At 41.3% G+C, this 140,982-nt stretch overlaps 1 protein-coding gene across 1 annotated transcript; it reads right to left on the bottom strand.

Moving 5' to 3' along the window:
• Positions 1–86,514: 86,514 nt before the first annotated feature.
• On the bottom strand, positions 86,515–123,587 carry LOC126187350 (coiled-coil domain-containing protein 43). The gene is made up of 4 exons (XM_049928374.1): positions 123,202–123,587; positions 106,590–106,811; positions 91,747–91,916; positions 86,515–86,843 (listed from the first exon to the last, which is right to left on the bottom strand). The coding sequence occupies exons 1-4, from the start codon at positions 123,364–123,366 to the stop codon at positions 86,771–86,773; spliced, it is 630 nt and encodes a 209-aa protein (XP_049784331.1). The 5' UTR covers positions 123,367–123,587; the 3' UTR covers positions 86,515–86,770.
• Positions 123,588–140,982: the final 17,395 nt, after the last annotated feature.

The raw sequence follows: 140,982 nt of genomic DNA, 5'->3' as shown, positions 1-140,982 counted from the left end.
GCCCTAAAAGCTGTATTTCACAACAAACAGAAACTACAGTCAGTGCAATGGACCACCATTAGATGCTAGGACATACAGAAGTGGTTCCAGGTATTCCCATGAATGCAATAAAAAATACAGTTACTGGTAAGTATAAATCCCATGGCTTGCAAAAGGGTTGGTACTGTAGGTTGCAAAGTGCTCTAGAGTATCCAAAAACAGTCTGGTTTCCAGTACTATAAGCATCTTTGCATTTATTCGTTATAAATACTGGAATAATTCAGATGTGGAGATAGTTTCCAGCAAGATTGTACATCACTGCCAATAAATTACCAATCTTTGCAATCGCTTTTCATTATTAAATTGCTGTAATTTTTTTTTTTTTCCAACACTTGCAGAGGAATTCCCCCTTATGCAAGACATCTTTGTAGTTTTGTTTCCAACCAAACATTGTGTCAGCACTTTTTGTGCTATCTTTAGTGGGTTTATTTGTTTATTTCCTCTTGCAAAATTCTTGTTACATGTTACCCTTTAAAGAAACTATTGGTACAAAATATTTACATTTGAAAATGAACGATTATTGTAAAATATTTTACATTGGCTTGAGATGTGCATCACTGAGTTGTGGCATTCTGTAGTGATGATTTATGATATGTTTAAAGGTTCTAGTACATTTGGAAATAAAGGGGATGTGTGCATTTGTTTACGTATTTCAAATGAAGCTATTAGATGTTTATGCTAGTAGATTTGATCTACTATGCAATCTAAAACTTATCATCTGCAGACAGCAATACTTTATTTTATTTTTCTGTTTATTATGTATTTCCATTAGACAATCACTATGTTTTGTGTTATTTAGCATGTTACTTACAATTTTTTGATGTAGCGGTGTTTTTACTTTGTTTGTGTTGAGGTAACATGCTTATTGCTTTCACTTTTGTCATTAAAAACCAAACTCCACCTGACCAGGCCATGAAGTCCCAAGGGTACCAACCAACCAACATGTCATTTTCAGCCCACAGGCATCACTGGATGCAGGTATGGAGGGGTATGTGGTCACCACACTGTTCTCCCAGTTGTATGTCAGTTTACGAGACCAGCGCCACTACTTCTCAATCAAGTAGCTCCTCAGTTTTCCTCACAATAGCTGAGTGTGAGTGCACTCCGCATGCCAACAGCACTCAGCAGACTGGATGGTCACCCATCCACATGCTAGCCCAGCCCGACAGAGCTTTTGTCATTACACATGCATTTTTTATGATTTGTTTGCCAAGCACAGAGTTTTAGTGTGTGTGTGTGTGTGTGTGTGTGTGTGTGTGTGTGTGTGTGTGTGTGTGTGTGTGTGTGTGTGCGTGTGTGTGTGTTTTCTAAGACAGGGGGAGAGAGAGAGTGAAGGGGTGGGGTGGGGTGAGGGGAGCGAGTGAGTGAGTGAGATGTTCTGTATACCTGATTCTAAAATTCCTGCATATTTGACCACATATAAAGGCGGACAGCATTTGATGTCAGCTGGCTGTATTTGCCATATTTGTTATATTTCTTACACATTTGTTTTGTATTGTCTTAGTTCTGTATGCAATGCTGAGTCTTTGTCTCTTTAGTATGTTGCCCACCTTCTGTGTGATTTTATTGTTGTAAGTCATCACGTGCCATTTTCTGCTTACTGTCTGCTGATCTGTTTGGAGCTGTGTTGTGTCTGTGTGTATGTATGTATGTTTGGGATTATGTTTTGCCTATCTTTGTATTTTGTTGTTTATTTTGAAAATTAGATGTGAAAATGAAATTATAGTAAACCCTGTTCAGATATCAAGTTGTTTCAATGAATTCTTCCTAAGTGTTGTAAGATCAGATGTGGATATGACATTCTATCAAGGCATCACAAATTCGGAAAACGGCCAGAACACATCTTTTAAACAATTTGAAAAAATCACCCAAAGGGATGTAGAGAAGGAAATATTGTCTCTAAAAAACAAAACCTCACATGGGTGGGAAGAAATAACCACTCCTGTAATCTACATCTACATCTACATTTATACTCCGCAAGCCACCCAACGGTGTGTGGCGGAGGGCACTTTACGTGCCACTGTCATTACCTCCCTTTCCTGTTCCAGTCGCGTATGGTTCGCGGGAAGAACGACTGTCTGAAAGCCTCTGTGCGCGCTCTAATCTCTCTAATTTTACATTCGTGATCTCCTCGGGAGGTATAAGTAGGGGGAAGCAATATATTCGATACCTCATCCAGAAACGCACCCTCTCGAAACCTGGTGAGCAAGCTACACCGCGAAGCAGAGCGCCTCTCTTGCAGAGTCCGCCACTTGAGTTTGTTAAACATCTCCGTAACGCTATCACGGTTATCAAATAACCCTGTGACGAAACGCGCCGCTCTTCTTTGAATCTTCTCTATCTCCTCCGTCAACCCGATCTGGTACGGATCCCACACTGATGAGCAATACTCAAGTATAGGTCGAACGAGTGTTTTGTAAGCCACCTCCTTTGTTGATGGACTACATTTTCTGAGGACTCTCCCAATGAATCTCAACCTGGTACCCGCCTTACCAACAATTAATTTTATATGATCATTCCACTTCAAATCGTTCCGCACGCATACTCCCAGATATTTTACAGAAGTAACTGCTACCAGTGTTTGTTCCGCTATCATATAATCATACAATAAAGGATCCTTCTTTCTACGTATTCGCAATACATTACATTTGTCTATGTTAAGGGTCAGTTGCCACTCCCTGCACCAAGTGCCTATCCGCTGCAGATCTTCCTGCATTTCGCTACAATTTTCTAATGCTGCAACTTCTCTGTATACTACAGCATCATCCGCGAAAAGCCGCATGGAACTTCCGACACTATCTACTAGGTCATTTATATATATTGTGAAAAGCAATGGTCCCATAACACTCCCCTGTGGCACACCAGAGGTTACTTTAACGTCTGTAGACGTCTCTCCGTTGATAACAACATGCTGCGTTCTGTTTGCTAAAAACTCTTCAATCCAGCCACACAGCTGGTCTGATATTCCGTAGGCTCTTACTTTGTTTATCAGGCGACAGTGCGGAACTGTATCGAACGCCTTCCGGAAGTCAAGAAAAATAGCATCTACCTGGGAGCCTGTATCTAATATTTTCTGGGTCTCATGAACAAATAAAGCGAGTTGGGTCTCACACGAACGCTGTTTCCGGAATCCATGTTGATTCCTACAGAGTAGATTCTGGGTTTCCAAAAACGACATGATACTCGAGCAAAAAACATGTTCTAAAATTCTACAACAGATCGACGTCAGAGATATAGGTCTATAGTTTTGCGCATCTGCTCGACGACCCTTCTTGAAGACTGGGACTACCTGTGCTCTTTTCCAATCATTTGGAACCTTCCGTTCCTCTAGAGACTTGCGGTACACGGCTGTTAGAAGGGGGGCAAGTTCTTTCGCGTACTCTGTGTAGAATCGAATTGGTATCCCGTCAGGTCCAATGGACTTTCCTCTGTTGAGTGATTCCAGTTGCTTTTCTATTCCTTGGACACTTATTTCGATGTCAGCCATCAAGTGTGTGTGCGATATTATTTCTCAACCACTGTCAATTATTATAAATCAATCTTTTGAACAGGGATGCTTTCCAAATGTATTGAAATATGCTGAGATCAAACCTCTATTCAAAAAAGGGTCAACAGAAGATATGGTGAATTACAACCCTATCTCTCTTTTGCCAGTCTTCTGTAAAGTGTTTGAAAAGATTGCAGCAAAGCAAATTAATAAATTTCTTAGAGTAAATGATATAATTTTTAAAAATTGGTTTGGATTCCAACAGGCTAAAAGCACTGTGAATGCTATAAATGAGTTTATCCAGAAAATATGCTCCATGTTAGATAAGGGTAGAAAGGTCACAGGAGTATTCAGTGATCTAACTAAAGCTTTCGATTCAGTGAACCATGCATTACCCCTCCACAAATTACAGATGTATGGAATCGCGGACACTGCTTTGAAATGGTTTAGCTCTTACCTGTCAGATAGGAAACAAAGAGTAATTTTAACTTCAAATGGAACCAATTATTCCTCAGACTGGAAAACAGTTCCCCCAAGGATTCCCACAAGGTTCAATATTGGATCCCTATCTGTTTCTTTTTTACACAAATGACCTACCACTTGCTATTGATGTTCGTTCAGTCTTATTTGCTAATGATACATCAGTTCTATTGAAAATAAGGTATCTGAAAGTATTCCAGAAAAAGCCAAAAATACTTTAGAAAAACTCGAATCTTGGTTCCATCAAAATGGACTAAAACTAAATGTAACTAAAACCAAAATGATGCAATTAGAAGCTAAACCAGTAGAAAGGACTGAAATAAAGATAACTTGCAATGATCAGGATATCACAGAAGCAGGATATCACAGAAGCAAACCATGTGGAGTTCGTAGGCCTAAATCTTGATAAAAATTTAAATTGTGAGGTACACATGGATTATATAGCAAATAAACTGAACAACTTGGCATTTGCAATGTGTATTTTTTCAGATGCCACAAACATGGATACCAGAAAGATAGTTTATCACTGCTACTTTGAGTCAGTTATTCGTTACGGCATAATCTTCTAGGAAAAGTCAGCAAATGTCACTAGACTCCTAGTATTAAAAAAGAAAGTAATTAGAAACGTGTGTTGCAAAAAAATGGGAATCCTGTCAAACACTGTCAAAAAATTTAAAAATACTATCTATCCCCTCACTTTACACATATGAGGTGGTGGTGTTCTTATATAAAAATCAACATACACTAGACACTTTCCGTTTTGACCACAACTACAGCACTCGCCACAGAGATAATTTCAAACTTCCAACACATCGTTTAAAACTTTATGACCAAATGCCAGAGTATATGGGGTTAAAAATTATCAATAAAATAAAAGGCAATAATATGTTTAAGATGGAGCTTGGTTCACTGAAAAGATTGCTCTCTACTCTTCTGGTGGAAAAGTGTTGTTATTCTGTCGAAGAATTTGTACCGACATGATCAAAATAATGTTAATTCATTATAAATGAGCGAATACTTAATGTTGGGTTTGATATTACCATACATAACATCTCACTCACAAACGCCCGTCACAGCTACCGTGTCTTCCGCGCAGCGTGCAAATTTGTTCGAGCCGGTTTCCGCACAGCCTGTCTTCCAGAGTTCGAATGCTCGTGCCAACTTTTCTACCACTTCTCCGCACTAGTACACCAGAGCAAAAGCTGCTTTAATTCAGCACGTCACCAACATCACAGGAACAATTTCATCAAGGACATCCTACCGATCAACGACAATGCACCAATTACACCGACGACAATGCTGGCTGTTTCTCAGTGCAACACTGGACGTGCCACGCCTCCCTCTATGCAGCACCCAAGCCACACCGACTCTGCTCGACCGCTACTGGCAGTGACGCCATGGCCACTGCCTGCTGGCTCACTGACCTCAACCCAGTGAAATCAAACAGCTGCGCGACATACGGTGCCACCACGGCTACCCCACCCGCATCTTGTCAACAACTCGCCGACACTATGCACGCTTACTGCCCAGCCGTTCACCGTTCACAACTCGATCGCGCCCGCAACTTGTTCACCCACCCGAGAAGACGATTTCAGCTGTATCAATGCGTCACACAGCAGTGAACGTGTTCTCACTCCGCTGCTGCCGAGTACTGAGTTTCACATTCTCGATCGCACACACGATCTCTTCTACTCGAACTGTTACGTCAATACTGTGCCACCAACCTTGTCTTGTATGCCAGGTTACCCTTTGATAGAGACAGATTCTGATTTCGACTCCATCTTACTCAGTGATGCACAGCAGACTGCTTCACAACATACATTTTCGCCTGAACAACTGCAACAGCTGCGTGAGCAAATTGTGACATACAACTTGTTGGTACAAGATCAGTTACATATGCTGCAGCCGACACCGACCGAGCGCGACATGCAACAAGATGCTCCTGTCATTGTTGTATGCTGACAATCCTTCGCCGTTACTACCAGCTACAACTAATACCCTGATGATCACGCTACATGGATTTATGTCACAGATGTCACAACTGTCATCATCACGCTGCCTCAAGTGGAAATTCTAAGTTACTGATGTGATACCCTAGTTCCAGACACTTCATTTCTGTACCATGGCATAACCAGTCGCATTCCAGTGCCGCTTGCTTTGCTGCCCTCTTCACTACCTCCGCAATGTACGACCAACACATCTGCCATTTCTGCTTTGACGAGTGAGCATCTTTCCGCTCCGACACATGACTGTGCAGCAGTTTCGTATGATCAGCTTGCAGCCTTACGACTCAACTGCAGTGCCAACAGTGACAGCACACACACAGCTCCAGTTCTATCGAACTGTGTTGCCTCTCCGCCATGGACCAGTAGTTCATCCGCCAATTCGACTTCTTCACATTCACATTACGTCTCATCGCCTTCCTGCTCCGACCATGGTTTCTCCGACCACATCCGCCTTCCACCACCTCTCGCTGTCACCGTGCCTCATGCATAGGGCTCACGGCCACGCCCCCCTAACCTTCGATCACAGCTGTTTCACACATCAAAACACCGACACTGTCAACTCCGCTCGGAACATCCTGCCATCTACCACTGTAACATACTCTCCGTCCACGGACTCTGAGGTGACGCTTCCGTCTACAGCAAAGGCATCCACTGCCAAGGTCAGTCATGTGCAGCTTGCTGTTTTCTCCCCTGCTGTGACATCAAGCGCCTCTATAACTCCGTCATTACCGCGAGTGTTGCTCATCCGGCATCTCTTACGCAACCTGTTAAGCCACAGCGTGCTTGCTCCTTTATATCATACAGCCAATAACAAACTGTTACCGGACACATTGCACTTACCATGGTGCTCGCTGGCAAATACTTTGGCAATACATTGCATCGTATCTTCTACGCACCCCGCGCCTTTGATCGGATCAAAACCCCGCTGCGCCACGCAGCCTCGGCACTACGATGTTCTCCCCACCGACACGCCGCCGCCTTCTGCTTCCACCGTGCCATCAGCAGCACGGCACAGTCAACCTGTGGACACCTTCCGCGCATCCTTCCCTGCACAGGTCGTGCCTATCAAGACATCGAGAAACGGTCTGATCACGCCTCGCACTAGCACCTGCCATGACAAGATCGGTCACGCGCACCTACGCCATCAGCCAGCCAGGTGTACACACGCCTCTCATCATCCTTACCATGCTCCACACTACGGGCAGGGGCTCTGTGGCGGTTATCGACTGCAAGAGTCGACCGCCTCATCTTTGAGAATGAACTTCTTTGAAAACTATTGATCTCAGTGTGTTCTGAACTCTGTATTTGAGCGGATGTGTTTGTACCAACATGATCAAAATAAAGTTTATTCATTATAAACGAGCGAATACTTAATGTTGGGTTCGATATTATCGTACGTAACATCTCGACCCCCACAAATTCACTGAGGACAGCTTCACAGTCTGAACACAGGGATTGTATTACATGTATTATTTTATGCACTTGTGTAGCTGTAACTTAGAAATGTAAAATATAATGTTAACTTTTGTATTTCTCTTAAAAATGAGAAAAAAAGTTTCTTTTTGTAAACCTTGACATGTCTCCTGTACATCAAATCAAATTATTTGAAAATTGTACGTAATGAGATGAATAAATCACATAAAACATATCACAATCCTTGCATCATACCCATTCTCCTTTTTGTTTTATTGTGTTCAGTTCTTCTGTGTAACCATGATTTTTCAATGGATGTTATCTACAGTCTGTGTAGTAAATATCTGAAGCTGGCTTCTTTATAAGTTATGGAGTGACTAGATTTGTTATGAATGATGGTGCTGGTGATTGTAGGTTTCCTATAAATTGTGAACTCGTGTTTGTTGTTTCTCTTGCGTATGGTGAGATCTAAGAAATTCAGTTTTTCATCTTTTTGTATTTCAGTTGTGAACTATATTTGGTGGGTGGATGGTGTTTATGTCCTCATGCAGTACTTTTATATAAGACCGTGACTCTTGTAGTAGGCAAATTATATCATCTACATATCTGTGCCAATATTTTATTTTGTACTGCTATGGTTTTATTATGTTGTCAAAGATTTGATTTTCTATCTGACTGATGAAAATGTCAGCTAGGAGACCACTGATTGTGGATCACATAGGTAGACCTTATTGTTCAGAGTGAAATTTACTGTTGAATGAGAAGTAGGTTTGCTCTATGGTATGAGTACAGTGATATTCCTTGTATGTTTGTTATGGGTATGTTGGCTTTTCGTTGGGGATTTTTTTCTATGATATTGATGGTTTCTGTGTGTATGTAATATGGAAGTTATGGCAAGTGAAATTAATGTTACTGTGTTTGGTATGTTTCATTTCTAATTTTTTCTCTTAAGTCACTTTGTAACCTCCCCCTCACTTACCGACCTTAATGACCGTAAAAAATCAAACCGCGTGTACCAAATGGGAGTTTTGGAAAAGCAATCGTCACCGAAGTTAACCTGTCGGTAAAGAGGGAGGAAAGGGTTACATCTAAATGAAAGGAAATGTGCTAATGAAACTGGTGGAAATTAATTTTGAAATGGGGTAAAGTTAATAAAGAAAGTAAATGTGCAGCCGTTACATTGACAATTAACTAGCGGTAATTAGGTATTTGAGATTTGGGGGAAATCACGGTCGCCAGTCCTAAGGACAATTACTATAGTAACTGAAAAAGAAAGGTTATTACACATATAATTAGCACTAGAAGCGTGGCAACTGAAGGTTGACACGTGTAGTGTGAAAACTGAAAGTTTGTCAGAAGTAATAAATTTCGCTACACCCTGACTTAATTTAGCAAAAGAATTAATAAAACCGGAAAATCGAAAGTTAATTTAGTGACTGAAGTTAGTAGTGAGCTTTCTTTCTGAAGCACATCGAAATTCAGTAAAATATGGTTAGTCTTGGACTACCTCAACAATCATTTCAAAAGCTACTTGAATCTACGCAATTTAGAAAGAAGAGATTTAACTTTGAACTTGAATTAAATGATTCTGAACAATTAACAATAGTAAAATTTAGTACGTACCAAGCTGAGCTGCAGTCACAGGCAAGCTAAAATACGGTAACAAAGCTCGCACTCTTAATTCGTGCTTGTGTAATCTGAATATTGTAGCCAGCTATTAATGCCATAATTGAACTTTGAAATTAAAGCAGTGAAAACGAGTTAGCTATATTACTTTAATGCTGGCGTTTGAATTTCAACGACACTCAGGTTCATTTCGGAAAAGGAAGGGACTCTGCTTGGTAATGCAATTGGGACAATGAGCAACAAAAGTTCATGCTAAGTTGCTGTAATTATAGTGACAAAAATGGAACAGTTTGAAAAGCTGAGGTCTGCCATACAGTTCTAAAACTTTACGTGCGTCCAGTCTTCCTTGTCGGTTGATTGAAGGTTTGAAGCCGTCGGTCGAGGAGGTGGCGACAGTCACTCATTGTCGGCCGTCGCTGTTGCAGAAGCTGGATGTTGGCGCGCCTTCTTCTCGACACGGTCACCAGACGAAACGGGCTCTTGATGTGCGCTAGTTAATGTTTCTCGTCCGCGACACCATGTCAGAAACTATCATCGCAAGTCGAGCGCAATTACATGCTGCCAAACCCCGAAAGCGCGGCAACTCGCGGGAGCGTCACACAACACACCTGCTCCACTCGCTACTCCCGCCACACTCTTTCTCCTCAGCCCGCGCTCCACGCGGCAGAGTTAACACTACCAAAGATCCTACACACTTTGATTCTTCACACGACCTATCGACGTAATCGTTCGATAGCAGTCTTCCCTAGGCAAGACCCAGCGTAAAAATACAAATAATATTTACGAAACAAACCAATTATACATCGACATAAATGTATAAATATATATATACAAACAGTAAAACAATTACAATATACAAAGAGACAGAAATGTCATATCTTGAGGTAACAAAGCAAGGAAAAAAAATAGTACAATAGATGGAAATAGGAGGCTATGCATTTCCGGGGTTACACGTGCCCCACATTGTCTGAGGATGTTCGTGTAACGTAAACAGACTCAGAAAATGTCCCAAAAAAGAAACAGCGGAAATGCATACGCTCAAAACATCAAAAAAATTTAGCATTCGTCTAATTAATCATAAACCAATTTTTATACAATAATAATTGAGTGGAGATACTCCTAATCTTATTCCACTCTGTCATCTTGCACAAAGTAAAACAGGTTGACAACATATCAAAATTCATAAAAAACATAGAAAATGGTTTAGCTATTCCAAAATCATTAAAATTCGTAACACTATAAGAAATGGAATACTATTTGCAAAATTAATCAGAGTACATGGTCATAAAAAACCGGTATATCAAAATACGCAAACTAATGATTAATTACATAGAATACACATTTTTATGTAACCTTTTCATAATTAATTTTCTTGTCATGTCCAATCAACGCTAAACAAGAAAATAATATACAGCAGATAAAAAAAAAAACATAAATATTGACAGCAGAATTCTTTCACATCAGCTGTCCGGGAAGAAAAGCAACTCCACATTCCGTACTCGCGAGTACAAAGAATGCCGACAGCGGCACAAGAGCCGACAGCGGCTTCGCCTCGCAAGTATTGTTGCGCCCGCCTGTGCGGCACGCTTGATCTCACTCGCCTGTGTAATGGCATTTCCAGAACGTCCGTTTCACTGAATTCTTTAGGAAAAACTCACTCCCGAGTAATCTCAAGGAGTCCCTTAATACTATCACAGTGGATAACTCAACACTGTCTATCATCACACGCATGTACTAGCCTGAAACTTAAAACAGCGTCTAAGTACATCGGCAATGACTACTAAAACACACATTCATGATATCTGACAGCTAGTTACAAAAGCATATTTACATTCCTTAATCTACTGTGACTCAGCTGAAAACTTAAACTAGCAGCTTGGATTTTTCAGTTGATTAGATCATGATTAAATTGATTAAAACTTAAATTGATTAATCAAAATTAATTACTTATTAATTACAACTTCTTTAATGACCTTGGTCAGTCAAAAGCATGGCAATCTAGCAAATCGTTAAATCTTACACTCTATTTTACATACTGTACAAATTACCCATTGTGTGGTATTAATCGATCCTAGGTTGGTACAATTTCAAGTCTACAATGTTCCGTATACCTAATAGTTTTCCAGAGCTTGGATACTCTAAGCAATAAGCATTTGTGTGAGGTATACCAATGACTTTATATGGTCCATTATAAACAAACTTAAATTTAGAGATTTCATTGTCTATCTTGCTCGATTTCTCATGAGCTTTTACAAGTACTAAGTCTCCGATTGCAAACTTAGCAAAACGCGCTTTAGCGTCATGACGACGTATGCGAGCATCGGCTTTTAGCTTCATTACTTCTCGCAAACGATCTTTTTTCACACCAATACTAATGTCAATCCGTGGAGGGAATTTGATTATCTCTTCCACTAAACTTTTACTTCTGTCAATGCCGAGCTTCCTCACATTACAGTAGTTCAAATTCATTCCTACGTCAATGTCATCCAGCCAGTTAACAATGTGTATAGGCTGGTATTGCTTATGCACACCGTCTCCTGCCTCATCAAAACTAACTACTATCGTTTTATCTTGTCACGTACATGTCAAAGTTTTGCTTTCGCAGTTAATCACTGCACGGTACTTTAGCCAATCTAACCCAATAATTACTTCCGTAGTTAAGTCTGGCACGACGACAAACTCTTGTTCAAATCGTGCCCCACATATCTCGAAGTTGACAAAGTCCTCGACTGTATCTTTATTTTCCCACAGTAAATCCTCGTCTATATCCAGGTCATTCCAGAAAAAACCATCCGGCTTTGATCCTAAATCTGGCTTATCTGGCGGCCTTTTCAGCCTCTGTTCACATACAGTTTTAATTTCAACACGTTTGTCCTGAGGCTTAGTCTGTAGCTTCGCCTCCAATACCGAAAACTTTTCCTGTAACTCGTCAACTAGTGAGTGTTGCTTTGCTATCAATTCATTAATCGTCACCTTCGTTGATTCCACTTTGGTCAGATTAATCTCATCCGCCAATCTACCTGGAGGAATGTGTCCAGTAGTTTCTGCAATTACTTCCGCTAGATCTGCGCAACCCACACTGCTATCGTCTGACCGTATAATGTCAGCTCTAACCTCATACACGTTGTAATCTATGTGCTTTTCTACCAATCGTGTCCGGCTATCACTAAAATTTTCGCAATCTTTCTCCTTAATACTCTCGCAATGTTTAAACTGGAGGTTTGCATTGGATGGGTCGGTTACTTCTACCACTGAAACTTTCGGTAAGGTCTGCCGGTCAGGGCCAGAACTTTCCGTTACTACTTCAACATCTAACTCCTGCGGGACGAAACACGACGAATCTTGCTCGTGCTCCCCCTTAACATCAACTATTTCTAGTAAAGTCTGCCGATTAGGGCCAGAACTTTCTATCATTTCACAAACACTATCTTCCTGTGGGACAAGACGCGGCAAATCCTGCACGCGCTCCCCATAAACACTTCTCCCATACAGACCCCTATAATCTCTTAGTTCGTCGTATAAGCGACCGAACTGCCTTAACCAGACCTCATCCCTCTCTGCATCCCCTCGCTTGATGACGGACGTGTTATCCGACATCTGATCTTCTCTCAACAATTGCGAATCATTCTTAAACTCAATCTCCAGTTCTGCTGTGGGTATTACAGCTGCCACTTTATAATCGATTTCCGGAACACTACTTAAATTGTTCTCACTGACAGTGAATGTAGTACCTACTGCCGTGTATACAGCTGATCTACTACTTGTGGGCGCACTCCTTTCTCCTAACACTGGCACACACTCCCGCCGTTGATTATTCCACACGGAATTTTCATAATGACGATACCTGGGTTTTCTCCTGTTATTGGGCCGCCAAAATTTCTCCACGCCCGCTCGGCCCCTCACCGGCGCAGCTAATGGTTTCCCTGTCTCGTCCCAGCAGATACGCTCCCCGGATGCTGCTGAGGCGGCTGATCACACCCTCTGGCGTTATTACTATTCTGTGAAGCCCGTATCACGTTAGTATGATACTGGTTTCCGTCATTCCTGTTATTATTTGCATTGTACCAATTGTTATTACGGTCCGAACCATTATTGTTATTGCTGCGGTATGCATTATTCCCATGGTTATCGTTGTTATGGTTGGGGTGGTACCCGTTGTTGTTACCACGGCCTCTACCACTGTCGCGATTATTGCGCCAATTGTCCTCGTCCTCAACTCTTTCCAGGAAATCATTGATTGTCCTGTAATTGCTTCCTACGTAGCGTTTTGTATCATCTGGAAGCTTCTTGTAGAGTTCCCAGACTATTTCGGATTCCGTGCGGCGATCACGCAAATATTCCAACTTGTGGATCCAGCCCTCACAAAACTCCCTCATCGAACTGCGCGAATTCGCATCGAAAGGCCTCGATACGACAAATTCGCGCCAGACACTTTGCTGTTTTTGCTCTGACCAGTATTCAGCCAGAAACAAATTTTTAAACTCGTCAAAAGTCAGGTTCGTAATGTTGAGGTTTAAGCCCCAACGCTTGGCATCACCAGCCAGCACATCAATAACCGCATTAATTTTTCTCTCATTAGTCCATGATCTGGGTAAAACTCTTTCACAATTTTTAACGAAATCCGTCGCGTGTATATCGCCTTTTTTCAAGGGGTCGAACCGCTCCTCTTTCGTCAACAATTCCGAACTATGTGCACAGATTGGCACATAGCTCTGTTTTTCGTCAAGTTTCTTTTCTAATTCCGACACTCTCGTAATTACTTGGCAAGTGGTTGTCGCAAGCGTTTCCACTTCCCTCTTTTTCTCTTCGCAGGTATTAGCCTGCTCCCTCACTTTAGTGTCTACTTTGGACACTAAAGCCTTTAAAGTTTCCACCTTCTGTTGATCCTCTTTTTTCACTAATTGAATTTGTTCCGTCACCTTATTCTCGATGATCGGAGCAACTGCTTCTCCTACACTTTTCTCGATTCTGCTAATTTCGGAATCAAAACGAGTATTTATGCTCGCAATATCCGCCTGAACGCCTATCATTTCCTGTTTAAGATTACCGATTTCGGTATTAATTACAACAATATCTTAATTGATTTTATCAACTTTTGTATTAACAACTCCAACATTGTTGTTAACAACATTAATAGCTTTGTTCTGATTGTCTAGCTTTCGTTCAATTTTTTCAGACTGAGCTTCTTGCTTGGCAGACTGAGCTTCTAGCTTGGCAGACAGAGCTATAATTTCTGCCGATTGACTCTTGATTTCATTAATCAAAACATTCAATAAATCAGTTAAATTCCCGGAGACTACCGGTTTTACTTCCATAGCTGGTTCCTCTATATATGTTCCCCCGTATTCATCATCAAGGGGTACAGATTTGATTTTCGCTTCCGATTCCGAAACATTTTCTAAAGTTTGGAATTCCATTTCTGCTCTTTGTTGCGTTTCGGCGGTCGCGTCTTTCATGCTAGCCGCCTGCCCCTGAACAATGGGAACCGCCGAGCGCGTTTCCCACTGTTCAACCGATTGTTCCGTATCCAAGTCTACCAAATTTTGGTAATTGTTGCCAACACTCATTTTAATAATTTTCAATATGAATGCCAAATCTCAAATCTAATTAGGATTCCTCACACTAATATTCTCGCTGACATATCGACCATTTCGTAACCGGTACTTTATTATGAGATTTGCACAATGCAAAATTCGTGTCCAGAACAACCTCTAATTTGAAGATTGTCCTTTCACGGTCGCCACGTGTAACCTCCCCCTCACTTACCGCCCTTAATGACAGTGAAAAATGAAACCGCATGTACCTAATGGGAGTTTTGGAAAAGCAATCGTCACCGAAGTTAACCTGTCGGTAAAGAGGGAGGAAAGGGTTGCATCTAAATGAAAGGAAATGTGCTAATGAAACTGGTGGAAATTAATTTTGAAAAGGGGTAAAGTTAATAAAGAAAGTAAATGTGCAGCCGTTACGTTGACAATTAACTAGCGGTAATTAGGTATTTGAGATTTGGGGGAAATCACGGTCGCCAGTCCTAAGGACAATTACTATAGTAACTGAAAAAGAAAGGTTATTACACATATAATTAGCACTAGAAGCGTGGCAACTGAAGGTTGACACGTGTAGTGTGAAAACTGAAAGTTTGTCAGAAGTAATAAATTTCGCTACACCCTGACTTAATTTAGCAAAAGAATTAATAAAACCGGAAAATCGAAAGTTAATTTAGTGACTGAAGTTAGTAGTGAGCTTTCTTTCTGAAGCACATCGAAATTCAGTAAAATACGGTTAGTCTTGGACTACCTCAACAATCATTTCAAAAGCTACTTGAATCTACGCAATTTAGAAAGAAGAGATTTAACTTTGAACTTGAATTAAATGATTCTGAACAATTAACAATAGTAAAATTTAGTACGTACCAAGCTGAGCTGCAGTCACAGGCAAGCTAAAATACGGTAACAAAGCTCGCACTCTTAATTCGTGCTTGTGTAATCTGAATATTGTAGCCAGCTATTAATGCCATAATTGAACTTTGAAATTAAAGCAGTGAAAACGAGTTAGCTATATTACTTTAATGCTGGCGTTTGAATTTCAACGACACTCAGGTTCATTTCGGAAAAGGAAGGGACTCTGCTTGGTAATGCAATTGGGACAATGAGCAACAAAAGTTCATGCTAAGTTGCTGTAATTATAGTGACGAAAATGGAACAGTTTGAAAAGCTGAGGTCTGCCATACAGTTCTAAAACTTTACGTGCATCCAGTCTTCCTTGTCGGTTGATTGAAGGTTTGAAGCCGTCGGTCGAGGAGGTGGCGACAGTCACTCATTGTCGGCCGTCGCTGTTGCAGAAGCTGGATGTTGGCGCGCCTTCTTCTCGACACGGTCACCAGACGAAACGGGCTCTTGATGTGCGCTAGTTAATGTTTCTCGTCCGCGACACCATGTCAGAAACTATCATCGCAAGTCGAGCGCAATTACATGCTGCCAAACCCCGAAAGCGCGGCAACTCGCGGGAGCGTCACACAACACACCTGCTCCACTCGCTACTCCCGCCACACTCTTTCTCCTCAGCCCGCGCTCCACGCGGCAGAGTTAACACTACCAAAGATCCTACACACTTTGATTCTTCACACGACCTATCGACGTAATCGTTCGATAGCAGTCTTCCCTAGGCAAGACCCAGCGTAAAAATACAAATAATATTTACGAAACAAACCAATTATACATCGACATAAATGTATAAATATATATATACAAACAGTAAAACAATTACAATATACAAAGAGACAGAAATGTCATATCTTGAGGTAACAAAGCAAGGAAAAAAAAATAGTACAATAGATGGAAATAGGAGGCTATGCATTTCCGGCGTTACAACTTGAGTTCTTCAGACTTCTGTTTTTAGTGTGTTTGTACATTGCCTGTAGGAGTGTGTGTTTTTTGTTTATTTATTCGCAACATACTCCATTACAATATTTGTAATACAACCTGTATGTATTTTGTAATGTTTGTGTTGCATAACAATGAGGATGATGATGATGAGAGAAGGGAGTGGGTGTGCAGTAGCCACCAAAAAGATGGCGGGAGGTGCACATTGGCACGGCGCGTCACGGACGGAAGTTGCCGCAGGTAGAGTCCCGTCCACCAGAGGGCACGCGAGAATTCGGACGCGACTTCTGCCGGCATAACAACAACAACTACTCCAGCAGCACGGGTCGGGCCCAGTCAGTTAACATCGGGCATGCCTAGGACACAGTCCCGGTCTACGCTAAGTGAAGTGCGACGTAAACATGAACAGTGTTACTACATAATTGTCGATGAGTAGGGTCATTCTTTTGCATGTTGTGTCGTTGTTCCAGTTTTGCAGCTTCTCCACGGCATGGAGGATTTGGTGCGGGTTTTGGTTGTGCAGCAGACGGAGCTCATGGCCACCATGAAACAAGTGCTTCCGGCGTTGCTTTCCACGCCGTCTGCTCCGGCGCAGTTTCCTCCTCCCTTTCCCCCGTATGACGAGACGGCGGAGGATTGGGATGCATTGGGGGAAGAAAACCAAAGTGCACTCCGTGTGCATACCGGGGGGAGTCATTCCAGATGTGGAAAGGGTCCTTCCGGATGCCATGAAGGGTACAGGGTGCACCCATCTGCAGGTGGTCGCTCATGTCGGCACCAATGATGTGTGTCGCTATGGATCAGAGGAAATCCTCTCTGGCTTCCGGCGGCTATCTGATTTGGTGAAGACTGCCAGTCTCGCTAGCGGGATGAAAGCAGAGCTCACCATCTGCAGCATCTTCGACAGGACTGACTGCGGACCTTTGGTACAGAGCCGAGTGGAGGGTCTGAATCAGAGGCTGAGACGGTTCTGCGACAGTGTGGGCTGCAGATTCCTCGACTTGCGCCATAGGGTGGTGGGGTTTCGGGTTCCGCTGGATAGGTCAGGAGTCCACTACACGCAACAAGCGGCTACACGGGTAGCAGGGGTTGTGTGGCGTGGGCTGGGCGGTTTTTTAGGTTAGATGGCCTCGGGCAAGTGCAGAAAGGGCAACAGCCTCAACGGGTGCGGGGCAAAGTCAGGACATGCGGGGACCAAGCAGCAATCGGTATTGTAATTGTAAACTGTCGAAGCTGCGTTGGTAAAGTACCGGAACTTCAAGCGCTGATAGAAAGCACCGAAGCTGAAATCGTTATAGGTACAGAAAGCTGGCTGAAGCCAGAGATAAATTCTGCCGAAATTTTTACAAAGGCACAGACGGTGTTTAGAAAGGATAGATTGCATGCAACCGGTGGTGGAGTGTTCGTCGCTGTTAGTAGTAGTTTATCCTGTAGTGAAGTAGAAGTGGATAGTTCCTGTGAATTATTATGGGTGGAGGTTACACTCAACAACCGAGCTAGGTTAATAATTGGCTCCTTTTACCGACCCCCCGACTCAGCAGCATTAATGGCAGAACAACTGAGAGTAAATTTGGAATACGTTTCACATAAATTTTCTCAGCATGTTATGGTCTTAGGTGGAGATTTCAATTTACAAGATATAGACTGGGACACTCAGATGCTTAGGACGGGTGGTAGGGACAGAGCATCGAGTGACATTATACTGAGTGCACTATCCGAAAATTACCTCGAGCAATTAAACAGAGAACCGACTCGTGGAGATAACATCTTGGACCTACTGATAACAAACAGACCCGAACTTTTCGACTCTGTAAGTGCAGAACAGGGAATCAGCGATCATAAGGCCGTTGCAGCATCCCTGAATATGGAAGTTAATAGGAATATAAAAAAAGGGAGGAAGGTTTATCTGTTTAGCAAGAGTAATAGAAGGCAGATTTCAGACTACCTAACAGATCAAAACGAAAATTTCTGTTCCGACACTGACAATGTTGAGTGTTTATGGAAAAAGTTCAAGGCAATCGTAAAATGCGTTTTAGACAGGTACGTGCCGAGTAAAACTGTGAGGGACGGGAAAAACCCACCGTGGTACAACAACAAAGTTAGGAAACTACTGCGAAAGCAAAGAGAGCTTCACTCCAAGTTTAAACGCAGCCAAAACCTCTCTGACAAACAGAAGCTAAACGATGTCAAAGTTAGCGTAAGGAGGGCTATGCGTGAAGCGTTCAGTGAATTCGAAAGTAAAATACTAGGTACCGACTTGACAGAAAATCCTAGGAAGTTCTGGTCTTACGTTAAATCAGTAAGTGGCTCGAAACATCATGTCCAGACACTCCGGGATGATGATGGCATTGAAACAGAGGATGACAAGCGTAAAGCTGAAATACTAAACACCTTTTTCCAAAGCTGTTTCACAGAGGAAGACCGCACTGCAGTTCCTTCTCTAAATCCTCGCACCAACGAAAAAATGGCTGACATCGAAATAAGTGTCCAAGGAATAGAAAAGTGGTGGTGGTGGTGGTTAGTGTTTAACGTCCCGTCGACAACGAGGTCATTAGAGACGGAGCGCAAGCTCGGGTTAGGGAAGGATTGGGAAGGAAATCGGCCGTGCCCTTTCAAAGGAACCATCCCGGCATTTGCCTGAAACGATTTAGGGAAATCACGGAAAACCTAAATCAGGATGGCCGGAGGCGGGATTGAACCGTCGTCCTTCCGAATGCGAGTCCAGTGTGCTAACCACTGCGCCACCTCGCTCGGTAAGAAAAGCAACTGGAATCACTCAACAGAGGAAAGTCCACTGGACCTGACGGGATACCAATTCGATTCTACACAGAGTACGCGAAAGAACTTGCCCCCCTTCTAACAGCCGTGTACCGCAAGTCTCTAGAGGAACAGAAGGTTCCAAATGATTGGAAAAGAGCACAGGTAGTCCCAGTCTTCAAGAAGGGTCGTCGAGCAGATGCGCAAAACTATAGACCTATATCTCTGACGTCGATCTGTTGTAGAATTTTAGAACATGTGTTTTGCTCGAGTATCATGTCGTTTTTGGAAACTCAGAATCTACTATGTAGGAATCAACATGGATTCCGGAAACAGCGATCGTGTGAAACCCAACTCGCTTTATTTGTTCATGAGACCCAGAAAATATTAGATACAGGCTCCCAGGTAGATGCTATTTTTCTTGACTTCCGGAAGGCGTTCGATACAGTTCCGCACTGTCGCCTGATAAACAAAGTAAGAGCCTACGGAATATCAGACCAGCTGTGTGGCTGGATTGAAGAGTTTTTAGCAAACAGAACACAGCATGTTGTTATCAACGGAGAGACGTCTACAGACATTAAAGTAACCTCTGGCGTGCCACAGGGGAGTGTTATGGGACCATTGCTTTTCACAATATATATAAATGACCTAGTAGATAGTGTCGGAAGTTCCATGCGGCTTTTCGCGGATGATGCTGTAGTATACAGAGAAGTTGCAGCATTAGAAAATTGTAGCGAAATGCAGGAAGATCTGCAGCGGATAGGCACTTGGTGCAGGGAGTGGCAACTGACCCTTAACATAGACAAATGTAATGTATTGAGAATACATAGAAAGAAGGATCCTTTATTGTATGATTATATGATAGCGGAACAAACACTGGTAGCAGTTGCTTCTGTAAAATATCTGGGAGTATGCGTGCGGAACGATTTGAAGTGGAATGATCATATAAAATTAATTGTTGGTAAGGCGGGTACCAGGTTGAGGTTCATTGGGAGAGTCCTTAGAAAATGTAGTCCATCAACAAAGGAGGTGGCTTACAAAACACTCGTTCGACCTATACTTGAGTATTGCTCATCAGTGTGGGATCCGTATCAGATCGGGTTGACGGAGGAGATAGAGAACATCCAAAGGAGAGCGGCGCGTTTCGTCACAGGGTTATTTGGTAACCGTGATAGCGTTACGGAGATGTTTAACAAACTCAAGTGGCAGACTCTGCAAGAGAGGCGCTCTGCATCGCGGTGTAGCTTGCTCGCCAAGTTTCGAGAGGGTGCGTTTCTGGATGAGGTATCGAATATATTGCTTCCCCCTACTTATACCTCCCGAGGAGATCACGAATGTAAAATTAGAGAGATTAGAGCACGCACAGAGGCTTTCAGACAGTCGTTCTTCCCGCGAACCATACGCGACTGGAACAGGAAAGGGAGATAATGACAGTGGCACGTAAAGTGCCCTCCGCCACACACCGTTGGGTGGCTTGCGGAGTATAAATGTAAATGTAAATGTAAATATGAACATCGCCTTCGGCAGCATTTCCAGGCGTTTCATGTTGCCGATGCGGAGGTATATCTTGCTCTCTTCTTGTCTTGGATATCTCCCTCGCTGTACCAAGTTTTGCGGCAGCTAGCGCCGTTGCAGGAACCCTCGTCCTTGTCTTTTGATGCGTTGTGTTCATTGTTGTCTTCATATTATCGCCGCCGCACGCATGTTGTGGTGGCTAGGGTCGAGTTCTATCAATGCAAGAAACAGCCCCATCAGTCTTACCGGGCGTGGGCCGCTACCCTGCACGGTCTTAGTCGCAAGTGTCATTTTGTCACAGAGCAGTCGCGAGAGTCGTATGCCCATGTTATGGTACGCGACGTCATTGTTCGTTCGGCCCCTGATAGGGAGGTCCGGCAACGGGCCCTGCAGTTAGAAGACCCTTCCCTCAAGGATATCCTGTCCATTGCTCAATCGTATGAAGTCTCTCATGCAGCAGGTCAACAACTGGAAGCGTGGTGCGACGTTGCGGAGGTTCAGGGCGGCGCGGCCGCTACCACTGTGTCCAGGGTGGACGATGTGCGAGCGGTACAATCCGGCCGTTACGGCCGCTCCCGCACGGCGCGTAAACAGAATTCCAGCCGCCGGTCCCTGTTGCTGTCCCGTGCTATGTACGTCATGATCGGTCAGAGTGCCCCCAGCGTTGGGCCGTTTGTCGCAAATGTAATAAATAAGGTCACATTGCTAAAGTTTGCCGCTCAGCCTCAAAAGAATCAAAGGAAGCAGGTACAGAGGACATGGACGTTGACATTCAGGTAGTTTCATTGGGCCAGGCTCCCGACGCATCGGCACGCAAACTCTTTATCGAGGTGTCGGTTCGGTCGCGCCAGTTACTACTGCAAGTAGATACGGGCGCAGCAGTTTCGTTGTTGAATGCACAAACTTATTCCGACCTTGGATCGCCCCCGTTGGTGCCAGTTTACCGGCGTTTACACGGTTATGGTAAACAGTTCATTCCCCTACTGGGTCAATTCACTACCAACGTGACTTACAAATCAGTCACTCGGCCTATTACTTTTATTGTTGTCAGTGATGCGAGCTCCGCTAACCTTTTTGGCCTGGATGCCTTTCAAGCTTTCGGTTTTTCTATCACTGACCCCATACAGTTGGTCTCCGAAGACGTTCCCTATCAATCATTGGAATCTTTGATCTCAGACTTTCCTGATATTTTTGAGGAGGGCCTGGGGCATGTTTCAGATTTTGAAGCTCACTTAACATTGAATGCGTCGCCTCGCCCGCGTTTTCTACGCGCGAGGCAGATCCCCTTGGCTCTCCGCCCTCAGGTAAAGGAAGAGCTAGACCGGCTAACAGCCCTAGGGGTCGTTCTTCCCATTTCTTCCAGTGAGTGGGCTTCGCCCCTCATTATTGTAAGGAAGCCCTCGGGAAAATTATGTCTTTGTGGCGATTTCAAGGCCACCATTAATTCCCAATTGGTGGTGGACACCTATCCTTTGCCTCGTGCTGATAAATTGTTCTCCGCCATGGCGGGAGGCCAATATTTTTCGAAAATCGATCTGTTGGAGGCTTATCATCAGATACCACTTGATGAGGACTCCAAACGGCTGGCGGTCGTCAACACCCCGTTTGGCCTTTACCGATACCAGCAGTTGGCCTTTGGAATATACAGTGCCTTGGCAATATTCCAGCGTTATCTTGAGCATGTCACGTCGACAATCCCTCATTGTATTAATTACCTGGATGCCATAATTGTCACAGGCCGCAGCACGAAGGAACACTTGCACAACCTTTGCACCCTCTTTCTCAAATTCAGGTCTGTGGACTTGTGTTGCAACCTGCATAAGTCAACCTTCTTCCAACCGTCCATTGAGTATGTGGGCTACACCATCTCTTGGCGCAACATCCAGCCACTAGGAAGTTTGGTCCAAGGTATCGTCAACCTTCCTCGGCCCGCTTCGCTGAAAGAGTTACAAGGTTTTTTAGGCAAGATAGCCTATTACCACCGGTTCATTCCCAGGGCTTCCACTATAGCCCACCCACTGTACTGCCTTCTGCACAAGGGTGTTCCTTTTGATTGGTCGCCTGCATGCGAGCGAGCGTTGACCTCGTTGAAGGGCCTCCTCACATCAGCCCCTTGTTTGGCTGCTTTTGATCCCCGTAAGCCGTTGGTCCTGGCTACAGATGCTTCGCAGTATGGGGTGGGGGCGGTCCTGGCCCATCGCAATGCAGATGGTTCCGAGCAACCACTGGCGTTTGCGTCTAAAACGCTTAGTCCCGCGCAGGCCCATTACTCCCAGGTGGAAAAAGAGGCTTTGGCCATTGTCTATGCTGTTACCAAGTTTCACCCTTTCTTGTATGGTACGAAGTTTCTGTTAATCACTGACCATAAGCCATTAATATCGTTATTTGGCCCCGCCTCTCAGATTCCGGATAGGGTGGCCCACAGACTACAGCACTGGGCCTTGTTCCTCTCTAAGTACCATTATGACATTCATTTTCGCCCTACAGGACAGCATGCCAACGCCGACGCTCTTTCCCGTCTTCCGGTGGGCCCGGATCCTACGTTCGATCGAAAGGAGATTATATGTTTTCATTTGGATGTGGCGTCCCGCCAAGCGGTTGATGGCTTCCAGATCACTAGTTCTCGAGTCACCAGGGAAACGGCAGCTGACCCAGTTCTCCGGCAAGTAGTTCGCCTCATTCAGCAGGGGTGGTCATCCCGCCCTCCGGGCCGGGCCTCGGACCATCTTCGTAATTATTTTCTTCTACGAGACTGCCTCTTGGTCTTGGAAGGAGTTCTCCTTCTGGCTACCAATGATACAGCTCCTCGCGTGGTTGTTCCTGCAGGTTTACGGCGGGAGGTCCTCACGTTATTACATGCGGGGCACTGGGGTGTTTCCCGTACTTGGCTCGCAGACATGTGTACTGGCCCGGTATTGACAGAGAAATTGAGCACTTGGTGGCCGCCTGTTCCCAGTGTGTGAGCCAACAAGTATCTCCCAGGGCAGCGTTCTCTTCATGGCCGCCAGCAACCCAAGCATGGGAACGTGTTCACATCGATTTTGCGGGCCCGTTTCTCAATGGCTTTTGGCTCATTGTCATTGATGCTTATTCCCGATTCCCATATGTGGTTCGCTGCTCCTCAACCACTTCAGAAGTTGCAATCCAGGCACTAGCAAAAATCTTTCCTGTGGAAGGTCTGCCAATCACCCTGGTCTCGGACAATGGACCACAGTTTATTTCGCAGACCTTCCAGGATTTTTGTAGGCGCTTTGGTATTCGGCACGTTTGCTCTCCCCCCTTCCATCCACAATCAAATGGGGAAGCCGAGCGCATGGTGCGCACATTTAAAATGCAGATGAAAAAGTATGTGCACGAATTTCCTGTGGAGGAAGCATTGACGTTTTTCTTGACGGCATACCAGACCACACCAATGGGAGAACGCAGCCCCGCAGAGCTCCTCCATGGGTGTCAACCTAGGACTCTGCTGCACCTCCTCCGGCCTGGTCCTCGCCAGTCTTCACAAAACGGAGTACCTGGTTTTCCACTGGGTATGTCAGTCTGGGCCCGTGGGTTTGGTCGCAATCCACGTTGGATACTGGCGGTGGTCCTGCGCCGAAATGGCCGCCGGCTCTATACCTTGCAGGCGGGGGACCAGGTGGTACGTTGTCACCAAAATCAGGTACGTCCACGTTCGGGCACCCACCCTCCGACCTCTCGGACACCGGCTTCCCCATTGCCGGCACCTGTGTTGGTTTCACAGGGGATGTTACCTCCTCTCCCCGCTGTGACTCTGCCGCACTGCGATGGTTCTCAGCTTTGGCAGCCTCCAGTAGCTCCAGCACCGGCATCGCCATCGTTCGAGATGCCCCAGCGAGAGCCGGCCCCCCTAGCAGGCCCGGTTTCTCAGGAGGCTGGTTCACCTGTGGTCGTCCCTTCCCCTTCGTCCCCGCCACTGGGTCTTGCCCCTCTCAAGGTGGACCAGGATCCGGAGTTCGACAGCTTGTCGCCCGTTCTATCCCGGGCTCCGGTTGTGGGACGACAGGGGCCTCTTCGTGTGGGTCAATTCCAGCCGTATTCGAAGGTTCCAGCTCGAGGGTTGGCAGATCCCCTCGACTCCGGCCATCCAATGGATGTGGAGGTCATCGCTCCTGCCCGATGCTCCACCTTCCGACGCAGTGGATCACAGTGGCTTCACCCCCTGAAGGAGGAGGAGTGCAGTAGCCACCAAAAAGATGGAGGGAGGCACACATTGGCATGGTGCGTCACGGATGGTAGTTGCCGCAGGTAGAGTCCCGTCCACCAGAGGGCACGCGAGAATTCGGACGCGACCTCTACCGGCATAACAACAACAACAACAACTCCAGCAGCACGGGCCGGGCCCAGTCAGTTAACATCGGGCATGCCTAGGACACAGTCCCAGTCTACGCTAAGTGAAGTGCGACGTAAACGTGAACAGTGTTACTACAGGGTGAAACCCAGTACTGGTACATAGCCTTCTCCTCACGAATAGCATCAAGGGGCCCCCAAGCTTAACGTCCCCATCCAATGGATGGATCACCATCAACAATGTTACACATTCTCAATTCATGAGACAGTGCAGAAAGGTCTGGTATTAAAACCAGGACATTGGAGCAAAGTCTGGTGATAAGGAACTGTACACCACCACCTGTCCTCCCCTTGATGGCCAACTATTAGCAGCAAAAAGTTTTTTCACCATCAGGATTCAAACTGGCTTACCCCTGGGTTGAGCAACACCACACAAGTGTGCATTAACGACCTCGGCTATGGAGGCAGGTGCAGTGCGTATCTGTTTGGCTAAGTAGCAAGTTGGTGTATTGTATTGTATTGTATTTATTGGTCCAGTAAATCTTACATGTACAGTACAGCACATCAGATATTGGACAGGTCAAAGTATATCTTGCAATTAAAACACTTTAGAAACTAGAAAATTATGTTCACAAAATTTTACAGCACTTCATATACTGGGCAAGTCAATGTGCAAGTTATAATTAAACCACATTAGAAACTTGAAGTTTACAACTGAATACATGTATAAGCCAGTATTAACGATTACAGTATTTGCATGATCCTCACTTAAGCTCTAAGGATTTTTGAGGAACTCTTCTACACTATGAATTGACATGTACACTAGAGAATTACATTCACAGAATTTTACTTCATATACTGGGCAAGTCGGTATACAACTTATACTTGAACCCCATTAGAAACTTGAGAATTACATCTGAATGTATTTATAGGCCAATATTAATGGTTACAGTATTTGCATAATCATCACTTAGACTCTCGATGATTTTGGAGGAACTCTTCCACACTATAAAAGCAATGTGTCAACAGATATTCTTTTAATGCTGCTTTAAAAATTTTTACATCAGTCTTTACTTTAATATCTCTTGGCAATTTATTGTAGATAATTTTTCCATGGTGCAATGTTCCTTTTTGGCACAAACTGGTTTTTGTATGGATTACATGAAAGTCAGTTTTCTGTCTTGTATTATGATTTTTTCTTGTCTTGTATTATGATTATTTTAATTTTTGGGGAGGATACTAGGATTTGTTGTTGTATATTTCTTTATAAACATTGCACTTTCAAATAGAAAAATACATGGAAGGGGAAGAATCCCCATCCTTTTAAATAATGGTCTACATGGTTTGATCCTTTTTATTCCAGCCATGATTCTCACTATTCTTTTTTGCATCCTGAAGAGTTTTAGGCAGGATGGCGAGTTACCCCAAAAAGTGATCCCATATTTCAGGACAGAATGTATATTCGAATAGTAAACTGTCATTAGAGAGTCCTTATGACAGCAGTTTTCTAGCACTCTCATTAAATAACACATGGTACTTAGATTCTTTAATATGTTGTCAATGTGAGTTTCCCATCTAAGATTATCCTGTAGCCAGAACCCAGAAATTTTGTATTAGGCACACTTGCAATATCCGTATCTGACATCTGAATTCTTATATCCTCTTCAATGTTTCTCATGACATTATGAAAATTTAATGCTACTGTTTTGCTTTTATTTATTATTAGTTTGTTTTGGTTGAACCAGTTTACAACATTTGTTGATGCCTCAGACAGTCTTGTCTGTAGTATCTCTGCAGTCTTCCCACTGACTAATATGCTTGTGTCATCTGCAAACTGGATAGTGTTATGGTACTGGTTGGTTGATGTTAGGTCATTTATATATATCAAAAATAGGATGGGGCCCAGTACCGAGCCCTGCGGTACTCCATATTTTACTGCTTTATAATCAGAATAGTGTCTTGGTGATTTATTTTCTTTGTGAAAATGTATTTCTACTACTTGCTTGCGGTCAGTAAGATATGATCTAAGCCAGCTGTTAGGCATACCTCTGATACCAATTCTTTCAAGCTTCTGCAGCAATAGATTGTGGTCTATGATGTCAAAAGCCTTATACAGATCAAGGCATATGCCAGTTACTTTTTGTCCACTATCAATTTTTTCGAGTACTTCACCCAGAAATTCATATATTGCTGTTTCTGTTGATCGGCCTTTCCGGAAGCCATGTTGGGTTGTGGATAATATTTTGCACATTCTAGAAAATCTAGCAACCTCTTATGAAAAATTTTTTCTAGTATTTTCGAAAATGTGGATAGCAAGGCAATAGGTCTATAATTGGCTATGTATTCTTTCTTACCCTTTTTGAACAGTGGTTTTAGTTTCACTGTCTTTAAGCAGGAAGGAAAGACTCCATTTGTTAATGAACTGTTGAAAATGTGGGCTAATCGTATTGCAATGAGGTCCCCCACATTTTTAATGACATAATCTGGAATGTCATCCACACGTACTGAAAATTTTGTTTTTAACTCTCTAATTGATAGTATAATTTCCTTAGGGTTGGTTGGAGTAAGAAATAGGGAGTTGCAGTTTCTATTTTGGTTGGATGGTGTTGTAGCAGGATTTTTATTTGAAGATTTTATGTCAGATAGTAATTTTTCACTAATATTTGCAAAGTATGTATTAAAAGCATTGGCTACTTCTTCTGGATTTGTAATTCTTTTGCCATCTTGGATTACCTGGAGATTTACATTTTGGGAGGTCTCATTTCCTACTTGTTCTCTGACTATCTTCCACATGGCTTTCATTTTGTTCCTGGCCATTTTTATATGGTGATCATTTGTTGGTTTTTTAGATTCTTTTATGACTTTGTGAAGCACTCTGTTATAATTCTTGAAATGCACCAGAAATTCTTCTGTAACATTTTGTGTTTTTGAGATTTCATAAAGTCTCCTCTTTTCAGCACATGATATTTTAATGCCTTTCGTCAGCCATGTAACATTTCTTTTTTTAGTCTTTAATGTTTGGTTTTTAACTGGAAAAGAAATATTGAAATAATGGGAGAGTATTTCAATGAACATGTCAAACTTTTTACACGTGTCCTCATAGTTGTCTATATCATTCCATGTTTCTTTTTTTAGTAAGTGCCTGAAGTGTTCTAGGTTGTGCTTGCTAAAATTTCTACCTTTTCTTGTCATTTGTTGTTCAGTATTTCCTGCAGTGTCTACTGGGAATTCAATAAACTGTGCATAATGATCACTGAAACCTTTATTCATATTTCCAGATTTGTATAAATATTTATCTGTATTCATTAGTATCTGATCTATAGCACTGCTTGACGATTTGGTGACTCTGGTGGGGGATTTGATAGTTGTATGTATATTGTAGGTTTTTAATAAGGCCTCAAGGTTTAATCTGTCTTTTGAGTTCTTGTTGAAATCTATATTAAAGTCACGACATATGATGGTTGTTTTACTAACTATTTTTATACTGTTAAGTGCCTTCTCAAGATTTTCAATGAAAGTAGTTACGTTTCCATCTGGGCTTCTATATATGTAAATAACAATTATATTTAAATTTGTCAGTTGTGTAGCAGAAATTCCGAAGTTTTGCTCTTCCCCTAGCTGGTTAGTGAACTTTAAATTTTCGTGTTTGACGTCCTCCCTAACATATATGCATGTTCCTCCATGCATGGAGGTTTTCCTACAAAAAAAAAGATGAAAGGGTAAAGCCCTCTATCCTTGTGTGATGTAACATATTTTTGGATAACCAGTGCTCACTAACACATATAACAGACACTTCTTTTAGTTCATCTGATAACAATATTTCTATCTCACTAACTTTATTTGATAAGGATTGTACATTTTGGTGCAGGAGCATAAATTTCGACAATGACTTATTTACTAGGTTGTTTTGGCCTACCTTATGTTCAACAGCTGCACATGACATATCATTTTTAACACTTTTACAATTGAAGTTTTCTTTCCAGAGCGATGTTTTAGAAGACGAAATAAACATTTCTCTGGAATCACTTGCCATAAAAAACGTTGTGGTTCTTTCCTGTTTTGTGTTGGGCAAGTTGACTTGTAGTGTGATGGCTTTTCTGCTGTAATTTTTGGAGTTGTAATTTGAGGAACTGCAACTAGGCTAGATGGGGATCCTCTTCTTGCCGCTTCAACACTTCCTGAAGTCATTAGAGTAATATGGTCTTCATTTGAAATTGGTGATTCCATTGCTGCTGCTGCTGCAATTGGAGGCTGCACTAAGCCTGGCTGATTTCGGTTTCATTGTTCCATGATTGCATCGCACAGTGCTACTTTCCCTTTCATGTTTCTGGGTAGTGAAATCTTCTCTTTTTTGACTGTCGTCATTAATATATGTCACATTGCTGAAGAGCTTACATATTTTCTCTAACTTTCGGTTAGTTGCTTCGATTTCTGCATTCACACACGATGTTTTGATGAGATCATGTCTCATAGGGATGCTTATTACGAAAACTTTCATGTCCATAACTTTTGCCAATGTTTCCCTTAAAGATCGCAAAGTGAATTTTGCCTCATTCTTGTAGACATCGTTTGTGCCAGCTAAAATAATGCAAGAGTTACAACTTCCATGGTTACTGTGTGTGTCAATATGCTGAGTAGCTTCTCGCAGTGGAGCACCTGGCTTCACAAATCCAATAACACTTTCATTTATTAGTTTTTCGTTCATGATCTTTGCCAGTCCTTTTATATGACTATCAGAAAATAAATAAATAATACCAGCATCTTGTTTTTTACGTTGACTGTTTTCGTTTGTTGTTTTCGGTTCCGAAACTTTCGTTTGTACATTTGCTTCACTTTGTCTGTTCGTTTTTTCTGATAGCACACTGAATCTGTTTTTGCACACGATTTTAGAATCAGTCAATAACTTTCTTTGAGAATTTGACAGTTTACTTTTCACTACCGGTATGTTTGGAAGTTCGCGATTTCGAGGAAAGTTTGATCTGTTTTCATGCTTTTCCGCTACCATGCTAGAGTTGTTTGTTTGCACACGTTTTTGTTTACTTTCAGTTCCTTGCAACAGTTTTTCTTCAGATGGCTGTATTCCATGATTTAATACACTCGATTTTTGCACACTGTTTTTTTGTATTAAAGTTACACTGCTTCTTTGAGATTTATGTTCCTGGATAGAGTTTTCTTCGGTCACTGATTCCCATTTTCCTGTGGAAGCCGTGTCTTCTTGCTTCCCGTATTTTCCCGATTGAAGTTCTTTTATATCCTGTTTTAGAGTACCGATTATGAATTGTAGAGTTTTTATACGTTCATTTAGCTTTGATATCTCGTCCTTACAACTCATACATGATTTCTTTTTTCCATCGCATTTTACTTTTTTTTGCAGAGATACACGATTTACTTTAACACTAGCCGCCATCTTGCTACTGCTTTGGTTAAGTTAATCTGTGGGCTTGTAGGGATACCTGGTCTGTGAATTTTAGACAATGATGTTAGAGTGGGGGCCTTGGGATTTTTTTGTTTCATTCTTTTAATCTGTGTATCTGTAAGAAAGGTTTTTATGTTTTTCAGAGTTTTCTGTAACTTTTTTTGGTATCAGTTTGTTGGAGCACTTGTTAATTTTTTTATTTTGTTGCTTTGGATGAGAATTCTAATGTTTTGCCAATGTATTCCTTTCCTTTCATTAGTACAATCAAACTGCCCTCGTTCAATATGTGGTAATGGCATTTTCTTGTGTTAATTTATTCTGTAGGTTTTTATTTCAGTTATCACTGTGTTTTCCTTTATGGAAGATTTGTTCTCTTTGATTATCTGCTCTATTTCCTTGGTGGCTAGTTCAATTGTTAGGTTTGCAATGAATTTAGATGTTTTCAGTCTTCCTTGTTGCTTTATGTGCTCAGTTTCTGTTATGATATATTTTATTATCCTGTGTGACACCAATGTGTTTATGTTGCGTTTGGGACCCTTTTCAAGCAGGCTGCTTTCTTGTTCAGATAAATTTATATCTCTTACATCAATCAGTCTTTTGTGAAAGGTGTGTTTGTTGTATTGATGTTGTGACTGAGAGTTAAAAAACTGTAAGAAGATCTCGGAGATATGTTTCAAGGACAGCTTCTGATAGATGTTACCACTTTCAGTTATACCTTCACATCAAAACTGTACCAAAAGAGGTCACAATAAATTTTAATGACTTCCAAACATTGCACTGTTACACATATAACTACTAATAAAAAATTGTAACAGTTTTGATATCTTCAAATTCTTATGCCCAGGCCAGGGCAGGGAAGTGGGTGCCCGTATGCGCTATGACCAGTGCGAGTGCTGTGGTTTCATCACTGATGTGTGACACTACACAGGTGACTAATCTACTAGACCTAAATCCACCTCTTAACTCCTGATGCCAACTGCCTACCTTGCCCACTCTGTAGATGAGTATCTAGAAGTGTGATCTGACCTTAACTGTTAGCTTATTCGTGACTACTAAAAGAATTCCAGAATGGTATATTTGTGCAGAACATGCTGCTTCCTTGTGGTGTGAAAAGTCTGCCTGACAGCCTTGATGTTCTATGCCTTCTTATGTCCCATGCTTTCACTACATCATATGTGCTGGTGTGAACAGTGGCAGGCAGTAAGCAGTTTTTGTTTCTGCTGTCACAGGTGGGGCTACATGTTGCAATCTGTTTGCATTTTCTGGGTCCAACTCTGGGTGCATCAGGTGAGCACACCTTGTGGATGCAGGTACATGACCACATTCACCATAGCGGAGGCTTGTGGGAATGCCTCCTCCTCCACCATGTGTTGCCCATACCTTGCCAGCCAACTGTGTTCTGTTGTGACCTTGTCCTTGTCGTAGACACTGACTGTGAGTGTTGAACTGTTGTTATTCTGGGCCACCACGGTGACTGCTGAGCCAGAGGACTGAATAAGATGACCGAGAATATCTGTTTTAAAATTTATTTATATTTACAGCATAACAGAGTCATGATATAATGCCTCCCCATCTGTACTTTCAATGAAGCAGCATTTTGCTGACTATATTTGTTTATTTTTGTTGAGTTTTTGCCTTTTTAATTGAAGTGTGGCACTATGTTATTTCTTTTATTATTGTACTCTTTGCGTGAAAGTTGGGATGGAACAGTTAGGAATGAAGTCCAGGGGAAAGAGACACATAATTAAAGTACTTCAACTGTAGAGGGAATTATTAACATCAAGCGGGTTGAGGATGAGATAAATATGGGGCAGTTAGAGCAGTTACAATAGTAAATTGCTGCTCTCATACTGGAGAACCAATAGTTAAAGGAAAATATGAATCAAGCATTTGCTGCTGCAGTAGTGTGTAATGGGGCAAAATAGTACAAAGAAATCCCCTGTAGCAACTGCTTCAATTTCAAAAGTCCTAATGGTTTTACTGACTATGACAACAGCAGTTAATCCAGTAGTAGTTGTTTCTTTCAGCAGTCTTATACCATCTTTTGTGGGGAAGTCATATTAGAGTGTGCACATGTCTTACAGAATATTAGAGATGTTGGTCATTAGTGCACATGGTTAGGTGTGTTCCAATTGAATATTACTAAGTTCAAATTGTCTAGTGATGCGAGGAGTCATACTGAGTCAGCAGACTCACTAGAAATGACTGACTACTGTGATTGTCCTTAAATCGACGCAAGATGGAGAAAAAGTGTATTGAATATGCACTGACGTGAGAGCTTGGAATAAAGCAGTCACACTGGACACTTGTCCATTCCCAAGAGTGTACATAACATTGGACTGGTTAAACAGATGCCAGTATTTCAAACCTTTCTGTATGTGTTTGTGGTATCACAGATAGCCATTGCTCTGATAGATTGTGAGAAGACTCAATTTGTTGTACTATCAGGGCAGGATGAGTATTTGAGAGTGCTTTTAAGATTACAAAATGCACCAGCAACGTTTCAACAGTTTGCAGATTTATTGCTGAGGGGACTGATACCTCCCATGTGCCTAGTTTATTTAGACATCATCATTATGTTTCCAGTTCCCTGGAGACACACACACACACACACACACACACACACACACACACACACACACACACACACACACACACACACACACTGACTAAGAACTGCCCATTTGAACACATAAAATGCAAATCTCAGTCTGAAATTATGGAAATGCTAGTTTGCAGAACTGCAAGTAATTTATTTGGGCCGTATAATTTCTGCCGATGGAGTTTGACACATTCTGCAGTGAACTGATACAGTAAAAAAACTTTCTTTCCCCTTGCAATATGAAAGAATTAAATCTATTCTGGGGTTGGCAACTATTTACAAAAAATAAATAAATAAAAAAAGACAACTAAGTAATTTGTTTTGACAAATCTCAGTTCTGAGAAACCATTTATACTCTCTTTTGATGCCAATAATTTTGCAGTTGGGTGTATTCTTAATGCAGTTTACGGGGTGTTTAACACCCTATAGGATGCACATCTATGCAGTTGTATCAAGTTGAGATTAACTACTGCACAATACAGGAGTAGCTATTAGCTTTAGCATGCAGAGTAAACTATTTCAAATGTTTCTTATACAGAAAAAAGTTTATGGTTGTACTGATGATTCCACATTAATGTGGATATTGAGCCTCAGGGATTCTAGTAACAGACTATGTGGGCCCTTAAGTTTTAAAAGCAAGTCAAGAAAGCTCTATCAAAATGCTGATGCCTTGGGTCAGGAAATTTGGCACATACAAGCTGATGAAGTTCTGATTCCTGAACTAGAGAATGAGCACCAAGAGGACAAAGAACACAATGAATTCATAGCATCACCTGACTTTGTTGTCATTGATAAAATCCTCTATTGTAAAACATCCCAAGGTAATCATGTTTATTCCAAAATCCTTTAGAGAAAGAATTTTACCGTAGTCACATGACAATGTACGAGTGTGCCAGAGAGGGAAGAAAGGGAACAAATGGGCAAGCAGCCTTGCAGCACCAGTGGCTTACTCATAAACATATCATCAAAAGTTTGTACAGCCTTGCTTACCATGTGCACAATGGCAAAATACGTAAAACCAAAAATTTCTCTCCAAATATTTCCAGGCACCTTTAGACCTTTCGACTTGATTGCTGTTGACACAGGGAGACCTTTCCTTATTTCAGTCCTATATAAGAAATATGTTTTGCTGGTTATTCACAATTTTTCACATTTATTAATTATGGTTCATCTGGCAGATGTGACAGCAGAAACAGTCATCAATGATTTTGTATCACAACTTATTTTTCTGTTTGAATGCTCTGAAACCATCACAACATATCACAGAAGTAATTTCTTGTCATCTCTTTTCATGTAGGTTTGCTGATTATAAAAAAATAAAGAGGTGATGAACTGCTCCCTTTGTGTGGGGAATGTGTATAAACCTGATCTCAAAACAGTATCATATTATCAGAATGGGATTTTCACTCTGCAGTGGAGTGTGCGCTGATATGAAACTTCCTGGCAGATTAAAACTGTGTGTCGGACCGAGACTCGAACTCCGAACCTTTGCCTTTCGTGGGCAAGTGCTCTACCAACTGAGCTACCCGAGCACGACTCACGCCCTATCCTCACAGCTTTACTTCCACCAGTACCTCGCCTCCTACCTTCCAAACTTTACAGAAGCTCTCCTCGCAGAACTTGCACTCCTGAAAGAAAGGATATTGTGGAGACATGGCTTAGCCACAGCCTGGGGGATGTTTCAGCCTACATTACATGTGAAACATGAAAGGGACATTCTGCAGTTTTGTACCATTACCTACAACAGTTATGAACATTTGTGTGGATAGAATGTAATGACTTTTGACCGCATTGAGAGTTTCAGTAACGAGTTCAATATTTCCTCATGCCAACAAGACAATATTTTGCCAATTATTTCAGGTCAACACGGCCCAGCCGGATCACAGGGATCTCATCTGCTGTCGCCCTCAGACCATACATCCCCCGGCACCAGTGAAAAAATTTCAGTGGACGATATATGCAACCGTGTTTTCACCGTAAACTACTGCGCTTCCACATGGTTCACGATCATTGAATTCACACTATACAGCCACAGCATCTCTGATGATACATGTAAGTTTGTAGTCTTATTGAGCAACATAGGGAAGCATGTCCACATCATCAATGACATCATACAGGCACCTCCAGCTGATGGCAAATTCGATGCTATGAAGGCAGCTTTGCTCCAGCAACTCACCACGACACCAGAGCAACAGCTGCATAAACTAATGTACGAGGAAAGATTGGACAACAGGACTCAGTTTCAATGTTGGAGACATCACCATACATGAATCATGTTGACTCACATGCCAGTCATGCTATGACTCTGATACTGTTGGCAGTGATCACACATGAAAACAAAGTGATGGAAAGCAAATTAGTTCTGGCTGACAGATTTTTTGCTGTCCTACAACAACGAAAATACACAGATGTGAAAGATAACAATGACCATTGCCCATACATTCCTGGTATGCCACACTGCTCACAGCCACAAGCAGCTGAGGCAACCTGAGGGATCACATACAGTTATGAAAGAAATATCAGTAGCCCCCGCCGCTGACCTTCAGCTAGCCTCTACAGTCATGCTCACAGCTGACAATAGTGGTGCTCACACAGATGAGGGAACATGACAGAAGCTGTGTTGGTTCCACCATTGCTTTGGTGACAGGCCCTGCAGCTGCTCCATACCGAGCAGCTGTCCCAAAACAAACACTCGCTTCAGTCATCTACAGCTGAAACACATGGGTCAAACTAATTATTTCCCATTTCTGAATGACAGTGTTAGACTGTACGTGTTAGACAACTCAACAAATCAATACTTCTTGACCAATCAACTTGGAAGTCAGGACCATTCCCAGAGAGAAATCACTAATGTAGCTTACAGTGCTTGCCATCTAGCTAAGTGCTGTACATAATACTCATATCACACTTCTCAGAACTGTCACACGCACAGTGTACCTTGGTCTTTAAGAGAAATTTCCATGACAGTTTCTGGTCACAAAAGTTCAAGAACCAATCTTGGGCATGGAATTTCTCTGTCAGTTTCATCTCCCCCTGGACCTAACATGAGGTATCCTCGGGCAAACCATCAGTGGAGAATTGGTACCCAGTATCACTAGCAGTTTTTCACCACATCTACAGGCAGTTCTGGAGGAGACTATTCCAAGAGCACCTCTATCAAACTCTGGACGACTCTCATTTACAATTGTTAAATTACCATAACACTTTAGAATCAGAAATAGTAAAGGTGATGATGAGTTATGAAGAACTGAAAAAGGAGAAGCTCAAGTTACACAACAAGAACCTTGAATTGCACACGAAAATAATTTTCTTAGGAAGTGAACATGATGCCGAATATTCTTACCTGTGGCACCTACAGCAGGAACCACATCAGTGTCTCCAAATACCCATTGTGAACAAGACAGCATGTACCGTGCGCGTGGGGCACACAATACTCATTAAAGCCTGTACTATGGTAAGTGAGCGGGGTTCACTTTACGAGACAGGATTTTCGTATAGATATTGACTGCGTGTACCTAAATGGTGGCAAATCAGACTTACACCCACTCTGTAATAACAATGATCCGTCAAGTAAGTTCAAAATGCAATTACATGTCAGTATGTACCAAAAGCAACACTGAAGATGCTACCAATTTAATAATAAATGCAGTCGCCAGCCTAATTAGGCATTAACTGAGTTTCTTCCCTGTACAAGTTGATGTATATTCATGCAAAACAACATGTAGTAACACTGCATAATATAGTAAAATTTTAGAACCAGAAAATCTATTGAACTGATAGTTTCACGTTCTGTACTGATTTAGAAAAACCATGAATACATAACACTACACTATAATGTATACTACAAAGCTTCGTACTGTCTATTGATCTGATTAAAATCGGGCATAGGTTACCCTAGAAATAGCACTTTCGAGCCACACACAAAATGTCAATTTTGATAAAGATAAAACACTGATAAATTTTGACTTATATATTGACTTTAACTTTTGCTGGTCAAACCAATGTGGAACACTTCAGAATTCAAATGAATAAAAGAGGGGGGGGGGGGGGGGGGGGGGGGACCCTGAAACTATTATGATCCCTATATTAAAAAAATTGATTACTGAAATTATCATGCATTCAAGATTTCCAGTATATGAGTTACTACTCCTTTTATCTTATTTACTTCTCATTTAAATACCTTTATATCTGTCTTGAAATAATTAAACTTCATTACTATATCAATATTAAAGTTATCTTTCAACTTCGTTAGACCTTCGTTATTCATTTACTGGTTCATTAACAAAACAGTTCTTTAAATACCATTCTAACATAACTAGGTCTGCAAGTAATTATTATTAACACAACATTTAATTTTTCATTTCAGGACACTCGGATTGCACAACATTTGGAAAGGACCCTGTCTAGGTTAGTTGTGAGGATAATTAAATGAGGGGAAAGTTCTGGTAAAATTTAGGTTATTACTGAACAGTTCACTCTATGGTCCATACGCATACAGTACTAAAAGTTTCAACCTCCTTGTATCGATGCGGCGGTTGGCGGGCGGCGAGATGGTGAGGCACAGAGCACACATACAACCACAGCTATGGCTCTTGACGTATCGGCACTTTAATTCTTCTTAGCGTCGCAATACTTTTCCATTTAGTGCCTGTGAAATTTTGCCATGTTGTGTGGGCGTTGGAACAGCATACCCGAGGCTCAGTGAAACTACTTCTTCCAGGAGAGCCTCCTCGCTCCAGAAGGTGTTGGTCAGACCAATGCCAAACTCCGACTACTACTGCTGAGCCCGTTGTGCCGTGCAGTCCCGTGCACATTTTCCCGCGCTCGCCTGCCATCCACGTTTTACCGCTCCCTTACAGACAGGGTATTCACCCGAGGTTTTGCATTCTACATATCTTAACATGTTGCCTACGTATAGACCAGATGCACAGTTACAATTTTAAACATCTTACAACAGTCTCAACATTTGTTACATTTCAATTCTATTACAAAATTGCTTGACATTTGACATAAACATTAATATTCACATTGAAACTTGTTTACAGTTTTCTTAACACAATGACATGAAACAAAAAAGAAATGAAATCAGAACGTCACACAAGTTTATCGAAAAATCAGAAGAAAAAAATTATTTATATGTGCAATAGTATAGCGTCGTCGTCGTTACAAGCACCAACCATGACACTGGCAGATGACACACATTTACAGTCACGACATACCACACCACATGACTCATTGCAAGTATGGGTCTGAATGGCGAAATTTCTAATAGTATGAATGCGTCACCCACATGTGCCACCTGTATTCTCCAGATAACAGCTGCGACATTTATAGAGAGAGGCATTAGGCCCCAACATTGTGCACAAAATTAAAATCACACCAGGTCTGCATGCTGACCATAAAGTACCCAAAGTGGCACAGGAGAGACTACAAGCAACTAAAACTGTTTCTGATGAATTACTGCAAGCTGGCGTAGACAGTCAGATAGCCCATGGGCTTAGCCCATATACTAAGTTCCCAAGAAAAATGGAACATACTGGGTATTATCTTATTGTGGTCTTGAGTCCAAGGACTGGTTTGATGCAGCTCTCCATGATACTCTATCCTATGCAAGCTGCTTCATCGCCAAGTACCTACTGCAACCTACATCATTCTGAATCTGCCCCTTGATGCCTCAGAACATGTCCTACCAACCGACCCCTTCTTCTAGTCAAGCTGTGCCACAAATTACTCTTCTCCCCAATTCTATTCAGTACCTCCTCATTAGCTATGTGATCTACCCATCCAGTCCTAAGCATTCTTCTGTAGCACCACATTTCAAAAGCTTCTATTCTCTTCTTATCTAAACTATTTATTGTCCATGTTTCACTTCCGTACATGGCTACACTCCATACAAATATTTTCAGAAAAGACTTCCTGTCACTTAAATCTATACTCGATGTTCACAAACTTCTCTTCTTCAGAAATGCTTTCCTTGCCATTGCCAGTCTACATTTTAAATCCTATCTACTTCAACCACTGTCAGTTATTTTGCTCCCCACATAGCAAAACTCACCTACTGCTTAAAGTGTCTCATTTCGTAATCTAATTCCCACTGCATCACCTGATTTAATTTGACTACATTCCATTATCCTCATTTTGTTTTTGTTGATGTTCATCTTATATCCTCCTTTCAAGACACTGTCCATTCTGTTCAACTGCTCTTCTAGGTCCTTTGCTGTCTCTGACAGAGTTACAATGTTGTCGCAAACTTCAAAGTTTTTATTTCTTCTCCACGGATTTTAATTCCTACTCCAAATTTTTCTTTTGTTTCCTTTACTGCTTGCTCAGCATACAGACTGAATAACATCGGGCATAGGCTATAGCCCTGTCTCACCCCCTTCTCAATCACTGCTTCCCTGTCATGACCCTCAACTCTTTATAATTGCCATCTGGTTTCTGTACAAATTGTGAATAGCCTTTTGCTGTCTGTATTTTACCCCTGCCACCTTCAGAATTTGAAAGAGAGTATTCCAGTCAACATTGTCAAAAGCCTTCTCTAATTCTACAAATGCTAGAAACATAGGTTTGCCTTTCCTTAATCTATCTTCTAAGACAAGTCATAGGGTCAGTATTGCCTCACTTGTTCAACATTTCTTCAGAATACAGACTGATCTTCCCCGAGGTCGGATTCTACCATTCATTTGTAAAGAATTCATGTCAGTATTTTGCAGCCATGACTTATTAAACTGATAGTTCGGTAATTTTCACACTTGCTTTCTTTGGGATTGGAATTATTATATTCTTCTTGAAGTCTGAGGGTATTTCACCTGTCTCATACATCTTTCTCACTAGATGGTAGAGTTTTGTCAGGGCTGGCTCTCCCAAGGCTATCAGTAGTTCTAATTGAATGTTGTCTACTTCTGGGGCCTTATTTTGATGTAGGTCTTTCAGTGCTCTGTCAAACTCTTCACACAGTATCATATCTCCCATTTCATCTTCAACTACATCCTCTCCCATTTCCATAATATTGCCCTCAAGTATGTCACCCTTGTATAGACCCTCTATATACTCCTTCCACCTTTCTGCCTTCCCTTCTTTGCTTAGAACTGGTTGCCTCTACATCTTTACATTTGTCATGTAGCCATCCATGCTTAGCTATTTTGCACTTCACGTCGATCTCATTTGTGAGATGTTTGTATTCCTTTCTGCCAGTTTCATTTACTGTATTTTTATATTTTCTTCTTTCATCAATTAAATTCAATATCTCTTCTGTTACCCACAGATTTATGCTAGCCCTCATCTTTTTACTTACTTGAGTCATTGCTGCATCTCTGTTTCATCTCTCAAAGCTACCCATTTTTCTTCTACTGTATTTCTTTCCTCCATTCTTGTCAATCTTTCTCTAATGCTCTCTTTGAAACTATGGGTCTTTCAGTTTGTCCAGGTCCCATCTCCTTAAATTCCCAACTTTTTGCAGTTTTTCCAGTTTTAATCTACAGTTCATAACCAATAGATTGTGGTCAGAGTCCACATCTGCCCCTGGAAATGTCTTACAATTTGAAACCTGGTTTATAAATCTCTGTCTTACAATTATATAATCTATCTGAAATGTTCCATTGTCTCGAGGCCTCTTCCACATTTACAACCTTCTTTTTCACGATTCTTAAACAAAGTGTTAGCTATGATTAAGTTATGCTCTGTGCAAAATTCTACCAGGCGGCTTCCTCTTTTATTCCTTACCCCCATTCCATATGCACCTACTACTGTTCCTTCTATCGAATTCCAGTCCCCCATGACTATTAAATTTTCATCTCCCTTCACTGTCTGAATAATTTCTTTTATCTCATCACACATTTCTTCAGTCTCTTTGTCATCTTCAGAGCTAGTTGGCATATAAACTTGAACTACTGTGGTAGACGTGGGCTTCATGTCTATCTTTGCTACAATAATGAATTCACTATGCTGTTTGTAGTAGCTTACCCATGTTCCTATTTTCTCATTCATTATTAAACCTTTTCCTGCATTACCCGTATTTGATTTTGTATTTATAACCCTGTATTCACCTGACCAGATGTCTTGTTCCTCCTGCCACCGAACTTCACTAATTCCCACTATATCTAGCTTTAACCTATCTATTTCACTTTTTAAATTTTCTAACCTAACTGTCCGATTAAGGAATCTGACGTTCCATGTTCTTATCTGTAGGATGCCAGTTTCCTTTCGCCTGATATCAATGTCTTCCTGAATCGTCCCCACCAAGAGATCCGAATGGGAGACTATTTTACCTCAGGAATATTTTACACTCAAGGACGCCATCATCATTTAACCATACAGTAAAGCTGCATGCCCCCGGGAAAAATTACGGTGTAGTTTTCCCTTGCTTTCATCCATTTGCAATACCAGCCCAGCAAGGCTGTTTTGGTTAATGTTACAAGGCCAGATCACTCAATCATCCATACTGTTGCACTGCAACTACTGAAAGGGCTGCTGCCCCTCTTCAGGAACCAACGTTTGTCTGGCCTCTCAACAGATACCCCTCCATTGTGGTTGCACCAACGGTATGGCTATCTGTATAGCTGAGGCATGCAAGCCTCCCCACCAATGACAAAGTCCATGGTTCGTGGGAGGATGTACAGGTTATGTGGTGATTATTGACCATCAGCACTCCCACAGTACCTCATAGTTAGCTGATACAGAACATCCAAGACTTACTCACACCTTAGCATGTGCTTCAGTCTTTAGTGTTCTAGACTGCAAAAAAGCTTACATGCAAATTCCTACAGCTACTGAGGACAAATCCAAAACAGTGGTAATAAACTGCTCAGGATCTAAGAATTTTTGTTCGTGCTTTACGGTTTGAAAAATGCTGCCCAAATGAGGCAATGCTTCATTGATAACATTCTTTTCAAATTTATGTTCTGTTACACATACCTGGATGATACTTGCCTTTTTTTTTTGGGGGGGGGGGGGGGGTCCATCTCCACAAGAACATGAGGAACATCTTACACTCATTTTTGAGACCCTTCAGTACACTGATGTAGCGACAAATGATGACAAGTGCAAACTTTGACAACCCAAAGTAACATTTCTGGGGCACTCTGTTAGTTGAAATGGAGTTTGACCCATGACCTAATGCAAGACACTTACACGTCAACTTCCATGTCCCCGTAATTACCATTAGTTGTGGAAATTTCTTGGCATGACTAATTTCTACAGATGACACTTGTCATAAGCAGATGCCATACCGGCTACACTGAGAGATGTGTCGGCTGAAAAAAACACATGCGGGGAGAAGGCTCTCAGTTGGACCCCTCAAATGGAACATGCATTCAGTTGAATTAAGCTCAAGTTATTAGAAACTACAACATGAGCCCATCCAAGCATGACAGTTCTCTTGTCACTTACCTCTGATGCAAGTGACACTGCAATCGGAACTCTGCTTCAGCAGATAGCTGAAGGTGAGCAACGCCCATTACGCTCTTTCTCACAGAAGCTAACCGAGTCTCAGTGTAAAGTGGTCTGTTTATGGTAGAGAAGTACTCACTGTATATGTATTTGTGCCAGGGAAGTGTATTCTGACCCTTGCAGTTCTTGTTGTATATCAATGGCTTTGCAGACAATATTAAATTTAAAATCAGGCTTTTGGCAGATGGTACAGTTGTTTATAATGAAGTACTATCCAAGAGATGCTGCATAAATATTCAGTCAGATATTGATAAGATTTCAACATGGTGCAGAGATTGGTAACTTGCTCTAAATGTTCAGAAATATAAAATGTGCGCTTCACAAAATGAAAAAATGTAGTATCCTATGACTACAGTATCAGTGAGTCACTGCTGGAATTGGTCAACTCGTACAAATACCTGGGTTTAACACTTTTTAGGGATATGAAATGGAATGATCATATAGGTTCAGTTATGAGTAAAGCAGGTGGCAGACTTCAGTTTATTGGTAGAATACTGGGGAAGGGCAGTCAGTCTACTAAACAGATTGCTTGCAAATCATTCATGTGACCCATCCTAGAATATTGCTCAAGTGTGTGGGACCTTTACCACACAGGACTATCAGGGGATATTGAACGTATGCAGAGAAGGCAGCACGAATGGTCACAGGTTTGTTTAATCCATGGGTGAATGTCACAGCTATACGGAAGGAATGGAAATGGCAGACTCTTGAAGACAGACATAAACTATCATGAGAAAGTCTGTTAACGGAGTTTCAGAATTGGCTTTAAACAATTACCCTAGGGATATACTACATCCCCTACTATCACTCACACAGGGATCAAGAGGATAAGATTAGAATAATAACTGCACGCACAGAGGCATTCAAACAATAATTCTGCCCCGTGCTCCACATATGAATGGAACGGGAATTAACTCTAATAATTGGTACAATGGGACATAACCTCTGCCATGCACCTCATGGTGTTTTGAAAAGTATAGATGTAGACATAGATGTGGCAGTGTGGCACTTCAAGGACAATATTGGGGGTAGACCATTCACTGTTTACATGGACCACCAACCTCTGGCAGACTTCATGTATATGATTCTGCAAAATATTGTTCCCCTCAACATTTCTTCCATCTTGATACTGCTGCACATTCTACTACTGATGTTCAGCATCTCAAGGGCATTGACAGTGATGTGGCTATCTGGAGTCAATGCAGTTGACACGAACAGCAGTTGACATCAGCGGCACATTACCTGTGATTCCTCCATGCAGGTCTGGTGTGTGATGTCGCAAAGCACCTCTGTTCACTAGTCCCACTCCTTATGAGGAAGTATATTTTCAGTGCTTGCATGGATTGTTGCACTTGGGAATGAGTCCCACTACTAAACTTGTTACGGACCAATTTGTCTGGCCGGATGTGAATTAAGACTGCAAACTGTGTACTTAAAAATACCCAAAGGCCAGTTACAACATGTCAACCTTGACCTGGTCAGCCCCATACCAGTCAGAAGGTTTCAAGTACATTCTTTCCACATTCGATTACATCTGCAGGGTTGAGACAACACCGTAACCAAACATAATGGTAGAAATGCCATTGAGGACATTTGTACAGTTGTGGATAATGCATTTCAGCTCTCCATCATCTGTCACTACTGACCAAGATTACCAGTTTGAGTCCACGCTATTCTATTGCAGTGTCCAGTATTACCACACCACAGCCTACCATCCACAGGGCAATGATTTCATGGAACAGTGGCACTGAACACTCAAAGTATCTCTTACAGATCACAGTGGCCAGTGGGCAGAGTCCTTGCCTGAGGTCCTTTTAGGTGTGTGTTCCATGTTCAAAGAAGACCTCATTGACTCTTTGACAGATATTTTATACAGCTAGCCATGCATACAGGCAAATTTTTTCTCCCAGGCACAACTAACACTGACTACAGAGCAACCAGCCATAGTCTGGACACTGAAACGACACGTTGCAGGACCAAGGATACTGCTGCTCAAGCCCCATCTCTCACCAAGAATTCTTATGAACAAGGCTTTAGCAGACAATGAACATCTATCTCATGTTGTGGGATGATATGATCAGATCAGCATTATTGCCACCGTGTTCTGACCCACATAGTTTCTAAATGGGGAGACAACACTTTCAATATTTTACTACTTGAGAAGTCACTCACCGGTTCAGTGCATCCTCTTAAATTCACCTGTATTTTACAAGATACAATAAGTGCAACTGACATAGGAACTGTTTGGGCTGACAACTGCACTCACACCACTCTGGAACATGACAGAACATCACATATTGAGAATCCTGCAATGCATTTAAGGTGAGCCTTGATGTGCAACAATTCCAAACAAATGATATAAACATAACACTGGTGGACAACTTCATCAAGCCCCATCGCTCACCAAGAGGAATGAAGAATGAAAGGTTGAAAATGGTTTATTTCTGGGTATTTCAATCGTTGCTAAAAACTACCCAATGGTATTATATCTGACCATATGAGCTCTGATTTCCCTTATTTTATTATTATGATCATTTCTCCCTATGTAGGTCTGCATTTGGAGGAGAAAGTTTGTGACTGAAATTTTGTGAGGTCCCAACGCAATGAAAAACGCCTTTGTTTTAATTATTTCTACCCCAAATCCTGTGTCATCTCATGACACTCTCCCCTCCCTCTATTTCTTGATAAAACAATATGCTACCCTCCTTTGAAACTTCTCGATATACTCCTTTATTCTATCTGGTAAGGATCCCACACCACACAGCAGTACTCCAAAAGAGGATGGACAAGCATAGTGTAGGCAGTCTTTTTCATAGATCTAAGAGTTCTGCCAATAAAATGCAGTCTTTGGTTTGCTTTCCCCACAGTATTTTCTATGTGTTCTTTCCAATTTAAGTTGTTCTAATTTTAATTCCTACACATTTAGATAAATTTATGGTCTTCAGATTTGATTGATTTATCATGTAACCAAAGCTTACTGGATTCCTTTTAGCACTCATGTGGATGACCTCACACTTTTTATTTTTCAGGTTTAAAAATACCCACTACAGATGTCTTATGTAAATTGTTTTGCTGTTGGTTTTGATCTTCTGATGACTTTACTATACGATAAATGACAGCACCATCTCAAAAAAAACCTCAGATTGTCTCCTAAATTGTTTATATACAGAAGGAACAGGAGAAGACCTATGACACCACCTTGGCAATCTTCTGTTGTACCCGACAACAATTACTATGAACTGTGATCTCTCTCACTGGAAATTATGAATACAGTTGCATAATTGGGATGATATTCCATAAGCACGCACTCTGATTACAAGCTGCTTGTAGGGTACAGTGTCAAAAGCCTTTTGGAAGTACAGAAATACAGAATCAATTTGAAATCCCTTGTCGAAAGCACTCAACACTTCATGTGAGTAAAGAGCAAGCATTTAACCTGCAGCAATAACATCACAGCTATCAGCTGACTGTTGCTAGCAATCACAACTCCTAGAAAATAACTGCTGTCAGTAACCATGCAGGCAAAGATGGGTAGTACCTCACATCCTGTCCTGTTACCTCCACAGCAAGCATTCTGCCCCCACAACTTGATAATCTCAATGCCGACCAAGAATAGGTGACATCAGCAGCTGCCATCTTTAGCGACCTCCTTCCACCGATGCTCCGCACACTGGGAAAGGGGAGTCGCTCTCTATGGATCTCACCATCAGTGTTGTAAAACTTTGAAAACAAGACACTTTTGCAGTGAGTTTAGCCTTCTGTAGGGAGAACATCTTTTGACTCAGTCAGTTCATTGTTTTCAGTTGTACCATGCACATGTATCTCTTTGTATGTTCATGTTCAGTAATAAAGTGTGTGTAAATTGCATTTACTGGCATTCTGGGTCTTCCTGCAAGAATTATCAGTTGGAATAACCAGAAACATCAACTTTTATTTAGGAAGTGGTGTATCCTTGGACTTATCATTGGTAAATATTCTTCTTGTAGACACAATTTACATAAAGATATTGTGGTAAATACTCTTCTTGTGGACACAATATACATAAAGATGTTGCTGTTGGTTTAGCACTGATTGTAAGAACAGTTTTTTCATTAATTTGAGAACTGGTCACTCAGTGTTGGTCAAAACCCATGTGAAATCACACTGAGGTTAGCCGAACTTGCAATTCCTCCTTGGCAACAAGTGGTAACCAATTTAACTAAGCAGGTCTATACTAAGATCAATAATAGTTGACTATACTCCACTCACTTTTGCTTACATATTTCAACTATTTGTTATGGTAAATAGTTAATTCTATATACTTACTGCTTGTCCTTCAGAGATGGTGTATTGTTTTTTGACAGTTATACATCTGATATTGCGGGCCCCAGCTTCAAGTACTCTGCCACTTGTATCTTCCCAGTTCCACGTTCAGTTTAGAACATAATGACCTGTTGGCAGAACTGACTGACAAATTAATTACTTTTTTATGATGGGAGAGGTGACTGGGTGGGGGTAAGGAGGAGTCTAGGGTGGGGAGAGGGAGAGATAGTAGGGTAGTGGTGAGGGACAGTGAAGTGCTGCTTGGGAGTGCGCAGGGATAAGGTGGAGAGAGGGTAGGGCAGCTACGTGCAGTCGGGAGGTTAGACGGCAAGCAGGGGAGAGGTGGGGCTTGAGGGGGGGGTGGGTGGGGGCAGGGGTAGCAGAAAAGGAGAGAAGTAAAAAGACTGGGTGCGGGTGGAACAAGGGCTGTGTAGTGCTGGAATGGGAACAGGGAAGGGGCTGGATGGGTGAGAACAATGACTAACGAAGGTTGAGGCCAGGAGGGTTACGGAAAGTAGGATATATTGCAGGGAAAGTTCCCCTTGTGCAGTTCAGAAAAGCTGGGGTTGGTGGGCAGGATCCATATGGCACAGGCTGTGAAGCCACAGGGTGGTCCATTTGTTTCTCGGCCACAGTTTGTCGGTGGCCATTCATGCGGACAGACAGCTTTTTGGTTGTCATGCCCACATAGAATGCAGCCCAATGGTTGCAGCTTAGCTTGTAGATCAAATGACTGGTTTTACAGGTAGCCCTGCCTTTGATGGTATAGGTGATGTTTGTGACCGGACTGGAGTAGGTGGTGGTGGGAGGATGTACGAGACAGGTCTTGTGTCTAAGTTTATTACAGGGATATGAGCCATGACATAATGATTTGGGAGCAGGGATTGTGTAGGGATGGATGAGTATATTGTGTAGATTTGGTGGATGGCAGAGTACCACTGTGGGTGGTGTGGGAAGGATAGTGGGCAGGACATATCTCATTTCAGGGCATGGCGAGAGATAGACTAAACCCTGGTCGAGAATGTAACTCAGTTGCACCAGTCATGGATGGACACTGAGTTACGAGGGGAATGCTCCTCTGTGGCCGGACGGTGGGACTTTGGGAGGTAGTGGGAGACTGAAAAGATAAGACACAGGAGATTTGTTTCTATACAATGTTAGGAGGAAAATTACAATCTGTGAAGGCTTGTGTGAGATACTCGGTATATTACAAGAGGGACTGCTCATCACTACAGTTGCAACAGCCATGGGTGTCTAGGCTGTCTGAAAAGGACTTCTTGGTGTGGAATGGATGGCAGCTGTTGAAGTGGAGGTATTGCTGGTGGTTAGTAGGTTTGATATGCACAGATGTACTGATGTAGTCATCTTTGAGGTGGAGGTCAACATCTAGGAAGGTGGCTTGTTGGGTTGATTAGGACCAGGTGAACCAAATGGGGGAGAAGCTGTTAAGGTTCTGGAGGAATGTGGATATGGTGTTATCACCCTCGATCCAGATAGCAATGATGTCATCAATGAACCTGAACCAGGTGATGGATTTAGGATTCTGGGTGTTTAGGAAGGATTCCTCTAAATGGCCCATGAATAGATTGCCTAGGATTTTGCCATGCAGATGCCCATAGCCGTACCCTGGATCTGTTTGTAGCTAATGCCTTCAAAGGAGAAGTAATTGTGGGTGAGGACACTAGGGAGACTAGGTAGGAGGTTGGTTGGTATTTTTTATATGGGAGAGTAGGTTCTGGTTAATAGGTCGAAGGTGTTGGTCTACAAGAGCAGAGAATCTCTCAGTGGGGGTACAGCAATGGCCACAATGGGGTGTCATTGGTGGTTGGGTTTATGGACTTTAGGAAACATGTACCAGGTGGACTCCAGGGAGAGGCTGTGGGATGGGCCTAAGGATTTGAGGAGTGACCAGACATCCTGCTGGATTTGTGGAATGGGGTCATTGTGGCAAGGTTTGTAGGTGGATGTATCTGACAGCTGGCAGAGTCCCGCCACGAAATCCTTGTGGTTCAAAACAACAGTGGTAGAGCCTTTGTCCGCAGGTAGGATTATAAGGCTAGGATAAGTTTTTAGATGGTGGATTGTGGTTCTTTCTGAAAATGTAAGGTTTGTTTAAATGTTGAGGGGTTTGGGGAATGATGGTGAGGCAAGGTTTGAGGTTAAGAAATTCTGGAAATTAACAGGGAGTGATTTGGGGGCAGTGGGGGTGGATCACAGTTGGATGGAGAAGTGAACTGAGTCAGGCAGGGTTCAACATTCGTCTTTGGTTGAGTCTGTCTTGGAGGGTTGGTGACGAAAAATTGCTTCCACTGTAGGGACCAGGAGAAGGAGAGAAGATCTTGAACAAGTCCTGTATGATTGAATTTGGGAGTGGGGCAAAAGGCGAGGCCTTTGGAAAGGACTGATATTTCTGTAGGGCTAATACTTCTGGAGGAAAGGTTCAGGACTGTGTTTTGTGTCTGTTAAGGTTCTGGATTCTATGTGTTGGTGGGAGGGAGTTTGGGAGGGTGGGGTAAACGTAGTAGGTCTGCAAGACAGGGTTTGTCAGCTATAAGGAGACGTGGAGGAGGTTTGGACATTGTATTAGAGGTGGTGGACAGTGGTACTCCAAGGCAGGAGTGGGAAGTGAGCTGTGTGGAGAGGTTTTTGAGGTGGCATTGTGCGTGTTGCTCTAGTTCCTGAATGGCAAGAGTTTCAATGTGTGTTATGGGTTCCAGGAATTTGGGATTGTATAGCAGGAGAATTTTGTGGATGGAGAGAAGGTTCTGCAAGGAGGTTTGGGCTTGGTTGATATTGTTTTGCAGGATTATGTTGGTGAGGGCTAAGGATTGGCAGAATCTGAACAGATGGAGGTCATTGTGGAATTTCCACAAGCCAAGCAACAATTCAGGAACTGTATGTGGTACCGGGCTCTGGCTAGGGATAAGGAAACTTTTCTGTATTGACATGGATGGAAGAAGCAAGGATTCATGGTGGTGGAAAAATGCAAAAAATTACATAAATAACACAGAATTACGTATGAAAAATTTCGGAAAAATACATCCAGATTAGTGGGGAAAATCATGAGAAGGATGAAATGGATGCAAAAGGGGGAAACAAGATGAAATCTGAGAGAGTAGACAATAGCGAAAGGCAAAAACTCACTAAAATTGGCGTGAAGTCACAATGAGATAAAAGAAAAGATATAAATAATAAAAAATAAATAAATATAAAAGTAATAATATATAATAATACATATAAATAATAACACCTGCTTCAGATTCATTGATGACATCTTTGCGACCTGGATTGAGGGTGTGGACGCCTTATCCACATTCCTCCAGAACCTCAACAGCTTCTCCGCCATTTGCTTCACCTGATCCTACTTAACCCAACAAGCCACCTTCCTAGATGGAAGGTAGGAGACGAGGTACTGGCAGAATTAAAGCTGTGAGGACGGGGGGTGAGTCGTGCTTGGGTAGTTCAGTCGGTAGAGCACTTGCCCGCGAAAGGCAACAGGTCCCGAGTTCGAGTCTCGGCCCGGCACACAGTTTTAATCTGCCAGGAAGTTTCATATCAGTGCACACTCCGCTGCAGAGTGAAAATTTCATTCTGGCTCCTTCCTAGATGTTGACCTCCATCTCAAAGATGGTTACATATCAAATGTACTAACCACCAGCAATACCTCCACTTTGACAGCTGCTACCCATTCCATACCAAGAAGTCCCTTCCATACAACCTATCCACCCATGGTAGTCGCATCTGCAGTGATAAGCAGTCTCTCTCAAAATATACCAAGCATCTCACCGAAGCCTTAACAGAGCATATTTGTCCTCCAAAACTTGTACAGAAACAAATCTCTTGTGCCTTATCTTCCCAGTCTCCCACCATCTCTTAAAGTCCCACTGTCAGGCCACAAATGAGCATTGCCCTCATAACTCAGTACCACCCAGCACTGAGTCATCTGAATTATATTCTCCACCAGGGTTTCAACTACCTCTCATCATCTCCTGAAATGAAAAATGTCCTGCCCACTATCTTTCCCACCCCTCCCACAGTGGTAATCCAGTTTCCACCAAGCCTACACAGTATACTCGTCCATCCCTACACGACCCCTTCTCCTAAATCCTTACATCATGTCTCATATCCCTGTAATACACCTAGATGCAAGACCTGTCCCATACATCCTCCCTACACCACCTACTCCAGTCCAGTCACTAACATCAACTATCCCACCAAAGGCAGGGCTACCTGTGAAACCAGTCATGTGGTCTACAGGCTGAGCTACAACCACTGTTCTGCATTCTATGTGGGCATGACAACCAACAAGCTGTCTATCCGCATGAATAGCCATCGATAAACTGTGGCCAAGGAACAAGTGGACCACCCTATTACTGAGCATGCTGCCCAATATGACACCCTTCATTTCCATGACTGCTTCACAGCCTGTGCCATACGGATCCTTCCAACCAACACCAGCTTTTCTGAATTGCACAATGGGTAATTTTCCCTGCAATATATCCTACTTTCCATAACCCTCCTGGCCTCAGCCCTCGATAGTCATTGTTCACACCCATCCAGCCCCTTCGCTGTTCCCATTCCAGCACTACTCAGCCCTCACTCCATCATCACACCCTGTCAAACCTGCCGACTGCACATCGCTGCCCTACCCTCTCTCCACCTCATCCCTGTGTGCTCCGCAACAGCATATCACTGTCTGCCACCCCTACCCCTGTCTGCCCCAGCCTCCTCCTTACCCCCACCCAGTCGCCACTCCCATCGTGCAATGGTGCTCCTGCTCGCAGGATGGCTTCAGTTGCCAGAGACAGCAGTTTTTGTGTGCGCGCGCATTGGGGGCGGGGGTCTGTTTTGATGAAGGCCTTGCTAGCTGAAAGCTTATTTGTGACAATCTTTATGTTGTGTCTATCAGTGACTGAGCATCTCTGCTATATGGTGAGTAGCAACTTGCCTTTTCATAATACTGTTACATTCCATCCTGGATTTTCCATTGTTTGAAGTATTGAAGATGTTACATGGTACCTTAATTACAATGAAATTTTATTAATAATAGACATGCTTGGACATTTTTTGTATAGGAAGGGTTTTATAGAACAAAACATGCTTCACCTGTTGATACTGCCCTGTCCAGTTCACGTAGTAGCTATAGTGTCCAAGGATAGGCAACTTCTGGTGTTTAACAATTTATAGTTAATCCAAATATTTCTTACTATTTTATTCATGGCTGTAATTTTCAGCAACAATAGTATTACTTTTTCACGATAAATTTCAGTCATCAGTTGCGAATAAATTTTATTATGCTTCACCAGTTTTGACATATTAATTTGTTATCTTCAGAAGCTTATTGAAGCAGATAGTCAGTATCTTCTTCATAGAAAGATAATGCCATGGTATATTCAGAAATTTACATATTGTATGTGATTATTTTAAACACTGTTAGACAATTTACAACAACTATATATCGGAGAAGATAGAGAGGGAGTAACAATGGCAACAATAGAGGGTAACTTAATAGAACTTTTGCTAATACTTCTAATAATCCAGAGAGTGAAAACTAACAAGCTTCCAGGGAGAGGCTCGATCCCCAAAAGCATGTGCTCATGAGTCACCTGGCATACATTAACAACTATTAAGGTATAACGATGGAGTTCGTATGATGGAGGTCTTGTTGGAAGAACCAAAACAACTGATTAGGAGATATATTAGACCACAATTCAATGGAAAAATAGAAAATGTACCAGATAATACTAGATTAGATTTGGGGAGAAATGTATTTGTAATAAATCAACACTTTCTAGAATAGCATAATATTTTACAGCTAATTTTGACATTTCTGGTATGTAGAGTGAAAATAACAAAAGCCACGGAAACAACTAGTAAACCTATACAATCAGAGATGCTAGTGTAGTTTACCCTTTGTGATTATGTGTTTGAATACCAAATGCTTGTTATTTACAGATTAAAGATTCCTGTGATTTTAGGTACAGGCTGGTTATTTGAACAGGGAATTACATTAAATTTTAGAAAAGTGGTGAATCTCACATATCACTAGTAGTCAAAATGACTCTTAGATATTTGAGGGGCAAAGTTTTTATACAGTTGTGATGTGTGAAGACAATTTAACATACAGCATTACTACAGTAAATCGTCAGGATTAGAATTAGGATTAGGATTAGGATTAGGATTAGGAGAGAGAGAGAGAGAGAGAGAGAGAGAGAGAGAGAGAGAGAGAGAGGGAGAGAGAGAGAGAGAGAGAGAGAGAACAACCCTACTAAAGAAACATAAAAAAGTATTCATCATGAGATCTGGACTAATACATAACTTTGTGTGCAAGTTAAAGATACAGCCACAAACTATTTTTTGTCAAACCATATCAAATACCGGTAGCTACCAACAGTCAGTAAAAAAATGAAATAAACAGGGTGGTTTTGTGGAATGTTGTTGAATCTTCAGATAGCTCTTATAGAAGTAATAGAAAGACCACTGGAAGGCGAACCTATGCTAAAACATATTGGAAGAAACTATGCTAAAACATATTGGATGGCCCCAGAAAATGAATGTTACAACACAGGTTATCAGGGAGTCATTAATCAGAGGAGGAGAGAAGAGAAATAAAAAAGGGGAAAAGATACACAAACACCATGTGGGATAGGAGATCTGGTTCTAGTTAACAGTAACAAGCAGAGTTCAAAAACCTACAAGTTAATAAGTGAGTTCTATCACTTGTATCAAGGACCCTATATAATTTCAAAGATGCCACATCTAAATCCGTAGTTCTAGTTGACACAGTAACAAGAAAAGAGAAGGGTACGTACATTACAGAAGATTTGTGGTCTTTCATAGCAAATAAACCTCAAGGCTATATATTAAGTTAGAATTTCAGGTAAACAATGTGCAGGGACTGCTGGATTAAAATAAGCGCGATGGGACAATAATGAGTGTTATACACTTATAGTGGATGACAGCAGTTAAAAGTTCTAATGTAGCATAATTTTTGCTGGCATCTGTGAAAACCTCAGTGCCCTCAATAGACTCTTCATAGTAGGGTGCTAGAACCAAACTTTTCGATGCCTGCAGGCAGTGAAGCTGAAGCGTTGTCATACATTCTGTAGAACGTGGTTTTTTAAACTCTAATGTAACACCATCAACTTTTTTTTTCTTTTTATCCTTCCTCCCCAAACAGAGCAAAATTGTGTTCTGTAGACCTTTGTGAAAGGAGAGGAATATAAACTGTACAACCATTAATAATAAAATTGTAACAGACTCTGTTCTGCCCAGGACAGGGCAGGCCCATATTGCCAGAGCTGACACTGCAGTGACAGTGCTGATGGTGCAGTGCTGCACAAGTGACCAATCCACTTCCTCCAATCAAATCATGTGATGTTTACCAGTAGTGGGCCTGAAAAGCTGTTTGTAGTAGTAGAAGGGTTTTGTGGGCGCACGACAGCAAGGTCTTCAGCGCCCGTTCAGTATCATTGTGAGACGGGTGTCAAGAAAAAAACTCAGAACATTTACATCAAACGGAACATAAAACACAGGGAACAATCATGGAAAAATATGTGCTCACCCACACCGAAGCGTGGGATGAAGCAGGGCATCAGCAGTAAAACATGGGCAACACAGGAAGAAAAAGGTAGAGGGAGCTAAAACAATGGAGTAGATGGAAGTGGCTGGCTGACCGCAAGGAAAAAAGGGAGGAGTCAGCCACTCTGCAATACACTAAAACCGCCAGCCTAAAAGTTTAGGCCAGAGTCCAGACACATCACAAAACTTAAAAACCCTAGACACACACGTCTCATCGTTAGCTAAAACACAGGGCAGATCCCCATCAACTTGTGCTTCTGCCCTTGCATCACGGTATAAAATGCAGTCTGTTAAAATGTGCCGGACAGAGATGTGCACACCACAAGCATCACAAAACGGAGGATCCTCCCGCCGTAATAAATAGCTATGTGTCAGAGGACAGTGCCCGATCCGAAGACGTGTGAGCGCCACCTCTTCCCGCCTGAGCAGCCGGCAGGAGGAACGCCACGGCCGAGTGGTTGACTTTACCGACCGCAGTTTATTGGCCGTCACCGCCAGCCATTCGTCCTCCCACAACTCCATGCACTTCCTGTGGAGTGCAGCGATGACTGACTGCAAGGGGATAGGACACTGGACCACATCCTGCTCTCTGCAGGCCTCCTTGGCAGCCCGATCAGCCTGTTCATTGCCCCATATGCCGACATGACCAAGCACCCAGCAGAAGGATACCTCTTTACCCCACCGTTGGAGCAAGTACAGTTGGTCATGTATCAGCTGGACCATCTCTTCAGTCGGGTATAGGTTCTGCAGTGATTGTAAGGCACTAAGAGAATCGGAGCAGAGAAGAAATCGATCGCCCCGAACACGATGCATCTGCTCCAGTGCCGTCAGGATCGCGTGGAGCTCCACTGCGAAAATGGTATATTCAGCAGGGAGGCGAATCCAGGTAACATGATCAGGGAACACCACAGAACAGCCAAGGAAAGTCTCCTGTTTGGAGCCATCATATAAACGACAGTGAAACCGTGATGCACATCTAAAATGTTAGAAAACAGAGATTGGAACGTAAAATCTGGTGTGCCAGCTTTCTTAAAATTAGTCAAATCTAAAATAAGTTTGGGTCTCCGGAGGAGCCAAGGTGGAGATCTGCTCCAACCGCGACGTAAAACATGAAGACCAGCCATAGACATCGCACCGAGGCAATCCTGTGTGCGAATCCCATAGGGCTGTGTCGCACGTTGCCGGTTATGAAACAATCGTGCCAGAGGAGGCTGAGCAACGGTATGGTATGCAGGGGTGTAGGGTCTGGACAAAGTTTTATACGCCTGGCGCACTGTAAGTAGCCGTCACCGCATATGAAGTGGCGGTTCACCAGCCTCTGCACAGAGGCTGGGTATGGGGCTAGTTCGGAATGCCCCAGTGGCCAACCGAAGCCCTTCATGGTGCACAACGTCCAACATTTTTAAGTAAGAAGGCCTCGCAGACCCATACACCGTGCACCCATAATCGAGCCGAGACTGCACAAACACCCTGTAAAACTGGAGCAGACAAGTCCTGTCAGCTCCCCATGTACTGTGGCTAAGACATTTTAAAATACTTAAAGCCTGAAGCGACCGCCGTTTCAGGTCTTTAAGATGAGGTAACCACGTGAGCCTCAAGTCAAAAATGAGCCCCAGAAATCTCACCGTGTCTTTAAAAGTAAGAACAGTGTCCCTTAAGCGCAACTCAGGAAAGGTTAAAATCGAACGAGAATGGTTAAACAGAACACATACAGACTTCTCAGTGGAAAACTGAAAACCACTCTTCTTCGCCCAGTCATCCAAACGCCTAATCGTAAGTTGCAACTGACGGGTTGTCGTTGCAAGGCTTGAAGAAGAGCAGAACAAAGAGAAATCATCTACAAACAAAGAACACTGGACAGGACTTTTCACTATGGACGTAATGCTATTAATAGCGATGGCAAACAGAGTCACACTTAAAACGATGGCAAACAGAGTCACACTTAAAACGCTACCCTGAGGGACACCATTCTCCTGCTCAAAGCGATCAGACAGGATGTCACCAATTCGGTATCTAAAATATCGTGGCGAGAGGAAAGACTGAATAAAAAGAGGAAGACAACCACGAAAACCCCATTCGTGAAGCTGCTCCAGGATGAGACGCCTCCAAGTAGTATCGTAGGCCTTCTCGATGTTGAAAAATACACCTAGAAGGTGATGACGGCGTAGGAAAGCTTGTTGTATAGCCGCCTCCAGGAGGGCAAGATTATCGAAGGTGGAACGAAACCTCCTGAACCCACACTGAAAGCGACTAAGGAGTTGCCGGGATTCTAACATCCAGACAAGGCGGCGGTTGACCAACCGCTCCAAGGTCTTCCCTATCCAACTAGTGAGGGCAATACTACGGTAGCTACTTGGGCTCGTGTGGTCCTTCCCAGGTTTTAAAAAAGGGATTAAAACTGCCTCACGCCACGCGTCAGGAAAGTGACCCGACGCCCAAATGGCATTAAAAAGTGCGAGGAGGACTTCTCTGTTGCGCATTGTGAGGTGACATAGCATACTGTAATGAATCCTGTCGTGACCAGGGGATGTGTCACGAGCCCCAGACAATGCAGAATCCAGCTCCCACATAGAAAATGGGCAGTTGTAAACTTCATGAGAGGTGGACTGGAAGTTCAGACTACATCTCTCAGCAACCGCTCTATGGCACTGGAAACCGGGATCCTGACTGGTTGTTGCAGTAACTGTGGCAAAATACGCTGCCATGGCCTGGGCAATGTCTCGCGGATCCGTGTGGAGAGTGCCGTTAGTCATTACAGCAGCTATGGGGCACCTCCCTCCTCTGCCAGAAATTCGCCTGATGGTCCCCCACACAATGGAACTTTTGGTGGAACGATTAATGGTGTTCAGGAACGTTTGCCACGACCTCTTCTTGCTCTCACGAATAATGCGGCGACATCTTGCCCTTGCCACCCGAAAGGCTGCAAGATTCTCAGCAGTTGGCCGACACTTGAACCGATGCAGAGCCGCACGCCTGGTCCTGATCGCAGAGCGGCATTCGGCACTCCACCAAGGCACAGGTGGCCTCTTCTGGTGGCCTGTGGACTGTGGAATGGATGCTGCAGCGGCGTGGACCATTTTGGTAATATGATCCACCCACACCGCAACATTCGCACAGTGTTCGAATTCTGCCAACTGGCTATAAAGTGTCCAGTCAGCTCCACTGAGCACCCATCGTGGTGGTCTCCTTTTGGGGCCCACGCCATCTGGCAGGTGAATCCAGATTGGGAAATGATCACTGCCATGCAAGTCAGCGACCACTTCCCAGTGAGCACTGGTGGCAAGAGCTGGAGAGCAAAGCGAAAGATCAATGGCAGAGAACGACCCAGTCGCTGTGGAGAAATGAGTACTCTGTCCTCCATTGAGCAAGTAGGCACAGGATGACAGGAGAAGCCTCTCAATTGCTCTACCCCTGGGGCAGGTAATTGCAGAGCCCCAAAGCACATTGTGGGCATTAAAATCACCACAAATAATGAATGGCTGGGGGAGCTGGGTAAGAAGGTCGGTGAGGGCTGCTTCATCAAGAGCATCATTTGGGGGCAAGTAAAGTGAACATACCGTCAATGGATGACACACATGCACAGACACAGCGACGGCCTGTAGAGTCGTCGTAAGTGAGAGAGGCGAGGAGTGGTGGTCCGTCCTGACGAAAATACCTACGCCTCCTTTAGCTCTCTCTCCACGCAGGTCGTCCTTTTTGTGGAGTGTGTAGCCTCGTATCTCAGGGGAGTAAGATGGATGGAAATACGTCTCCTGGAGACAGAGACACAGTGGTCTATCCTGAGAGAGTAGACAAAGTTCCTCCACATGCGTCCTGAAACCTTGCAAGTTCCACTGGAGTATGGGAGCCATCTATGTTGGGGGTAGCACCTTTATCCTGTCTCTCCGACGGCGCGGGGAGACCGCAGCAGGTGGAGGGGCAGGCGTGGGACGAGATGATTGCCCCACACATACATCGTACTCCATCAACACTGGGGAAGAGTCAGATGAAGCCTCACGTAAAACAACATCTGCATGGTCAGATGGTTTACCACGGGATTTGACGCGCTGTTGCTGCTGTACAGTAGCTTTCTGTGGTTTGGTGGACTTTGGGGGAGCTGATGTGGGAGTGGTAATTGGCGCACTGGGCTTGGGAACAACCTCAGTTGTCGGAGGCGCGAGGGGCTGGACCAAGTTCGCCACTGTACCCGTGTCTGCCGTTCGAGTAGGGGCTACTGGCTCTGAAACACTGGCTGCGTTGCAAGAGCACTGACAGCTGCAGGTGTTAGTGCCAACACTCACCACCTCAGTCTGCATTGAGGCATCGACTTTTGGAGTAGGCTTCTGTACCAGGGATGCAAAAGATGTAGCAAATGTGGGAGGTTGCATCGACTTATAAATCTTCTTGGCCTCACCATAGGGGATACGCTTGGTTGTTTTTATTTCCTGGACCTTGCGTTCCTCTAAAAATATGCGGCAATCCCTACTCCAAACAGGGTGGTTCCCAGAGCAATTAATACATTTAGCCGGAGACGAGCAACCAACTCCTTCATGAGCAGCCTGACCACAGTTTCCACAAGTCGCTTCGCCTTTACAGCCTAAGGTGGTATGCCCAAAACGCTGGCATTTGAAACAGCGCATTGGGGCCGGGAAATAAGGCCTCACACTAAGGCAAAGGAAGCCAGCTTTAACATGTTCAGGAAGTTTTGTGCTACTGAAGGTCAGAATAAAGGAGTCTGATTTGACAAGAGTGCCATCAACCCTCTTCATTATGTGTTGGACATCAACGATACCTTCTGGAGCCCACTCACATTGCAGGTCTTCCTTGGGAATGTCAACTAGATCCCGGCTTGTCACAACACCTTTGCTGTAGTTCAAGGTGCTGTGCAGTTCAGTGTCTATGGCATACTCTCCAAGTCATTTAGCAGATTGGAGGTTAGTTGCTTGCTGGGAAGTGGAAGTTTCCACTAGCAAGGTCCCATTACGTAAGCGCTTCACCGATTTTAAGGAGCCACAGATTCCCTCCAATCCCTTTTGTATATAGAAGGGCGAAACCTTCTCGAAACTACCCTCCTTCCGTTTCACAATGAGAAACACATTCAGATTACCAGAATGCATTCTGTTACCTAAGACTGGACTTTTCAAAGAAGCGCCGGAGTCAGGGTGACTGACTGCACGGGCCCTCTTAAGAGACTGGGTGTTAGAACCTTCCAGCGGGCCACCCTTTCCGCTGGGAGGAAGAAAAGAGGATTTCGAAGGATCCATCTTGGTCCCACGAGCAGCTAGGGAACTAGAAGTCCACCTAGACAGAGCCCCGCGTGCCTAGGTAAGCCTTATACAACTGAGGTGCGGCAGGTTCCCCAGAGGTTGCCCGCTATCGACTGTTTCACCTCAACAGCCATGCATCTCATCAGCGCGCAGCACACCTTGAGATTGAGGTTTTTTTTATAGAGGTTTGTTCCATCCTCACGATCCGGGCGGTCAAGCCAAGATCCACATTCCCTGAGACACACAACGTTCCACCGCCGCGCCGCACGGTGGTCGCTGAAGTATGCTCAGAGCTTACGGTGACAGGGGACTGGTGGCGCGTACCAGTCCCCAGCTCAGGAACCCCGGGGTCGCCAAGCCCGTACCCAGCAAATGAATGCTGAGCCCCTGGGGGCAAAGCTGTTTGTGTTCTCTGTTCCTGGCCACGAATCATGACTGACTGATCTTAAATCATGACAACTAAGATATTGAAGCATTCCATTATACCTTCCCCTGTGTAGTTTCCATGTACCCTTCACTGAATAAACTACTTGTGTGTTAAGTATGTATTGTTATTAACCTTAAATCCTGACATCCACTGCATAGCGTGACCACTGTTAAGTAACATTCAGCTACAATTATGACTATACACTCGCTCTCAGTGGGCTTCACAAGAAAAATTATCTGTTATTGAGCTTCATCAGTTCAGATAAAGATTTCACATGTTTTGCTTGCTTCACCACCACCAACCAGGAGTTAAAAAAGTGAATTCCAGAAACATTACAAAATTCTTTAAATAAAGTCACCACTTGGAAAATTTATATAATGTGGTAGACAAGGTCGGTGATTTGCACATGTAGAGCTGTAGTATAGAAGTTTTTAATATTTGTTCAAAGCTTTATTTCATTTTTTTGTCAAGTTCCTGTTGTCATGGCACATCAAGCTCTAATTAAATTTGTTACTACAAGTATCATTTTTATTGACAATTAATGTCTCAGAATTTAGTAGCACCATACGCATTTTGCATATGCATCAAAATTATAATTGCAAGACTGATCACACTGCCAGTAGGAAGCGTTCTCAATGGCAGAAATGCAAAATACAGTTCTCTGGTGGAACTTTCAGCAATGGAAATGGCAATGGCAAAAGGTGAATGCAACATTCTCCACAGTTCAGTTCATAAAGTCTAATGTTTATGAGCTGTGACACATTGACATGGAATTTTATACACTCCAACTTCCACAATAAGAAATCATTGTTCACAACTCCCAAGGCCAAAATCCTATACAGGGTGAGTCACTAACTATTGCCACCTAGAATAACTCTGAAATTATGATAGTAGCTGAAAAGTTTGTGGGACAAATGTTGCAAGGGACAATGTGATGTTGGTTTTTTTGTTGCTAGGTGGGGTCGCATCAGAGATATGAAGGTCAACTTTGTTTTTTTTTAAATGGGATGCTATAAATCCAGTGATGTGTAACAGTAAGGTCTTTGAAAGTCAATGAAGTTCAAACAGGTGGCATGAACGTCCATTTACAGAAAGTGTTCGAAGTGATGACCATTGGTATCAATGCAGTGCTGCAATCTTCTTATCATGGATTGAGTGGTATATCTTATCACTTCAGCACTTATCGAAGCACATGCTCTGACAATTCTCTCTTGTATATCACACAAATAGTAAATATCTGCCGAATACGGCATATCCATCTAACGTGCCATTGACATGTAAACACCATTTGATGGTCTCGCAATACAACACTAATAGGAACGGTAAGACTAGTATCGTCGAATCAAGTGAATGTGAATGATGTATTCCTTCGAAGAACAACTCGATATGCTTCTCATTTACGGAGGATGCCACTGAAATTCAGTGAGAGCTAGAGACTTATATGCTGAAATATCTCCTCAACATATACACCCTACACAATGTACATTTAAATAAGTGTATGATAAATTGAGAACAACTGGGTTTTTAATGCATCAGAAACATATCTGGCAAGTTATTAACGAGGAAACAGAAACTGGTACTCTTGCCACTGTGGTTCGAAATCCTTGTGTTAGTTCATGCCAAATCGCAAAGGAATTTGGCATGAGCCAGAGTAGTGTTGTTCATGTTCTGCATCGCCATAAATATCATCCTTACTGTATCAGTCTCCACCGAGAATTAACTGGTACGAATTGTATGCACCGCATTGAATTCTGCCGATGGGCTCAACTTCTGATTCAGAAGGATAATACATTTATTAATTTGATTTTATTTACTGATGAGGCTACATTCACAACCATGTAAATGTTAATTTGCATAACATGCATTACTGGGCAACTGAAAATCCATGTTGGCCGTGGAAAGTTCCACACCAAAAACCGTGGTCAGTGAATGTATGGTGTGGGATTCTGGAGGACAGAAGTATGGGCTCCTATTTCATTGAAGGAAATCTTACTGGTAGGAAGTACACCACATTCCTGCAAGAAACGTTAGGTCTGTTATTGGAAGAAATACCTTTAGGAACAAGGAACAGAATGTGCTATCAACATGATGTGTGTGCAGCACATTTTTCGCTGATGGCTAGAAATGAGTTGCAAAGACAATTCCTAAATTGTTGGATTGGACATGGCCAGCTTGTTCACCAGGCTTGATGCCTCTGAATTTTTTTCTTGTGGGCATTCATAAAAGACGTTGTTTATAAAGACATTCCAACTACACCAAAGACGTTCCACCTACACCTGAAGATATGTTAGAGAAAATTGTCAGAGCATGTGCTTCGATAAGTGCTGATGTGGTAAGGAATAACACTCAATTCATGATAAGAAGATTGCAGCACTTCATTGATACCAATGGTTATTACTTCAAACACCTTCTGTAAATGGATGTTCATGCCACCTTTACAACCTTCATTGACCTTCAAATACCTTACTGTTACAGATTATTGGATTCGTCTTGATAGCCACTACCAGAAAATAAGTACCAAACTATAGCATCCTATTTAAAAAAAATAAAGTTGACCTTCATCTCTGAAGCGACCCCACCCAGCAACAAAAAACCAACGTCATATTATGGCCCCCCATTGTCACATGTAACTTTTATCCCACAAACTTTTCAGCTCATATCATACTTTTGGAGTTATTCTAGGTGGCAATAGTTAGTGACTCACCCTGTATAGTGGATGGAAAACTACTTTAAGTCTTGGAATTCCCGGAGGATCTTACCTATCTTGAACAAGATGTTGGCAAATGCTGTGGATTTTGCCAGCATACTGTCCACATTGTAAGATTATGATGTGTGTGTGTCGGGAAAGGGGGGGGGGGTGGAGGATTTATTTATTTATTTTCCGTGCATTGTTGATCTGCCAGATGGAGTACCCATTTTCCCAAGAAGACTGCTCTTAGATAGGCGAATTCCCTAGACAAACTATCTGAATTGGAAACAATGTGTGCACCCTATGTGCATGTTTCTTAAGCCCACTCGTGCTTTGATGCTCCAGATTTTAGTTAGCAACACCGTCCTTAGTTTCTGCTGAAGTGGCATCAGGTAGGCCATAAAAGTATAAGATTTAATTAGGTAACTTTTTTATATGATGAGTGTACTAAACTGTTGTTGTCTTTCTGTTTCATGTCACACAGAGGAGATCCTGGCAGGTGATTCACTGGTGTTCCATCAGCGCAGAAAATTGGCAGTGCAGGTTACTGATCACAAGAGTGCCAATGGTCCGCAACAGCAAGAATATCAGATCATTGTTGTCATGAACCCCTCTGTGTATTATTGTAAAATTGGTATTTAAATGATTTATGAAAACATACCAGTTTACACAAAAGTCTCGAGCTTGTGTGATCATTGTATGTTATGTCAGCATCTTGTAAATGAAAAGTGTGTTATATAAATCCTCTCACTCTATGGCATGAAGCAGCAACCATGATATAGTTTCAGTAAGAAAAACAGTCTAGCATAAACGAAATGACATAACTTCAGAGACTTTACTAGTCGCATACAGATTTGATTTTATGTATATAGATGCTGGGTCTCCTGCTTATTGGCAAGTGCATTAGCCACTAAGCCAACTCGGCACAGAGGTTCACACGACTGCACACATTACCCCGACACACTTCCTCCTCATTGTCACCCCAGTCTACTTTAAATTCCCCCTTACACATGAACAGAATGGCCAAGGCTTTCCATTTTCTGGAATAGCCCTTCAGTATCGAATGCAAATGGGGATCCAGCCTGCAGCCCAGGCAAAGATACTTATAAAAAATGAAACAACACAACTTCAAAGATCAAAAAGATTTGATTTTATGTCTGTAGGCTGCAGTGGTGAGGGAAAATTTGTACTGAGGCCAGGAATTGAATCTGGATCTCCTGCTTACGAGGCAGGTAGAGCTCTTGCCCACGAAAGGCAAAGGTCCTGAGTTTGAGTCTCGGTCCGGCGCACAGTTTTATCTGCCAGGAAGTTTCATATCAGTGCACAATCCGTTGCAGAGTGAAAATCTCATTCTGGAAACATCCCCCAGGCTGTGGCTAAGCCATGTCTCCGCAATATCCTTTCTTCCAGGAGTGCTAGTTCTGCAAGGTTAGCAGGAGAGCTTCTGTGAAGTTTGGGAAGTAGGAGACGAGGTACTGGTGGAAGTAAAGCCGTGAAGACAGGGCGTGAGTTGTGCTTGGGTAGCTCAGATGGTAGAACTTTTGCCCGTGAAAGACAAAGGACCCGGTTCGAGTCTCGGTCCGGCACACAGTTTTAATCTGCCTGGAAGTTTCATATCAGTGCACACTCTGCTGCAGAGTGAAAATCTCATTCTGAGTACATGAAAATATTTGATTCCAGTGGACCACTTGAAGCATGCCTTTCCATGTGCCACTGCAGTTTAGCGCCAATAGGCCTGTAGTGCCGACGACTTTTGTAGAATTGCTGGGACAGGCATAGCTTTGGTGGAACACCTAGTTCATTAAATTGCAGTGATATTTATGAATCATTGCTACACATAAAAAAAGCTTCCAGACTATGACAAGATAATGCCAGTGTTGATGGAGAATTATTCTGAAATATTGCTTTGTTCTTGAATAGAGTAAGATTCGGAAGAAGAAGATTCTTTCATGAATGAGTTACAATGCACACATGGCGATTTTCTGTCTCACAATCTGTAATTACTACTGTGATGCATACGTCATTGACAACACCAGTGCTGCTGTCTATAGTCATACAGCACTCATTGTCAGATGTAGAAGCAACAAAGCTGATAATCGAAACACAAATTAAGTAGAAGACTGTAAATGAAAATCCAAAAAGTGAACATTCGATGGATCCTCAACTGGTCCAAAATGTCAGGTAAATAGTAATGGTAGCTGCCTGTGTTTCTTTAGACTCTCTGTAAATAAAAGAACTATTGGAAAGATATGCCACAAGAAAAATCAAATAATTATTACAAATATCAATTAGCCAACTCTAAAACAAAGAATAATTCCACTGTATCAAGTAGGTTGACACAAATGTCTCTGAAGTGAGTTTTTTTAATGCATCCATTTCCCAGTGAAAAAAAGAAAAAAAAATAGAACTACCGTCTACATAATGACACACACTGCATTCTCCTGTAGCCTGGGGTTGTACTGAGAGTGTGACCTGGCCCATGTTTGAATGTAAGTATGTATAAAAGCCTTAGTCTGACTTTCTTTTGTTTTGAATTGAGACAATATAATGAAAAGGATAGATCACTACGCATCACATACAGGAAATGTTGAGTTAAAGACAGGCAGTACAAAAAGACTGCTAACATGTGAGTTTTCAGCCTAAAATAGACAACACACACATTCACACAAGCACAACTCACACAAATATGACTGCCATCTCTGGCTGCTGAGGCCCAACTGCGAGCAACTATGCATGATGAGAGAAGCAATCTGGGTGGCAAGAGTAAGGAGTAGACTGGGGTGGGAAGGGGGAGAGATAGCAGGATAGAGGTGAGGGACAGTTAAGTGCTGCGTATAGGAGCATGCAGGGATGTGGTGGAGACAGGGTAGGGCAGCTAGGTACAGTCAGGAGTTTAGACCGGGGGGGGGGGGGGGGGGGGCAGCAGAAAAGCACATAAATAGATGGTGAAAAGAGACTAGGGGGTACATTGGTAGAGGTGGGAGCAGGTAAGGGGATTGGTGAAGGGAAGGGCAGGAACTAACAAAGACTGAGGCCAAAGTGTTTATGGAAATGTTCAACACATTCCAGGGGGAGTTCTCACCTGTACAGCCCAGAAAAGCTGGTGTTCATACCAAGGATCCACATGACACAGCCTGTGAAGCAGTCATTGAAGTCAAGAATGTTGTGTTGAGCAGTATGCTCAGCAACTGGGTGGTCCAGTCATCTCTTGGTCAGTTTGTTGGTGGCCATTTGTGTGGACAGACAGCTTCTTAGTTGTCAGGCCCATGTAGAATGCAGCACGGTGGTTGCAACTTAGTTTGTAGATCACATGGTGGCTTTCACAGATATCCCTGTCTTTGATAATCATATTGGCAGGAGTAATGTCAGACATGATATGCTCCACCAATGATTAGCATTTCATGTAGCCACATATTGTGTGCTTGAGCATGTAGTGCGGTTTGGAAGGCGACAGGTAAAACACAGGAAAGAAGAGAAGAAAGGGACGGACACTTAATACAGTAACACGATAGGGAAATGTTTGATGTGTTGTTTTCCATACATTCCTGTGCCTCACAAACTTGCACCTCTTCCTACCAGTCCTCACTCCCCACTCTTTCTCCTTTATTATTTCAGTATGCACATACTAACCTCACCCAACACAGTCACATCTGCTGTCGCACTTCTTTGCACGTATCTGTCCGACAGCCTGCATCTAATACTTTTTTTATTTGTTTCTATCTTTGATCTCATTGTGTTTTCCTGCAAGTTTCAGTTCATTTTTTGCCATTCCCTATCAGCCCTAGTCCCTCAGGTTTCAAATTGTTTCACCATACTTCACCCGTTCTGCCTTTATTGTGATTTTTCCCATGGCTTTTTGTGTATTTTGAGTAATTTTTGTGAGTTTCTTTGCACACATTTTTACATAATTTATGTATTTTTACGCGTTTTTATCCTCCACCATAGATACTTGCTCCTTCCCTCCTTGACAATACAGAAAAGTTTCATATCCCTAGCCCGAACCCAGTTCTACATAGTGTTCCAGCATTGTTGCATGGCTCATGGAATCCCCACCAAATGACCTTACCATCAAATTAAACATCTCTGGCTGCAACCCTCTTTCAACCATCTCCAACCTAGCCCTGCAAAACCATGTAAATCAGCCCAAACCTCCTTGCAATACTTCTAATCCACAAAAGTCTCCTACTCTGCAATCCCAAATTCATGTAATCAATCTTTCACATTGAAAATCTTGCACTCTAGGAACTAAAGCAGCATGTACAATGCCACCTCAATAACCTCTTCAGCCTACTCCCACCTTGGACTACCACTATCCAGCACATCTACAACAGTCTCCAAACCTCCCTCACAACCTCTCATAGGTGACAAACCTTGCCTCAAAGACCTACTACATTTACGACACCCTCAGAAACTCCCTCCCACCACCATACAGAAACCAGGAGCTAAACAGATCCGAAACACAGCTGTGAACCTTTCACCCAAAAGCCTTAGTCACACAGACATATCAGTCCTTTCCAAAAGCCTTACCTTCTGCACCACTCCTAAATTCAGACATGCTGGATTTGAGAGACCTGAGTTCCTCCCAATGTATGCAATGTTAAAATAATTTATGGGACTACAGCCAGGTGACATCATGAAGAATCACACATACTTTGACAGGGGCATGCCCTGCCACTTTTAAGCATAACTACAGCAAGTAAGAGCTGTGCAAAAAACACTCACAAATATTGGCAGTTGTCAATGGTGTCACTCGGCTGCATTGCTATATACCATGAGAAACTCAGGTCTCACATTGTTTATCTATAAAAGAAAGAAGTGTATCAATGTGCATTGTCATTTTTTCTGAAGCATCATGATCAGAGAGAGAGAGAGAGAGAGAGAGAGAGAGAGAGTTAGTTTTATCTTTCCGGAGTTTCTCTGAAAACCAATGATTTAAATTCCCTGGCACAGACCATACTTGCTGCAGTTATGCCTTGAAAATGGCAGGGTGTGCTCCCATCAAAATATTGGCCGTTATCAAACATGTCACCTGGCCGCATTCTCGTAAGTTATTTGAACATGCTGGACTCGTTAAAGACCTTGCCTCATCATCATTCCCCAAATCCCGCAAGCTAATCTTACATCTGCAGAAAGAACCACAATTCACCACCCTAAAACTGATCCCAACCTTATAACTGTACCTGCTGACAAAGGCTCCACCAACCTCAAGAATTACCTGGCAGAAGGACTCTGCCAACTGCCAGATTCATCCACCTACAAACGCTGCCACAGTGACCCTACTCTAGAAATCCAGCAGGACCCAGTCTCTCTTCAAACCCCTAGGACCCTTTCAGAACCTCTTCCCTGAGTCAACCTCTCTCCTAATCTCTACCACTCCCCACACACCTTACCTTCTACACGCTTCCTAAAAGTGCAAGTCCATAAACTCAAGCACCAAGGAAGCCCCACTGTGGCTGGTTACTGTGCCCCCACTGAGAGAATCTTGCTCTCATAGATCAACATCTTCATCCTATTACCTGTAACCTATTACCTGTAACCTACTCTCTTATATAAAAGACACCAACCATTTGCCCCACTGATTCTCCACAGTTCCTCTTCCTTTACCACACAGCATCCTGTGCATCACTATTGATGCCTACACTAACATCCCTAAAGTCCATAACTTGCCACTATTGAATACCACCTTTCACAACACCCAACTGATTGCAAGCCTACAGCCTCCTCTCTGGTCACAATGACCAACTGTATCACCACGCACAAGTACTTCACCATTGAAGGCATCACCACAAATAAATCCATGGTAGAGCAAGGGACACCTGCATGACACCCCAACCTGTTCATGGGTTATCTAGAGGAATGCTTTCCAACCACCCAGAATCTGAAACTCCCCACCTGGTTCAGATTCATGGGACATCTTTGTGATCTGGATCAACAGTGAGGACATCCTATCCACATCCCTCCAGAACCTCAAAATCTTTACCCCATTCACTTCATCTGGTCCTCCTCAACTTAACAAGCCATTTTCCTCAATGTTAACCTCTGTCTCAACAACAGTATCTCCATCTGTATCAAAAACCACCAACCATTAGGAGTACCTCCACTTCGACAGCTGCAACCCATTACATACCAAGACGTCCCTTCTATACAGCCTAGCCTTCTGTGGCTGTCGCATCTGTAGTGATGAGCAGTCCCTCTCCAGATATACCAAGTGTCTCACTGGGCACTCCACATATCAAAATTACCCTCCCAACCTTGTACAGAAACAGAACACCTGTGCCTTATCTCTCTCGTTACCCACCAGCTCCCAGTGTGCCAATGTCTGGCCACAAAGGAAACTCCCCTCGTGACTCAGTAACGTCTAGGAATGGAGCAACTGCATCACATTCTCCACCAGCTTTCCAGCTACCTCTCATTGTGCCTTGAAATGAGGAATGTCCTACCCAGTATCCTTTGGACCTCTCCCACAGTGGTATTCTGCCACTCAACAAACCTATGCAATGTCCCGGCTGCTAGATCTGTTAGTGGTAGTTTCAAACAACATGCAAGTATTATGGAGATGCTTCAGGAACTCAAATGGGAACCATTGGAGAGAAAGTGACAATCTCTTCAAAAAAAACTGTTGAGGAAATTGAGAGATTCACTATTTGAGGCTGACTGTAAAACGATTCTACTGCTGCCAACTTCCATTTCTCATAAGGATGATGAGGGTAAGATTTGAGAGATGAGGGCTCGTATGGAGGCACAGTGTGTCATTTTTTCCCTCACTTTGTTTGCAAGTGGAACAGTAAAGAAAATGACTGGTTGCGGTACAGGGCAACCTCTGCCATGCAACATGTGGTGGCTTGCAGCGTAAGTATGTCGATATATGTCAGGTGAAGAAGTAAGATCTGTCCCTTGCATCGTCTAACCACCACCTACTCCATCAAAGGCAGGGCTACCTGTGAAAGCCGTCATCTGATCTACAAACTAAGCTGGAACGATTCTGCTGTGCTTACGTGGGCATGAAAACTAAGAAGTTGTCTGTCTGCATGAATGGCCACTGACAAACTATGGCCAAGAAACAGTTGGACCGTCCAGTTGCCGAGCATACTGCCCAACACAACGTTCTTCACTTCAATGACTGCTTCACAGCCTGCGTCATGTGGATCCTTGGTATGAACGCTAGCTTTCTGAATTGTGCAGGTGAGAACTCCCCCTGGAATATATTGTAAATTTATATAAACACCTTGGCCTCAACCTTTGTTAGTTCCTGCCCTTTCCGCACCCATACCCTACCCTGGTCCCACTCCTGCACTACAAAGCCATCAGTTACACCAATGTACCCACCAGTCTCTTTTCATCACCTTATCCCCTATAGACACATCTGTTGTGGCAAAAGGTGGTCAAATTTTGACATCTGCAGAGTTGCAGACTACTTGTGGCTCGGTTCAAACATGGGTCACATCAAACCCTCATTCCAGTCCTAGTATACAGGAGAATGCTGTGTGCATCATTATGTAGATGGTACAATTCTATTTTTTTTATTCTTGCCATCAGCAAATAGGATACATAAAAAACATATTTCAAAGGCATTTGTGTCACTCTGCTTTTTGTTCTGGAATATTTCTTTGCTTCAGAATTGGCTAATTGATATTTACAATAATTATTTAATTTTCTTTTGGCACATCTTTCCAGTAATTTCTTTATTTACAGAGTTTAAAGAGAAACATACATTTGTGTTTGGAATATCAGCTTTGTTGCTTCTACAGCTGATGATTATGATGAGTGCTGTATGTCTACAGACAGCTTATTGATGACATATTTCTTGCAGCAGAAATCACAGATTGTGAGACAGAAAATCAGCATGTGTGGATTGTAACTGATTCCCAAAAGCATTTTCTTTTTTCAAACCTGACTCTATTCAAGAACAAAGCAATATTTTAAAATCATTCTCCATCAACATTGGCATTATTTTGTCAGAGGAGAGAAGCTTTTTTTATGTGCACAATGATTCATAAATATCGCTGCAGTTTAATGAAAGCATTCCAACAAAGCTATGCCTGTCTCACAAATTCTACAGAAGTCATCAATACCACAGGCCTGTTGGTGCTAAACTGCAGTGGCAATGAACCACACGAAATGGCGGGCTTCAAGTGGTTCACTGGAATCAAATATTTCAGGTATTCCTCCTACTACACTGTGTATGCACAATATGTAAAATTTTATTTGCTATCGTTCCTGATGTTGCACTTTCAGGCACAAGCAGTTGGAGAACTTTCGAGTACATTATTTCACACAAATAAAAAGTTCCTTCAACACACAATTATGAGGGATATTCAATAATAATGCAACTTATGTTTTTCAAGGAGGGTGGGTTTTATTCAGGATTCCAATACACCATATTATTCCCAACTCTTTTGGCTACAAAACCATATTTTTCAACATAACCTCCAATCAATGCAACAGACTTATGCCACCTTACTGGGAGGGCCTGTACACCCACATGGTACCCCTGTACTGGTTGCCATCAGAGCCAAAGTCTAGCTGCATCAATAACCTCGTGTCATTCACATGCTGCTTCCTGCAGATGGTTTGCTTATATTTTAAGTTGCCTCATGATCTTCAGCTCTGGATAGTCTATGAACCCCCCCCCCCCCCCCCCCTCCGACTTATTAAATATTCTTCGTAACTTAATTTTTACTAAAAAGAAGCACTTTTCAACCTCAATCCTTTTTTATTACGTCTTTAAATACAACACTTACTTAATAAGTATCTTGTTACAGGAGAAGTTCTGGGCAATGAACAAGATTTTTTTCAGTACATAAATACACACATTACTGTTATAAACTTCTGGTCATTGGTATTCCTTGACAGCATGGCTGGTGAAGACACTTTGCCTCCTTTGACTAATTAGCCCACCCATTCTCCAAGTACGTCTTCAATTCCCTTGGAACAGCACAGGGACCAGGCAAAATACCTCATGCAAACAATAAAATACACTATTCAGGACTTGTCCCCTAATATATTTTCTTGCATAATAATTAAAACTTTATATTCTGAATGGTTGTTTTGGATAACAAAATGTGCTTATAATTCTACCAATAAAGCTTGTTCACTTATATTTTAAATCAGCATGAGATTTCACTTCCACTTTGGTTCCAAGCTGGCTACAAAATAACTGGAAAATCACATAACACCCCATAACATCCTTTATTGGGTCAGACATGGAATGTGAGAGATCCAAGCAGTAAGGTGGATGACGAAGAACAGTCCAAAGAAGTTTTGTGAGCTGCTATTGGACATGCAGACTTGGGTGAGGTCTTGCATTGTCATGGAGAAGCATAATTTTGTTTGAATTTTTGTGGTGGCAAACACTGAAGTCGTTTCTTCAATTTCCTGAAGGTAACAGTATGCTTCAGAGTTGATTGTTGCACCATGAGGGAGGACATGAAACAGAATAACACCTTCAGAATACCAGAAGACCGTCACAATGAATTTGCCCACAGAGGATATGACTTTAAACTTTTTCTCGGAGAGTTGGTGTGCCGCCACTCCCTGACCATTTTGTTTCCGGTTCAAAGTGATGAACCCACCTTTCATCACCTGTGAATTCAGTACCAGCCTCATAATGCACAAGTGATTACACACAGGTTGTCGCTCGGTGCTCTTTATAGTCTTATGTCAAGCAGCGAGGAACCCAGCGGGCACACACCTTTTAGTACTCCAACTGGTGGACAAGTGTGTCAACACTACCAACAGACATTCAGTTGAACAGCAAGGTGTGTGTTTGTGGTCCATCAGTCACCTCAAATGAGTGTGTCTGCATGTTCCAACACTGCAGGAGTCACAGCTGTGTGTGGCCAGCCAGAACACAGGGGATCGGACAGGGTTGCATGATCTTGTTGTGATGATGAGAGATGCCTCTCCCAGTGATTCACCATGGTTTTGTTCACTGCCTGGTCTACATAGACATTCTGCAAGTGCCTATGAATATCTACGATGCTCTGGTTTTCTGTCAAAAGAAACTCAATCACGGCTCTGCTTGGAATGTACCTGTGTAACAGACACCATTTTGAAGGCTATGTATAGTGTCATCACTTATCAGAACTTTATGAAACTATAGGGGCTGATTCAGGAATATTCCACAATGTCTCACAACAAATTCCACATTTTTTTTTTTTTTTCCCAAGAAAAATTGGCTGAGGAGGAAAGAGTGTCGCATTACTTATTGAATGTGCTCTTGTACAGTGCACAAAACAATTTTTTTTTTTTAATTGGGATGGAATACTGATGTGTATGATCTAATATGGATATAACAGGGGGGAGGGTGAATCAGCATCTGGAGGGGGAAAATGGCGCAGGGGGGCGGGGAGGGGGGGGGGCGCGAGTGCCCTAAGCACAGTGCAAGGAATAACACCACACTGAAGCCTGTCATTTGCAGTAGTCATAAATTTCTGCCTGATGGTGTACTTCTCTTTCTGGTAGTCTGAACACACACACACACACACACACACACACACTGCTGCTGTACTGCAAAGAACAATAATCCAATATTTGTCAAAGTAAAGAGCATTATACAGCTAACAATGTTACAGCAGAAATGAGTAAAAGTGTTGTATTTTACTGGTTTCACAATAAACTGAGAGTGCAGAATATGGCAGTAGGGGTCACAGTGACTGTGAGAAACCAATTTAGCATGTGCACATACCACTCAACATTTAAAAAAAAGAAGAGAAAAAAGAAAGGTGCCTAGGCACTTAGAACCATAACGTCTTGATTGAAAATGATTAGGGCATGTACGGTATTCAATTACACAGTTATTAGCAGTATTAAAGATTTTAACATAAAAATGGATAAAATGAAAACAGTAACAAAAACCTTCAGTGCTGAGTGGGAGGATCCATGTGCTCCAGTGAAGTTGCAGGCTATACCAGCAATAGCATAGCTGCTGGCAAGGTCACCCAAGTTGGACGGTCCTCAACATAGGATCTAGACGAACTGTCTCTCACATAGGACAGAGGCGAGTCTATAAGCATAGAAAGTCAACCCCACTAGGAGATTAAACCCAAAGGGAAAACACATGCTCCTCCAGGCTGGGAGTTCGTGTGGGGCTCACAACCCCACCTCGTACAACAGAATTGGTATCAACACCACATATCAGCCTCATAAGGATACACATTACGGGACGACCACCCGACAATGGAAAATGTTAATGAGAAGGGAAATGAATATTATGATAGCCAACCAGAATGTTAGGACACTTAAAGAGATCTGTCAGACTGCGAGAAACTAGAGAAGAAATAGGTAAGTACGAGAGTGTGCTTAAAAGTTATGCCTCCAAGTTTATGTGAAATCTCTTAAAGCTTCTGAAATAAAAACAAACATTATCAACACTCTACATCTTTATTGTTCACATCTACATATTTGCAGACCTCTGAATTTTAGTGTGTAACATAGCTACGTCGGTATGTAACAATAATACGAAAAGGGAAATTGCTACTCACCATATAGCGGAGATGCCTTCGTCAAAAATAGATGACTTTCTCTCTCTGACAACAGAAATCGCACTTGTCTGAGACTGCAGTCATGGGTGTGAGAATTGTATGCATTTGCACGTGTGTGTGTGTGTGTGTGTGTGTGTGTGTGTGTGTGTGTGTGTATATATATACCTAAAAACAAAGACGATGTGACTTACCAAATGAAAGTGCTGGCAGGTCGACAGACACACAAACGAACACAAACATACACACAAAATTCAAGCTTTCGCAACAAACTGTTGCCTCATCAGGAAAGAGGGAAGGAGAGGGAAAGACGAAAGGATGTGGGTTTTAAGGGAGAGGGTAAGGAGTCATTCCAGTCCCGGGAGCGGAAAGACTTACCTTAAGGGGAAAAAAGGACGGGTATACACTCGCACACACACACACATCCATCCACACATATACAGACACAAGCAGACATATTTAAAGACAAAGAGTTTGGGCAGAGATGACATCTCTGCCCAAACTCTTTGTCTTTAAATATGTCTGCTTGTGTCTGTATATGTGTGGATGGATGTGTGTGTGTGTGCGAGTGTATACCCGTCCTTTTTTCCCCTTAAGGTAAGTCTTTCCGCTCCCGGGACTGGAATGACTCCTTACCCTCTCCCTTAAAACCCACATCCTTTCGTCTTTCCCTCTCCTTCCCTCTTTCCTGATGAGGCAACAGTTTGTTGCGAAAGCTTGAATTTTGTGTGTATGTTTGTGTTCGTTTGTGTGTCTGTCGACCTGCCAGCACTTTCATTTGGTAAGTCACATCGTCTTTGTTTTTAGGTATATTTTTCCTTCGTGGAATGTTTCCTTCTATTATAACCATATATATATATATATATATATATATATATATATATATATATATATATATATATATATATATATATATATATATATATATATTTTTATGAAGGCCCAACTGGCCAAAAGCTTTATGTGTGACACTATTTGTTATGCCTATCTGCTACTCAGCATCTCCGCTATATGGTGAGTAGCAACTTCCCTTTTCACAATATTGTTGTATTCGATCTGGATTTTCCATCGTAGCTATGTCGATGCTTGAGTAACAGCATGTTATCTAGCGTCAAACTCAAAGATTTTGTCCACGCATGAAGCACCCTCTCCTTCCGCATGACAATGCCAGGCCACACACAAGCACTTCGACATCAGCAACAATCCGACACCTTTGGTTCACTGTCATCAATCATCCTCCGTACAGTCCTGACTTGGCCCCATCCAATTTTCATCCATTTTCACAACTTAAGTAACATCTTCGTGGACCGCACTTTGTTAATGATGAAGCAGTGCAAGCAGAGATGAGGTTGTGGCTCCATCAACAACGTCAAACATTCTACAGTGATGGTATCAACAAACTGGTCTCTCCTTGGGGGAAAAGTGTTGTCACCAGGGTGATGATGATGAGAAATAAATATGTAGAATGTTAATGATGATTGTTTTATTTAAAAAGCTTTATGAGTTTTCACATTAAGGATTCAGAAGCATTATTTTTCAGCTTGCCCTCACATAGAGAGAAAATAGTGGCACTGCAAGAAATGAGATGGAAAAGTTAGAGAATGGTAGCATTGGTGAAATATACACTAACCTATAGTGGAAGGGATACTGGCCGTCACTGCATTGGGTTTTGTATATGTAGGTCAATGAAGCTAAATATAGTTAGTTTCACTGCAATTAGTGACAGGTTGTGTTCTTTAAGATTTGGGGAATATTTTTTTAACTTTCAATGATGTGTGCCTATCACACTACAGAGGATACAGAGAAAGATGAGAAGATGAATTTTACTGCAAACTGGAGGAGGAAATCAGCAAAGTTCAAAGGAATGACGTGAAAATGATACTTGAGGACCTGAATGAAAAAACGGGGAAAGAAGAAGTGTATACAAACCTAATACAAAAAGAAAGGCTGCACGAAGTCACTTACGATAATGGACTAAGGCTGGCACATTTTGCCAGGAGGATCCAAGGAAGCCCGCATCTCGTGGTCGTGCGGTAGCGTTCTCGCTTCCCACGCCCGGGTTCCCGGGTTCGATTCCCGGCGGGGTCAGGGATTTTCTCTGCCTCGTGATGGCTGGGTGTTGTGTGCTGTCCTTAGGTTAGTTAGGTTTAACTAGTTCTAAGTTCTAGGGGACTTATGACCACAGCAGTTGAGTCCCATAGTGCTCAGAGCCATTTGAAACATTTGATCCAAGGAAAGCTATTAAGAAACGCACTTGGGCACTGCCAGACTGAGTGGGAAAGAACCAAAGAGACCAAGTTGTTATAGATAAACGGCACACATCAGGTATTATGGAGGTTAGTACTGTGGAATGGCGGACAGACATGGGGATCATTACTTGGTGCGATTCAGGTATAGACAGAAGATAGATCTGGCAAGAAGCAATATGGGAAAAGGGAAGCACAATATAGAAATTTCCAAATTAAAGAAAAGCAGGAAGAACGTACAAAGAAATAGGAGATATTTTCGAGACAAGAAACAACATGGGGAAGGAAGGGAATGTGGAAGCAAAATGAGAAATACTGAAAACAGTCATCAGAGTAGATGTGTAGGGAGTTACTTGGGGGGCAGAACACTTCAATTGTTTGACAAGGAGTGTTAACACAAAAGAACAGCTGAATTGTTAGACAAGGACTGTTCACCAGTAATCCAAGAGAGAAATGAAATGACGCAAAAAATGCTGCAAAGGAATGAAATTAGTGACATAAGAGGGCAGAGAGAAGAGGAAATAGTGGATAAGTTGTTATGCAGGATGAAGAAAAGACAATATGAAAGGAGGAAGATGGAGAAGTTGGATTAAATGATGGACAATAATGAGAAACAAAATTTATGTGAAAGATCTATAGAACTGAAGATAGGATACCAACCTAGAGCAGTATTCTGTAAGTACAAAAATGGAAACATAATTGGATCTAAAAGCAAGGCTCTGGGGAAAATTCCGAGACTATTTTACTGAGTCACTCAAAGGGAAAGGGGGAGGTAACACAGAGGAAGCCTTGAAATGAGAAAGAGGAGGAAATGGATTTGGAAGTAGCAGTAGAAGAGCAAGGAGTGAACCACCACACTTACAGGATGTAAAGAATGCAATTAAAAAATAATAAAGCAACAGGAGAAGTTGGCATAGAGGCCAGATTATTAAAATTTGGAAGAAAGAAGATAGAGGCGGATGTTAATGACTTCATAAAAGAAATATGAATAAAGGAAGAAATGCCTTACGATTGGACCTTTAAATTAACCTGCCTATTATATAAGAAAGGTGATGAGCCCATGTGTAGCAATTACCACAGAATTACTCTTTGAAACAATGCTTAGTAATACTTTAGCCTCTTGGCTAGATAGGGTACTGGGTGATTATTAAGAGAAATTGATCCACAATGGACCAGATGTTTTTATTGAGGCATGTGCTACGGAAATTTAATAGATACGAGTAGCAACTTCAATCAGCTACATGTTGCTCTTAAACAAGCAAACAACAGTCTAAACAGGAATAGGATTCTCCAAATTATGAATTTTAGAATCTCACTAAAATTAGTGAGGCTGACAAAAAATGACAATGAAAGCAACAGTTTGTAAGGTCAGAACAGAACAAGAGTTGGTAGAGTGTGCTATGTACAGAACTGGTTGTGCCAGGGAGATGCCTCGTTATGCTACTCTTAGCATGAGAGAAGGTAACTGGCAAATACAACACATCCTGGGCTAACAATATTTAACTGGCATGTGCAGGCAGTGACATGTCCTAATGATGTAGCATTAACTGCGAGGAATATCAGAGGTTTGGAGGATAATTGTGCTGCATTAGGAGTGCTGTGGAAGTTAGGACTAGATGTGAATACAGGCAAAATAAAGTATGATGATAGGAGTCCTGGGTAGGAGTAGAGAAGAGACTCCAGTGAAAATATATGGGAAAGGATAGAGTGGAAGCATTTAAATACCTCGTTTTGATAAAAACAAAAGATAATATGATAGCAGTAGAAATTCGAAAAGGATAGCTTATGGAAATTGATGCTATTATTCCTTCTAGAATATATTTAAGACCAGAAATATTAGGAGGAATATAAAAATCAAAATGTACTGACCGGAAGGCTGGATGATGACTATACAGGAAGAAGTTTGGTTATTCAAATGGGAAAGGAAAATTTCGAGAATGGTATCTGGAGCAATGAGAGGTAGAATGCTGGAGAATAATGAAAAACACAGAACTAGAGGCACCTTTTGGGCCTAATGGTCATAAACAGAGAATGCCAGAAATTCCAAGTGTTAAGAAAGTGTTTATACGAAAGCCCGAGGGGAGAAGGAGAAGCGATCCATGAAAAGGTGGCCTGAAGATATGGAAGAGGAGCTCGAAGTAATGAGAATTGGAGAATGGATACTGGTGAAAAAGGAGTCTGGGGTCCTATGAGGACTGTAGCGCCTACCAGTTAGCAAGTTAAATTCATTAGTTTTGTAAATCGCAGATTTGCACTCCCAGTCTGCTTATAGGTTTACTGCTGTTAATGCTCATTTGTTCTCCACATATACATCTTTGCTATAGTTCAAGATGCTGCGACACAACTAAACACACATTTCCAAAAATTCTTACAGTTCACCAGTAGGTTCCTTACATAGTTGGAAATAATTTCCAAGAACAATGATTTTACAGATGTCTAAGTATCTTTGACTGTATAAAGGTGCACTTCCTTAACTGTTCCACTCTCGTGCTCCTTAACCAATTGTTTCCTGTACTCCAGGAATAGGTCTTTAAGCCAACCAAAGTTCTGAGAATGTTCAAAAATTTGTTGTTGCGTTCTGAGAGTAGCAACGGAAAAAGTTATGCCAAAGCAGATACCTGATGAGGGCTAACTCAGCTGCAGTACAGCAGATGTCCACTAATTACATAATAACAAGTCTTTTGCCTCTGTAGTGACTCACCTCTTCAGCATTGATTATTTTTTAGAGGCTTTCATTAACCTTGCAGTCCAGATGGTCAATCCAAGATTAACAATCTCCACTGACATAATGTTCTATCATAATGGTACTATTGTTGTGGTTAGCAATTAGGCACTTCTCTGGAATGACAATTTAAATCCAAATCAGTCAGTGATAATTAGATATTACACTAATATGCCATGTGTTCTGAAACTCTAATATTCTGAATATTTGAGTAAAATTAAGACCAACTATAGAAGAGTTTGAAATGAATAAAAAAACTATTTAAAATATATGACAATATTATGAAAGGGATAGATTGATACTTACCATATAGTGATGTTGAGTCACAGACAGGCACAATAAAAAAGACTGCTAAAAAGCAAGCTTTCGGCCAAAATGCCTGTTTCTGAATTAGACACCCCCCCCCCCCCCCTTTTAATGGTTTACAATTACGCTACATTAAAAATTTTACTCAAATATTAACTATTTGAAATATTCCATTGTTGCTAAAACTTTTGATTCTGTACTCCCATTACCCCCCCCCCCCCCCCCCCCCGACCCACAAACTCAGAATGACTTACCCTTTACCTGCCCTATTTTTCAGTTTCTCATTTAGCTGAAATGTTGAGAAAGGTTGCGATTTTTTTTTTAGCTCCATGTATTTTCTTTTCATAAATGTACCTAGAATTTCACTATTTCAACAGTTCAGAGGGCATAAGTTAGCCCATATATTCACGGTTAACTTAAAAAGACTATAGTAATTGCTGGAACATAAATAAGAGACTCAATGTAAAATTACAGAAGTTCTATTAATCTGTATAATTAAAAGTTCTCTATAGCAAAACTGTCACAATCTCAAATGGAAAAGCCAGTGAATTTTTACTGGAGATCAGTACACCTCTAATCCATGTGGGTGAAGTGTGCACATTAGAAAATCTGATGGAATTCCAAGCATATAAATACTGTGTACTCCACTGAATATGGAAGGGAACCATTCTCACAATGATAACAGAACTTTTGTGCATACTTTTGTAATTTCTTGTAATCTTAGAGAGTTGATTTCCAGCTGGCCTAAGACACTTAATAGGACATTCTGATTCACTTGTAGAATGACAGTCAATTCTTTACAGACAATATACAATGACTTAACTCACTTTACAGTTTTTAAATGACTGAAGATTTTGATACTCTACTGGTTGTAATTTTTCATCATAATTTGAAACTGGCAGTGTAGAACTAGTTTCTATCTTCATTTCATTTTCAGTTCTCAGTTTACACCATTGAGCTCTACATGTACAATGTAATAGTTTTAATTTCTGTAATCTATATCTTCAACATGCAGCAAAGAAGCAGCAAGACACTATTCCCTTCTGCAAAATATGAAACTACATTTTTTAATACATGTAGTTACAGTATACTGAAAATAATAATTATCAGTATTCTACAAAATTTTAATAATATAAGTTTCAGACATGTATTTACATTATAAACTGTCATGTTTATTGATGAACATTTTTAAAACCATGACAATTACATCAGAAAAAACTTAAGAAGTTTTTCTCTCAAGAAAATGTTTGTATATTATCTACTTGTCAAGGCATTGCCTGCACCTGAATATTGTACCAAATACTTAATAGCACCACTAGAGTAAGAATTTCCTGAACTGCAAGTGATCTTGTCTAAACAAATACAAATATAAATCCTCAAAAAATTAAAAATAATACACATAACTGCTTCTGAATTTGATATCTGCTACTGCTTTTCCCCGCATTGCTAATTATGTGGAAAAGGCTAACAACAAATGGTGCCGACAGCACGACAAATTTAAAACCTGCAATTTCTATGAGCTTGTTGATTCAACTTACAGTTTTGCAGGAAAGTAACAATTAACAACTATCTTTTTAAGCCAGCCTTGTTCAGATTTGGGCAGTGTGCACATTATGTTGATGAATTATGCATATGACAAAGTACACAAACAATGATCAATTTGAGCTTTACAGTAACACATATTTACATGCTTCCACAACTGGTTTGACTTTTAGGGCACAGCTTGGTGTATGTACCTGAACTTACTTAATATATAATTACATGTTTCAGTCACTGACACATTAGAAATAGATAATACACCACACAGTACATACATAAGAATCAAGTATCAGCCTTCTTAAGAACTATCCAATGGCATCAAAATGTAATTGTCCTTGAAATGACGATATGAAAACAAAAGTACTCATAGCGAGTTTCTTTACTAGAATACTATTGACAATATTTCAGAAAGGTAGTCCTTCACCCATAAAATTTTAATAAAAAATCAGCAAAACATTTTCATTGCTCCAACACTAATATATTGTCACTTATGTTTTTTTCCCCTTTGATGTAAGAAAAGTGTTACAGAGAGTTCTCTCAATTGAGACAACTGTGCAATTTTCTTTAAATACTGCAAACTTGCTATTTAATACCCTGTGCACACATTTAAGAAGGAGGAAGCTTACAGCTTATGAAAATTGGGCTCATGTGATCATTTTCTGGAGTGCTTGGATATATCCAATAAGTCAATGCAATTTTCTACTGGGACCGATGACCTAGCAGTTTGTTGCTGTTGTTGTTGTTCCCCCCCTCCCCCCTTCCTCTTTTATACCAACCAACCAACAGTCTACCGTTCATAAAATATTTTAGTTTCCAGGTTAACAAAGTATCCACTTCTAATGAAAACAGTTCACAAAATGCAAAAACTGTTCATCAGTTGTGAAAAGCATGGGAAAAGATTCTGAGATTTACAGAACACATTCAGGAGAAGCATCTAGGACATGGAAAAATTGGCAGGTCCACATTACTGTGGTTGTGCACCATATAGAAAAATAACTAGATTTTATCCCCTTCCTCCACCTTCGGAGGGGGGGATTATTCCCAATGTGTGATGTTTCTCAGTTACCATGATAAAATAAATGTGATTAAAAGTGCTCATTGTTGGATAAATTTTCACACACACACACACACACACACACACACACACACACACACACTACAAAAATACTCATCTGAAATTCCGTCAACAAATTGTCCACTGTGCACTGTGACTAACACATGCAAAATATTTGGTTGTCTGAGACTATTTTCTTTCTGTAAACTTTAAATACTATGGTTGACACTGATTAACACTATGAGAAAGCTAATAGGAACTGTAATACTTGTTTTGTTGATCTTGATAAAACATATTTTGAAAAAAAGTTGAAGTAATTACAAAAAGATTGAAAAAGTATTACTCAACAGTCTTTTTAAGCTCAATAAATTAAATTTTAGAAAGAAAAGAAAAATAAAATATTTATTCATTTCTAATACTAATATCAATGTTGTATGTAGTCACAAAATTCATACAACATTCATTAACCTTAGTGAGAGTCTTATATTTGTGTTTTCAACTGAGGGAAGGAAAAAACATCACAGTACTGTGCTTTCAGTCTTAGAAGTGAGTAACATTATGACATTCATAACACTTATTTAGTCATTCCTCTTCTTACTTTCATATACACAGCCACTTCTTTAACATCCTACAGTTGCCCAAATAAAATAAAACATTAACTGAAAAGTATGCAGAGTAGGCAAGATTTCTTAGCTTTCTGTAAATGTTCTCCAAACACACACACACACACACACACACACACACACACAAAGAAAGAGAGAGGTGGGGGGGGGGGGGTGAATGTGCATAATTTCTCTCATGAAACACACTTGATTCACAATCTGATGAAACACATGGCATGCTGTCCATGTTATGAAATGTCTAACAGCAGGCCACTATTGATGCAGCTACAGGAGTGAAAATGACAGCCACATAATCTGACAGATTGGTTCAAAACATGTACGGTTAAACAATAAGAAAAGAGAAAGCACTATTATTTTGCAGAAAGATGATTTTTGAAGACACTAACATGCCAGCTGACCAGGCTTTACACAAAACCTACGCAATTTTTAGTCTTTTCTGCATGCTTGTAAATTGCTCCGAGCCTCCCATATTTTATGATCTGTGATTTACCCTCAAGACGATGGTGATAGGTTTGTGGGGCAATCACTGCATGGTCATCAGTGCCCAGACTTAGCCTCAAATACATCATCTAAATGAAGTACAACCAGGAAGCACCACAGCCATGTCAGTTTCATCACAGTAATAACATCTTTACAACAATGTAATTTACATATGGATAACATAATATGGTTCAAACCTATTAGGTGTCCCTCTAAAGATATGAAAAATTAATCTTCTGTTAGAAAATAATGCCCAACAAGTACTCAGTGGACATGCTGAACGTATTTTACTAGTCTTCAGACAGATGAAAAATTTAAAAAGAATGACTCGAGCTACAGCACGACTTCTGAATATCAGAAAATTATGTACTGCTTGAAGGAAATTTAATGGAACGAAGTAAGACATTTAGGCGGAAGAAAATAAGTGAGGCATTTTTATAAATTCTATTAAAATAAAACATGTAATGGGTCATTTTTAATTATAAGTTGTTTCTCTTGTTTTTCATTTTCATCATCCACAACAAAACAAAAATAATAAAGGGAATCAATTTAAACTTCAATGTGTAACAGTCTACAGCCATCAGATGTGTATCTGCCATGTCACAGAATTTTTCTCTCTTCACAACTGAGTTTAAATTTAAATATGTAAGTGGTTTTTAACAAAATCATGTGCAGAAACTATTTCTGTGCTCATCCATGACACTGTCATTCTTTCATATTTCTATGCAAATTAACATCAAAAATATTGAAAACTTGAGTGGAATTTTATATGGAAACCTGGCAGACTGTTTATAAAATATTCTGTGTGTTCATATGCCTTATGATTTATCATATGTATGGTGAGAGGTTACCTTTACTCTTTACATTGTTTGTATTCCACTGAGGACTGAGTATTATACTGGAATGATAAGATAGATGTGCTATCAAAAATTAGTACAGATAGCCACTTAAAAATGAATGATGGTAAAAGAATAGGCATCATCTCTCAAATTATTATTCTAATTTTAGTACAAACCTAACTATGTATACCCCTCACCTCCACAGCATGTGCATGTGGTAAAATTAGAAAAATCTTGTGATCTTACATGGTTTTTAAGTGCACCAATGTGTCTCCCACCACTCATCTGTGCCTCAGTGACCACCTATGCACTTTTAACTCTGTAACCCTATGATACTGACCAACCACTGTGTCATCCTCAGGACTATAGGCATCACTGGATGCAAATAGGGAAGGGCGTGAGGTCAGCATACCACTCTCCCGGCCATTTTCATGACCGGAGCTACTACTCCTCAATCAGGTAGCTCCTCGATTTGCCTGCTTGCCAACACTGCTCAGTATACACAACAGTGACCCATCCAAGTGCTAGCCAAGCCCAACAGCATATAACTTTATTTGTTGAAAGAGTATTTCTAATAAACAACTCCCTAAGCTAAACTGACAAAATGTAACACCAGGAATTTATTTTACGATGAACTCTAAGAATACTGAGTAATAACAGAAAACCGAACAGTAACCAGACTAAGACTGTGATGTGAAAACATACATTTTAGTTAGTGTCTGTTCTAGTACTTACACAATTCAAAGAAGAAGTAGTGTAGATATTTTCTCACAGAATTAAGAGCACAATATTTTACAAAAATTAAGTTCAAGAGACAGCACATTTGTAAAATAAATCTAAAATCATGCTATTTTATAAGTGAATGGCTTAAAGATTTTTATACCATGCTGTTACTGTTTCTACTGGACTAAAAACTTTTTTAATTAAAAAGTATTAATCAGAAATTATATTTCATACTTAAAATTATAACAATATTTAAATCACTAATGAACTCTGTGTCAATATGATGTAGAGTATAAACTTCTTCCTTCTATGGTAACAATTCCAGCATTTCTTCACTTCAGTCACACTATCTTTTACCCACAGTTGATTTCATTAAGAATACAGAAAGTAGACAGAAATGTTCTGTCAGACTATACATTGAAACCATGTGCGATTGTTAAGAAACAACTTCAAATTATTAATAGATATGTTTAAAAAGATATAACCTGTTTAATTTTTAACAGTAGAAACGCGTTAGTCAAATTTACTATTTCCATTCATAAGCATTTCACAAACTGAATCCACTTAACAACACACAAATTGTAAGAAGTATCGTGCAATACATTCCTTCCCTCCTTCCCATTTTTAAATTTATTATACACATCTGCTTCTCCTTAGCTTCCAGGTTATCAATTTTACAAAAATCTTTCAAACAAGTAAGAATACATTTTCCACTACCTCCAGTGGGTAGAACAAAAACTTCTAATAAAAATCTATATTACTGCTTGCAAGAAGAACAGTAATAGTATAATTGCTAGTTTCAAAAACATCCTTTACTACAGACATAAAAAACAATTTGCCTTTGGAAGGCTTGAGTGATAATTTTGAATTTAAATCTGCAGATGAAGAGCACTAACTCACATTCCTCCTCAGTAACTTTCCCTTATTCACTCTCCCCACTAAACCTTACAACTGCATAGATGCTAGAGACACATGGGCAATTGTAATCACCCCAAAACTAAAAACAATATCAATGATAAAAGCTGTCTTAAAATGACAAAATTATACAATACTTGTAAAAAAGCATACCTTAATCACAAATCATTAGTTTTTTATTGTAATTTGTTGGCTTTCATTCAAAACAACACAAATAAGGCATGATTTATGCAGCCAACAAAAACTAAGGGAAAATTTCTGAAACTGAGTCTCAATATGGATACGGAGTGTGAGTGTTTGGGTGTCTGCGTCATCGTGTGTGTGAATGTGTGTACTACCATTGGGAAGAGAGCTAGTGCTCGAAAGCTAGTGTGAAACAGTATTTTCTGTTATATGTTCCTGTGCTCCATCCAGAAATTTTCATTCTTGTTATACACAGAAATTGTTTTACTGATTGTTCTTAAAAATCTTATTACCAGAAAGGGGCTCATTTTCTTATAAATAATCTAAATATAATTTGAATACAATAATTAACATACAACTTAATTTTATGGAAGGATTACCATGTCTGAACCCCATAATCCTGACATCAAGACACTTTTACTTTTCTAATTACTCTTAATTCTTCCAACACGAGAAATTATAAGAAAGACAAGTGATGGAGATTCTAGTAGTAATAATTAGCAACAATGGCGATAAAAGTCAACAACAGTAATAAAATTATTATTATTAAAAAATATGTAACACAGAAAATGCTTCTCACAAGTATTGAAATCCATTACAGGAAATTACAATATAACAATGTCTGATACGGAAAAGGTCTTACTACAATGAGGAAGAAAAAAAAAAAAAAATTAACAAAACTGATGCACTTCATAAAGTCAATTTTATTTCACTCAAATGTCTACTGCAGAGACATCGTCCATTTGTGGCAGCCACACATGGCATTGTAATACCCCAAGCTGTGCCCTCACTAATACTAATGTGGACATCCTAAAAGGCAGCTGAGATAAAACAGCTGATTAAGGATACTGTAGGTACTACAATCAACATAACTGATCCAATGGCAATAAATTAACACAGCACAACACATACAATGTAATTTGATGTTTGAGAGATCTTGCTATCTTCGTCTCTCCCCCTTCTGTGTTTTGCGTTTCTCCTTTTTTTCTTGTTGAATTTGTTTCTGCTTCTCTCTGAAGGAAAAAAAAATGTTTTAATGCACATGTGTGTACAAATAAGGCCAAAAGAAATACTTTCTAAAGAAAATCCCTAAAGTTTTGTGTTAAACTTGCTTTGTTTACTGTAACTCAGAAAGATTGGGAAGTGCCATTATGCTCGTTTAGCAACCATTCAAGCTGCATACATAGTATTTTTGAGAGGATGCTGCAGAATGTGAGAAAAAGAAAACAGGAGTGTGATACAAGTACTTTTATTTGCCACTAAGTAGAAATTAATCTCAACCCACTAAATCAGGGCTGCCACACCATGTGTGGGCCACGACTGAGATTGTCTTGCTTTGCTTGTTCCTTCCCGGAAGTACTCGGTACAGTGTGGTTCCATTTTGTACTGCACGGTTCCTTTTTTGATTGGCACAACTCTCTTCAGTTCAAGGGAATAGTAGTGTCAGCCATGTTTACCTTTCACTATTTGTTCATGGTATGAAGGATATTCACATGTCCAGTGGATGTTTGCACAAAAAGAGGCAGTCTGGCAATCTATCATCACAAGCCTTTAAAAATGAATGGAAATGACATCTATTACGCAGTCGCATAAGTGACCGGTACTGCTAATTTGCTATGAAACAATATTATAATGTCATACAGAAAGAATTTAAGGATTTAGTTGACAATGAAAGAGCAAAAAATTACAACAGTCAACAGAAGGGATCAGTATGTTAAGAAGCACTTTGTGCTAAATTTGCAGGCATACAAGACATGAAACTGGTGGTACGAAAAGTAAAATTTCTGAAGTAGTACACATTATTCCACTGTCAGCTACAATTTTTTTTTCAATGGAGCTGAACAACAGTATGGAGACAATACATTATTGCATTATACATAGGTTAAAAATCAAAGGGGCATGCATGGAATGATTTCTTGATTCAAAACTCACTGTTGTAATTATGAAGAAAATGGGATTGCAGGAATGAAAATTAGAATATCTGGAATGGATGGCCTATCTCTCATTTTAAGTGGACATGACTGCAAACTGCCCACAGTAAGATACTGCAAGACGAGAAACAACTTCTTTCTGATTTGAACTGGGTGCAGTAAAACAGGGACACAGTTAAGAAAAATCTCGTTATAAATGGGTACATTCTGACTAACAGTCTTGTTCACTAAGCCCACTATCGTTAAAGAAAAGAGGAGGTTCTCAACGTTTTGAGGACACTGTCTGTTTTCCAGATAATTTGCCATTTCGGTTGAAGGTGCTCCTGTGCATGTGTACGTGTAATTGACTGACATGAAGATGCAAGAGAGGCTCTCCAACAGATATGGATCAAACTATTCAACAAATGCCTGGTGCTTAGAAGAATTCTGACCCAATGGAGACACTCGATAATAAAATTTCTCTACAAAGGTAAAGGATACCCAACGGACACAAAAAAGTACAGAGGTACAGCCCTAGACAATACTCAGTTCAAGATGTTTTCAAAGATAATTACACAAAAAATCAAAGCCTGCGTGGACAGTCACCTCCCAACACCACAAAAGGGCTTCAGATCTGGAAGATCAAAACGTACAGCAGTCAGGCTTCTTCTAAACAACATCAGCGAAGCACTATGAAAGAAATGTTCTACACAGTGTTCATAGACTTTACCAAAGCCTTTGACCTGCTGGAAAGAGATCTCTTAGTCCGAAAACTGGAAAACACAATGGGGGAAGATGGGGGTATGGGCAAAGGTCCCGAGTCCGAGTCTCGGTCGGGCACACAGTTTTAATCTGCCAGGAAGTTTCATATCAGCCCACACTCCGCTGCAGAGTGAAAATCTCATTCTGGAAGAATAATCAAGTCACTCCTCGAATACATCACAATATCAGACAACCTCTCCTTTTCAAACCTCACTTCGCAATCAAACGGAGTCTTACAGAGTGACCCAATGAGCTCTTTGCTATACATTCTTGCCACAGAAGAAGTAATGCAAATTGGAGAAAATGAAGATGTATACATATATGTATACGCTGACGACATAGCCATAGGACCAACAGATATACAGAAGCTGCAGAAAATCATTGAGAAAATAGATAAATGGTGCAGTGAAAAACTACACATAAACATAAAGACCGAAATGGTGATTTTCAGAAAAGGAGGCAAAACACCCAAGAATGCGGAAATCAACATCAGGACAAAAAATAAAAATCTCATCAGACTTCAAATACCTAGGAGTGACACTGCAACCAACAGCCAAATGCTTCACAAAACATATAACAGAACGTGCAGCCCAAGCAATAATAGCAATACAGGACATCAAAAACATCCACCTACTCAGCCTAGAAACTGCCACGAAATTATTCAACGCAAAAATCTTGCCAATCCTGGCCTGCGGGTTGGAGGTTATATGGGGGCCATCTGAAAGAAAAAAATCTAGAAACAGTAGAAAAGGTAAAATCAACTTATCTAAAACGGGCACAAGGTCTCTCTCAAAGACAACAAGATCTAGACTAGTGTACCTGATAGCGAGAGAGACATTCCTAATTGAAGACATCAAATTTCGATATACGATGCCATACACCAAATCAACTGAAGATTATGGAGGATAAACGAGAAAAAGTATGGGTGGAGTTCTATGGCACCAAAGCAATGATGAACCACTCATTGACAGCATCAAACTTTGAACTGTAACAGGTCTTAACTAGATTATCTATTCATGGCTTCCATTATCTAATTTGCAAAAATAAAAACTATCACAACCAACCAAAACGTGTGTGCGAACTGTTTAACAAACCCTGTGAACAATATCACATAGAACTGAAATCTATAAATGAATATGCAAAAATGTAAATGTAAAATGTTAAGCAGTAAGTGTATGTGGGTATTTGGCTACAATTTTCTTAAATAAAAAAATAAATGAAAGGTAATTCCCATTTTAATAACAAATCATTTTATGTTAAAACTGTCCTGGATGTCTACACTGCTTTCCTTAGGTACAGTTTCCACATCTCCATAATGAGTCTGCAAAAGTACTACAATATTTCAATCGACATATTTGTAGAAAAGATGTTTTTTCGATTATGGAACTAAACAAATCACAATTACGATTATTACAACTATAAATTACATTTCTTTCAATGATAAGGTCTTCTTGCTTACATTCTGTCCTTCAATTTGGTATAAAAATTGCAACAATCAAGAACTGATGAACTTCTAAAAAAATTCTGTATTACAAACTTAGTGTTCTGTTATGAAAAATCAAAGTAACATGTAGAGATTCATTAAGCTACTTAGTTCATTCCTCGCACTTCCACCACCACTCAATTCAGTTCAGAAAATTGGGACTTTTAACTTACCACATGTACAAGGTTTCTCCCTTTGTGACATTTACTGAGGTCTTTCTTTTCTTTTCTCCTTCTCTGACGAAAATTTCACATTTATATAATATTCCCAATTCAATATGTCAAAAAGTTTGCAATTATAAGTACCATTATTACACTCTTGTCATCCTGCCATCAACAGTGGTTCAAATCCATTACAGACAAGTGAAAAAGCTGTCAAATGGGGCATTTTAGCCACTCTTGACATGTTAACACTTATTAAATACCTAACTAACTTCTGAATTAAACAATGGAAAATCCAGGAAGGAATGTAACAATACCAGAGAAGGAAAGTTGCAACTCACCATATAGCGGAGATGCTGATTCGCAATAGGCACAATAAAAAGATTGACACAATCATAGCTTTCGGCCATTAAGGCCTTTGTCAGCATTACACACACACACACATCTGCAGTCTCAGAGAGCTGAAACTGGTAGTTTCAGCTCTATGAGACTGCAGCCGTGTGTGTAGGTTGCGTTTGCGTGAGTGTGTGCATATGTGTGTCTACTGCTGACAAGGGCCTTAATGGCTGAAAGCTATGATTGTGTGAATCTTTTTATTGTGCCTATTGCGACTCAGCATCTCCACTATATGGTGAGTAGCAACTTTCCTTCTCTGGTATTGTAACTTCTGAATTACATCTCTATTAAGACTATTTATTTACAATGTCCTCTTACATGTAAAGATTTTTTTTTACATGATAAGACTGATCTGTTTATGTCTTGGCAGAATCCGTAAAACACCTCTCATGTCTCTCCCTCCTGTATTCCTAGCCAGTAAACCACATGCCTCCCTCTCAGCCACTAGCTACCCACCTCCAACCCCTCTCCCTGCTTCCTGCCTCCCTTCCACTAACCATCCATCTGGACACAACCCCCAACCCACAGAGTCCACCTCCCAAACTGCAATCACTCAACATGTGTCCAGACAGCACTGTGTAAAGGCACAAGCCCATGTGTGTTTCATCTGTTAATTTGTGCTCTAGCTGGAGAAAGGACCGATTCCGAACACTAGCAAGTTTTCTTTCCCTTTTGTGAGTGCCTGTCAACGATCAACAGTTCTGCCATTCATTCAGTAGGTGGTGTCCTTTGCTTCTAAATTATTTATATTCAGAAACAATTATGACAGCTCAGCTCAATTTTGGGAATACACTGATAAAAGTACAAACATCAATTTCAATCTTCACTTGAGCTTCGTATATACTCTCACCCCTTCACTGAAACTGTTTCTCCGTTTTTATAACCGTATTCAGTGTAATTTTGTTTCAATCCTTTTGCTACAGATGGTGCACTGCAAAATACATACTTCCTGTTTACAATAAGCATTTTACTCTGATAATTGTTCAATAATGACCCACAAATTGAAAACGATGGGATACAAGGTGAATTATTCTCGCACACATTTTACTTGATATTGTGGTTTACATTACAACCAAATCTGGCATTTAAAAGTGTCAACTGTTCTACTTGAAGAAACTATTGACAACAAGTGAATTCAGACCTGCACTCTGCAAATGCTACATACATTCATTCAATACATATTAAAGGGACCAAACGAACTTACCTGTCTTCTCTATCTTTTTCCTTCTTTTTCTGACTTTCCAGTTTTGCTTTTTCTCTTTTTTCTTTCTCAGCCTGCTGGACAACTGAGGCATTAGTGTTCTTTACAAGTCCATTCTCCTTCCCTTCAGCACCTCTGTCACCATCATCCTCATCATCGTCTTGGTCCGACATCTAATATTGGAGAAAACGGTTTACTTAAAATCAGAAAATAGTTTACTTAAAAACATTACTTCTATATGGTGAAAAATTCTTTGCTGAGCCAATGAAAATAGATATCTAGAACTTTCACAAAGTCAGTTAATGTAGTAACATGTTGTAGTAATATACAAGTTTCTTGGTATGATTTCTACAAGTCAAATACAACTATCAGTCCATGCCAACAAAACAAAATATCATAACACAATAAATTGTAATGGGAAAATCATTTCACATGTTTCAAACACAAATATATACAGTGTGATCAACTTTAAAATAGAGTATTTACTGATACCACTTGCCTGGAGGAAGAAAATTACACATTTATTACAATAAATCAATTGAGTTCTTCCATTATGACACAGAAGCAAATTATTCAAATGTACTGTCAAAAAAACTGTCATCACACTATATACCAATGTTACGTGCATAAATTCAGATAACAGCACCGAGTCGAGCAGATGCGCAAAACTATAGGCTTATATCTGACATCGATTTGTTGTAGAATTTTAGAACACGTTTTTTGCTCGTGTATGTCATTTCTGGAAACCCAGAATCTACTCTGTAGGAATCAACATGGATTCCGGAAACTCACTTTATTTGTTCATGAGGCCCAGAAAATATTAGATACAGGCTCCCGGGTAGATGCCATTTTCCTTTACTTCCGGAAGGAGTTCGATACAGTTCCGCACTGTCACCTGATAAACAAAGTAAGAACCTACGTAACATCAGACCAGCTGTGTGGCTGGATTGAAGAGTTTTTAGCAAACAACACAGCATGTTGTTCTCAATGGAGAGACATCTACAGACATTAAAGTAACCTCTGGCGTGCCACAGGGGAGTGTTATGGGACCATTGCTTTTCACAATATATATAAATGACCTAGTAGATAGTGTCGGAAGTTCCATGCGGCTTTTCGTGGATGATGCTGTAGTATACAGACAAGTTGCAGCATTAGAAAATTGCAGCGAAATGCAGGAAGATCTGCAGCGGATAGGCACTTGGTGCAGGGAGTGGCAACAAATGTAATGTATTGCGAATACATAGAAAGAAGGATCCTTTATTGTATGATTATATGATAGCAGAACAAACACTGGTAGCAGTTACTTCTGTAAAATATCTGGGTGTATGCGTGCGGAACGATTTGAAGTGGAATGATCATATAAAATTAGTTGTTGGTAAGGCAGGTGCCAGGTTGAGATTAGAAAATGTAGTCCATCAACAAAGGAGATGGCTTACATAACACTCGTTCGACCTATCCTTGAGTATTGCTCATCAGTGTGGGATCCGTACCAGGTCGGGTTGACGGAGGAGATAGAGAAGATCCAAAGAAGAGCAGCGAGTTTTGTCACAGGGTTATTTGGTAAGCATGAGAGCGTTACGGAGATGTTCAGCAAACTCAAGTGGCAGACTCTGCAAGAGAGGCAATCTGCATCACGGAGTAGCTTGCTGGCCAGGTTTCGAGGGGGTGCGTTTCTGGATGAGGTATCGAATATATTGCTTCCCCCTACTTATACCTCCCGAGGAGATCACGAATGTAAATTTAGAGATTCGAGCGCACACAGAGGCTTTCCGGCAGTCATTCTTCCCGTGAACCATACGCGACTGCAACAGGAAAGGGAGGCAATAACAGTGGCATGTAAAGTGCCCTCCGCCACACACTGTTGGGTGGCTTGTGGAGTACAAATGTAGATGTAGATGTTGTTACTGTGGGTCTTCACATACCAGTTCGATGACACATACTATGCTAGTCTAGTCTGTGCAAGCTGCTTCATCCCGCACAACTACTGTAACATACACCCACTTGAGCTTGCACATTATAGTAAAGCCTAGGTCCTTTCATTACCAAATTAATCATCTCTCTCAACCTATGCCTTCTTTTAGTCAAGATGAGCCATATTTTTTTTCTCCCAATTTGATTCATTAGCTCTTCATTAGTTACCTGATCTGATCTACTTCATGTAGCACCAAATTTTAAAAGCTTCTATTCTTTTCTTGTTTGTTCTGTTTACATCCATATTTTACCTCCTTATAATATTGAACCTTAGGCAAATGCTTTTAAAATAGACTTTTAAACATTTAAATTATGCTAGACAAATTATATAAGATAAGCGACACTACCCAGCTTGGCACGGATAGAATTAAGTATCTATAGCTAGATGACTTCTCTGGCGTAGCAGTAATTTTGTTTGCAGACTACTGTGTAAACTAATGAATAACATCCACGGAAAAATGTTAGATAACTGAATCTCATCACTTTCATACAACAAAATTGTTAAGTCTTTTGTGACAATGTTTGAAAAGGAAAGTTGCTACTCATCACATAGTGGAGATGTTGAGTTGCAAATAGGCACAACAAAAAGACTATCACAAATAAAGCTTTCAGCCAGTAAGGCCTTCATCAAAAAGAGACAACACACACACACACACACACACACACACACACACACACACACACACTCATGCAAATGCAACTCACACATAACTGCAGTCTCAGGCAACTGCAGCAGCACTTGTTACATTCCATCCTGGATTTTCCATTATTTAAGGCTTTTGTGGCCACTCGTCGATAAACTGCTTGTTTGCTTCTGTCTTGAGTTCTTCATCCAATGTTTGTATGGTGATTTTTCTGACTTTTTGTCAGCACAATTGGCTGGCATTATCAAAGCTTCACCCTCCATTGCTGGGGCAGATGTCAAGCTTGTGGTCACAGATTACGTGTACCCAGTGCACCTATGTCCAAGGGCTTTCCCATGGTCATTACCCTTGCTGCCTGCAACAGCTGTTTGTTGCAACACAGGAATCCCGGATCCGTTCACTTTGAGACTTTCCCCTTTCTTGTTGAAGCTGTTCTCATGTTTGTGGATTTCTGAGACTTCCCTGAAAATGCAAGAATGGTAGCTCTTCTCCACAGCAAGAAATTCCATGTTGGGAAATATTATTTGTGGCCAGTCTCACACAGCGCGTGTTCCATCATGGCCGATTGCTCCACCTGCCCCAAACTGCAGTATCGCTTGTGTTCAATGATCCAGATATCGACCGATCATCCGGCAGTTACAATATATACTTTTAGACATGTACATGGGATGTGGTATATTCCTGACTTTGCAAGTGGAATATCTTTTCTCCTTTGTTGACCTGTGACACTCTTTGATCGTCTTTGTCGGCTTATAAATAGTCTCTATGTCAAGTCTGCACAATATACAGCCAGTTGTCTGTCACTCTGGGATATTATGGCAGAAAGGTCATACCAGACATTTCTTCTTCTGACGTATCGTCAAGTGTTATTCCGTGACACATCTTGTGTAACTGGTAGAGTACCCATTACCCCTCGGAATGATTTCTACATGTTGCATCTCATGTCTGAGGTGCTGCAGTTCAATGTTCATCTTGTGCATATTATGGGTGTTTTAATCATGTCTTAGGTGGTAATTTGACAGTATGTGTCAGTTTTCAATTAACGCTGTGTCCCAGGTTTTAACTATCCATTGCTACCAGCACATCTAGAAAGGGTACCTGCTGGTACTTTTCTACCTGTGTACGTTTCATGTGTCCCAGAAGTCACTGAGCTGCTCCTTGCGATGGCTCCACACAATGCACGGATCATAAACTTTTCTACAGCACACCTTACATTTATAAGATGGTAAGTCCAGTGCCCGTGCTCTGAAATGTTCTATGTACAAGCAGGCTACCATTAGACTAAGAGGACTATTGACGGTGACACTCTCGGGCTGCTCATAGGAGTTGCCAAACCGCACGAAATTGTTCACGATGGGACAAGTATGGAGGAATTTGGTGATGTCTTGTGGGAAATTGGAATCAATATACTCCACAGAATCAATGAGTGGCACTTTAGCAAACAAAGAAACAACATTAAAGCTGATCAGGAAACTGTTCGGTTCAATTTTTAGTTTCTTCAGATTCACAACGAATGTCCCGGAGTCCTTTATGTACGTGTCAGTCTCTTCCGTGTGTGGCCGAAGCTGACAGGCTGAGTGCTGAGTGATTGACTAGCTCGAGCACGAACGAGGGGGGGGGGGGGGGGGGGGGGGGGGGGGGGGGACTAGTTGTGTGACAGAGGAAAACTAGTAGGTATCTTTCTACATCTGAAAATGTCTATTCAAATTTCGCACCAGTCGCACAGGAGTGGCTAGTGCTTTAAATATAGGCTGTAACAGTTGTAAGCATTAGTTACCTTTACAGTCACAAAGACATTATCGACACCTCACGGAATTTGAACGGTGTTACGTAATAGGGCTACGAGAAGCCGGATGTTCCTTCTGTGATACAGGAAAGAGACTTGGCGACAATGTAGCCACTGTACACGATTCCCGGCAGCAGAGGCCACGAGAACGTACGTCTGCAAGACGAGCAGGCTTTGGACAGCCGTGTGACACTGCTGAGAGGAAGACCATCGTGTTCAGTGCACGGCTATGGTGCACTGTATTGCATCTGCAGTAGGAATTTGAGCAGCAGTTAGCACCACAGTGACACAACCAACTATTACTAATCAGTTACTTCAAGGGCAGCTCTGATCCAGATGCCCTGTAGAGTGCATTCTACTGACCACTGCCATTTGCATCTTCAGTGGTGTCAAGTGAGAGCTCATTGGAGGGCAGGATGGAGGTCTGTTGTGTTTTCTGATGAAAGCTGGTTCTGCCTCAGTGCCAGCAATGGCCATTTGTTGGTTAGGAGGAGACCAGTCGAGGACCTGCAACCAACTTCTTTGGACACTAGACACATTGGATCTACGAAGTGCATTCAAGTTCTCAGGCCTCTGATTTTTTTCCTCCGGACTGGAAAGAGATAGAAACGTGCGCATTGTTTTAAAATGAGGCCGCGTTCATTGTCAATACGTCCCAGACATGGCAGCACCGTACGGCAGATGGAATTTTACCGCCAGCGGCGAGAATGAGAACTGTTTTAAATACTTAAAATGGCGACGTTTTCCTTATTTGAACAGCGTGCAATCATTCGTTTTCTGAATTTGCGTGGTGTGAAACCAATTGAAATTCATCGACAGTGGTGATGGAGTTATGGATGTGTCGAAAGTGCGTTCGTGGGTGCGACAGTTTAATGAAGGCAGAACATCGTGTGACAACAAACTGAAACAACCTCGGGCTCGCACAAGCCGGTATGACGACACGATCGAGAAAGTGGAGAAAATTGTTTTGGGGGATCGCATTTCTGTGGGTTCTGTGCACACAATCCTGCATGACAACCTGAAAATGCGAGAAGTGTCATCCAGGTGGGTGCCACGAATGCTGACGGATGACCATACGGCTGCCCGTGTGGCATGTTGCCGAGCAATGTTGACGCGCAATGACAGCACAAATGGGACTTCCTTTTCGTTGGTTGTGACAATGGATGAGACGTGGATGCCATTTTTCAATCCAGAAACAAAGCGCCAGTCAGCTCATGGAAGCATACAGATTCACCGCCACCAAAAAAATTTCGGGTAACCGCCAGTGCTGAAAAAATGATGGTGTCCATGTTCTGGGACAGCGAGGGCGTAATCCTTACCCATTGCGTTCCAAAGGGCACTACGGTAACAGGTGCATCCTACGAAAATGTTTTGAAGAACAAATTCCTTCCTGCACTGCAACAAAAACGTCCGGGAAGGGCTGCGTGTGTGCTGTTTCACTAAAAAAAACGCACCCGCACATCGAGCTAACGTTACGCAACAGTTTCTTCGTGATAACAACTTTGCCTCATGCTCCCTACTCACCTGACCTGGCTCCTAGTGACTTTTGGCTTTTTCCAACAATGAAAGACACTCTCCGTGGCCGCACATTCACCAGCCGTGCTGCTATTGCCTCAGCGATTTTCCAGTGGTCAAAACACACTCCTAAAGAAGCCTTCGCCACTGCCATGGAATCATGGCGTCAGCGTTGTGAAAAATGTGTACGTCTGCAGGGCGATTACGTCGAGAAGTAACGCCAGTTTCATCGATTTTGGGTGAGTATTTAATTAGAAAAAAAATCGGAGGCCTTAGAACTTGAATGCACCTCGTATATCGAGACTGAGTCTGGGGTGTGATTCTGTACGACAGCAGGAACACTCTCGTGGTTATCTCATGCAACCCGACAGCAAATTTGTACTTCGATCTGGTGATTCGACCTGCTGTGCTTCCATTCATGAACAGCACACAAGGGCATGTTTTCCAACAAGATAACACTCGTCCACATATCACTATTGTAACGGCGCAGTGGTTAGCACACTGGACTCGCATTCGGGAGGACGACGGTTCAATCCCGTCTCCAGCTATCCTGATTTAGGTTTTCCGTGATTTCCCTAAATCGTTTCAGGCAAATGCCGGGATGGTTCCTTTGAAAGGGCACGGCCTATTTCCTTCCCCATCCTTCCCTAACCCGAGCTTGCGCTCCGTCTCTAATGACCTCGTTGTCGACGGGACGTTAAACAACACTAACCTAAACCTAAACTATTGTAACCTAACCTCGTCTACAGTGTGTCAACATATTGGCTCGGTCTGCTCAATCACCAGATCTGTCTCCAGTCGAGCATATGTGCGACGTCATTGGACAACTGCAGCTTCATCCACAACCAGCATTAACTGTGTCTGTACTGACTGACCAAGTGTAACAGGCATGGAACTCCACCCCACAAATTGATATCCAGCACCTGTGCAACATGGTGCATTCATGTTTTCAAGCTTGTGGTCAACATTCTGGTGGTTACACCAGTTATTGATGTACCAGAATTTCACATTTGCAAAGACTTCTCAAGCAATATTAATCACTTATTTATGTTACCTAGAGAAATGTATTCCCAAAATTTCATTACTCTAATTATTTTTTGGTGCTGCAATTTTTTTTCCATCCATTTGTTGGGGAGTCAAGTGCACTTACAATCTTTGTGCCACACTATCCTTATGGATTTTTGGTAATCCAGCTGAGGTGGTAGTGCTTGTGTATTTCGCAGGTTTCTCTATAGGTCTGCTGAGAGAAAGGATGCCTTAATTAACTGATTCATAATTTGTGTGATCTGTTGTGTCAGATCTATGCTTAAGTTTTCAGCATGTTATGCGTGGAAATAGAAAAAGACCAACTGCTACACTTTCTAGATATAATGGTTCCAAGAGATAGTGAAAACCTGGGACACGGAGTATATCAAAATCCAATACACACACACCGATACTTGTATGAACTGTCAAATCACCACGGAGCCAGAAAAGAGACATTATTAAAGTGTTCACACTGAACACAAGACAAATATGTGAGCTGCAGCCCTTCAAATGCGAGATAAAACACCTAGAAAGCATTCTGAGGAATACTGTGTACTCCACCAGTTACATAAGAAATGTCACAGAATCAAACACTCAACAAAGAGAGACATTGGAAAAAGAAATGTCAACTATTACCTATCAGCCATACATTCCCATAGTGATGGACAGAATTGGTCATATATTGTGCAAACACGATGTAAAGATTATTTGTGAACCAACAAAGAAGATCAAAAAGTGTCTCAGCTCAGTATAGGAGAAAAGGGATGCACTTGCAATGTCAGGAATATACTGCATACTGTGTACATGTGTAAAAGTACATGTTGGAATGGCTGGACGATCAATCAACACCAGGATCACTGAATGTAAGTAGCATTGCAGCTTGCAACAGGTGGAGAAATCGACCGTGGCAGAGTACACGCTGTGAGAGACTAACCACATACTGAAATTCACTGTCATGACAGTTCTCGCTGAGGAGAAGAGCTACCGCACCCACTTGTTCAGGGAAGCTACAGGAATCCACAAAAATGAAGAAAGTCTCATGGTGAATAGATCGTGGATTCCAGTGCTGCAGCAAGCAATTGTTGCAGCTAGCAAGGGAAGAACCACAGTGGTGATGACCACGGAAACGCACTCTGATGGTGCTTCAAGCACATATAATTCCAGGCCACAATCTTGACTCAAGTCTGCCACCAACAATGGAGGGTGAAGTTTTGACAATGATAGCCACTGATGCAGGAAAAACATCAGAAATATTATCAAAAAAACATTGGCCAAAGAACCGAGGATGGAAGCCAGAGGGTAATTTGTCTGTTTTGTATCAGTTATATGATATAAGTACTGCACACCAGGAAAGTTGTCTGCAGTCATTAAAGTTGTGTGTTCCACACTAAGTTAGCATTTGAGTGACATCTCATTGCAATACTAAGAACACACTGTGACATGTTTACAACCAATATAATTACTGTATGCAAATCTTTCATATGCAGAGAGAGAGAGAGAGAGAGAGAGAGAGAGAGAGAGAGAGATTGGAGGCTGATGGAGGGGACACACAAACACACAATCATTATGCAGATTGTAGGCCGTAACAACACTCCTGTTGTTAAACACATTATACACCCACATGCACTGTTAAGACCCACTGCAAAAATTCTTTATTGTGGACACACTGCAGCACACTTTTTCACTGTGCCACATGTGAAGAACTGTGTCCACATCTAAGTTCTAAGTTTGATTAAAAAAAAAAACCTGAAAGTTCTGTCATCTGCTGAGTTACTGAAAAACATATCATATGTAAACAAAGCAAAGCTGCATGCAGTAGAAGTAGTTCTTCGGAAAACATTTTACTTTAAGCGTAAAAAAATAAAAACCACATATTTTGCTATTCAACTGTCCTCAAATGATTGAAGGGAAACTATTGGTTAAATATATTTGATTATTTTGCATTTTAAGCTTCATATCACAGCCTGATGAAGAAGCAATTATGTTTTCATTATTGGACATTTTTATTATGAGACTTCGAAGTTCAGTAGCTCACTGTATGTTCGGCCAATCATGTGTAGAAGTATATCGAAATCATCTGTAGTCATCCACAAGGAATTCCTGAATCTTGTTCAAGAAGATTGTTTTCATGTCTTTATTATCTTTAAAAGACTTCAGCCTTCTAATTACTAGTGGTGCTTTGTTTACCAGTCTTCTCACTAATGCTAGTATCACATACCTTCTGCTTATTGTCAGTACATGCACTGTGAACAGTTCTGCGTCCACGTTGTTCTGCCATTCACTGCTAGATGGTAATGGCATCATTTTCACAGTAGTGTGACTAATTCTTTATAATTCAGCCAAATTGCATGAAATATTTCCACACACAAACCTTCCACATAAATCAATCTACTTGTTAGTAAAAACCATACCAAACCCCTACAGTAGCTGCCAAGATTAATCTGCATGTACAGAAGGAAGTGAGAAAGGGACCTCAATTTATATATCTAGAGAAGTTACCATACTACTTTTTAAGAAAACTTTTTCTTGTTAACGGCAGTCTGCATTTTACATCCCTCTACTTCAGCCATTGCCAGTTACTTTGCAGTCCAAATAGCACAACAATTCTATTTTTTGTGTTATTTCCCAATTTAACTCCCTCAGCATTGTCTGATTTAAATTGACTACACTTCATTACCTTGTTTTACTTTTTTTTATCGCTTCATTACCTGTTTAAAAACACTATCCAGTTCATACAACTGTTCTTCCAAGTTCTTTGCTGACACTGACAATTACAGGGCCACTGTGAACAGTGGCAGATACATATGCCCCCCCCCCCCAAGGGCTGCCCGCATTGCCACCCGCGCAGCCCCCGCCAGTCAGCTATTCTTTCATTTCATTCGTCAGTCGACTTGACTGAATCGAGTTATCATGTAGTTGTACTTTCCTATGTAGTATGCGCATCCACATCATCGTATTTTATACATTTCTGTGTGGCACATAGATAGCTCACACATACCTACGAGAAAAATTGCGGCCATTCTAGTGATCTTGATATGTTATTCAGTCTGGCATTAATTTGAGAAAAGTTGTCAATATTCTACTATTTTGTGATAAAAAAGAGACTAATGGGAGAGATTCTTCAATACAAGCAAATGAGCATAAATGCCCTTAATGATCGTTATTCTGCTATGCAAGCATTGTCGCTGTACAAAATATTTGCTTGTCTACCTGCAGCTAGATAAGGTAAGGTAAGATAAGATATTTTATTGTCACATAACACGTTTTTATACAATCATTCGATTGAGAACATTGGTGACTTGTCAGTCTTTAACCTAAGTTGTTACAGTATTTTATATACTTCAGGAAATACGTAATACATACATTGCTTATTATAATAGAAATACATTATATTTTAAATCTTTTCATAACTCATCAAATCATTACCATAGGCTTCACACACCTATATCATGTATGGATGTACTGAACAGAATACAAACCGCCATTCAAACTATAAGTCTATATATAAACATGAATATACAGTGAACGTGTAAACTTGGTATCTGTATGGCATCAAAAGTATACCATTTGTACTTGTATCCTTACTCCCTATTCCTATTTATAAATTCTTCTAAACTATAACATTTGCTTTTTAGGTATGTGCCAATGGTCTCCAACGTGGCTTCCCCAAATATTGACCTTATCTTATTTCTGATCTTCAGAGCCATGTAATATGGGGTACTTTCATATAATGTGAGTGTGACAAGGTAGCATGTATTTCAATTTATGTCTAGTTTCATAGGTATGTGCGAATGTATTTCCTTCAAACAGATGAGAGAGTTTCTCTTCAAAGAAAAGTATTTCATATATGAAGATGGAAGGGATTGTCATGAAGTCCAGACTTTCGAATAGTGGTTTGCATGAATGTCTACTATTAGTTCCTGTCATTGCTCTGATTTTATATATACACTTTTCTTCACCGTTAAATCTGTTACTTTGTGTAGTACCCTCAAGGCATAAACTAAACTATAGAATCTCTTCAGTAAACTGTACAAACGGTCGGTCCAGTGCAAGTTTTTATTTAAAGTTGTCCCAGGAAATTTTACAGAATCAACTGTGGTCAGTTCTTTACCTGAATACTACTGCTACAGTAGAAAGAAGTTTTTCAACACTGCAGCATGCGAAGATATGGCTGAGGTCGACAGTGAAGGAGGATCGACTTATTGGCTTAGCTCTGTTGAACACTGACCGTGTCACTGATTCTCCTATTGACGATGTAATTAACCAATTTGCCAGGAAGAATAGGTGCATAGAATTCATCATTTAAGGAAGCGAACCACAACTGTAACTTTTTTATATCATATGGTGGCATTATCTTATCTTTGTACAATCAGTTTAAATAAAACTTTCTTAAACTTTGCATCTGACTTGATTACTTTATATTACAGTAAAAGTAAAGGTAGCTCAAGATATCTTTCGCGCCACTTCCTTGAGATTTTTCTGTATGCACCACTGACAGGGAAACAAGTTTTAACTTCTTCACCTTCTCAAGATTGCATTTTGGTTTTCTTTACTGCATCCACAGTGTACAGGCCGAAAAACACCGGGGATACGCTGGAACCCTATTTCACTCAATTTTTAGCTATTGCCTCCCTTTCACAGCCTTCAACAGTTAACTGCAGTCCGATTCCTGTAAAACTTTTAGACAACCTTTCACACACTCTTTTATCCATGCTACCTTCACAATCACAGACAGTAATCCAATCAACATTTTCTAAAGCTTTCTCTAAATCGGCACACGCTATAAATGTAGGTTTGTCTTTCAACTTAGCATCTCTTAAAGATATACATCATAGTGTGTCATTACTGACTCACAGTTCCAAAACTGATCTTCCCTGAGGTCAGTTTTTCCCAATTTTTCCACTCTTATGTAAATAAATCAAGATAGTATTTTGCAGTTGACTGTGAGGTAATATTCACACTAGTCAGAAATTGTCTTCTTTTGGAAAAGGAATAGTTACATTATTTTTTGAAGGAAATGTGGGCTTTTTTAGTGGATTTCACTGATTATATCCTCTTGGATTATCGTCTGAGTAGCAGCGCCATGAGTTTCATATTCATCACCTTCATCTCAGTTCAAAATAACAAGTGGGAAACACATCAAAATGTTGCAATAAACTGACTGCTGATAACCTAAAAAGATTTCATCAATTCTTTCTAAGTCTAAAGATATTCTGCCTGCCTTGTATATCTTGCACACCAGGTGGAACAGTTTTGTCAAGGTAGGTTCTTCCAAGGACTTTAATAATTCTGACAATGTAATTTACTGCAGGTGCTTCGTTTCAACTTAGGTCTCCAAGTTCTATGTAAAATTCTCCAAGAATATTGCATTCCCCATCTCATCAGCACTCATTTCCTTTTATAATGCATCTGTACCACAGGAAGCTCTGTTCAATAGTAAGTTATTTATACATACTCCAATAAATGAAATTTATTGCAGTTCTCCATGGGTGTTACTACACAGTATGAAAATTTGAAAATTGTGTACCTGGAAAACAGTAGTAGTACTGGTAACAAACACAGCTAATAATCAGAAATATCTTCTGAATGAAAAACTTTCCACTGTGTTTTACTGTGCAGGCTTTCACAAGTTGCCCTGGAAAACCTTTTCAGCATGATCCGAGCAAATGATCCAGTTCCAGATTCCCTCAATTTTAAGACAATTCTGCAATTTGTTGCTGTGTCACAATAGTTCCATCCCAGTCGCCATGCAATGTGGATTGCCCATTTCTTATTTAGGGACATAAAAATCTGTGTTGTTTTTGAATAACAAAGAGACCATAAATGCATCAACTTTCTGACGATTTTTACCATCCACCTTGAAAAAAATTCCTTCCATCAATATTTAAAAGTTGTAAATTCATTTTCCATCACTAAATAACTAAACGGTTTGAAGAAAAAGTACAGAAAAATACTAGTAACTTCTGTATCACACACATATAGCTTCATCTTATTTCTAGGCTGTGATGTCATCTGATCTTTAACCAACAAAATAGCATTTTCAATCATCTTAAAATTCAATTATCTTTATGCTTTAATTAAATAAAAATAATGAGAATACTGACTCAGAATGCTTTATGAATGTTATAATCATTCAGAATAACACTAATGTGAAGCATATTTACAAAATAGGAAAATAGCCTATTGTCGAGAATGGTTGCCTGTTGCTTTGAAACGTTCACAATTGTTAAATGTATCTCATTTCCCATCACAGACTTCATTTACCAACGTGAAAAAAATTAAATAAATTCTATTTATGCCCTTGAAATAAATCACTGGCAAACTTTTAAGTTCTCCAATGCCAAAAAGAAATTACTTTGCAGACAGAAAACCTTAGGAGTATGCATACCCCAGTAAAGGCTGACTGTCTTCTAACCAATCCAAGATTGCTTAGAGAATTCAGAGTTGTTAATGAAAGTGGATAACTACATTATGTTTTCACATTACAGTACTATAAAGCTTTTGCAAGAAAATCTTGCTGTGATCTATAGTGCATTATAGTAATGTCTTCTCATTTTGCTGAGTTCAACGTCTTACTCATCATATGGAGATGCTGACTCTTTTTTAGATGGGCTGAGGGGAGGATATGAAGATGTACTTGGGGAATAGTGACATGTTTCTCTGAACAAACTAAAATCAGAACAAGTGGTATACTAGCAAATTCGTTTGTGCTGGAGTCAACAGCATTGTTCCTTGACACATAGGGCAATGGAGAGTGAAACTGTTATATCACAGAATATTTTACAATAGGCACCAACCGAGTAAGGCAGTGCAGTTGTTAAGACACTGAGCCCATATTTGGGCAGATGGAGATCACTCTGTCCGGTCCCCTAATTTAGGTTTTCCATGGGTTTCTTAAGCCACTTGACTCAAGTACCATCTGTACTATCCTCTTACAGCAAACTTATATATTTTGTGTAGGTACATTCTTTGAAATAAATAACCCATTTATTTCTTTTTTTTCTAATTCTCTAATTTGCTTAACATGAATAAGATATCTACCGTTCCACACACTAACCTGTGGAATGTCATGAAACTTCCTGGCAGATTAAAACTGTGTGCCGGACTGAGACTCTAACTCTAGACCTTTGCCTTTCGCGGGCAAGTGCTCTACCACAGAATTTGCAAGGTTCGCAGAAGAGCTTCTGTGAAGTTTGAAAGGTAGGAGATGAGGTACTGACAGAATTGAAGCTGTGAGGACGGGTTGTGAGTCGTGCTTGGGTAGCTGAGATGGCAGAGAATTTGCCCGCGAATGCAAAGGTACCGAGTTCAAGCCTCAGTCCGGCACACAGGTTTAATCTGCCAGGAAGTTTCATATCAGTGCACACTCCACTGCAGAGTGAAAATCTCATTCTGTAGAATGTCATATTTGTCTTTTTTCTCATGACAACATCCTCACAAGTAGTACGCGTCCCGATATATGCAAATGAGAGGCTATTTTACCCGAGAGGATGCTACCATCATTTGACCATATAGCACAGTTGCAGGTCTTCAGAAAATGTAACAGCTGCTGTTTCAGTTTGTTTTCATTACCAACACAGAATGACTATGCTGACTAATGTTACAAGGGTATGTGACTCAATCACCCAGATTGTTGGTCTGTCCCTTTTCGGGAACCTTATGTTAGTCCAGCCTCTCCGCAGATACCCCTATGATGTAGAGTTGTATGTAAGCTGAGAAATGGCGACATGAATACCATCGCCATCACTGTGGTTCATGTAGGTGTAATTAAAGTGGAAATATCTGTTCCACTTATGAGACAGACTACACACATAATGGTCACATTAAACCATTCCCAACAGACGAAAGCTGGTAATAAATTCTTCCATAAATTTAAACCTTCCAGTCTTTTTCTATGAACATACCTGACTATACTGTGCTAAAATAGCTTCACGAATTCTTCTTTCCTCATCTGTGTAAGTTCTCTGAACAGTTGTTGGACGAGCTTGAGATTCCATGAGTTTTGCCAGTTTTATATCCATTGCTTCTGCTCCTGCAACTTCCGCTTCCTTTACCGAACTAGCTGCTTGAGAAGTGTTTCGCCACTTCTCCAGAATCTCTCTGCAGTGGTTTCTAATACCATTTTCCTGGAAAAAAAAGTTATAGTGAATAACAACTGGCCATGCGAGAATCACACCTATTAATAGATCTTACAATGACGTTATTTTGGCAAAAATGAGCATATAAAGAAAAGCAACTTTCAAAACAGCCATAAAGAATTAAACACATACTTGTCACACAAATGGAACAGGTGTTCATATCTAAGTTTTTATTAAGTGAAAGGCGCACTTTCACTATCTATATGATATAACAAGCCAAATGCATTATTTGACTTTCAACTGTCCAATATCTTCCCTAACTGATATAGTAGTTGTCACACGTCACTGAAATAGAATGTTACAACAGATGACCATCATCAGAACACAACAGTTTAGACACCCAGAAGAATGTTCCCAGGGCAGTGGAAACATCAGTATAAGTGTTTCTGATGGTTCAACATAACATGGCCAAGTACCCAAAAGGCTTTTATTCAAAATGGCTGTTTGTTTTGTTTTCTTTTAGGGCGCAAAACAACTAGGGCACTATGTGCCCACGTCAGAAAGCGGAGAGAGAGGAAAAAAAAGGCAACTACGCGTTAAGCCCAATTGACAGAAGGAAAGACAATTAAAAACAGGTTCTTAGAGAAAGGTCCATAAATATGCCAGAGAAACAAGAGATCTTGAACTAAAGATTAAATGTCCTTCACCATATTGCTACAATGGATAAAAAGTAAAGTGTGGTCGATAGTCTGCGTCTCATCTGCTAAAACGGCAGATAACTCAAAACGCAAACATAAATAGGAACGTAAGGTCATGAAATTTACAGCAATAGAGGGAGGCTGGAGTAGTGTCCTTAGGAAGTGAATGAAGGCCCAGGTGAACAAGGGCTGACAGATGAAGCCAAGGTGGTGATGGGTTCCCACTAGAGATGGGCAAAACTGTTCTTTTCAGAGATTGGATCAGAACTGTTCACTCCCTGAAATGAATTAGCTCTTTTTCATGACTCACCACTCATTTACAGTAGAAAATAAATGGAAGGCACATTGCCCTTTAAACGTGGTTTATTCCAGTACTATACCTGTATTTTGATCTTTAACACAGATAATGAGTAAGAATTTTGTATTGTTTATTGAAATTTCCACGATATGACAAAGTTTTTGATTATTGATTTATTTTGCACTATCATGGTTTTTTGGGTGATCGGAAAATTTCGTAACTTGAGATTTACATTAACAATATATTTGGCTATAATGTATTAAAATTTCATTAACCTCATACAAATACATCGCAAGCCATATATTTTTAAAGTGAACGTTTCCTTCCGAAGACGCCTAAAATCGCAAAATATAAATTTGACTGTAAAACGAAAGTGCTGCATATAGCCTTACGCAGAATAAAACAAGGAAAATATTGGTGTATCACATTTTGCGATACATTTATCGGTTCGCTCGTAATTAAAGCGTAAATTCGAGTGTCCATAATAAAAATCCTATAGTAAGAGGAGTCATCAGGAACCTAATCTAATCAGTTTAAACAAATAAAAATAAAATAAAAACAATTGATGTATACATAACATAATAATGTAATATACATAGCGGTATTACTACGAAGAACAATATCCAGTAGGGACGAACTCCGATGCAGAGGCGCTGAGTCGAGTAGGTCGAGCCGCGAGCTGTATTACTGCGTGAGCTGAGACCGCAGCGACCAGAATGACACCTGAGTCGCTTTGCTCAACGCTCTGGCTAGAGTCGAGACGGTGGGGTGAGCGTTGAACGGGCGAGTTCCGAGGGTGGGGGGGAGCGGTGAACTCACCCGCTCCGAGACAAATCGTCCGTTCCCTTGCGAGCAGGTTGTTGCAAGTAGTTCCTATGTTATCCGCTAGGTGGCTCTCTGTCCTGTTGCTCGCATCAGCTGCCCAGAGGGCAGGACGTGCGACTGAAACGATCGCCGACAGAGTGCGACACTGCACGCGGCAGACGACGCACAGAGACGGCACGGCATATGTGAAACACAAAATCCAATGGAGCACTGCACAATGCAGGCAGCCAAGGTAGAAGCAGGGCAGAGGCCGGCGCTGGCTGTGTTGTGTGGCGTGCACTGTGCTCTGACCAGCAGAGGCGCTGCTGATATGCTCTCTCTCTCTCTCTCTCTCTCTCTCTCTCTCTCTCTCTCTCTCTCTCTCTCCCCCCCCCTTTTTTTTTCAGGGCGCAACACTGCTACGGTCATTAGCGCCCAGTCTGTGACTTAGGAAAAGGTAAAAAAACGAAAAAGGAAACCAGCAGCAATGGGAACGAAACTAAAAAAACTGGAGAAACTAAAAGTAGAAGGAAAGCTTAAAAAATCACTATAGAAGGGGGTTGGTTGTCCCCAAAAAGAGCTTCAAATGACTAACGTCATCTCACCGGCACAAAAACTCGAGAATGCGATCGGTTGAGCACGTGTCAGCTGCTAAAATGGAAGATATATCAGACGACAGCTGTAGACGGGCACCTAACGGAGTAAAATAGGGACACTCAAAAGGTGTCTTACCGTCCACAGCTGAGAGCAGTGGGGACAGAGTGGGGGAGGATCGCCACTTAAAAGATGTCGATGGCTAAAAAGACAGTGCCCTATCCGGAGTCTAGTTAAAATTACCTCCTTCCGACGACGCATTCGGGAGGAAGAGGTCCAAGCACAGGGAAGAGCTTTCACGTCCCGCAATTTATTATTGGGAAGTGTCGACCAATGTGCGTGCCATAAAAGAACAACACGACGACATAAAACACTCCGTAGATCGGCAAAGGGAATTGTGCGAATAGCTGGCTGAAGAAGAGAGACTGCAGCCTTCGCCGCTATATCGGCCACCTCATTTCCACAGATACCAACGTGTCCTGGGATCCAGAGGAATGCCACAGAGACGCCCCCCAATTGGAGCAAGCGTAGGCAGTGCTGAATCCGGTGGACCAGAGGGCGGACAGGGTAGAGAGCTTAGAGACTGAGGAGAGAGCTGAGAGAATCTGAACAGATAACATACTGTATCCGCTGATGGCGACGGATGTACTGGATAGCCTGGAGAACAGTGTAAAGCTCCGCAGTATAAACTGAACACTGGTCGGGAAGCCGAAATCGATTTGGGGTGTCGCCAACAATATAGGCACTCCCTACACCAGACGATGTTTTTGAGCCATCAGTGTAAATAAATGTGGCTTCCTTCATTTGTGCACATAGAGCAGAAAATGCCCGACAATAAACAAGTGAAGGGGTACTATCCTTGGGAAACTGACAAAGGTCACGGAGCAGGCAGGTCCGGGAATGGAGCCAAGGCGGTGCTGTACCCCAAGTTGTCAAGAAAGTTTTAGGAAAGCGGAAGGAAAGAGACTGGAGCAGTTGACGGAAGCGGACTCCCGGTGGTAGTAGGGAGGAAGGGCAGCCTCCCTACCCTAAATCCAAGGCAGTGTCGAAAAAAATGTCATGGGCCGGATTTACAGTCATGGAAGACAGATGGTCATAACAACTCAGAACGACAGCTCGCCGATTGGACAGCGGAGGTTCAGCAGTCTCAGCATAAAGGCTTTCCACAGCGCTGGTGTAAAAAGCTCCAGACACTAAACGTACTCCACGGTGGTGGATAGAGTCGAGACGCCGAAGAATAGACGGCCGAGCAGAGGAGTAAACTATGCTTCCATAGTCCAATTTCGAGCGCACTAAGGCGTGATAGAGGCGGAGAAGGACCACTCGGTCCGCTCCCCAGGAGGTACTATTCAGGACACGGAGGGTGTTGAGGGATCGCAGACAGCGAGCCAAAAGATAGGCAACGAGGGAGGACCAGCACAGTTTTCTGTCAAACCTAAGACCCAAGAATTTAGCGACATCCGAAAATGGAAGGTTGACAGGTCCTAGATGTTAGGAAGGTGGAAGAAACTCTGTACGACGCCAAAAATTAACACAAACGGTCTTACTGTGAGAAAAGCGGAAGCCTGTTTCGATGCTCCAAGAGCATGCATATCTGCTGAGAAGGAAGTCACAGCAGTACTTCGGCAGATTTTGCAAACAGACTCTCAATCGGGCTAGTGTAAAAGGTGTCATGGCCAAACGGATGCCACAGTTGTGGATTGTATTGAGATGGCGTAAGGTGGAAAGATGTGCAGATGCATACACAAAACACCCATAGTCCAGTTTCAAATGGACAAGGGACTGGTACAAATAGAGGATGGTCCGATCCATTCCCCAGGAAGTACTGCTGTGGACACACAAGACACTGAGGGGCAGTGTACAGCAGGTGGCCAGATAAGACACATGGGAGGACCAAGAAAGTCTTCTATCAAGCATGAGCCCCAGGAATTTCCTAGCTTCAACAAATGGAAGAACAACAGACCCAAGACACAAAGATGGTGGAAGAAACCAACTGTGCCACCAGAAATTCAAACAAACAATTTTATCAGTTGAAAAGTGGAAGGCATTGTCAATGCTCCATGATTAAAGACGATTGAGACATAGCCGAAGACACTGCTTGAGGAGACAAGTCTATGAAGAACTGCAAAGATGGAAAACTTGTCAACAAAATGGGAGCTGTAGATGCCCGGTCAGAGATAGGCCAGGAATAGGATTAATGGCGATAGCAAAGAGGAAGACGCTCAGGGCAGAACCCTGAGGCACTCCGTTTTCCTGGATAAAGGTGTCTGACAAGGCAGAAACCACACATACCTTGAAAACTCTGTCTTTCAAAAAGTCCTGAAGGAAACAGGTCATGTGGCCATGGAAGCCCAATGAGTAGAGTGTACAGGGGATACCAGTCCTCCAGCAGGTGTTGTAAGCTTTCTCCAAATCGAAAAACACAACCATAGTCTGGTATTCCTGCAGAAAACCATTCATGACATGGGGTGACAAAGTGGTCAACTGCAGAATGGCGTGCTCAAAATCCACACTGTGCAGTGGTCAGTAAAATGTGAGACTCTAGCCACCATACCAGCAGGCATGAATCATACACTCCATCACCTTGCAAACATGGCTGGGGAGAGAAATAGGGCAATAACTAGAAAGAGGTGTTTGTCATTACCAGGTTTTGATATGGGTATGACACTGGCTTCATGCCAGCATCTGGAAAACATGCCCTCTGCCCAGATGTGATTGTACATATGAAGGAGAAAGTGCTTCCTCGCAAGAGAAAGGTTCTGCAACATCTGAATATAAAAATCGTCCGGCCCTGGGGCTGAGGATCGGGATGAAGTGAGAGCATCATCAAGCTCCATCATAGTAAAAGCAGCATTGTAACACTCACTATTCTGGGAAAAGAATGATATCGCCTGAGCTGCCTCCACTTGTTTCTGATGCACGAAGGCAGGGTGATAGTGGAAGGAGCTTGAAATCGCCACAAAATAGCGGCCAAGGTCTTGGAGATAGCAATAGGGTCCACTATGACATCATCTGCTGCTGTCAGACTTGATCTTGGTCCCAGAAACCCATCTCACGTTGGCCCACACAATGGAAGAGGTAGTGGAACTGTTAAAAGAACTTGTAAATGAAATATAGCTAGCTTTTTGGTAGCCCGAAGAACACGATGACACTGTGCACACAGCTGTTTATAATGAATGCAGTTTGCCACTGTAGAATGACAGTTAAGAACACGGAGAGCACGTCTCCATTCGCAAATTGCGTTGCGTTATACCTCAGTCCACCAAGGGACCAGGACACGGCGCAGTAAAGAAGAAGTGGGAGGAATGGAAAGTTCTGCAGCGGTAAGGATAAAGTTTGTAAGATATTCTACCTGGTCATCACAACTGGGGAAATGTGGTTCGTTGAAGGTTGCCAGGGAAGAGTACAGCCTCCAATTGGCCTTAGAAAGCTGCCATTTTGGCGAGCACGTAGGGGGGGGGGGGGTGTAGGAGTCGACAAATGAATAGCACACAGGAAGTGGTTGCTAGAGTATGTGTCGGAGAGAACAGACCACTCGAGATGATGGGCAAGCTGGTCAGTGTAGAGGAAGAGATCCAAGTAGGAATAGGTGAGCATGGAATCTGAAAGGAACGTGCTCCCATGTTAACGCAGACGAGGTTAAGTTGATAGAGAAGGTCAACCATGAGGGCACCTCTCTGGCAGGTTCTGGGAGTCCTCGGGAGGGAGGAGGAGGGGGGTCAAAGCAGACTGGGAAAAAATGTAGGCGGCTCAAAGCGGTCGTCAGAAAGCAATCTTGTTTCCTCGAGGCAGAGAACTAGTGGACGCTGCGATTCTAAGAGCAGCAATAAGTCCTCTTTATTGGATCAAAGGACACGAATGTTCCATTGGAGGAATGTCATGACAAGGAAAGTGGACGAACGAAAAAATGAAGTGTCACCTCAGTGGCTGCCGAGTGCCAGCCTTCGAAGACTCACTGCTACAGGGCACAGAAGCTGGAGGATCCTGCCCCATAAAATCTACAGAGGTGTCAGCATTCTCCTTCTGTCGGCGTACGGAGTCCAGGGCAGAAAAACGGTTGGCGGTGCACACCGGTAACATGGAGGTCAGCCAGGTGAGGATATCACGTTGCAACGTTGTCAGAAAGGATTTCAGAGTCGGCGAAGGAGAAGACTGCTTGGAGTCTTTCCAGTTGGCAGAGGAAGACTCAGATGTTTGTTAGCTGAACGGACATAGGACATCTACACAGGAGTATTCCTTCCGTCCTTTCCAGCCTGCTGGTTGTGTAGCAGGTACTTCAACCCATGAGGTGAAAGTTTGGTGGCTTGTTGCACAGCTGGAGGAGATGGGGATGCTACCATGACACTGGGTGATTTAACAACTATGTTGCTGAATTTCAGGTCACATGTCTGTGTGGCCATGTCCTTCGTTGAGTGAGCAGCAGCAAAAACAGTACTGCAAGTCCTGGATGGTAGAACACAGGGTTTACGACTAGCAAACAACTTGCAAGTGACCGGTAAGACAATTTTTCCTTCACCTGGATCTCCTAGCCAGTGCGCTTATCAAGATACGCTGGACATTCTTGGAAGGTGGCGGCATGGTCACCATTGCAGTTCGTACAGTGCAGAGAAGCAGGTAGACAATCGCCCTCATGAGCATCCCTACCACAGGTTACACACTTGGCCGGATGTAAACAGAACATTCGAGTAACAATGACACTGGTAGCAGTGCATCGGGTTCAAAATGTATAGTCAGACTATAACTTCATAACCTGCTTTGATCTTTGACAGAAGCACCAATCTATCAAAAGTGAGAAAAAGAGTGCATGTGGGCACTAAGGAGGCATCTACCTTTTTCATCACCTGATGGACTACAATGACACCCTGATCAGATTTACATTTGAATTTCTGCCTCTGTCAGACCATCGAGCAGCCTAGTGTAAATAACACTACTGGGAGACTTCAGCATTCGATGGGCCTCGATACAAACAGGATAGCCCTGAAGGAGCGAAGCTGCAAGCAGTAGTTGTGCTTGAGAATCAAAAGTAGTCTCCGAAAGCAAAGTGTCATTTTGCAAACGAGAGCAGGATTTCACAGGGCCAGTAACTGCATCAACACCTTTCTGAATAATAAACGGATTTACCATAGTGAAGGACTGACTGTCTTCATTACGTGAAACCACATGGAACTATGGTGCAGCTGAGAGGGGCTTTGAATTGTTAGTCTCATTCCATTTACGTTTAGTAGAAGTTGACTGATGAAGATGATGGGCTCACTGGGAGAAAATCCCCATGATTGCCAGCAACTCCGATGGTGTGCTTGTTCCGACTGGGGGCACCCTTCAGAAGGGGCAAACCCACTTTAGGTGATCGTTCACACCTCAATTCATACCTTTCTAACACCTGACTGAGGGACCAGTCGGCAATTCGGGAAGGTAGCAGCTCAGGCAGTCAGCGCTCCTTGGGTCTGGTCTTTACCAGGGGGTACATGTGAGCCCTACCTGTCTACCCAGGGCTAGAAATTACACATTACCCAGTCACCTGTTATGCATTGGACATTTGGGCTGGGCTTCAGGAATGCACACGGAGAAAGAAGAAAAAGAGAAACCTCAAACACCAAAGTGGAGGAAGAATAGGAGAAGGGGAATGGAGAAAGAAAAAGGGAACAAAAAACAGTGATATTGGCTACTGAAAATGCAGAACACATTTACAAAAACATTCCAGACATGTTCCCCAAATCAGGGGGAAAAGAATAGCAAGAGGATAGACATGCAGCAAACAATGTTGCTGAGGTTGGGGCCCCATGGTAGTCAAGCATGAACCCGCCAAAGAGTGGCGAGTCCCCATGGGAAAAAAATGGCTGTGAAATCCTATTACATCTTACAAAACCAGGGTGGTGATTCTTCTGGGAAAACCTGCAACTCTGAGGAAATTACATGTAACCTGGAAAAATCAGGGAAATCTCAGGGAATTTCATAAAATTTCAAGTAGTTCTGTGTTTTTAACCTAGTACTGAAAGAGTTTTATAAATCACAAAACTTTAAAATGCTTATTATTTCAAAGAGTGTTAAGTATATGAATATTATTTCGTACAAACTACTGCTTACGGCTGATATATAGCTCAGTAGCTCAGCTGAAAGAAAAGCCATTATTGTGGTATGCTGTCTCCCTCCCCCCCACTCACCGTCAATTTATTAGGAGCTGCTCTCTCTCTCTCTCTCTCTCTCTCTCTCTCTCTCTCTCTCTCACACACACACACACACACACACACACACACACACACACACACACACCTGAAATTCTCAGGGAACTTTTTTTTTCCAAGTTTGAGTAGCCACCCTGAAAAATGACTTGTTTCAAGCTCTTTCAGTGTTAGATTTTCTGAATATTTCTCTCAAGATTGATGCTAATCAGTCAACACACAAATTACATTTGGAATTTATATTCATGGTGAAATTTCATACACACTGCCTTCATCATGTCTCCTGTCTGTGATCATGAACTGGAAAAGATATTTTTGGCTACACACTTCTTGCATGTGACATTTATTACAATGTTTTAGCCACAGCATTCAATGGAGGAACAAGACAGAATCCCTGTCTACATTTAATGAAAGGTGCACAAATCTTGCATTAAGTGTTTCAGAATTCTGCAACATAATTTTGATAAAAGAGCTTTGTATTGTAAAGATACTGTGCTTCCCCTCACTCAATTTTAGCTGAAAATGTTATGCATATAAGCTTCACTTCAGTAATTCAATGTTGCAGGAGTGTGTACCTGTCAATAAAATCTGACGACCAGTGACCACTGCTGCACACAATGTGGAGCACAACATACAATAAGACTACTAATAAGCAGAATTACTCATTACTTTCTTTTAAAATTCCCATCTTCACAACTTAGCACTTTTTGTTGGCCATGTAGCTATACTACAGGCAATACTTTTCGAATGACTGTTCTCATGTTGCTGTTTTCGATTTAATTTAGTAATGGAGAGGTTTAACATTTTGTAGAGCTATGCCAAGATGTGCAAAGAAAAGTTTTGCGCCACCTACATAGCTGCAAACACGAGTGGTTTTGAATTCAAGGGGGTCAGACACTGAAAATTTAATGTTTAAGAAACTTTACTGTGAAACAAAGCCAATACATTCAAACAAAATAAAGGCAGCCTGTCAAACTGCATAACTATGAAATCATAATCTGCTGTTGGGTAACAATCAATACTGTTTTTCTCCATCCTATACATTGTAACAGTGTGACTATGTCAACTTTACACACTTTTTATTTTCCATTTTGAGTAACAGTGCTAGGTCAATTATATAAAAACATTGGCTGAGTGATGGAATTAGGGCTGCAAGTGGAAGAAAATCCTTTTATTGACTTAAAAATGCTTCATGTTGATAAATAGCCGCCATGTAGTATTTCAACCCACCAGGTGATGGACTATCTGGTGGGAGGTTGGTGACAGTAGTAGATTTCCCCACCATGTTATAGTTCTGGGTGGAGATTTTAATTTGCCGGATATAGACTGGGAGACTCAGACGTTCATAACGGGTGGCAGGGACAAAGAATCCAGTGAAATTTTTTTAAGTGCTTTATCTGAAAACTACCTTGAGCAGTTAAACAGAGAACAGACTCGTGGCGATAACATATTAGACCTTCTGGTGACAAACAGACCCGAACTATTTGAAAAAGTTAACGCAGAACAGGGAATCAGTGATCATAAAGCGGTTACGGCATCGATGATTTCAGCCGTAAATAGGAATATTAAAAAGGGTAGGAAGATTTTTCTGTTTAGAAAAAGTGACAAAAAGCAGATTTCAGAGTACCTGTTGGCTCAACACAAAAGTTTTGTCTCAAGTACTGATAGTGTTGAGGATCAGTGGACAAAGTTCAAAACCATCGTACAATATGCGTTAGATGAGTATGTGCCAAGCAAGATCGTAAGAGATGGAAAAGAGCCACCGTGGTTCAACAACCGAGTTAGAAAACTGCTGCGGAAGCAAAGGGAACTTCACAGCAAACATAAACATAGCCAAAGCCTTGCAGACAAACAGAAATTACGCGAAGCGAAATGTAGTGTGAAGAGAGCTATGCGAGAGGCGTTCAATGAATTCGAAAGTAAAGTTCTATGTACTGACTTGGCAGAAAATCCTAAGAAATTTTGGTCTTACGTCAAAGCGGTAGGTGGATCAAAACAAAATGTCCAGACACTCTGCGACCAAAATGATACTGAAACAGACGATGACAGACTAAAGGCCGAGATACTAAATGTCTTTTTCCAAAGTTGTTTCACAGAGGAAGATTGCACTGTAGTTCCTTCTCTAGATTGTCGCACAGATGACAAAATGGTAGGTATCGAAATAGACGACAGAGGGATAGAGAAACAATTAAAATCGCTCAAAAGAGGAAAGGCCTCTGGACCTGATGGGATACCAGTTCAATTTTACACAGAGTACGCGAAGGAACTTGCCCCCCTTCTTGCAGCGGTGTACCGTAGGTCTCTAGAAGAGCGTAGCGTTCCAAAGGATTGGAAAAGGGCACAGGTCATCCCCGTTTTCAAGAAGGGACGTCGAACAGATGCGCAGAACTATAGACCTATATCTCTAACGTCGATCAGTTGTAGAATTTTGGAACACGTATTGTGTTCGAGTATAATGACTTTTCTGGAGACTAGAAATCTACTCTGTAGGAATCAGCATGGGTTTCGAAAAAGACGGTCATGTGAAACCCAGCTCGCGCTATTCGTCCACGAGACTCAGAGGGCCATAGACACGGGTTCACAGGTAGATGCCGTGTTTCTTGACTTCCGCAAGGCGTTCGATACAGTTCCCCACAGTCGTTTATTGAACAAAGTAAGAGCATATGGACTATCAGACCAATTGTGTGATTGGATTGAAGAGTTCCTAGATAACAGGACGCAGCATGTTATTCTCAATGGAGAGAAGTCTTCCGAAGTAAGAGTAATTTCAGGTGTGCCGCAGGGGAGTGTCATAGGACCGTTGCTGTTCACAATATACATAAATGATCTGGTGGATGACATCGGAAGTTCGCTGAGGCTTTTTGCAGATGATGCTGTGGTCTATCGGGAGGTTGTAACAATGGAAAATTGTACTGAAATGCAGGAGGATCTGCAGCGAATTGACGCATGGTGCAGGGAATGGCAACTGAATCTCAATGTAGACAAGTGTAATGTGCTGCGGATACACAGAAAAATAGATCCTTTATCATTTAGCTACAAAATAGCAGGTCAGCAACTGGAAGCAGTTAATACCATAAATTATCTGGGAGTACGCATTAGGAGTGATTTAAAATGGAATGATCATATAATGTTGATTGTCGGTAAAGCAGATGCCAGACTGAGATTCATTGGAAGAATCCTAAGGAAATGCAATCCGAAAACAAAGGAAGTAGGTTACAGTACGCTTGTTCGCCCACTGCTTGAATACTGCTCAGCAGTGTGGGATCCGTACCAGATAGGGTTGATACAAGACATAGAGAAGATCCAACGGAGAGCAGCGCGCTTCGTTACAGGATCATTTAGTAATCGCGAAAGCGTTACGGAGATGATAGATAAACTCCAGTGGAAGACTCTGCAGGAGAGACGCTCAGTAGCTCGGTACGGGCTTTTGTCAAAGTTTCGAGAACATACCTTCACCGAAGAGTCAAGCAGTATATTGCTCCCTCCTACGTATATCTCGCGAAGAGACCATGAGGATAAAATCAGAGAGATTAGAGCCCACACAGAGGCATACCGACAATCCTTCTTTCCACGAACAATACGAGACTGGAATAGAAGGGAGAACCGATAGAGGTACTGAAGGTACCCTCCGCCACACACCGTCAGGTGGCTTGCGGAGTATGGATGTAGATGTAGATGTAGACAGCATCGCAATAATGAATCTTGGGCAGCATAAAACTCTGCTATTGCCAGAAATAATGAGACATTAATTACATTGTTATGCATCAGTTGTTGGCTTGTATTCTTTTGAAACTGATGTTCATCTAGGACAAACTAATTAACACTGATGTGGACCCCTTCATATTGTTAAATTTAGACAAACGTCTGTTTTTACAAAGCACATTGCTTGTAATTCGTAATTTCAGAATACAGTCACAATCTGTTTGTTCAGCGATATGCTATTTTCCTTTCTGCAATGAGAGTATTTGTGAGACTGAGTAGCAATTTAATTTTGAGTTTAGTACAATACAGTTAACATTTACTTTTCATTTAAATGGTGAACTATTTTATAGGGAGATAGAATTACCCTTTCAATGTCCTGTTTATATTAGAAATTAAAATTTGCACAGATCAGCAGAGCTTTTGCTACTGTAGGAATTACATGTGCCTAGACAGTAAGATGCAAATTTAGGGCTCCAGGAAAACTGAGTATTTATCTGTTGAACATAATCAGGGATTTTTTAATGTCTGTGTGTGCATGTGTTTGGAGCTTACAGGTATCCAAATATGTGGTTATTGACACCCTTACACACATCAAAAGAAACAAATGTGGATAAAATACCAAAATGTTAACACACACAAGTGAAGAAATTCTAAAATGTGCTATATAGGAGATTAAAACACAAGTAAAATGACAGAGGAGCTTCCCACTCCCCCCCCCCCCCCCCCCCACACACACAAAAAAAAAACCCTTGAGTGAGCCAGTCGCCTTGTGAACACATTAAAACCATTCTTCTAAAATCTTGGGAAAAATACTGGAGAGGCCCTAATTGTGAAAACTTTGAAACTCTTCCCACATGCATTTTAATGTTACTTAAAATAGATGGCAGATCTGTCAGTAAATCCATCATGGCCTGCTGGTTGGAAAATAAACAAAGTCCAACAAAATGTGACGCAAAGTTATCTATGCACCACAAGCACCACACATTGGAGTCCTCTCGCCAGAGTAGGAAGGGCAGCGGCCTATACGAAGAAGAGTAAGAAGGACCTCGCCCTGTCAACATGGTTGGAAGGAGGTACACCACGGCCAAATTGTGGGCTTTACTACAAGTGTTGGTCACTTTCAGCTACTCATCTTCCCCTGACTTATGACTTTGTACCTCAATGACGAGGTGATAACATTCAGGGGGATGGCACACTGGAAGAACTGGGGATCACAACACGTCTCCTTGGCTGCTATATCCATCCTTTCATTCCCCACAACACCCACATGTCCTGGTACTCACCATGAAGACAACTCCTTCCCCAGTCTTAGTTTGAGGAGGGCATCCTGGATTACTTTATCTGCTGGTACAAAAGTTGGAGTATGTGAAGGGTACTCAGAGAATCAGAACAGACAAGAAATTTAGCACTGGAAGAATGTCTCATCTGCTCCAGTGCCCACAAGACTGCATATAATTCTGCGTTGAAGACAGTAAATTCTTGAGGCAATTGGACCTTGAGGACACAGTACGAGAAAACGACAGAGCAACCAACAGAGTCCACCTGCTTATACCCATCCATAAACACAGGTACATAGTTGTGGTGCTCACATAAAATGTTGCAAAATATCGCATTGAAAACAGAAGCGAGAGTGAAATCTCTCCTGTAATGCACCGAATCCAGAATTATGCCGTGTCTCTACAGCATCCAGGGTGGCAGATGGTTAAAACTCTGGATTTGGGGTTGTACTTGCTCCACACAGACTGACTTCAGCACACACACTGCACGCAGATCCCAAACAGCATTGTGGCTCATGGACGGTTGGAGAAAAGATGATCCAGAGGTGGACAAGCAACAGTATGGTGTGCGGGTGAAGCCTGAGCTGCGAGGAACTTACATGCCTGACACACCACAAGGAGTTTCCACTGGATGGTGAGTGGTGGTTCCCCAGCCTCAGCACAAGACTAGTTACGGGACTGGTCCTAAAAGCAACTGTAGACAGCTGAATCCAATCATGGTGGACAGTGTCAAGGATCTTCAAATAAGAAGCCCCCACCGATCCACACACTGTGCAAGGTCTCAAGTGTGACAACCACAACAATTTGGAGACAAAATGAGGCCCATAACCCTCACTGAGCCTCTAAAATGTATGACGGTGTCCCGCATATGCAAGACCGGGAGATTAAAAATATGACAAGACAATTAAAAAGCGATCGCGCGCACACACACACACTTACTTTTATCTGCAGGAATCCGAAAACCCATCTTTGCAGCCAACTCCTCTAACCTCTGCACTGTACATTACAACTGATGACTCACTGCTGCAACACTGAAGAAGGAACAGAGACCAGCATAATTGTTTACAAATAAGGAGAATTGTACAGGACCCCATACGATAGACGTGATAGTGTTTACGGCTATGGCAAACAGGGTTACACTTAAAACACTGCCCTGAGGGACACCATTCTCCTACTCAAAACAATCTGACAGTGAATCACCAACTTGGGTCCTGAAAAACCACAGAGACAGGAAAGACCATATGAAAATGGGGAGACGGCCATGAAAGCCCAATCATTGCAGTTGCGCATATTAGTAAAGGAAGAAGGAAGGAAGAGTAGGGTTTCTATTAATACGGTGATCAAAGAACATCTGCAGTTAATTAAACAAAACAAAGGGATTTTGTTTCATGAAATGAAGCTGGAAAAATCAGAGATGGAAACTCCAGGGGTAAAAAAAGTGTGTGTGTGTGTGTGTGTGTGTGTGTGTGTGTGTGTGTGTGTCAGCATTTTCATTTGCTGCTCTGATGAACTCTAGTGCTAGCTCTGCAGGCTAAGAAAGCTGCTATCTCCTCTTTTCGAGTGCCTAACTGAAAACTGTAGTTTTTAATGTTAGTGCCCGGGTATTATTTACATTTGCATTCATAAATCAAAATTTCTTAAGTACAGTGACCACCTTGCAAAATATGGTTGTGCAGGCATCTGGAACTAGATAGACAGCATACATTTAGATGAAAATAATGTTGCCTGCCTACTTTCTATACTTTCAAATATATTTGGGGTAACAAAACTTAAATCAGTCTATCTGTAGATGTACTGGGCATATGATAAGAATTCATAGTTTTACTAATTCAACAGCTTTTTATATAACTAATTTTGAAGGTGCAGTTGCCAGTGAACATTTTTCCTAGAGTGGAATTTGAAACCAGATCTCCTGCTTATCATGACTATATGTCTTCACCAATAAGGGGGCCAGAGTAAACGTCCAAGACTGACACTGGCATTCAAAATCACATTTTCCTCATATTGTTTGGAATGAATACGAATATTTTTTCTGATTACTGGGGAAGCATTTGGATGATTTAACAGTTTAAAATGCCTGCTTACTTTAAAGACTGTTCAAATCTGAGTGATAAAATTTTCCTTTATCTCAAGCCATCCCTTACTCTGAAAGCTACATATACACATGTAAGTGATATTTCACATCGATGTAGTCCAGTGTTTTGATTCAAAACTACTCCACTGATTACATTTTAATCAGTTTATTGGGTTTCCTATGATGGTTCTTTCCCTAACTTATGATCAGACTACCTTTAGTTCCATAAACATTCTTAAGAGTCACAATGTACTAACAATGGTGTCTTAAACTTTGAACATTCTGTTTTATTCTATACAGAGAAAAGGACTGTCAGTGTGCAACCAGGGACACAGTACTAGTACATAATAACAATGCTTACACACCGTTCTACTATTCATGCTGGGAGTATTGTTCTACATAACCAAACCACAGTGTCAGATTGTCATATTTAAGCAAATTGGCATATTCTATTTAGACAGTCTTTTATACATACAGAACGCTCCATACATGTTTAGCCATAGAAAACATGTCACTAGTATCCAACTATCCTGTATACTACTAGCTATAAAATAATGTCCAGAACATAACTCGGAATTCCCACTGAGTGTCATTTTCTATTACAATTACCGTTTTGTCACTAACCGGTAACTACAGCCTTATAAAGACAGTAATCGCACAACTTTCTACTGACAAACTAAGCACTGTGCTGGATCATAATAGTTTTATTCCCAATATTGCAGAAAATCAAATTTGGCAATGCTGAATATGATGATTCACAAAATCTGTCATCTAGAATATTTTTAACCTATTCAATTCTATGATATACTCACTGTTATCTCTGACAGAATCCCTTCCAAGGCTTCAGTTTTATCCTCCAGTGATTCATCTCCGTCCAAAATGCCTTTAATGTAAGATCCAAATACTCCTTCATCGATATTGAGAGCAAGCAATTTCAAACTCAGCCAAGAATCAAAATCCTCCCCACCAGCTGCCATATTTTCACCAAATCAGAGAAGTGTATTCACTTTGTACTCCAAAGTTTATACTATAATTCACTCCGAACATTTTAATACATTACCTACATTTAGAGCTCAATAATGCTCTCACACACGAATTTTAACAGCCATATGGTATGTATTAATTGACAGTACATATATTAAAAATACACTATCCTTCACAAACTGTTTTACTTTTATGCAGCATTTAAGAACAAAACGGAAACACAACACCCTTCACAGACGCCTCGTCAACTGCAATCTGCTCTGCTGGACCACGGCCGCGCTCCACAGATTACAGTGCATTAATCATTCGAAACTATTATGCAGTCCATGTTTGTCGTCATAGTAGCCGCCAATTTGTATATGACATTCCCATTTCAAGAGATTTCTGATGAACCTGTAATAGTAATTTATAGTTGACTCACGGCATTATAAACTGGGATGAACAGGGAGAGTTTTGTGTGTTCTTTTGTTATTCCTGAACAATAAATAACTTCTGTACTGAAGGTAATATTTTTATACTGTTTAACACCGCTCATGATAAGCATGTCATATCATGAAAATCTGTTTTCCTTTTTCTTGAAAACACACACACACATACACACACACACACACATATATATATATATATATATATATATATATATATATATATATATATATATATATATATATATATATATATATATATATATCCAAATTCCCCCAACATTGATGTAAAAATAGCTATTTGTTTGTCATTGTGTTCCCTATCCAAATATCGGGTCGACAGAAGCGTCCGATCCCACGCGTCGGCTTTGACCCGTGACGTAAGGGTGTTGTCGTGTGTGACGTCATGACGGCGCGGAGTTTGGTTTGAGTGTGGCTGTCTCCAGTTCTGTTTTATCTTATTTTATTTACTTTTCTGATCTGTTCGTTCTATCTCGTTAGATTTTTTTTTTTTAATTTAAAAACACTTATTACTTATTTTAATTATCTGTTTCCTCCAATTTCTGTTTTAGTTTATTATATTTATCTTTCTGATCTGTTCGTTCTATCCATGAGATTTAAAAAAAAAAAAAAACACAAAAAACACTAATCAGCTACTGAAGCATCTTTATCTTCTATGGGTTGCAGGGGTTACGACCCCTGGGGAGGTGGGCGGGTATTCATGCATGGCTGTCTTCACTTACACGTCGTAGCTACACAAGGCGTCTAAATTTGTTTCTATTTAGTTTGCCCCCCACCCAAAACACCCCATTTCCCGCGCTTGTCCCGTTAGTGCCATTAGGCTTCTTGTGGAAAGTGTGTGTGTTTGTTTTTGTTTCCGCCATATTTGTGACGTCATGCGTCAAAGCAGACCGGCGGGATCAGACGCTTCCGTGTTTCCCAAATATCTGGTGGGTTGTATAAGGACATAATTTATCTTTTTAAAAAAGAATTGAAGATATTTATTATGTAAGTATGGGACTACAAATGAAATTTTATCTATTTTAAAATCATAACTATAATTTTTACAATAAAATTTACAATTATACGAATCACCAAACTGATTAACCAAGCAAATCAGTCATTACAAAAATTGGTTTGGCTTGACGCCCTCTTCGCACAGTTAGTATCTGCAAACACCAAGACTAGATTAGATTAGATTCAATTTTCGTTCCATAGACCCAAAAAATGAGAGGATTCTCGTGGGTGTGGAACATATCAGAAAGAATAACATAAAAACATAAAAAAAATTGAATAATTACTACCCTCATCATTTGTCAGGAAAAAGTCGAAAAAGGTTAATACAATGTAGTAAACTGGAACAGCTAATATTTACAGAATAAACACACTGTCAGAATGAAATACTGTTATGCACTATTAACAAATTTATCGTATACAAAATACCTAATCTTGACTGTTGTGACCAGATGTTGTCAAGACTGAAATCGAACAGATATTTTTACTTAAGCTAACTTAACAGTTCTGTTTAGATATTCATCTATGGAGTAGAAGGAGTTGTCTGTCAAAAAATCTTTCAAACTCTGTTTAAAACGTGCTTTATCTGAAACCAAGTTTTTAATGGTTGCTGGCAGTTTATTGAAAATGAAATATAAGTTTATTGAAAATGAAATATTAGCTTTTGAGAAAACACTATCATCACTCACATCAGGAAAAAAACAAACATATCTGAGCACTTGATCGAATGGTGAAGAAACATTCAATTGTATTGTCCATTCTCCTTATCAGCTTGAAGAACGTTTCTAATAAACACCTTCACACATTTATCACAAGAAAACTTGACCTTAACCCAGTCTGCTTGCTTTGAATTGTTTATCTCATTATCTACAGTGGCTGCATCACCATTTTGTGCATCTTCTGCAGAAGAGTCTAGATCGTTTGGAAGAGTTTCTTCTTCATCATCAGATAACTGTTGTGGATCATCTACATTGGTTTTCTGAAAGTCCGTTAGAGTAATACTGCGACCAACTGGACCAGCCAGTCTCTGCATTTTTTCTTTCTTTTTTTCGCTCCTGTCTGCTCTCATAATTCCCCTTACGCCTTGCTTTTAAGAATTCTGTCAGACTGTTTGTTGCAGTCGTTGGGTCGGTGATTCCCTCACTTTCTTCATGTTCAATTGCCAAGTTGCCAATTCCTAGTTAAGGGGAAATATACTTTCCTTTTGAACCCAGATAGGATATTATCCTTTAGCGGTTCTTCCATTAAATTTAATGTTTTTTTTTTCAGAAGAAAGGAATATACTTTTAATCAAATGCTCTCCTTTTGACATTTGATTTTGATTTACTATTCTCAATAACTTTGCTCCAGCTTATCTTGAGTGGTTGGTAGAGGGCAACAGCTAATGGTAGTGTCAAATGCGTCGATTTGCAGGAAGGAATACAAACGAGATGCTGCATTCCTCACGTAGCTTGACAATCGTTGGAGCAGAGAAGAACTTAAATTGTTATCTACCACCAGCTTCCTCTCCTCAAATAGACGACAGTAAGGTTTTACGACTCTCTGGAACCAGTCAAGGAAGCAATTTCCATTCATCCAACCAGACTTATTGTGATTGTAGAAGGCATCTGGAGGGCCACCTTCAGTCCACAAGAAATACATGTATACTGATGTGTAAATTACATTTGGGCTGCAGCATCCCAGAAGCAGATGCAGAAAACATGACAGATACACTCGAATTGTTTTTATTCATCATCCTCTCTGGGTTTATGCAAATCCTTTTAAAAATAAGTTAACATCGGCCTGGGTCGTCAGAGAGTGAAGATTCATCATAGTTTATTATCAGATGTGATTTTATTTAGCGTATGGCTCATAACATCACAGTAAAAATTACAGAAACAACACGATTAAAAAAAAATCACATATGTATAAACAGAGCAATAAATAACAGTTTGTATATAAGGACACCGCCAATTGTAAAGTTACACTCACAGAAGACCAGTCACAAGCAGACGTCCAGCTTAGATAGTAAATAGTCGATTGCCTCTTGGGTCGCCATTAGGAAATCTTGTGGGTCACCCTCGTATGCCCTTAGTGGGCATTCCTGCACGATGTGTTTGACCGTCTGTCTCTCAGCGCCACAGTCGCAAGCGGCCGAAGGAAGTTTACCCCATCTGTGTAAGGAGTCGGCACATCTCCCACAGTTGGTTCTGATGCGATTAAGAGTTGACCAAACTTTGCGAGGGCAATCAAATCCTTTTGGTTTACTAAAGATGCATGGCATACTGTGGCAGTTTACTACTGTTCTGCTCTCCCATTCCTCTTTCCATCGGTCATTTATTTTGAAGTTGGTTTGGTGCAGAGCCTGTGCGGTCTTTAGTGGAGGATTCCTAGACCGGAGTCGGTTTCCTTGGATGTCGTGAGTATCTTCATGGATTTGTAATTGAGGGTTGGTCATGATTTTTTGAAATTCTCTAACCAGAGCGTGTTCACGGCGCAGGTTAGGAGGGGCTATGTTACTGAGAACGGGCAGCCACACTGTAGGAGTTGGCCTGATTGTGCCTGATATAATACGCATTGTTGCATTAAGTTGGCTATCTACCATGTGTGTGTGTTTGCTGTTGAGCCACACTGGGGCACAGTATTCTGCCACTGGATACACCAAGCCAAGTGCGGATGTTCTTAAGGTAGATGCTGTGGAGCCCCAAGTGGTGCCACAGAGCTTCTGCAATATGTTGTTGCGTGTTTTAAGTTTCGCTGCAGTTTTCGTCAGGTGTTCTTTGAATGTTAGTGTCCTATCTAGGGTAACCCCAAGGTACTTTGGGTGTTTGTTGTGATTTAGTAATTTCCCATCTAGATAGACTTGTAGTTCTCTGTTGGCCATTTTGTTGTTCAAATGGAAGGCAGATACTTCCGTCTTTGTAGCACTAGGTTGTAGTCTCCATTTTTTAAAGTACTCGCTGAGAATCCCTAGGTCACTCGTAAGGATATCTTCGGCAGTTTCTATATTTCTGTGGGCTGTTGCTAGAGCCCAGTCATCAGCATAACCAAATTTGCGCGATCTGGTTGCAGGCATGTCAGCGATGTAAAGGCTGAAAAGAAGGGGTGCAAGGACAGAGCCTTGTGGGAGTCCATTATTGAGTTTCATCTGTTTACTTCTCTCATTCCCCATTATTACTTGGAAGGTTCTATTTGACAACATATCATCAATGAGATTGGTTATCTTCTTGCAGGGGACGGCACAGATTAATTTGTACATGAGCCCCTGTTTCCAAACTGTATCATAGGCTGCTGTTAGGTCTACGAATGCTGCAGCTACTTTATTTTTCTTCTGGAACCCCGCCTCTATATATGTTGTCAGTGATAGGACTTGATCTGTACAGCAGCGATATGGACGGAATCCTGCTTGTTCGATAGGGATTTTTTTGAGTATAGTCTGGCCTATTCTGTTGAGGAGCAGTCTTTCTAGTAATTTATATACCATACTGAGAAGGGCAATGGGGCGGTAACTCTCTGGTCTATCGCCTGGTTTACCAGATGTGATGATACACTGGCTGAAGTACGTTCCATTGGTGCTGTTGGCTCATCAAAGAAAATGTCAGTAATCGCTGGGGACACTTGTGCTTGGCTCCTTTTAGTATTCTGAAACATGCATTGAGGGGGCTTATTTTTGTGATTAGTTTGGAAGCGAAGAACCACTCATACCCAGTCTTTAAATTTATCTACGTTACTGCACTCACTGTCCAAGCGATATTTTGTGAAACAACACAAATCAAAGGCACTTAAAGGACAGCCCCCATCTGCACAAATTATAAGGCATTCTAAAAGTTCTTGTTCAAGTCTGACAACCTTTCTTCTTGAACTCAATATTTCCAGCCGGAGTGTCTCTTGATTGGTTCACGTAATGGTGCTGCTGCTACCGCTATGATGACATTGACAGAAACGTGTTGGTGATGTGTGGATGGAGCTACATTACAGTTTGGCTGTGTGCTGGGCGACCAGAGGTGCATAAATTGAACATTTAAAGAATGTACGAGAAATTTGGTAAGTGTATCTAACTTTTCATGTATCATATTGACGGAAACATGCTAGTGAACATATGGACAGGACTGGATTACCTTATTGATGTGTGATGGGTGACCAAGGGTGCACTCACTGGTTATTTGGAATGTACCAGAAACTTGGTTAATGTATCTATCTTTCCACATATTACCTGTCTTTGTATGTCATATACTTGTAAATAAACTTTAGAGGCCTGAATTGAGAACCCTATTGTTTCAGAATGATGGAGCATGGAATGTAGTAGAACAGGTCAGTCAGTGCAATGAGTGTTAATGATACAACATTAGCGGAACGAGAATTTGTTGTATTTAAGTTCTCAATCGTATGTTCTTCTGTGTGTTGGCAACCTGGATGGCAGCAGTGCAGAGCACTGACTTAGAAGTTGCTAACGATGTCTCAGCTGTCTCTGGCGTAAGTTGCCCCTGCAGCATCCAGCTCCTATAAAAATTGTGTCCAACAGATGGCTGGTTGCATTGACAATGAGCATAGCCCATACAACAGGTCTTGCTGTTCAGCATGGAGACTGCATTTTTGTGAGAGCGCTCTCGTAGACATCAAAGGGCTTTGCTCTGTTAATTTCTCAGCAGCTCTGCATGGTGTGGAGATGAGTGACAGCATAGCCTTCCACTGAGGAAGGCTAAGTATGTCAGGTACTAGTCGGGGCAGTAGAGGTTAGCGCACCTCCTGTGTATTGCAACAGGTGGACGGTGCACCAAACACCATTAGTTTGACTCAGCAAGCTGGAAACAGAGGTCTCCAAGTCTTCTCACCTGTGGTTGTGAGAGGTCGGCAGCTTACAGCGAATGAGTATGGCAGACTATATGGGTATCAGTCTCGAAGGCTGATATCATGTTGGTAAATGGAAGCAGTGCATCACAGGCTCACCCTTGTAGCTGGTGCACTGCGATGTAAAGATGGAGACCAAGGCTCAGAAGTCGCAGTATTTATTACTGCTTGTCTGAGACAATGACATCATGTCTGGTCAGCAATGACCGAATGTGGCCTACTATCGTGGGCTCAACATTGGTCTTCATCATCCCTCTATTTCGCAAGAACGCGCTTCATAGCTTCAGCATATTGTTTCTCGACCATATCAACAAGCTGATAGCTGTCCTTATGAAATTTGTACTTTCTCTTATGAAACCAAACCATGCTATTAGAATAACATGATGTCTTCTCCTCATTGAGGTCATATTGCTGAGTTTACGAATCAAGCCTCTCACTCATGCAAGGTGAGGCAATATCTTCATAGTATGATTTGCTTTCTACACTGCCAGAGTTTTGCATCTTTGTCGTTTTGTTGCGACACGGGCCATTGGCCTGGCTTGCCTTAGCTTGGAGATGGCCAGAGAGGTCTCTGAAAAAATTTTATATTTGCCCATAATACATGTCTGCTGTGTAATATTACCCTGTTCTTCAGAAAATTGGCTTGAATTGTTCTTAGTGTGATTCTGAAACAATCTCTGAAAATGTGTATTGGATAGGTGATTACATACAGTCAATTTTCTGTTATCCACACATTTGAGAAGTTTGTTCACAACGGATTTTGGTCTGTTCTTAATGCTATATTGTCTTTGTCAAGTCTTCATTTTCTAGCACAAGTTTATTATCATGTACAATGTCTTACACAATATTACAGTTCCTAATTATACTGTTTAGCCATTTGACAGATATTTAATGGATTGGTGATTCAGGTGGATGAGTGGTTTTACACCTCAGGCAAAGGTAGAATGTGTGATGCTGCAGTTAAACTCAAATTGATATGTCTAAAAAAATTATTTTAAATCCATCAAATCAAAACTGACTCAGTAAGATTATCGATCTTATGCTGAAGGTTGGTGTTAAAGAAACCCCTATAAAGATGTCAAGATGTAAAAGTTTTATTTCTGTGATAGATGTTCGTTAGAGCGACAGTGTATTTTTTGAAAACATTAAAATTTTATGGAGAATAAAGTATGGAAATGAATGTAATTTATAAATGTATCTACTGTAACGTTCTAAGGCTATGAGAACCAGTAATTCATTTAAATGAATTGAAATTACGAAGGTAGGGAAACCCCTATGGCTTTTCGACCGCCAGTCTTTTGGATGACCCTGGCGAGAGCAGCAAAAAGGAGAAAAAGAGCAGAAAATCAGGTGCATTGCAGTCGAGCCTTGGTGGTGTCATACTGTGGCATGCCATGTCTGGCAATGTGAAACTGAAATGGTAAAAATTCAGTGTAAAAGTGCTAAATATTTGGTGTGGCAGTGGCTTATAGTTCCTCAAGTCATCCCCACTTTATTTTGTGTTAAGAAGCAAGAATATCCTACTGGTTTTACATGACTGAATATGGAGATAATGATATAGAAAGTTAACATGGCTACCACATGTGCATGGTAGTTATAGATTAATTCCATTACTGGAGAAGTGAAGAGCTTATCCAAATTTTCATTCAGCAAGCAACAACGTCAACACTGATACAATTACAACCAAAAAAGCAGTGTATCAGGATGTCACAGTCAGCCCCAAGTTGTGAAAGTTTGAATATAATTTAGTTAAGAGTATTTGTCAGAATCATTCTCCCCAAAGTCATAAACAGATCCAAAATTCCCTGTCCGTTTTGTTAAATGTAAATTTGGTATCACCCTGTAGAGTCAAAAGGATCGTAATTAATTTTGGAGTTAGGACAATCTTCCAGTGTTGCATAGAAGTGATTTCCGAGGATAATTGTCCACTTTCATTTTGAGGAGATAATAAGGGTGGTTGCTTGGATATGTCATTATAAAGTTCTGTTTTATGAGATTTCTTATCTTTAAATTTGCTTTAGCGGAATATTAGCTTTATGTAATTATTAAAAATAAAGATGACAGCCATTAAGCCCTGGAAGAATATCTCAGTCTGCCTCCATCTTGTTTCCAAGTAAAATTGTTGCCACAAAAGTCATTAATATAAATTTACTTCAGACACATTCAAAAATATAACCTGAAAGAAAGTAGTTGTATTTAAATTGCTTCTTCAGAGACCAAAACAATCTTCATAGATATAGTTTTTTTCCAGTCGATCTGTTGTAAGGTAAGGCTACATAGCTGAAAGTTGGTTGCTACAGAGGTGCGGATAAAACCAAATCCAGGTAGTCCAAATAAAGTGTTGTGTGTATAATAACTTGTGTGATGTACTCATCCTGAAAATCGAGGCCCATTATCCACATTTCGCTTTGGAACGAATTTTAAATCCCAAATAGGTACCTTACTAACAATAATATTCTGTTAGGTAACACGTGTCAAAAATTTTGGTAGAGATTATTGTTAATGTTAGTAAAAACAGTGAAATATAGTGCAGTTTTAATAAAAAAAGTTCTACTGGGCTAACTAAAATCAGTTTTTTTCTGAGGAGACGCACGTAATCTGATCGGGAGGGTCGACAGTTCTTTTTCGTGAGTCAGTCATGGCGGGTAGCAGTACACGCTCGTGGTGTCGTAAATTCAACCACTAACCGGGTTCACGGCGCATAGCGCGGCCAACGCTGTATTTTCACTTCAGGTGAGGTACAAAACTTATTCAGCACATTACTAATTCAATTTCAAGCAATATTATTAACTAATATCGCTAAATATTGTCATGTTCATAGTTAAAAAGCTTTCATTTCCCTGCTACGTAACGCTAAAGAACAGTTCGATTACACGTGATTCGCTCATTTAAAATGCAAAGGTGAATCGGTCACACGTGGAATCGGCGGGATCCGTTACAAATGCACAAATTACAAATGCACAAACTGTCAACAGAACCATGGCAGCACTGCTAGGGGAAATACTTATGTTCGTGTTGTTATACCATTGTTTATCTCTATAGTTCTGAATATGTTGGAACATTTGTTGTGCCAAAGCTTGTCCTTTCTATAACGCTATCAGCTCATCTAGTCAGTGCAGTAGGTCGGGTCAAGGTGTTGTTAAGGAACAGTAGGTTTTGTGTAGTGTTGAGTGGTACTTAAGTAAATAAATTAGTGAAATCAAAGTGAAGTATAAATTAGAATATAAATGAAAAACTGGGTTTAGTATAGAGAGTTACATACTGGCAAACAGCGGGCAGAACAGCAGAACAGAAGAGACAATGACCGTGAAGTCAGCAAGTTCCACATAAGCGGGCGCTGTCGATTCAGCCGTCAGGGCATCGCCCAACCGGCTCACATGTTTCTCAGTTGTCGCATGTGAGCAAAGGACCTCGCCTACATTCCAAGAGCCAATGACCGACGTTAAGAAGATTCTTCGAGAAGCTTTTCAACGTGACGGAAGAGGCAATGACCAGCTCACGTATTTCTCAGTCGTCACATGCGATCAAAGGCCCTCGCCTACATTCCAAGAGCCAATGACCGACGTTAAGAAGATTCTTCGAGAAGCTCCTCAACGTGACAGAAGAGGCAATGACCGTGAAGTCGTTCACCTCCAGTAAACTGAAGTGAATAAATACGCGAGACGCGGTGGGCCCGACAGACGGAGATGAGAGACGAAGAAGACGAAGAAGCGTAGCAGTTGTTTTCAGTCAGTTTCGGTGCTGAAGACCGTCATGCAAGAAGAGACTGCATCATGCACAGACGCACCAAGTCCGCAGCTGTAATGGAATAGCAAGCAGCAGACTCGGCGCCAGAAGACAGAAGTTAAAAGGTATTTGAAGTCTGATTTTTACGTACCCGGGTGACTCGCGAGGACGGGAAGGAGACGGCCTCACATCAGCAGTCACCTGTGAGCTGGGATGAAGATCTGACAGCCGAAGACTGGCAAGCGGGAGTCTGTTGTTCGAGTCCGGGACACTGGCCTTCCCCCGCCGCGCCGCTCCGCTGGCCGACGCACAACACACGCGGCCGCTTAGAGAAGAGAAAAACTGGGGCGCCACATCCAAGGTATCACCATACGATGCACGACTTCGCTCGCAATAATTAAACGGGCCACTTCGTGCTGCGCGTCTCCAGTCAGCTGAGCGAGACGGCGACACGAGATACAGACCGCTACGCATAATCAGACGCCGATGCCGTCGCCGCCGCCGCTGCCTCAACAGAAGGCTTCGCAAATGGCACAGCTGCCGCTCTCCAAGCCAGTAACATCCAGTAAGATACAGTTGTACGAAACTTTCAATAAAAGTTATCTTATGTAAAAATGCTGTTTCATTCTACCTCATACCCGAGCCTAGGAAGAACCCACCCTGCCCACATGACGTTAAGAGAGAAATGTTAATTTATTTAATATTTTCACCCAGACAGAATGCTTTAGAATGCTCATCCTGACAATTGACAGCATCAAAAGAGAAAACCCAGTTACATTTAGTAGCAGAAGTGCTACAATTAGTATCACAACTGTTACAGTAGGTAACACTTCTAACGGTTTTCCAGCCAGTACCATTAGATCGTTAAAACTGTATCAAGGTCATACCTGTGATAGTAGCTGAAAGACGAAATGGTGCTCCTGCTATACCACAAGTTGTACTGTACCATTTAATAATATACCATTGCTCTGTAGTTTTACTTTGATCATGCCCATGCAACAGTTTTAAAACGACATGCTCTGGTGCGAAAACTGAATAAATTCAATGTGCCCTTCTTCTATGGAAATATGGTTTTGGGGTTAGCACTTCTGTTTGATACTCCAATACTTCTATTTTCCCTAATAACAACTGTGCCTCACATGCCTGTACGTTAGTCTGTATCACTCTAGCTGGACATATCTTGATGCTTTCTCTTATACAATCTTGTAACTCCGCTAATGACATGAGGACGTAAGCTCATCTTTGTTGTGAGATTAGTAACACTTGCGTTTGTATTTGGATCCTCTTGTTGACAGTTCCCCATTTAATCAGACGAGGGTGAATGGTAAAATACTGGTATTATGCATTCATGAACACTATTGAAAATGGAATGGATAGTTTTGCTCTATCTGAAGTAACTTCAATGGATGCGATGTGGTAGAATAAGGCTAGGTTTATCTTGGTTAGAGTTACTACATGTTGTAGTTCTGTGGGGAATTCTTTTTGTGCCTGCCGTAATCCTGCTGGTGATTGTATTGGAAGCAACGGTGCAGAACTCAGATGTCAAAGCATAGCATTATAAACTGCTTCTTGCAGTGTTGCTGTTTCTAGCCTTGCTCCATCAAGCCAATTCCAATAAAAGAAACGGTCTGACTATACTCATTCTCCCACATAATGCACTAAATCGAGTCTGATTTCTTACCAAGTTGTTACAGTATACTTCACAACTTTTTTTGTGAATTCTCTTGCCATTCTCCTATTAATGCACATTCTGTTCCATATTCGTCAACTGCATAGTACGCCATTCTGTTGTCATACCCAACCAAAAGAATGCAGGAAGCTGTACTTCATAATTCAACTAATGTAGTCTGGAGGCATTATTCTGGCGGGGATAAATTATGTATGGGGTTCCTCAAGACTCAATATGCGGCCACTATTATTCCTCATATATGTAAATGATCTTCCGTTTAATTTACAAAAAGCAGAATTAGTTCTCTTTGCAGATGAGACTAGTATTGCAATTAATCGAAGCTTACATACAGAAAAGTATCACTGACTGTTTTCTTCTAATGGTCTCACCCTCAATTTTAAAAAGACACAACATATTCAGTTCTCCACAACTAGGGGTGCTACATTAATAATGAGTGTAACAAATGCCAAGAAAATAACAAATAGGATGGAAACTACAAAATTCTTAAGTGTCCATATTTACGAGACTTTAAATTGAAAAACGCTCATTTTGGAACTCGTAAAATAACTTAATTGAGGACATTTGCATTTAAAATCATTGCAAATATTGGGGAAAGATAAATCAGTAACACGACATATTTTGCATACTTTCATTCAATAATGTCAAACAGAATAATGTTCTGGAGTAATTCATCTTTAAGAAAGAAAGTTGTCATTGTGTGAAAACGTGCTGTAAGAATAACACTTGGTGCTCACCCACAATCATGTTGTAGACATCTGTTTAAAGAGTTGGAAATTCTGTCTGCTGCTTCAAAGTATAATTATTCCCTCATGAACTTAGTTGTAAAAAATCCACTGCAGTTCAAAAGCAGTAATGATGTTGTTGTTGTGGTCTTCAGTCCTGAGGCTGGATTGATGCAGCTCTCCATGCTACTCTAACCTGTGCAAGCTTCTTCATCTCCAAGTACCTACTTCTGAATCTGCTTAGTGTATTCGTCTCTTGGTCTCCCTCTACGATTTTTACCCTCCACGCTGCCCTCCAATACTAAATAGGTGATCCCTTGATGCCTCAGAACATGTCCTACCAACTGATCCCTTCTTCTTGTCAAGTTGTGCCGCAAACTCCTCTTCTCCCCAATTCTAATCAGTACCTCCTCATTAGTTATGTGATCTACCATCTAATCTTCAGCATTCTTCTGTAGCATCACATTTCGAAAACTTCTATTCTCTTCTTGTCCAAACTATTTATCGTCCATGTTTCACTTCCATACATGGCTACACTCAATACAAATACTTTCAGAAACGACTTCTTGACACTTAAATCTATACTTGATGTTAACAAATTTCTCTTCTTCAGAAATGCTTTCCTTGCAATTGCCAGTCTACATTTTATGTCCTCTCTAGTTCAACCATCATCAGTTATTTTGCTCCCCAAATAGCAAAACTCCTTTACTACTTTAAGTGTCTCATTTTCTAATCTAATGTCATCGGCGAACCTCAAAGTTTTTATTTGTTCTCCATGGATTTTAATACCTACTCTGAATTTTTCTTTTGTTTTCTTTACTGCTTTCTCAATATACAGATTGAATAACATCGGGGGATAGGCTACAACCCTGTCTCACTCCCTTCCCAACCACTGCTTCCCTTTCGTGCCCCTCGACTCTTATAACTGCCATCTGGTTTCTATACAAATTGTAAATAGCATTTCGCTCCCTGTATTTTACCCCTGCCACCTTGAAAATTTGGAAGAGAGTATTCCAGGACTGGCTCTCCCAAGGCCATCAGTAGTTCTAATGGAATGTTGTCTACTCCCAGGGCCTTGTTTCGACTCAGGTCTTTCAGTGCTCTGTCAAATTCTTCACGCAGTATCATATCTCCCATTTCATCTTCATCTACATTCTCTTCCATTTCCATAATTTTGTCCTCAAGTACATCGCCCTTGTATAGACCCTCTGTATACTCCTCCCACCTTTCTGCTTTCCTTTCTTTGCTTACAACTGGGTTTCCATCTGAGCTCTTGATATTCATACAAGTGGTTCTCTTTTTTCCACAGGTCTCTTTAATTTTCCTGTAGGCAGTATCTATCTTACCCCTAGTGAGATAAGCCTCTACATCCTTACATTTGTCTTCTAGCCATCCCTGCATAGCCATTTTGCACTTCCTGTCGATCTCATTTTTGAGACGTTTGTATTCCTTTTTGCCTGCTTCATTTACTGCATTTTTGTATTTTCTCTTTTCATCAATTGAAAGGTTTGTGCTAAGGTCTGATCAGGGTGGCTCCAGAAAATAGTCGGTAGTTGCCAACTGCAAGGTGGAACGAGTATAATATCTTTGAGCAGAAGGTTCTTTGATGGTTAAGAAAGCTGGGCACGTGCAGTAAAAAACCGAGAAGTCACAGGTAGATGCCCGGAGGAAGGAGACGTGTGGTGACAGCTGTGAGGTAGGTCGCGCTCACTGCCCCAGACCAAACCTTAGCACGTAAATGAGAGGAGGTATATAATGATTTCAAATTGGATTTGTTAGATAATATTCAGAGTTAGAATTTGTATGTCGAAGGTTTGACACAGTAAGCAATTGGTAAAATTTTTTGTAAGTTTGTTTCGTGCTACAAAAAATGTTGGAAATGTAGGTTTTGTGTATGACTTAAAATTTTAACAATATATATATTGAGATAAACAATGTGTTTCAGTCTAAGAGCCTGAATCATAATCCAAATCCTTTGCTTAAATTGAATATGAAAATGAGTAGTAGAGTACAGTTACCCACCGATGAAAGAACCAAATAACATCAGCGCCAAAAGTTAATTTTCCAGTACCACCTGAATGCCATTATTCTCTTAAATTTTATTGCTGAGTCAAATACATGTTGCATTTCTGGCAAAATGGAGGAGTGCAAGAAACACTCAGCTGCAGGTTTGCTGAATAATTAATTCAGAACAATATTATCACTGATACTTTCACAGAATGAAAGGCTACAATTTTGGTTAGATACTTTCACAATTAAATTCATTATCTCTTCTGTTACCCAAGGAATTCTACTAGCTCTCGTCTTTTTACCTACTTGATCCTCTGCTGCCTTCATTATTTCATCCCTCAAAGCTACCCATTTTCTTATTCTGTATTTCTGTCCCCCATTCCTGTCAATTGTTCCCTTATGCTCTCCCTGAAACTCTGTACAACCTCTGGTTCTTTCAGTTTATGCAGGTCCCATCTCCTTAAATTCCCACCCTTTTGCAGTTTCATCAGCTTAATCCTACAGTTCATAACCAACAGATTGTGGTCAGAGTCTACATCTGCCCCTGGAAATATCTTACAATTTAAAACTTGGTTCCTAAATCTATGACTTACCATTATATAATCTATCTGAAACCTTCTAATATCGCCAGGGTTCTTCCATGTATACAACCTGTAGTAGGATTGGGCTTCATGTCTACCTTGGCCACAATAATGCGTTTACTATGCTGTTTGTAGTAGCTTACCTCCACTCCTATATTTTTATTAATTTTTAAACCTACTCCTGCATTATCCCTATTTGGTTTTGTATTTTTAACCCTGTATTCATCTGACCTAAAATCTTGTTCCTCCTGCCACCGAACTTCACTAATTCCTACTATATCTAACTTTAACCTATCCATTTCCATTTTTAAATTTTCTAACCTACCTACCCGATTAAGGGATCTGACATTCCATGCTCCGATCTGTAGAACACCAGCTTTCTTTCTCCTGATAACGACGTCCTCTTGAGTAGTCCCCGCCAGGAGATCTGAATGGGGGACTATTTTACCTCCGGAATATTTTACCCAAGAGGACGCCTTAATCATTTAATCATACAGTAAAGCTGCATGCCCTCAGGTAAAATTACGGCTGTAGTTTCCCCTTGCTTTCTGCCATTCGCAGTACCAGAACAGCAAGGCTGTTTTGGTTAGTGTTACAAGGCCAGATCAGTCAGTCATCCAGACTGTTGCCCCTGCAACTACTGAAAAGGCTGCTGCCCCTCTTCAGGAACCACATATTTGTCTGGTCTCTCAACAGATACCCCTCCATTGAGGTTGCACCATTGTACGGCTATCTGTATCTGTATCAATAACTATATATACACTGAAATGCCAAAGAAACTGGTATAGGCATGTGTATTCAAATACAGAGATATGTAAAAATGTAGAAGACGGTCGGCAACACCTATATATGGCGCAGTTGTTAGATCCTTTACTACTGCTACAATGGCAGGATATGAAGATTTAAGTGAGTTTGAATGTGGTGTTACAGTCAACGGAAAAGTAATGGGACATAGAATTTCCGAGATAGTGATGAAGTGAGGATTTTCCCATGCAACCATTTCACGAGTGTACCGTGAATATCTGGAATCTGGTAAAACATCAAATCTCTGACATCATTGCAGCTGGAAAAAGATCCTGGAAGAACGAGACCAATGACGACGGAAGACACTCATTCCACATGACAGAAGTGCAACCTTTCTCCAAATTGCTGCAGATTTCTATCCTGGGTCATCAACAACTGTCAGCGTGTGAAACATTCAACGAAACATCATCGATATGGGCTTTCAGAGTCGAAGGCCCACTCGTGTGCCTTTGATGACTGCATGACACAGGTTTTACGCCTCGCCTGGGCCCACCAACACCGACATGGGACTCTAGATGACTGGAAACATGTTGCCTGGTCGAATGAGTCTCGTTTCAAATTGTATAAAGCGGATGGGCTAGTATGGGTATGGAGACAACCTCATGAATCCAAGGACCCTGCATTTTAACAGGAGACTGTTCAAGCTGGTGGAGGCTCTGTAATGGTGTTGGGCTTGTGCAGTTGGAGTGTTAAGGGACCCCTGATACGTCTAGACACGACCCTGACAGGTGGTCCATACATAAGCATCCTGACTGACCACCTGAATCCATTCGTGTCCATTATGCATTCCGACTTACTTGGGCAATTCCAGCAGGACTATGCCACATGCCACACGTCCAGAATTGCTACAGAATGGCTCCATGTACACTCTTCTGAGTTTAAACACTTACGCTGACCACAAAACTCCCCAGACATGAATATAATTCATGTCTGGGTTGCCTTGCCATGTGCTGTTCAGAAGAGGTCTCCTCCCCCTCCACCACTCTTACAGATTTATGAACAGCCCTGGAGGATTCATGATGTCAATTCCCTCCAGCACTACATCAGACATTAGTCAAACCCATGCCACGCCATGTTGCGGCACTTCTGCGTGCTTGTGGGGACTCTTCACGATATAGGGGAGGTGCACCAGTATCGTTGGCTCTTCAGTGTATAATTACAACACCAGAAGGGAAAATTACATTCATTACTCTATATTACAGTTGTCCTTAGCACAAAAATTCGTGCATAATTCTACAACAAAAATTTGTATAACTTACCCAACGATATAAAATGTCTGTCAGATACCAAAGTAAAATTTGAAAACAAACTAAAAAAGTTTCTCCTTGACAACTCCTGTTCTGTAGATGGATTTCTGTTACTGTAATGTGCAAATGGTGGTGGGTAAGAAATGCTAACTCATATCTTTAGATAATAATGGGAAAGGAAGGAAAAAACTAGATAAATGTTCAGTATGAAGTCATGTTTAAAAATTAATTTGCCATGTATATGTAACATGCCTCATTCCATATAATTACAATTTATTGTGGAAATAATCCTTGAAACATGAGACTAATTAATTAACTATCTAACTGTAATTCTAGAGGAATTTGGCCTTTCCTACATTTGTTCTAGTGTATCATTTAATTTTGTATTTCTTCATTGTCTGCCATGCAAAATACGGTTTTTAACAACTTCTGTCCCACATCCAATATCCTTTTCTTCTCCTGACTGATGTCTGTGGTACTGTTTCTGTCAGTTAGTTTAGTTGTGCTGTTAATTTCTCACCTAAAACTGTCTTAGCTTGTAATTTTTGTCTATTTCCTGATAA

Source organism: Schistocerca cancellata, chromosome 5, assembly GCF_023864275.1.
Source record: "Schistocerca cancellata isolate TAMUIC-IGC-003103 chromosome 5, iqSchCanc2.1, whole genome shotgun sequence".
Lineage (NCBI taxonomy): Eukaryota > Metazoa > Arthropoda > Insecta > Orthoptera > Acrididae > Schistocerca > Schistocerca cancellata.
This window is presented reverse-complemented; position numbering and strand designations above follow the sequence as displayed.

Coding starts and splice junctions, on each gene's coding strand:
- LOC126187350 (XM_049928374.1), bottom strand. CDS start 123,366: ATGGCAGCTGGTGGGGAGGATTTTGATTCTTGGCTGAGTTTGAAATTG. Junction 106,812..123,201: donor GGATTCTGTCAGAGATAACA/GTGAGTATATCA, acceptor TTTTTTTTCCAG/GAAAATGGTATTAGAAACCA. Junction 91,917..106,589: donor TTTTAGCACAGTATAGTCAG/GTATGTTCATAG, acceptor CTCCAATATTAG/ATGTCGGACCAAGACGATGA.